General features: G+C 39.2%; 2 protein-coding genes across 5 annotated transcripts; one reads left to right on the top strand and one right to left on the bottom strand.

Annotated features, from left to right (window-relative positions):
- Positions 1 to 23,292: 23,292 nt before the first annotated feature.
- On the top strand, positions 23,293 to 41,302 carry LOC139341582 (B-cadherin-like). Its single transcript, XM_070978143.1, has 18 exons — positions 23,293 to 23,564; positions 24,733 to 24,847; positions 29,345 to 29,433; positions 30,203 to 30,418; positions 30,542 to 30,664; positions 31,158 to 31,313; positions 31,896 to 32,040; positions 32,293 to 32,465; positions 33,143 to 33,271; positions 34,367 to 34,552; positions 34,728 to 34,972; positions 36,024 to 36,166; positions 36,957 to 37,048; positions 37,317 to 37,449; positions 37,672 to 37,887; positions 38,835 to 38,965; positions 39,421 to 39,564; positions 40,650 to 41,302. Exons 1-18 carry the CDS (start codon positions 23,514 to 23,516, stop codon positions 40,860 to 40,862), a joined length of 2,700 nt encoding a protein of 899 aa, XP_070834244.1. The 5' UTR covers positions 23,293 to 23,513; the 3' UTR covers positions 40,863 to 41,302.
- Positions 41,303 to 46,605: 5,303 nt separating this feature from the next.
- Positions 46,606 to 105,522, bottom strand: rasgrp3 (RAS guanyl releasing protein 3 (calcium and DAG-regulated)). Of its 4 annotated transcripts, none has more exons than XM_070978321.1 (17): positions 105,263 to 105,522; positions 76,996 to 77,122; positions 76,280 to 76,382; positions 69,321 to 69,383; positions 67,590 to 67,721; positions 67,156 to 67,303; positions 65,500 to 65,673; positions 62,786 to 62,902; positions 62,273 to 62,551; positions 54,516 to 54,596; positions 54,145 to 54,258; positions 53,701 to 53,816; positions 52,417 to 52,564; positions 51,914 to 51,950; positions 50,007 to 50,156; positions 49,485 to 49,861; positions 46,606 to 47,838 (listed from the first exon to the last, which is right to left on the bottom strand). In XM_070978321.1, exons 2-17 carry the CDS (start codon positions 77,063 to 77,065, stop codon positions 47,830 to 47,832), a joined length of 2,118 nt encoding a protein of 705 aa, XP_070834422.1. In that variant the 5' UTR covers positions 77,066 to 77,122; positions 105,263 to 105,522; the 3' UTR covers positions 46,606 to 47,829. The 4 variants fall into 4 exon arrangements, with proteins under 4 accessions (XP_070834422.1, XP_070834420.1, XP_070834423.1 ...); XM_070978319.1 differs by lacking the exon at positions 105,263 to 105,522 and adding an exon at positions 95,367 to 95,486; XM_070978322.1 differs by lacking the exon at positions 105,263 to 105,522 and adding an exon at positions 95,367 to 95,486 and having other exon boundaries at positions 50,013 to 50,156.
- Positions 105,523 to 112,894: the final 7,372 nt, after the last annotated feature.

The raw sequence follows: 112,894 nt of genomic DNA, 5'->3' as shown, positions 1-112,894 counted from the left end.
ATATGTGGTTGGAAGAAAAAGACATAATGGTTGAGTCTCACCAATCTCATTAACATTCGGAACATAAATCTGTGAGCAGTTTACAGCAAAGATCAGATGAGCGCACCCATGTCTGGAATGGAAGGGTTTAAGTAAACAAGTGGCTGGTGAAGAAAGGCGAGCATCTTAAAAACTTGAGAAACTGATATTTATCATGGAACTTGGACTAACCAGAGTAAAACCGTGCATGATTGTTGGATTTAAATAGGTTGCTCTTGTGCTTCATATATAATTCAAATGTCTGTTGAGGAGTTTTCTTGTAAACGAGCAAAGTGTCTGTTTAGGTTCAGTGTTTCTCACTGAAACATACTGTGTGTATCCCTGAGGTCTAATGTCTTAAATGCATTTCCCTCCTCATAAACATTCTGCCAAGCTGATTTTTGGATAGTTCTGAAACCTGCACTATCTACATTTTCCTAGCAGTCTTTGTTGGCACATGCTGTGGGTCTAGGCATGTTTCTACCACCTGTAGATCAGCGAAACAACATGTCAACAACAAACTGAACAGGGACCCACTCTTAAAAAAAAGTATCAGCTCTAAATTTGTAGCAACCGGCTTCTGCACATGCATATTCACAGCCTCTTATGTAAATCACATCCTGTTTAATTCAGCTTCGACTCCAACCCAGAGCCCTTTGCTGCAAGTCATCCCCTCTCTCTTCAGCTGCTCTATCAAATAAAGGCAAAAAATTATTATTATTTTTTTGTTTCTGGAAACATCAGTAGTCGTCAGTCAACCATTAGCATCAAACAAACATCATACATAAAAAAAATGAAAATGAAACATCTATTTTATAGATCTAATCTTTTTTTTTTTTTTCATCCTTTAAGAATTTTGGGAATTCATATCCTTCTGGTAGTTTTGTTTGTTTATTTGTTTCTCGGCACAAAGTGCAGCATTAACATCAAAATCCATTTTTATCGATTTGATTTTTAAATGTATGACTAGAATCAATTATTACACCAACGTATTTGAAAGCACATACCACTGTCAGCTTTCCTTTAGCTGTTGGACTATAAACACATTTAACCTATGGGGTGGTTTCCTTTAATGTCTCTGTTATGCCTGCAACCATTTCACACTTTACAAGATATGCTTAGCATAATAAGTGCTTGCAAACAATTCACAGTGTTCATCACAACAAACATAATATGTGACACATGTTTTTGTTTTCTTGACTCCAAATATTAACCAAATAACATTGGCATGGTTGTTGTACACCCAGGTTTTTTTTTCTGGTGTCTTGTGGCTCATGATGTTGCAGGTTGCGGCTGGCATACCTTTCATTGTTCAAATGCAGGTGGACAAACCATGTTCGTCCAGGGGATTCTGCAGTATTAATGCATTCAGTGGCCAGAAACAGTATATCAGGAGAATCTGCTCAGCATTTGCTGCTGGCCTGACATATTTTGGCATTAAGCGACATGAAGAATTGCTGTATGCTGACATTGCTCTCTGCCTCTCCGACAGTTGTCTCTACAATATGTACAGTTCCAGGGTGGATCTCTCCCCAGCATTTTACCTTGAATTTTGTCCCTCTTGCTTTGCGTATCCACAGCATTCACACAGTTTGCACTTGGGCCCTCAATAATCATGATGTGTTTTTCCATTCGTTGTGCAAGCTGACAGATTTCAGCTGCCTCTTTTCATTCCTTGTCTTGTTCATACAATCTGGTGCCCTGTTTCCTCTTTGCAACACCTGAACACGTATGTCTCATGAATCACATTTCTCTGTGAAGTCATTTTCCAAAGCATTGAAGATAACAGTCAGGTCCTTCTTTTGTTCCTTGGTCAGTATTAGGCTGTGCATGTAGCTATGGTGGCACTTAGCCATCAACCTGAAAACCCTGTAAGCACAACATGTTATTAAGTTGATGTGGCTAATGTGGTAACAGCAGACAGCCGCCTGATAATTGTCTGTAGGTGTGTTGTCACAACAAGTTACTCTTCTTCTTTGATCTACTTAACATAAAACATATTGATTAGAGCAGCTTTTTGCTCTGCTACAACATTGTTTTCTGCTCTGTGAATCACTTGCCCTGTTGTCCTGTGGGGGAAAAAAAAAAAATCAGAAACCTCAAGGGAAAGATTTATATTTGCATTTTTTTTGTTTCATGATTTCCCCCCTATTTTTACATAAATTCCACAGAATATCATTTCTGTATCTGTCTACATAGATGGAAACTTAATTTCAATGCAGCTAAATTGCTGCATAAAGGAGTAACATCAGCATTCATAGACAGAGCAGATGGTCCCACCTAGCCAGACAGAAACCTGCTAAATAACATAAAAGCCACAGACTCAAAACAACAGCCCACATTAACTCACCTGCTAAAGTCTCCACCTTATCTAACTTGCAAACACAAACACACATCTCCTCCTGCATGTTAGCTTGTTGAACCACTGACCAAACAAACATCCACAATTCGTAGCTAGTTAGCTGGTCAGCTGCAGAACATTGGCATGGAGATGTACCTGCAAATGTCACTCTGGTCTGTTAAATGTTGGTTGGTTCTTACTCTTCAGTATCACTAACAACATGCTGTCTGTCCATGACATTTATGCTCTGAGTTTGTTTACTGTTTCTCTCTTTCACTGCAGTGCAACACCAGCTCTCTAGCAGCTGGTCAAAGACTTTTCTTTCCTTATCATTCTAAAAATATATTAACAATACATTTTTAAAAACATGTTGACGTTATGCTTGTCAACAAAAAGACTATATGCAATTCCAGTCAGGCTTAAAATTCTAAGAGGAAATAAAAGAATGTCATCTGCTTGTTCTTTGCTTGTTCTGAATTTGTTCATGCCACCAAACAGCTGTGACCCTCTGTAATGTGAAAGAGGAACAGATCTGCTGTTACAGTTGCAGTAAAAAATATTCTTTATCACTTTGTGTCTAATGAGTAATGAATCACTAGTTCCTGTGAAGCAGGCCTCTGGGTGTGCCGATGCCTACTGCAGTCTGCCTGCCTGTCTGTTGCAGCCTGTGTGACGTTGTTTTATGGCACGATAAGACATCTTCCTGCTCCTCTCTGTGTGTGTATTACTCTTGTTGTGGGGACAGAAATCTGTTTACACAGTCACACTGTGGGAACTGCTTCCTTTTGGGGACAAAGCACATGTCCCATGTAGCATAAATCATTAAATGTTAGGGTGAAGACTTGGGTTAAGGTTAAGGTTATGGTAAGGCGAGGAGTTGTTATAGTAGGAAATGAATGTAAGTCAATGTGATATCCTCTGTAGTAAAGGAAGCACGATTGTGTGTGTATGTGTTTGCGTGTGTGTGTGTGTGTGTGTGCGCGCGCGCGCGCGTGACCTGGTCTTTATCACATTGTGGGGACTCACCTGCCTTATGGGGACAAAATGCAGGTCCCCTTAATGTAAATCATTAAACTTTAGGGTTCAGACTGAGGATAGGGTTACAGTTTAGGTAAGGTAGGTTAGGTTTGGGTTAAAACAGTTAGGAATAGGAATAGGCAAATAGTGCTTAGGGTTAGGGGAAGGCTCCAGGAATTTAATGTAAGTCTATGTAATGTCCCCACTAGTGATAAAAACATAACGTGTGTGTGTGTGTGTGTGTGTGTGTGTGTGTGTGTGTGTGTGTGTGTGTGTGTGTGTGTGTGTGTGTGTGTGTGTGTGTGTGTGTGTGTGTGTGTACTTAGTTTTATTTGCATTGAAATGAAGGACGCTCCACCCTGCTGAGCTGTGAGCTCGACTAACAGGCAGAGATGTGTTTGAGGAAAACAGAAAGTATTAGCCATACATGGTCAGACCTTGATAACGTCAAGACTGGGTTCTTTTTTTATTATCTTATTCAAAATCACTATGGGTTACAAGCTTAAAAGTCAATTGTAAAGCTTGTTTTTCCTGCCCTGCTCTCTGTTTTTAAGGTGGATTTGCCACTTGTGTTTACTTAATGTCCCTGTAATTCTGGAGAGGAACCACACCTACACTCATAGGGCCATGACAATAGCCTGGTAGTTAAAGACACACAAGAAGGATAAAGAGAGGTTAAGGTGTAGGGTGTGGTCAGGAGCTTTCTCAGAGATAAACAGCAGACAGGCCTTGTCCCCTGGCAGTCTCCATCCTTTTAGGGACTTGAGGGGGCACTAACAATGCAGAGGAATTCTTCTGCACAAGCCACTGACTTTCCATGTAGGGAGAGAACACCACTCAATTGCAGCTGGAAAATCTTTTTTTTTTTTTAATCCCAGGTCTGATTTTTGTCCTCCATGACCAAAGTTTGCGGCAAAATAAATGTGTGAAGTCAGATGAGAGTATGAGTGATATATTTTTATTTTTTGACACATTGACAGCTGAAGAAAACATGACTGGAAGCACACTAAGGTTCTAAAGGCATCAGAGTATTAGACAAGAGCCTCAACATTTGAACTCTGGTGACACACATATAGAATGAGAACATAAACTGAACCAATATACTAGGTCAGTAGATGCAGCTTCCAGCAGTACTATTAGAGATAATGTTAAATGCTTGTGGAGCCCTAACCCCATTTCACTGTGTGGGGCATAAAGCATAGTCCTCATGCTTGAGGTCTTTTCTCCTGTAAATCATCTCACCTTTGAGTGACTCTTACCAGGAGCAGTTCTAAGATCAGTGGGTATCTGGGGATTATCCCAGACATTGGGTCATGCTTCAATCGATAAAATATTGTTATTGTTATTATAAACGTGTCATATAAATAATTAGTTAGGGTTAAAGCCTTGAATGGGCAGAACCCCATTATGTTTGTGTCGGTTTATTATTATTACAATTATTTGCTGTCTGCTGCAGTGGCTCAAATTGCCATGAGCTGGAACGAGGTAGAATCATGAAACTCTTCCAACTAACTGGAAATGATGCGCAAGTGCTTCCCAAGAAACACAAGCCCAATCAGCCAGATGGTGGCGTTGTAATTAAGGCCCAAAAATACAATTTTGGAAAGGCCACACCTCTCACACCAAAAAGTTTGATTGAATTGTAATTGGACACACAAGTCCAGCTCAATGTGCATATGAAAAAGACTCCTGGACCATAAAAGTTGACAGTGATGGATTTTCCGCCATTTTGACATCTCCCAAACAGTAGATCTAACTTATCCCAAATTGATCACCATTGGTCCACCATGCAGACTCCAGATTGCATGTCAACAATAAAGACAATTAAAACAGACATAAAAGAGAAACCATTTAACTACATGAACTACTAACTCTAAGTCTACTCTAACTCTACTAAGTCAACAAAATCAGGCAGACAAAATGCTCCACTTCTAAAACAGAAATGGAAACTCGATTAGCATCACATGACACAACAGCGTGTTTTTGGCCTGTGAAAGATGTCTTTTTGAATGCACAAGATGACAGCATTGTAAATGTATGATGACTTATGTTTTCAAAGAAAACAGCTCTCAGCTGGAAGCCCACTGGTTCCACCTCAGGATGTAAATATTTGAGAACAGATATATAGTTTCATTTTTGAAAATGTTCATTAGTTTCCTAAAACAGCTGATCACTGTAGTTTTTAACAGCTACTAAAGAGGAAAGTGTGCTTTTTTTAGGCCTATTTTCAGTGGCAGATTATTACGCAATTGGAGTATTTGGGGCAGAAGGACAACAGCTTGGCTCAATGATGTGTTTTTAACAGTGTTAGGTATATGTGTAAGTCTGTGTCTGTATGTTTTCTGTATGTATGTATGTATGTATGTATGTATGTATGTATGTATGTATGTATGTATGTATGTATGTATACATATATGTATATGTGTCTACAAACACATTGGTAATTTCCTTTTGTAAGACACAGAACAAACCTTTGTCTCTTTGTATTATGTTAAGTTGTGTGCTGGGCAACTGCCTTCCCTGTAGCAGCTATCAGGTATTATTAACTCATAAGCATAATTAATCTTGCTGGTATCACTCAGAAGATAACAGTGGTAAAGAAAAAAAAAGGAATCAGATGTTCCCCTCACATAGCACATGACAGGAAATAACCCCGCATCTCATGGGTTTATGGCCTGTGTGGGAACAGGCTCAAAATGAAGCTTATATTTGGCCACTCCTTAATGTCTCTACCACAGAGAAGTCTGTCTTCATCAACATTTCCAGTATGTCAACTTCTGAGTCATGTGACTTCTGGCGTCCTACCAATGTTCGCCAAGCCAACTGTAACTAGAAACAAACAAAATCCAAGCTAGTATAAGACTGAATGGTCATTTTGTTTCTCACTCATTATTCCATGGACATGAAAGATTGTATATCAGGACACCTCAAACATGGTTCAGAACAATTTATCAGTGAACATATATTGATCCTCTGGTAAGTGCTGCAGCAATGCTTATAGTTTATTTATGTACATTGTTTACTGTATGTCCCTAAAGGTACCCATGCAGACCTTTGAGGGTGATACTCCTTAAAGGAAGGTAAGTGGGGTTTCACCTGTATAACAATGAAAAACACATTATGTTTGTTTATGAAATGAGAGAAGTCCCCACATGAGGAGGTGAGGGCACTCTTTCATCAGAGTTTCAGTCTGACTTCCTCCTATCACAGCATGACCGACAGACTAATCACAGCATGACTCACAAGGCATCAGGGGAATGACACACACACACACACACACACACACACACACACACACACACACACACACACACACAATCAGAGTATGTCACAAATGTGTATCCCCCTTTCACTCATCATGACAGTGTGATTATAAATGTTTTACTGCTCTTATACTCTCGATCATTTGTACAGCTTGACATTCTTTGAAACAGGTTTCTATTATCATGATCATCTTGAAACTTATCACCAAATAGTAAAACATGGAGAGACATGCTACCTGCTGCCTTTTAGATGAGGGTCAGTCCACTTATACTGTAACATAAAAATGTTCATGTTGGGTGGTCAATTATGTTTTTGCAAAAGCCTTCAAACTCATATAATATATATTTTATGTCTCACCAATACCTGAAACAACACACCTCCACACTTATTTACAGCAGGGCTGTTTTTAGTCTACAGCAATGATAGGCCGTGCTTTAATCTTAATGCTAATGGCATCATGTTAACATGCTCCCAATGACAATGCTACCATTCCGATGTTTAGCAGTTTTAATGTTTACAATGTTTACCATCTTAATTTAGCATATCAATATGCTAGCATTTGGTAATTAGCCCTCAAGACAGAGTACAGCTGAGGCTGATGTCATTGGATTAGCAGGTATTTGGTCATAAACCAACCAAATGTATCTTCTGAGCAACATGGACAATTATAGCAAATTTAACAGGAATTTATCATTGGGATTTTTCACAAACATCCTTGAGCTGCATAGGTGAAATGTGACAATATGCGAAACATGACATATTTATGAAATAACTGAAAACATTACTAGTAGAAGTCATGGGCAACGACAGTGACCGGGATATTGGAATACCATAAAAGCATGTGAGTTAAGTAAAAAACACACAATACATGGAATGTGTCTCTCCACCTCAGCAAATCATTTCATAAACTGTTTTCAAATAAGAATATGTGTTTTATAGAGACAGATTTATCATATATGAGCTCTATAAATGAATCATTGGTCATCATTCTGATGTTTAACAACGCTGACTGAGATACTTCTGTGAAAGCTGTGTGTAATGACAGCTGCTCTGGTGCCGTTGGAAAACCTCGCCAATGCCACACAATCGGTGAAATTGCGTTTGTTCTTTACTGTCCTATATGAGTGACTGTGGAGATGAGCATCAGTTTGAGTCATGAAACAGAAATACATAGCATTCTTTCCATCAGATTATAAAGCTGTGTGCTCACCCGATTCTCTTTTAATGAATGTCAATCACTGTCAAGTTGGATGCACGCACGGGCACAAGCACGACATTCTTCTTTTAGAAAACCATTTTTATGCGGGAAATGGTATATGCATAGTTTTTAAACATACACACATTTTGGATCTGGCTCCTGGACTTTATTCCATCCTAACACTGCTGTATCCCAGAACCAAATTCAAGTATCCAGCAATTCAATAATTGATACAAAAGAAAGAAAGAAAATACATCCCTTGTAGTCACACTACATGCACATGCACACACACGCCATGCTTGGTGAAATTCTTCTTCCACTTTTAACCCATCCTGGTAAGTCCTTCCTCCACGGCAGACCAGGAGCGGTGGGCTGCCAGCCGACGACGGTTGGTTTCTTCTTAGTCACCATTGGTCAGGTGGTGATTTTCATTTTCATTTTTTCATTTTAATTGTTAAAAAATGAATAAATTACTATTATTTTATCATAGTTTCCCTTGTATTACAATGCTTTACTTTGTTCCGCTGTGCCTATATTTCTGTACCTTCCAAATATGCTTCTCATAATAATAATGAAAATAAACTAACTTCTAAACACTTTCCCTCTTAAATATAAAAACATTCTCTCTTTATTCTCAGACATGTTTTGTTCCTTTAGATTATTTTCATTATATTTTATGAGGGCATTCTAATTCTACACAATAATATAAGAAGCAAAGGGAAAATAAAGATTATGTTTAACTGGTACATTTCTAATTCCAAGTAGCTGCTGGTAACCTTGAGAGTCTTTCATCCTGGAAAAGCAAATATATATGTGTTAAAAGGTGAGCATACAATTCAACCAATGTGAAAAATAAAGTTTCCAATGATAATTGAGTATCTACACAGATATAAAATTAACTTTTCTGTCAATGACATTGAAATTCTCCCTAAATTCAACCAAAGTATATTGTTTTGGTTTTTTGTTTGTTTTGTTTTGTTTTTTGTAAAATTTTAGATAACAGAAATTAAGTGTTAGTGCCTCTTTAGCCCATTCAATGCTAGATTTAAAGATCCATCCATCCATCTATTTTCTATACCGCGTATCCCTTTCGGGGTTGCGGGGGGTGCTGGAGCCTATCCCAGCCGTCAATGGGCGAGAGGTGGGGTACACCCTGGACCGGTCGCCAGTTGATAGATTTAAAGATTTCACACAAAAAATTTGTGCATTATGTGTGTATTGTGAAAGAATGTGAAAGTATTTCAAAACATTTCCCATCATGGCTTTATATGGACTCTGCTGACAGTGTTGTAAACCTGAAGTTTACACATATTAGTTTTGTTACAGTTCTATACAATATATTAGTAGATTCAAAGAGGTTTGTGTGTGTAGTTGGGGTGGATGATCAGTTACCAGGCAACCTCCCGGATGGAGTGCTTCGTTGTCTTGAGGACATTTGTGCATTTCACTCATGAAGCAGAAACTCATCTATTGTCAATCTCTCTTTCGTCCGCGAATGCAGACAAGTAATTTTATCTGCCTTAGTTTAGCGGTCAGGCAATAAACAAGAATGTGCTGAAACAATTACTCAAGAAGAGGAGAAAGAGGATCTCTCACCATTCCACTCCTCTGTCATTCCCTCCACTGCATAATGAGGCTCTTAAGGTGAAACCACAGCACATCACACATTCCAGGAAAAACACTCATGACTCGGCCTGTCCTCCACCAACACACACAAACGCATGCGCGCACACACACACACACACACACACACACACACACACACACACACACACACACAACCATATCCTGATATAATTGAAATTCTTGTCTACAGTGATAGCTGAAGTTGTTTGTGTCTGCAAGTGTATGCATTGTGATCATGTGACTGCGTGTGCATGTGAAGCTCTGATCAGAAAGTGAAAGGCTTCCCTGCCATAAAGAGCTGATGGGAACTAAAAGCTTATGAATGGCCTGATGATGGGCTTTTAACAGGAAGTCCAGCATTTCTGCATGATGGAAGTGCTTTTATGCTGTAGTCAGCTCCAGCATATAGATAAACAACACTGGACTCCTCTACAGCCCCACTAACAGAGTCAGAGGGACATAGAGAGCTTGTACACTTTGTACTCCCTGTGGAGCATTTCCTGTACTCTCCATGAGTTCATAATCACTGAGTGGGAACTGAGAGCCGACCATGTCTGCGAACACATACTGCCTCACACTACACTGTCACTGTTCAGAAATGTGGATAAATAATAATAATAAGCTTTACGAATTACTTAAAGAGATTGTACTTGTATATAGTATGCCTTTTTAGTAATGTCTTATTTTACAGTCCCAATAGCTTGTAAGAAGTCATTTGTACTTATTATACGGAAAATGGAGATTGATCAATTCCATTAATTGCCAGTGTGAGTCTTTTAGTCGGATGCACAGCAGGTCAGGTGCACATGCATAGATATCAAATTTGTCTCCAGGCAGGCATATTTAGTTCCATGTATATGAAGAATGAATTTTTCAATAGGAAATTAATAATGAATTAATATTTACTTTGACATAAATTGAGTTTTTCTTTCATGGAAATGTGAACTTATTTTCATTTGTTCACTTTCTTTTTCCTTCATTTATTTACATTTTCTACCATTATCATTTCAGTTATTTAATACCTCATACTACATCATTTATTTTGATATGTTTTGAGTATTAATGGATTGGATGTAACTGTTACTTAGAGAGATAAAGATAAAAGAGAAACCACTGTGTAAACTTTGTGGAAATCAAAAAAGAAATATTGATATGTGTCCAACATGAAAATAGAATACTAAAAGGTAGTGGTAAGCAAGATATCTCAAAAGCCAATTGTTTACAGTAAACTGTACAAAAAGGGTCATGGGTAGAACTGATGATGGTGTGGTACATGTAGCTCCATCAGGAAATTTCTAAAGCAGTTTATAACATAACTTTATGCTTTGGCTCATAACTCCTTAAAATGAAGTGGATACAACAATCACTATTTTTCTGGATTTCTTGATGTAGCAGTTTAATCCGTATAAGCAGTGCATAACACCAGTTACCAGTTCATTAGAAACACCTAGAAAAATTTTATGCAGTCTAATGCTGGAATTAAAGTCTCTCCAAAAACAAATTAAATGTTCCTGCAGGTCTATGCAAAGAGGGGTGTTATAGGTAAATGGTCAGTCGCAGAGGAGCTGACATACACACCTCTCATGTGCTGCCAAGCTGAGCATCAGGCAAGCTAACTGGCTTGTCCCTTCTGTCAGGAGGAAAACATGGACATGCTATACTCAAACTTCCTCCCAGATATAAAAGAAAGCCTTGTTCATGTTCACTGAACATGAGCTGGAGAAACACGTTCCAGCTGTATCACGACAACCCTGCAATAAATCCTGTTTTCATGAGCGTTCACGTTTTACTGACACTATTTCTGCAGGTGTTGATTCATTTTGGAGGCTGTTGTTTTATACTGCTGCTGAGTTGTATTGTGTTGTTCTGTTCCACACTATGCACATCAGGAAAGGTAGGCTAATTACTAGAAATACCTCTCAGTATAATGCAAACAAATTAACAGCACAGCAAACTGCATCCTCCAAAAATAAGATTGAATTGAAACAACTCAGTCTCTCGTAAAAACAGATGCATTAGAACCTTGATGAAGAGAAGATTAGTTGCAGGAATGTTGAGTCAAATTGATTCAGTTTTAGTTAGATGGAACTAATGAGGTGGAGGTGTTTCATCAGAAGTGGTTGTGAATTTATTGTAGACACAGCACATTGTACATTATACATTAGATACTCATGCACCCACATGTTGATGACATGACTTAATGAGTGGTCATGAGTCTGGCTGACTGGACACACTCTTGCAAGGTACAATATGTGCTTTCTTGTTGTAATCTAAATCTCATGTAAAGAGAAGAAAACCAAGACTAAAATGTCCACAGTATGTAAAGTGAGAAACTGCACACTGTATTACATAAACTACTGTGCACTTCTGACTCACCTGATTGTTTTGAAAGGTAAACTAGTACTAAAATGTATGAGCACTGTTTTTTAAATGGACCGCTTTCTGTGCTCCCCTACTGCTGTCAGCAGATACTAGATTCTTTAAACATTGACCTGACAGTTAATAATTGACATGGTCTCCCTTTAACAACCATCACTTATGGCCCTGACAGACAGAGACAATCTGCTGGGCAGTAAAACACAAAGGAGCACAGTGTTTATTGTAGACAAATGATCAGAGTTGAATAAGTTAATGTTTCATGTTGAATCATAAGTTTTGTATTAATGAATAAAGGCAGGAGACAGTAATAACCAGTCACAGCACACACAGCAGTGTACCAAGGTTCACCTTTTGTGGGGTCTGTTTTATTGAGTTTGAAAGCTCATTCTTTAGAATAGCACTTTGACAAAAAGACTACTGGCAAAATGATCCAATTAACAACTGAGCCATTCTCTATGGCAACTGAGAAAAGAAGATGAAATAAGATTGAAAGGTTTTCCTAATCTGATCTCAGTGCAGTTACTCATTGATTATGACCAGTTATTTTACAACAAGAGTCACAATCAAATTTTGACCTGAGCTGTAGCATGGTAGTTGTGTGTGCAAGCTGTGTTTTAAAACAGCTTTAAACATAAATAACATTTGCTTGCTTGCTGCATCTCTGGCACCACCCCTATCACACTCAACCATTTGCCTTCTCTACTAATTAACCAGATTCAAGTTCATCTGTAGTTATACATTCCAGTATGATAGTTGAAGGACACAGTGTGCGTGCGTGCGTGCGTGCGTGCGTGCGTGCGTGCGTGTGAGAGACAGCGAGAGAGAGAGAGAGAGTGAGAGAGAGAGCGAGAGAGAGAGAGAGAGAGAGAGAGAGAGAGCGAGAGAGAGAGAGAGAGTGAGAGAGAGAGCGAGAGAGGGAGAGAGAGTGAGAGAGAGAGCAAGAGAGAGAATACTTCACTGCTAGAAATTCCACAGTGGATAAGATATCTGCTTAGTATCAGCTTTGTCTCTTATTTGGCACACACAAAGACAGTCAAGGTCTGACAGGTGGTTGGTAGACTGCTACAGCTCTGTTTCTTGGGTTTTACTCACTGAAGTGTTAAACCTGCAATACAATTCCACAAGACACTTACAGCTGCATATAAAATACAAATTGATGATTGGATACCAGAGGAAGCACAAAGGCCAAGACCATGACTTTGTTTGTTTGGCTTTAATTAGTTGGGAAGTAGGTACAAATTGACAGGGGTGGCTGGATGGCCTCATAAGTGGAGATATTGTGAATTTATATCACAGGATAACTGTAAAATGTCAAATTCCAGAACCACTCAATGGAGTAAAGTCATGTATCATAGCCTTTTGCATGATAATGGTGAGAATGGATCACTTATCCCTTCAGTCTCATGCTCCCAACAATTCTCATGCCAAAACCCTGCATCAGCAACAGAGATGAAGAGGTGAACATATTCTGGTAAAATAATGGTTAAAACAACCATAAGCCCATAGTGGAATCAACGGAATATCACCAAGCGTGATAAAGTTCATTAATATGTCAACAAACAAAATGATAAGTAGGCTTAGTGAATATTTATGATTTATTTTACTGCAGCATATTGAAACAAAGATGATGTATTTATATTCACTGCATTACAATAAATGAACTAGTTTGTTGTGTTCAAGAACATCACTACATTAAAATGAACATGCAGTCATTTATGGACTGTTACAGTGAGGTGTTGTGCCCGTGTTTCAGTCCCACTCTTCAATAGCTGCTTTAATTTCAGTATGCCATCAGTTGTCACTGTTCTTGCTGAGAACAAGGACCCAAAGCTTAAAATCTTTTTTGGCACCAATAGAAAGAAAGCCCCAAAGCTTACGGCTTCATCCATCCATCAGTAGCACTGCGTTTACACCTGGTATTAAAATGAGCTCTGTATCCTGATACATCCATCCATTTTCTATACCGCCTATCCCTTCCGGGGTTGCGGGGGGGCTGGAGCCTATCCCAGCTGTCAAGTCGGGGCGGGGTACACCCTGGACCGGTCGCCAGACGATTGCAGGGCAACACACAAGACAAGCAACCATTCACACTCACACCTAGGGGCAATTTTAGAGTCACCAATTAACCTAATGAGCATGTTTTTGGTCTGTGAGAGGAAGCCAGAGTACCCAGAGAGAACCCACGGATGCACGGGAAGAACATGCAAACTTCACACAGAAAGGCCCCGCCCGGGGATCGAACCGGCAACCTTCTTGCTGTGAGGCACATGCACTACCTGATACATATTTAGGATAATAATAATAATAATATTAAGAAGAAGAAGAAGAAACAATCCCAACTTCGGTTGCTTTTACACCTGTTAGTTTTAATGTGTTCCTGTTATGTGCTTTCAAATCTCTGTCCTCTAGAGCAAAACCTGTGTGAGAGTAAATTGACTTGCCAAATTAGCCAGAGTCCTTTAAAAAAATCCCAGTTTTGTGAGTTGTTGAGTTCCAGGAATCTTTTGTGAAACGTCTATGACAAATTCGTAATTGTTCCCACTTGTAAATTTGGCAATACATTAAGTTGTTCACAACTGCACAATTATTTCTTATTGCATATCATTCATTTCCCACCCATACTGCTTTCATCACATTCACTGGGTGGCACGGTGGCACGGTGGAAACACTGTCGCCCTACAGCTAGAGGGTCCTGGTTCGATTCTCACTGTGGGCTCCGGGGGCGTGTCCTCCACCATGCCTTCGGTGCCTGCTGAGGAAAGGGGCCTTAATGTGTGGAGTTTGCATGTTCTCCCCGTGTTCACCCGGGGTATCCTCCTTAAAAAAAAACCCACTAAAAACATGCAAGAAAATCAGCACCTGACCAATGGTGACAAAGGAAACTGGTCCCCGTGCGCCAGTCAGATGGCAGCCCACCGCTCCTGGGATGCCACGGAGGAAGGACAACCAGGATGGGTTAAATGTGGAGGACAAATTTCACCAACTGCATGGCGTGCGCGTGTATGTGTGTTTGTGTGACTAATAAAGGAAGTCACACTCTGATTCCTCTTCTTCTTCATCACGCACTTCTGTTGAATAATGCATCTTATGGCACTTTCATCGCACAGATTAATGTGTAATCAGTAATTAGAGGTGTGACTCTTTCAGCCTTGCCATTTGCTCGCTCATAGGGTGATTAGATGAGAATGGGTGAAATTGGGTTCAGTGAGTTGGAGGTGGGCATGGTCATGTGATCAGAATGGGTGTGCATCCAGTGCATTACATTCAGTGCCAACAAACAGTAAAACATGTGAAAGTCAAAACTTGAAGCTAAAATGTATTATTTTTTGTTCAGGAAGTCAACTGTCTGTCATTAGGAAAAAAAACAAAACATAACAACGTTGTGTGCAGCATTGTGTAAATAATTATTACACAGGTTACACAGAATTTCTTTTAGTTTATTCATTTCATTAGTGCAGCACCTATCATATCTGTCTGCATGATGCATGTGTCAAATCACTCCCTGTTTGTGGCTGCTAGCCTCTCCTGCAGCACGACCGTACACAGCGAAAAAAACTACAATAGCCATAATTCATGTAGGCTACAGAGCCACACCCATTTATGGGCAACGCCAAAAGAATGTTTCACATGGCCAGTAATTAATGCTTTCTTAGACCATAACTAATTAAAACTTAAGCTTAGTCTTTTTCTAATATTATTTCTCAGGACAAATAGGACAGAATTCTGGATTTGGGACAACTGCTCGCAATTTTAGGCCTCTCCCGAATTTTTCTGGATGTCTGGTCCCCTGCTCACCATCTGAAATTGAATAACAACCTCTATTTAATAGTAGCTAAAAGCAAAGGTCTGATCAGTGAGAAAAAGTAAGGGGAATTGTAAACAAAAGGACATATTATCAAAAGAGTAAAAGCCCAATACTTTGCACACTTAATAATAATAATTTAATAATTTGTTTCCAGGTTACAATTTTTACTTTTGAGATGTTTTTTTTCATGATTACATCCATGATCACTGCTGAATCACTCACTCTTCAGAGTCAGCAAACCAACAATGTAATCTGACACTGCTCACTGCCTTCCTCCCTCTCTGCTTCCTTCCTTCACTGCCCCCTCATTCCATTCCTCCTCATCTTTTTTCTCCCTCTCTGTCCCACACTGACCCTTTTCACAGGCTAAGTGGTGGCCACGGGAAACTGACCAGTCTTTCTTCTGCCCCCTCATCGGATGGATGAGTGGATGGATGACTGATGGAGGGGGAGGAGCAAGAGATAACATCAATAGTTTTTTTTTTTTTTTGAAAAGCCCCTCTTCTTTCGCACTTACTCACTCTGAAGCTGTTAAGAGGGTCAGATCATAGATTATAGGAGAATGCCTAAGATGGAAGGGAGGCAGTTCTTCATCTTTCTTCCTTTTTTACTTTCAGTCATTCCTTGTGTTCGGTCTGATGTCTACTGTTCTCCCTTCACTGAGACAGAAAGAGCTGCGCACAGCAGGAAGGTCCTCACGGGAATATTTGAAAGTACAGTTCACATTAGGCAGGTTAATGAATCTAATAAAAAAAGTAAGATTTATATAAATAACTATGGCTGTTCTCATGGCATAAGACAAAATTATTGAGTTATGAAAAATGTTTGCCACTAGTAGGAAACAACAGACTTCCCCTGTGGGTTGCATAAGGGGAAAGGCAGTGTTGCTTCCTAAATCAACAGCATGCTATCATTTTTCCTGTTACCATGCTAGCATTATGTTAGCAAGCTGCTGTTAGCGTCAGCCTCGACAAATGAGTGAGGAGTGTTAAACTAAAAGCCATCCCATGAGCCACACTATAAACATGGGTTAAATATAACGGACCTCTCAGTAATTTCAGTAAAGTCAAAGAAAGGAGTGTTAAATTTGAAATTAAAATTGTTATATTAAAAATACAGAATATTAAAAATACTGGACAGAGAACGCTCACCTTTTTTGAGCACAGTAAATGTTGAAATTGTTATGACCATACATCAGGTAAGCTTAAACTTAAATTCTTTTTAAACCATGCTTTATGTCTTTTATTTATTTCTTATCTTATAATTTTGCACTGTGATAAGAAATATGAACAACTGATTGTGTGTTTTTTTTTGTACATTCAGTGACTTAACTAATAAAGAAAACTTCAGGGATGGTTCACTCCCCCAGCAGCTAACATCACCTGCTCCTGAGGTTTCCTGTTACTCATAGTAAGTAAACTGAGATTTTATGCTCCATTTACTTTTATCCTTCATGGATACTCTTCCAACATTTGAAGCTGGGCTGTACAATTGTTGCAAAATGAGAGTCATTAACAAACATTGGCAAGTACTTGCTAGCCCCTTAACAAGAACTTCGTGCTACGATAGTTAAGCTAGCTAATGTTATATGAAGGTCATACATTTATCAGCAGTCATGATTTCAATATACTGAGTACACAGATAGGCTATTTCAGTACCCAACACAATGAACTTCTGTTGAGCAAAGATAGTTTTTTGTAAAATAATTAATAGTGACCAGGGGCGGCTAGCCCATAGTGGGCAATAGTGCACCGCCCTCCTTAAGCCACACGAAAAAAAGAGAGAGAAAAGAGTTTATTTTGCCGGTCTAAGTCTTAATATTATTGTCCAATCAGCAGCCTGAACATCACTTTCCAACCAGAAGCCCCGCCCCCTTGGGGCGATTCCAGTCAGATTGGAAATCACCACAGGCACTCTCACAGATTTAGATGTTGAGAATTTTTTTATTTGATTTTTTTTTTTCAAATTCTGGACCCTGCAATTCTTTTGTATGGGCTCCGGGAGGGCTTGCCCCAACATGATTTTGTCATACGCACTGATGCGTGCTCGGACGATACGTACAGAGAGAGAAAAAAAGATACAGTGCGCGCATGTGTCGGGACTCGAGAGACTGCAAGATTGACATGGCTACCAAATGCAACACTGGCCATGCTTTCCATGGAGAGAGAACTGCCTGATTTCAATGAGAGGGTAATTGATCACTTTGCCTGCTTGAAAGAGAGGCGAGCAAAATTTCAGTATGAGTGATGAGTGAGTGTGTTATTAAATGGTGAGTTGTGTTATGTTGTACTGTCCAAATGTTGAATTGTAAATAGTTGTATTGATTTCATATTGCCAGCCAAATACTGTATATACTGAATATGTTGTGGAAAGATTTAATTAATTACAGTTTTGATGAAGTGTAATTTGATTCGATTTGATTATTGCTATGGCATCCATGGTGCCTATAAATCGCAGACCCTGCTAACAGTGATTTCATGGGCAAACTAGTAGATGACAGTGTATCTCTTGATGCCAAGGTGTTTTATTGTGGAACCTAATTTATTGTATTTGAGACATTTAACTTGATATAGCCATACAAAAATACTGTACAGTATGTACAATTCATGTCTGGTTTTGTTATCTAGTGGTTTAACAGGAAAACCAAATTAAACAATGCAATGTAACACTGTAAAGTTAGCTATCTGACTTTGATTTATCATTACTTTACTCACTGAACGAGTCATCTTAGCCATCATCGCAACAGTTGCCCCCCCTGAGAAATTTGTCAGGAGCCACCACTGATAGTAACATTATCTGTTTCTTAGCTCGCAGTGCTGAGAGGGAAACAGTGCCCAACTAGCGAAATTCCACATACATTCATGCTACAAAGTGTTGAGGCACATGGCAGCCTTTATATTATCCTTGACTGTCTACTAGGGCAGGTAATTAACAAGGGAAAGTACCTTGGACATTTATGCCAACTGTTCAGCATGTAGCTGTTTTGGTACCTTTTAATTTCTTTAGAATTTATTTTTAGCAGTGTTTTTGACAGTTTTGTTTTATATTCTTTTACAGGCCACTGTTGTTTGATGTTTTATCGGTTTAGTTATTTCATTTGTTTTCTATCTCTTTATGATTGACATTTACTGAATGTTTTGTTCTTATTGATACAGTGTGATTTCACTTTGTATTTTTGCTGTTTCTTGTTGTTGTATTAACGAGAATACCAGGAAGACTCAGGGCCACTTTGTGGAAGCTAATGGGGATCCATTAAAGAAAACAGAATGAGTTTGAGTGGAACATGACAACTCACGCTGTTGTCATGTAGACCTCAGTTGCTCATGTTTTTTGAGGGTTATTTGCATTTTGTTGGCAATCTTAGGGAAACCCTAAACTTTGAAATGTTCGCAAGTACCACTTGAATATACAATTAGTTTTGATCTCTGTGAGGTTGTGTGTATTGAGGAAGAATAACGTGTTTAACCTGGCTTTCAGGTCCATTGTAGGAGTGATGTTTGTGGGCTGCGTCTTCCAGGGGATCAAGCCTGAGTTGGAGCTATTCCAGTCACAAGACAGAAATCAGCTGGTGTGAAATTCTAACTGGAAAACTATTTAAAAACTAATTTCAATTTCAGGAGAAGTTATACTACTGACTTACTGTATTAAAAAGCAGTATATGTATTTCAAGATTTCTTTGGTGAATCATTTTGTCAAAATTAATTGTGCACGTAGAGCAGACCACATAACATGCTGAATACATGTTAAAAATGTATGGGTGGGGGAGTTGTCTGACTGCAAACAGATCACACTGCAGGCGATTCACCTCCTAATCTTTCAGTCCGCTGATGTCCAGACAGTCAGGATGGATGAACTGCTCTTTTCTTTGGGCTTAATGATGGTTTATCACCATGGGGAATAACTTCTATGAGCACATTAAGAAAATGGTCTATATCTCTGTGTACTACAACACATCCTGAAATTAGCATCAGCCACTATACCAACACTGTATTGGCTGCATTTGAGTATTCTGACAACTATTTTGTCTGACAGCCGAGTCACCCTTCTTGGGAGTATCCTGGCTAACACTGAGCCTAATCTGTGTACAGGGTAAATATAGCATCAAAACCGAATCCATCAAATCTTCCCTAAAATCTGTGTTGCATAAAAATTCTGAAATCTGTCCGGTCTCACTGTTACAATCCAAGAGTGAATCCAAAGGATGAGGGGAATAATAATAAAAATTAATCAGGGAAAAAGAATCAGGGGAACTAAAGTATGTGCATAAACAAGTAATTTATTAACAAATGAAACTCAAAAGTAAAGACTTACAACAAAAGACAAATGGACATTAACTTAAAATACTACCACAGATAATATCCATCCAAAAGGCAGCAAGGTTCCCTCTACCACTGGAGTCCAGCCAGATGCACATAAGCACCATCCTTCCAAAAAGGAAGAAAGACTGCCAAACCTGGCACATGCAGACTGACCCACTGACAATGTCTGTTGCTCTCTCTGGGGGTCACATTTAAAACCATTGCACACAACAAAACACTTCCTTGGCAAAAGTTGTGATGTATAAAAACAAACTTGACAGCTGAATGCGTTCATTCATCCATCCATCCATTTTCTATACCGCTTATCCCTTTCGGGGTTGCGGGGGGGGGGGCGGAGCCTATCCCAGCTTCAGTGGGCGAGAGGCGGGGTACACCCTGGACCGGTCATCAGTCGATCGCAGGGCAACACACAAGACAAACAACCATTCACACTCACACCTAAGGGCAATTTTAGAGTCACCAATTAACCTAATTAGCATGTTTTTGGTCTGTGGGAGGAAGCTGGAGTACCCGGAGAGAACCCACGCATGCACAGGAAGAACATGCAAACTTCACACAGAAAGGCCCCGCCCGGGGGGCGAACCGGCAGCGAACCGGCGACCTTCTTGCTGTGAAGCACACACTACCTGCTGCTCCACCGTGCCGCCCAATTATGAATACATATTATCATAAGAATTCAAACTATGAGTGTTATTTTTATCTTAAATCAAAGTCCACTCAGTATTTCATCAGTGCTTTCTCACCATCATACTCCTAACCCCCAGAGCACAGATGAGAGGGCTGGACTGTAACTGATGAAATGATCATCATCTGCTGTAGAAATCCAGGATTACTTCAAAAAGCATTAAAGAATTACAAAACATTATACTGTGCTCATTACCAAGCACGACTGTTTTCATACAGTTCATTTGTGTAAAACTGCTGAACATTGCTGTGCTACTTTGACATCGTGGTGGCCACCACACACTGTGTTGTCCAGTTGCCTCACCCAGCACATATTCACCGCCTGCATGGATGGATTTTGTAAATGAGTCTGGAAATAAAGACAGTGACAGCTCTCTCACCATCGTTACTATCCACATATATCCTCATTATCAGTCCAAAGCTTCCTGAGTATTGAAGCTATTTGGCTTTCCAGTGCTGGTGGGCCCTTGCCCCCACCAGTAGCAGATGCACCCTGAAGGTTGGATTCAATTTTTTTTTTTTTTGCCTCCACCTTCAGATCTGACCACTTTTTTAGCTTTCTGGTGCTGTCCTGTCTGTGACACTCATTGAATTAACCACAGTAGCAATGTGTTGCCGCTCCCTGTATTTTCTTTGTTTGTTGCCCTACTGCTGTGGCCACCAAACAATATGTGCTTTCTGAGCTCCACCTCACCCACAAGCACCTCCATTTCTGTGTTGTTGCCATGATTCAGCACAATGTAGCAATGATAACCACACTTATTTATATGCACTGACATTCATGTGGAACTTTGTATTGACCACTTACGGTTGACCATGGGCGTGTAGAGGGCATGATATGAGACTGATCCACGTTCATAAATTACCACATGGACTGTAATTTATGAAGTGAACATTGCCCACAGGTGTGTGTACACATGGTTTCATAAGTCAGATTTTTTTGGCTCATGCCATTTTTTGACTTTTTGGCTCATGCAGTTTTAATATGGATCCTATGCATTGTTTTATAAATGAGACGTCGGGGCTTTGAGCTCCATGCCGTCATGATAGGGTTGAAAATAGCTGCATTCAATCATTCGCTGCAGCCGCAACACAGGAGGTAAGTACCTTGAGAGACTCACACACAGGAGAGAACAGAAAGCGATACAACACAACAAACACATGCACTTACACATACACATACACACACACACAGCACTATGGCATTTGACACTAACCATTTTGAATTAGGGAACGACCTTATTTAGTTGTATGGAAATGGGGAACCTGCAACCTCCTCTGGCTGTCAGAGAGCGACTCTGTGGTTTTCAGACTGGTTTCACACTAATGGCTTGACAAACATTCTTCAGGTTGGTTTTACTTTACAAAAGAAAAATTGTTTCCTTCAGTACATCTCAACTGATTACATATTTTTGTTTGTCTTTATTGATGAACAACCGTGTCTGGAATCTGAATTCCCACTGGATAGTTTCAAATCAAATGTCGTCAGTATTAGAATATAGAGTGTCGGGAACGTACCGGGATTGAAAAATGGGCCCACACCATAGGTAGACCTACCCTACCTATGTTGTGTAATGCAGAAATAGTAGGTGGCAGGGGTGAAAATTAGTCATCCTCAACATTTGTTGTGTTATGGTTTCAGAGTGATGAAGACAGCTGGAGAACATTTTGGAAAAAAAAATGGTGTAAGCTTTACAGGATTTTTTTTTTCCTGGGCAACTATGGTTTTTGAAATGTTTTGAAAAATAGTGCATATAGCTGCTGTAAAATGGGGGGCGCCCTCTCATGCCCCCAGGCCCCCCTAGCTTGGGCTAAGCCCTGAATGTTTTCAGTATCTGGCTCCACCCCTGCTATCAGCTGAACTGGTGTTCACTGGGCTGCTCTCTCCTCTGTGCTGCAGTATGCTCAGATGATTGACTGGTCGACTGCCAAATAAATAATTTGTTATTTTAAAACATTTATTTGCATCACCCAGCTTCAAGAGACTTCAACCACTTCTCTCTCCACTTTTCAGCACCACCTTTATGTCTTCTCTCTTTTTGTTTGTTGAGTTTGCTCCGCTCCAGTATTTATCCACATGTTTGGAATTTAACTACCTAACAGAGACCACTGGTTATCTGGACCACCCAGTCCTCCACATAACAAGTCTGGTTATGTCTTAAAACAATTTAAGTTAAAATGGTAATTTGTTGTGAAACTCACCAGATGTCCTAATGTATGTGTGTGTATTTGTACAGCTATCCTTATGAGTACCAATTTGAGTTTTAGACTTTGGGAGTCAGGATATTTTTGGAAAGTGAGCACCTTAGGACTAGATTAAGGGTTGGGGTTAGGCATTTAGCTGGGATGGGTAAGGTTAGGGTAAGGCGCTGTGCAGCGCATTATGTGAATGCTGGTGAGTGTCCTCACCAGGATAGAAGTACAACTGTGTGTGTGTCGGAGGGGAGCGGGCGGTGTGTTGGGCAGTGATTGTAAGAGGAAATGAGACAGAAAGCTGTAGAATGCTGCTCTCTCAGTCTACTCATTAGTGGCAAATAAGAGCGCTGTCAGCATATCTCTTATTATCTGGCGTTAGTTCTACTTCTCGATAAACAGGAAGTAAGAGAAGCTACCGTGCTCTGTTCCTCCAGGCGGATTCAGTCTAAATGACCATATGAGGAAGACGGAACCCGCGCACCTGTAAGCTGACGTCATGCGCCGAAAGTACCTGCAGTCACTCCTCCAGCTGAACTCTCAGTACTGAAACTCCCTCCAGGAGACAAGACAAAGAAGCCACGCCGAAGAGTCGCGAAGGGATATATTTCTAATTGATTGAACTTTTTGTTTCATTGTAAGGACTATTGAGAGAGGGTTTACAGACAGATGGGGACCGCTCGGATCGCGGGTTTGGCCGTGTTAATCGTCGTTTTTCAGGTGAGATTTCCGGCTATCGTTCTATCTTACCGCTGTAATCGGCTTCCTGCCATGTCTGTACTTCACTAGTGTTTATCTGTTAAAAAATTCAAAACAAAACATTAATTAACGTCACTGCCGTATCTAATAGAAAACTACTCGGGTGTTGTTTTTTGGGGTGTTAATAACTGAAGATAACTTTGCATCAAGCAGCTTGTTCTTCGAGTCAATTCTTCATCTTACTTCTATCAGTCAGCAGCTCCACACTGTATTTAACTGACCTGAGGTCGGTGGTTGGGGCGCATGTTAATGGCGAATAGTATTTTAATAAGTGCTGCTTCGTGCATGTAACAAGGCGGAAATGAAGAGGTCTGAGCTCACGAGTAATTTTTAAGGTAATATTTAGCTGTACGTGTCAGAGCTTTAACACGCAAGGCAGTCTTCAATCGCCATTTTCCATAGTTGGGCTCCTTCTCCCCTCGAGGACTCGGTGGCTCCGCGGGGCCTCGCCCTTGTGCCGTTGATGACGTTGTCAGCAGGTTAAATTCCAATCTAACACGTTTCGGTTTCATCACTTACAAGCACATTTGTCGTTTGCTTTAAGTTTTAATTGTTTGTGAAACATATAATAATTTTATTATCTACATAATCTGTATTTTAAAAATGATTTTGTATAACGATGATGTCAGCGGTCATGGAGCAGCCTTTTAGGCCCAGTTTCCTGAGTTTCAGTGATTGGTAGACAGAGCTGAGAGAGAGAAAAAAAAAAAAACAAGTTGAACAATTAATTAATTCTACAAAAGTGCAACTGTGCTAGTTACAGCTTTTTAAATGTGAATTTGCTGCCTTTTCTACTTCTGTTAGATTGACTGACTTTTGGATTGTTGGTCGAGCAAAACAAAGACGACCTCACCTTGGTATCACTTGTGGTGTACAGAAAAACATTGAGAGATTAATCAATAAATAAAATATTTCTTAGTTTCAGCCCTACGTGGACCCAGTGACTCATCATGCTTTCAGTTGGGGATTACATTTGAGTTGAATATCATCTTTTAATCACACCAACTGAACACCATTTAATGTTTCTTTGAGAAAATCAGACTGAAAAGTCCTTCTTGTAGCTTACTAATTGCACAGCTCTCAAATATCTGCATTATGATTCATTAAAAGGCTGTTTTTCCACTCCTAGGCCTCAGCTTTAGTGACGACGGAGGAGCCAACATGTACACCAGGATTCCAAACGGATGTGTTGATTTTGAAAGTGGCCAGGAAGCATCTGAACAGAGGCATGAAACTGGGCAAAGGTAAGAACAGTCCAGGAAGCTGTTCTCACTCATTGCCTAATGCACACACCTGAATGAAACTATGAGGTGTTTGCTTCCAGTATTCACTGTCATTGTTAAAGGATTACTTCTAGACTGTAAAATCTAGAAAAAAAATTAGCCTTGGAAGCATCTAGACCTGAGTTACAGTCATAAACGAAACTTTTTTTGTGTGAAGTGCTCCTCTGGCTCAGGCAGCCTTCTGCAGATAAGCTGTTGACATTGTTCTCACATGTAGTCCAAACAACCTCAGGTCTCAGCTTGCACTCACTCTGCACCTCATGCAGTACTGCAGGGCAAAACAAAGTCCCTGAGCCTGTTTTGCAGGCCTTGCTTTGAAAATGGTGCCAAATTAATTTATTAGAGTGGATTATATAAGTTTTGTGTTTTGACGTGATGAGTAGATGTTTTAAAAGTTTTCCGCTTTTCTCTTTTCTTTTCATCTGCCTCATTAGAATATCTTAACGACCCTCCGTGATGTGGTCTAGGTGTCTGTCTGATTGTCATATCTTTGTTGCCCTTGAAGCAGACTTCTGGTTTGCTCTACGTAGCTGAAATACTTGTTCAGCATCAGCTAAGTTCTTCTGAAAAGGTATAAATATAGAGGAAATGTGTTCTGGGACCACTGTACCTCACACTGAGTGTAACTTGCCTGTTATCTTGGAGTAAGAGTGAACGCTGGCACTGAGACATTGAAAAATAGCTGAACACAATACTGATTATCCTGTTCAGGGTCGCCATGTACTACTTCAGCATGCATTGGGCTAGAGGCGGGGGTGAGCTTCACCTTCATACAGGAGCACTAACACCCAAATGTCAACTCTTTGGAGCCCAGAGAGTCCATAATGATCCTGCTGACATATACACAGTGTAAACTCTTCTGGGACAACTAAATCAGCTGTCCAGCTGTCAAGTGTGTGCTTGGTCTTGATCAACTGTTTGGTGGTGTGTTACGGCTGTTTTGCAGTCAACAAAGCCTGTCTGTTTGGTGGCGGATGCGTAATAATGTCCTCCTGGAAATGTATGGTGTCAGGTGTTCAGTGTTTTTCTTAGCAAGAGGGATACAATATTAGACTTCGTTTTTTACTGTTAGTTGATTGTAAGACAAATCAATTAAACCGAGTAATGAGTTAGTCAAAGAAATACACATGAAAGTCACGTGACAAATTTAGTTTGTACTGGACGTAGTTACATAAAACAAAAACGCTGAAGTGACTGAGTTCAGAATAGTTCACTTGTAGTTTAAATCACACTAATGATCTTTTTTCATTTTTACCTGTGTAAAATACATTATGAAAGTATCAATAATTCTGATGTTTGTTTGCATCTAGATTTCTTTCTAGTTATCATCATTCTGGGTCACACAACAAGTTTATGTGCAGTTTGACCATTGTACAGTTGGTCTGTTGCCAGTGGTCAGTACTGAGATGAGTGCTGACCAGTGAAGGGAACCCAACTCCTTATTAACTCGAAGAGTTTAATGACTCAGTTGTGAGCCCTGCTGAGTAAGTCAGTTTAGTTAGATCTACACTCATCAGTGCATTTAAAGGGGACGGCAACATTATGATGAAGAAAGCCCAATAAACAAGGTCTCTCCTGTAGCAACTGAGTAAACCTGATGCCTTGCCATCCATTTCGGGTTGTTTTTGACTCCCGTAACCATAGTCTGACATTGCTGCCTTGTGGAGATTAGTTTATAGCTAACTTCTACTTCTAACTAACGATACAACTCAGCTTAGAAGCATGCCATTAATGGAGGAAAATAGTAAAGAAATAAATTAATTCTTGCATGAACCTGCTTACAACAATGACTATGGGCTATTTTGAGTAACTAGGTCATGATTTCTAGGAAGAGACTTTTTTCATATGTGTGTTTTTTGTTCCATGACCACAAGTTCCATGATATTAAAGAGAAAGCAGACATTTCTGCAGCTCATATCTGCACAACTCTGCAACTCACACCAAAATAATGAAGTTAAACAGGGCTCCCCCTGTTAATACTGAATTGTTGTTCTAGCTGTTGCTTGTGGAATGGTGTCTGTCAAGTATTTTGTTTGATTTCTTTACATATACTGGTAAAGTTGAGTGACAAATTACACAAAACCATGGAGCATACAGTTGTCAGAATGATGGAAGGACACCTGCTTCATATTGGTGGTTATAAATCACAGATACATTAAAGTAACAGTGTTGAGCATTGATTAGTTTTACAGAAGGGTTTTGGGTACAGGTTCACAGCATTCTCAACACAGAGAAGGTGTTGTTGTGTTGTTGTCTCTAATGTTAACTTAAAATTTTGTATAGCCGTTTTTTTTGGGTTTTTTTTGACCACAATATTTTTCATTTTCAGTGCAACAAAAATAAACTAGGTCATGTGAAACATTTCCGTTCATCGTAAGTCATGTGTCCTATATATGGTCAAAGTTGATCCATTTTTGGCAGAACTATTTTAATATCTCAAATATTTAAGGTTAAAATTAAAATCTGCTATTTTATCAGGTTACTTGGTGTCCCTCTGGACTGTAGTCTACACACCTCTAAGCAGTTGGGCACTTAAGCTTTCAGATGTTTATTAGCATCTCTATTTGTCTTCTACTCAGGTGGAAAACCTGTCGAGCCCCATCTGTCGCTCAGTGGCTTCAGGTTGTCATGTTTTTTTTTCTAAAACTGGAAAAGATCAGGTATAAACTGATTGGTAACTCTGAGAAATCTTTTGGGAAATGGCAACCCTTCGTAACAAAACTTCAACACAGTGACGGCCTGACCACCAGACCAAACCCCCCCACGTGTTTTAGTTTTTTCGTCTTATCGTTTTTGCTTGCTGCCATGTTTCATTTTTTCTCCTTCAACAGGTAGAGTTTAAGATTTGCATGGGGTATCACAAACAGAGAGATGTGAATCAACCATAGAAAGGTCTGTTAAACCTGCACTCATTAATAAAGACATGAACACAAAAATAAATGAAATTAATTCCAGGGATTAATAAGTTTTGCCATGTTTATTCAGTAAATTGATTTAAATTTGATAGGTACACTGTTAACGGAATAATGTTAATTGCATGAAAAAGAATTGATCCAAACCAGGGACCTTTGGTATACAACACATGAGTCTGACTCACTGAGCTACTGGGTTAATCATATGTTATTTGAACTCTGATCAGAATTCAAAACCACACAACTACACTGTCATATGACTGGGGATAGAGAGTCCCCTGCTGGATATCTGTGGTTATAATTCCCTATAAGGTTGCTGTCACAGTTTTGCTCATTCATTTTACATGCTTCATTTCACAAAACGATTTTCATGCCAGGTTAACAGCATTCTCAACAGCTGACAGGTTAAGTTGTGCTTCCAAAGTTAAGGTTGAAGTTTGGAACAATTGTCTGTTGAACACACTCAGCTTTTTTTGTTTAAAGATTAAAAACAAAACAGCTGAATACATAAAATTCCAAACTTCAATACTGTTTTTTTCAAAGGTGGCATTCTGTGACACATTCAGAGTCACTGAAGTCTTTGTGACCTGTTCTAAATTCATAATGTTTGTCTGTGGAGTTTTCAGGGCTGTGTGTTGGATTTATAATATATATATAATGTCACTGTTAATGATGGGTGTGGCTGAAACACCTGAACTCAATAATTAACTTTTTTGCCATTAAGAGTATATTGGAAGGTCTTCCTGCTGTGTATATCAAATTGACGACTGGTAATTTTCATTGAATGTTTGCATTGAAAGGTATGGCCACAGTTAGCAAGAAGCTGTATTCATCCAGGGGCAGATTCAATGTGCTTCCATTAAGCATTCTGTGACATTTCTGACTACAAATGGGCTTTCAATGCACAGTAGAGCTTGTTTCTAAGCTGAAATTTTCAAGTTTTCAATCCGCCTCTCCAGGAACTTGATTGAACATGATTGTGAAGGTGAAGTTTTTTCTTCCCGTGGCTTGTGCACCATGCCCTCCTGTATGTTCAGTTGAAACACCACCAGCTTTGTCAGACTATTCACACTATTCCAGCGTTTTAGAATCCCGAAAACAGAGACTTTTAGACAAGCTGTTAACCCTGTTTCAGTTTGAAAAATCCAGGATTGCGTTCCAGTCTGGATGGATGGAAACAGAGACTTTTTTTTGTATCTGCTAGTTTTGAACATGACATTTTTCATTTCCTACGTGCGATCTGGCAACAATCTTGCTAAGTGCGGCGATAAGAGTGTGGCTGAAGGATGACAGGTGACATGACAAAAGCTAGTTTGTGGTGTAATTTTCTTCCAAATCTGCATTAAATTATATTTTGGTCCATATCCTGACCGGAGTCTACCTGTTGAGTATGTATGTAGGAGATGCAGATTTAATCTGTGTCAGTTTTTAACACGTTTGCAAAAGGGTGTGCATTAATTCATGTGCTGCCAATTGTTTCTTTGTTTTCTCTGTATTGTATAGACTGCATTTGTAACGGATAACTATTTCTTCTGTCCAATTCCAGTGGACTTCACTCACTGCACAGATCGCACAAGATTTTTGTTCATCAGTGATGACCCCCGTTTCATGGTACAGACAGATGGCACGATGATCGTGAGTAGAGTTTAATGCCTTATTGTAAAACTAATGTTTGCATGAATGTTGCTTTAAACACAGGAATGCTGCTATCTTGTCCACGGCGTCCATGAAAAAGAGATTATCTGATCTTAGTGGGATTTACCTGGTTAAATAGAGGTTTGATAATAATGATGTTAATAAAACTGACACATGCTGATAAGCCTATAAGTTCAAATGAATTGAGCAATTTGGGTAACTATGCTTGGGTAATCCAAAGAAATAGGAGTGGGAAATTGTTTTATAGTCTATGGTTTGCTTATTAGGAAACCAACTGGACTGAAATATAAATTCTCAGCAAAATTTAGCTGGTTTCACTGAGATGTGCAGTAGCAAAACACAACTTAGGCTCAACTTAGATGAAGTATGGGTGTGATATCCATTATACTGAATAGGACCCATTTGAATTCCAAGATAGCAGTAATTCTATTGAGAGAGACGCCTGCATGAGTCAATTTTATTATGTTTTTCTTTACATTAGTGTATGTGTATGAAAACGTTTCAGTGACAACTTCTTTTTTTTGTCCTGTTAATTTGTATTTGACCTGGACACACCTGAAATGTTGCAGAGATTTAGTTGAACAGCAATAACACTGTTTTTTAATCTACCCTACACATTTTGGCAAAGAATATCCTAAAACTGTCTCAGCACTTCATTTGGCCCAAGCTTGATTTTGTCACGTAGGTAAATTCAAAACCGTTACCATCATGTTGGCCTTTTATGATGAGTGTTTTTTTCCCCTGCTAGGTAAAAAGACCAGTTTTTCTTCATGATGGACACAGGGATTTCTCCATCCATTCCTTGGATTCGCAACGTAGCAAAATTACTCTTCCTGTCAGGGTACTGTACCATGAGCATCGCCATGAGAATCACCACCAAATTGCTGAGCATCACCATGAAGACCACAAACACCATAACCAGCAGCACCACCTTGCTGAAGTAGACTCCGCAAATGACATGGAGGTGAGATTAGAGAGACAGTAGAAGATGCATATGAAATTAGTGCAGTTGATTTATTTTAGGTGTGTTGTATTATTCAACCCCATATTACTATTTGTGTTTTTCCAGAGTGCAACCGAGTCACAGGTGCCCGTTATACAATTCCCTGTGTCTGGTAAAGGACTGAGGAGGAGGAAGAGAGACTGGGTTATTCCTGACATCAATGTTGCTGAGAATGATAGAGGACCCTACCCCCTGAAAGTGACTCAAGTAAGAGGAATTAAAACGCCTTGTGAATTTGATACTGAACGTTGAATATTTGTTTCTCTGTGTTGGGTTCCACGGCAGTCATTGAGGTCTAATTTTCATCTATGCTCTAGTTTTGTTAAATTATTTTTATCTTTTCCAGTATGAGCTTTCAGGTGTCTTGTGTCTCACCACTCCTCCCTAAGCAAGGTGTAATTCTAGTTATTTATTAACCCTGTTGACTTGACATAAAATTACCTCCCTTGTTTTCATAGGACAACAAAGTTGATTTCTTATGGCAATAGTTTTAATTGTCCTGTTGGGAGAAATCAAAACATTGTTTCCTTGTATTAATGTGAGAGAGCTAAGTTGTTCTCGCCTTGGACATTTAAATGCAGCACAAATCAAATCATCTACACAACATCCTTACTGTAATTGAAATTGTTTCACAATGTTATAAATGATTGTTGTAGTCAGTGATAGTGGTGTAACTCTGGCCTGCTGTTTTTTGTTCCAGATCCGTTCTAGTGAAGATAAAATAAAGAAGATCTATTACAGCATCACTGGTCCAGGAGCTGATGAGGAACCTTTTGGTCTCTTCACTATGGACAGAGACACTGGTAATCTGTACCTCACACAACCACTGGACAGAGAGGCACAAGCCAAGTACACGGTAAGCATCCTCTCTGCTGTCAGTATTATACATACATGCATTTGGCCACTTTTCAGAGTCAGATAGGTAAGATCAAAGCCTCTCACTGTAAGATAAAACGTTTTTGTCCAAAACGTTTTTAGGACAGATAAACTGCCCACTGAATTAAAAACTGACAGGACATTTCACAGGCCTGTGAGATCACAATGCCTAGTACAGTCTGTAATCTCCATAGTTTTCTTCTTTAAAAAGAACAGACAAATAGATAGAAATTATTGTAAATAACCAAAGATGCATGATGGAGTTTTCTCATATATGCAAAAGCTATGGTTACATTCGATGTTCCTCAACAGCCATTGTGTGTATGCATTCAGATGTGTTATGTCTCCATTTCCTTTGTCCAAAAAATCCTTCATTGTTTAAATGTACTGTATATTTACAGTACTTGCTAACAGTATTCTTTTCACTTCCTATCTTGGTGTGCCACCACCAGTGACAGGAATGTCCTCTGCCTCCTCTATGCTCTAGTAATATGGAATGAAAGCATCTGTAAGAATTGTTCTGGCATGTACAGTGTTATAATACAAATGCATTTGTGTGCAGTTTCAAGCGCATGCTGTGGCAGATGGTGCAAAAAATGCAGAAGAGCCAATGGATATTGTCGTGAATGTCATTGACCAGAACGACAACAAACCTGTTTTCACTCAAGCCACCTTTCTGGGGGATGTTCCTGAGGCCTCACCAAAAGGTACTGTTAGTGAATCTCATTTAAGCCTGAGAAAGATATCCAGTCTTGTAAAAGTGAAGCATACTGTTGAACAAGAGCAGGACAGAGCTGCCACTGTTTGGTCTAAACTTTGATATAATAAATTATAAATAAATAAATTTGGACGCTGCTCAGGACATTATTTATTTTCTAAATCACCTCTTTAATGAAGTGCTCTGAATACTTTTGGAAGCCTTTGTACTTAATTTCCCCTTCTATCTTTCCTTTTTCCAGGCTATGAGGTGATTAAGGTTACGGCCACAGATGCGGACGAGCCAAATAATGACAACTCGGATATTCGCTATCGTATTTTAAGCCAGGACCCTGAGTTGCCCAGTGACGATCTGTTTGACATCAACCCAGTCACTGGGTTCATCAGAGTCAATGTCGGTAGACTAGACAGAGAGGTGAGGCTTATAAAACCCATTTCACTTGTCTTGGCATGTTTCTACAACTAACTGTTGATATTCCTGTTTTCCCATCTTTCCTGGTTCAGTTAAGCTAGTGTAAATGCTTTCATGCAAGCTCTGGTGCAGACCAAACAACTGCACCAAAATGGACTTACAAGGTGGTTTTTGTTCTGCTTTCAAACTGGTTCATGAAACTACTGATTAAACTCACACAATCAATCTACAGATTATGGAAACTGTTGTGGAAGAATTTGTATCTCTTTTGGGAACCTTTCCATAATGTTGTCAGAGACAACTTTTCGTTGACATATATGGAAGGTGTGAAAATATTAAACCAGTTTCAAAAATTGTTGTTCCATTTGGTCACCTGGTCACAAAGACATGGGGCCATAAATACGGATTTTGTGTTAGTCATAAGAAACAAATGAAATAAGGAATGTAGGACCACCTTTTCATCAGCATATATTTAGGGTTTATGCTCAGGTTGAAGGCTATGTCTTGCCATGGATTTCAAGTAACTGAAAGCACATCTAAACCCTATGAAAAGGCACACTTTTTTTTAGATGTCTTTTTGAACTTTAAGAAGAGAAATTTCTAACTGATTCTGCTCCGAGTCTTTAACATGATGGCTCAAAAGCCTTCGAACTAATGTGTTAAACTGTGTTTTTTAACAGAAATACCCAAAGTACACTCTGGTGGTGCAAGCAGCAGATATGGTGGGAGAAGGGTCAAGTGGAGAAGCCAAAGTGATCCTTACTGTCACAGATAGTAACGACAATGCTCCGGCCTTCACTCAACCCACTGTAAGTACAACATACTTGACACTGGATATGTACTGTTTTCTGAATCCCTACCCCAAAGAGCAATTGTCCAATCATAGCTTAGCAATCATAAAGAGGCACAGCAGATCTGTCAAGCTCCAGAGGTCTGACTATGCTGAAGCAGTGCTTATGGGGCTGATTTATGCCACCTTTCCAAAAACACAACATTACAAAAACTGTACTGAATTGATTTAACAATACCTTAATCTGCTTATGTATTGGAGCAGATCAGAGTATGTGTTGATGGAGGACTGAAGTGCTAAAATGAAAAAAAAATTAATCCATAAATAATTAATATGCCATTAAACGTACCAAAATTACTGTTCAAAATAGATATAGACATTAATTCATAAAATGTGATAATTTAGTTAAGTATTTGAAGTACATCTAATTTTCCATTATATGTAGTAATTTATTTATTTTAAAATGTATTTATTTACATTCTTATTTATATCATTTATTTCCCCTGTGCATTTCCCCCAATTTATTTCCCCAAACTTACTTATTTCTGTGTGTGTGTGTGTGTGTGTGTGTGTGTGTATATATGTGTGTGTGTGTGTGTGTGTGTGTGTGTGTGTGTGTGTGTGTGTGTGTGTGTGTGTGTGTGTGTGTGTGTGTGTGTATATATTTACATTTCTTCATGCATTTCTGTTTCATTTTGCAAATTAGGTGGCTGTCACAAACTAAGTATTAATAATCTTGCCATATTAGTAAAATATGTATTTATTTATTCTTTTTTTGGGGGGGGGGCAGTTCGATCCCCGATATATGGCTAGCTTGCTAATGTTACTTCTAAGGGCAAGGGATCACATATCATTAGCATTAAGTGACTGTAGTATTTTTGGTGTTACAAGTTGCATTAAAAAAGTCCCTGTTCTGATTAAAATCTACCAGCAGCAGCACAAATATATGTGTGTGTGTGTGTGTGTGTGTGTGTGTGTGTGTGTGTGTGTGTGTGTGTGTGTGTGTGTGTGTGTGTTTTTGTTAGTCAACAAGAAACAACATTTTTCAGTCCTTGTTTTCCATGTTTGTTTCACACTCTCACACACTTTTAACACATCCCTTGCATTCTCCCAGTACGAGGCAACAGTTGCAGAAAATAAAGTGGACATTCAAGTCATTACGATGTCAGTGACAGATGGTGATGAGCCACATTCTCCAGCCTGGAATGCCAAGTTCACCATTGTTGGTGGTGATCCTGGAGGACTTTTCACCGTTAAAACAGGAAGTAACAAACATGAAGGAATCATTTCTACAGCCAAGGTAGGACATAAACCAAGAATTCTCAAATAAACCACAAGGTTAATGTTGTTAGATAGGTCAATAAATATTTAATTTCAGTTTTGAAGGAAGTTATGTTTTGGTTGTAAAGCAGAATGACTCGCAAGACATTTGTCTAATACATTGTGCTGCCGTGCTTTTCCTCCCTTCCAACCAGGGTCTGGACTTTGAGAGGAGCAGCAAGCACACTCTGTTGGTTGCCGTGGAAAATGAGATTCCTTTCGCCACTCCGCTGCCCACTGCCACTGCCACTGTAGTGGTGACTGTGGAGGACGTCAATGAAGCTCCAATCTTTGATCCAGTAGAGAAGCTCGTGTCAAAAAAGGAGGACCTTGCCACTGGCAGTGAAGTGGTGCGGTACATTGCTTCTGACCCAGACACTGCACGGAAACAGAAAGTCATGTAAGATCAAACCCTGATTTTCACTTTGAACATGTATTTAAAACACAAGATTATCCACTGCTAGAGAAAACTGGAAAAAGAAGATCATTAAACAAGCTTCAGGTGTCCTCTTTTAGTTCTCTAACTTCGGATGTGCAGTTCACCAAATCTACTGAGCCTGCTCATGATGGCTGCATTACTTGGGATAAAATGTAACAGATTTTACTGAATGAGATAAAGCTTATGTACAGGGTGCAAATCCTCCATCCTGTAATTTTCAGCACATTCTTTGTCAATACTTGGATACTACAGTTCTGATGTTTCATTACCAAACAAGAAACCATAGTTATGGTGGAGGAGAAGGGTGCTCAAAATCTTATTAAGCCTTATTAAATATGAATAATTACGAAGTATGGAAAAAAAATCTTGTCATTGTCAATTTACTGCTTGGACTTTTTTGCGCTGGTTCAACTATTCTTAAATAAATAATAGAAACTAAAAAAGTGCAGACAAGGTTTACATTTAAAGTTGTGTGTTGCAAAAGTTAGTTAAAGGGTTTTTGTGTAATTTTCTTTACGCTGATATTAATATTAAGTTATGAAACCTATCTGTGGTTCTATAGAATATTTTCTGTGTTTTCTGTCTGAGAAGAGACAGGCTGCACCTCTAAGAAACGACAAATGTGCATCCCATGTTCACCTCAGCTGTTTGTCCTCTGGCCCACACTCACAGTCAGCCTCAGCAAACACTCAGATTTCTGTCAAGCAGCTCCTACACATAATCTGTGTTCAGATCTTTCCATTCAGTAGCTGTTGATATCCACTGCATCACTTTGCTTGATATTGAGGATTCACATTCTTTTTGTTTTAAATGTGCCTTCCAAATAGATTCCGAAGCATTTCGGCAAAGAAAAATGAAAATATGAAATGTGTCTAACTTATATTTACTCCTATGTCCATGCAAAACAAAAAGAACACATTTGGTATATATTGAATATCAACTGAGGTCTGTGAATATCCAATTGTGAAGCTTTACGTGTAATCGTTTTGCTGTGATTCTTGTATATATCCAGGTATAGAATGATTAGAGATCCTGCAGGGTGGCTGAATGTGGCAAAAGAGACAGGCCTGATTACGGTGAGACACACCATGGATAGAGAGTCTGCCTTCGTCAAGGATGACACATACACAGTATTGATTGGTGCATATGACAATGGTAAGTGGGAGGCAAGACTTACACACACAAACTATTGTTTTCAGAAGTCCTTTAGGGTTGAGATGAGAATCAAGAAACGGAACCATTGAGAACCTGTTCCAAATTGTCCAGTTCATGAGAATCATAAGCTTCCAAGCTTATCAATTCCTTTTATCGATGCAGGCATGTTTTCTGCCAGTTGCATATTGCAAAACAATGACATCAACATCTACACTGCTGAAAATTTGCAATAAGAAGGGAGCAAACGGTCTTCATATGAAATTAGGAACTTCATTTCATCAGGAAAGATGACCACAGTGCCAGTTGTAATGTCTAAATTCATAATTTTAAGTAAGGGTGGAAACAACAGCAATAAACTGAAACATCTTTCTACACAACATGGGCATAAATTCCAGGAATGCCATGTATTGCCCCTGTTTCCCAACTGAGCAGCACATCTTTTACCTTTAGTAATTATCCTGTTATCCTGTTTGTTTTTTTCTAAATTCTCTCATTTCACCGATTTTCAATGACAGATAGACTGTTGCTACAACTAGCTCTTGGCTACAGCCAGCTTGACTAAAATTGTTAAGGAATCAATAAGGGGATTGATAAGAAATTGGACCGATAAGCAGATTTGTTAATGGCATTGTTATCAATAAAACCTTTATCAATTCCCATTTCTGCTTTAGGACCAACAAATGATCTAAAGATGGACTTTATCTTACTCTGATATCACTGCTTCCCTAGAACTGAGTGAATGTAGCTCTCCTGATGTGTGTTTGCCTGTGTATGTCTGCTCCCTCACCAGACGACGTCCCAGCCACAGGAACTGGTACTCTAGTGATCAAGCTTGAAGATGTCAATGACAATCCACCCACCATTGAGGAACGTCAAATCAAGGTGTGTCTCCTTTCACAAAAGTGTAACAGTTGTCTTGTTTTTGAGAAATCTTAATGTAGATGAAATTTCAGAATGACATGTTTTGGCTGCTTTTGGCAGCTAATTTTTTGTGGTGGTTGTCATTGAAATTACACTGATATTGAAGATGTGACTAAATGACTGTAGTCGAGTCAGCAATTAAATGATTAGCTGCAGAGGTAGAAGTACTGGCCTGCACTAATATGATCAGTATAAACAAAGGCTTGAATCTGACATTGTGTTTTCTCAGGTGTGTAACAAGGAAACGGCTCCTCAGCTGCTGTCAGTAACAGATAAAGATGGACCAGGCTTTGCTGCTCCATACAGCGTCTCCTTACAGGGCTTGTCAAAGACCAACTGGACTGCTAGGATGAACGACTCTAGTATGTAAAATATTAATATACATGACTGAAAATTAAACCTTTTTGGTGTCTTGGTGAAGTTGTTTTTAAACATAGCAGGGCACAATCTAATACCATCCAATCAAATAGTCAGTTCTATGAGAAACTTAAAATTTGTCTTCCACATTGAGCGTTTCTGCCAAAAAACTCAGACAGTAGAGGGGTTGTAAATTAAATGTTCCTCTGTTTTCTTCTTTGTTACAGGAACAGGCATCATTTTGAATTTAGCCACTGAGCTGGCCAGTGGAGAGTACACTGTGGTCCTGAGGGTTTCAGACAACCAGGGTCTAGAGCAGGACAGTACTGTCCAGGCCACAGTGTGCGACTGCAAAGGGGAACAGGTGCACTGCATGCGTGTGGCTGGTGAGACCGGACTGCCTGTAATCCTGGGAATACTGGGAGGCATCCTATTACTGCTCAGTAAGTCTAACATCTGATTTTAGTTAAATAAGGAAAGATGCTTATCACACTTCTGGGAAATGTAGATTTTATTAATAGCTTGGAAACCAAAGAGAAGTTATGATGGTTTTTCTTCAATATTGGTTGGAACCTTGATTGATATTTCACTCATAGTTCAACAGGACTAAATGGAAAACCTAACCTGCAACTGGGCAATAATAATGCAATCAACTTGGTCTGTAGGGCACTGGGTTTGGACCAACTGTGGGCAGTGAGAGAAGCTGTGAATGTTCCAATGATCTGAAAACTGCTTTGCATTTCTAACCGGAAAACACAAGGTCTACATTACAATATAAAGACTATGAAATCTTTATTTGATTTTCATAGAACTATGTTGTTCTGATGAGTTAATGTAGCCACACAATGAGTACCACCACTGATGGGTGACAGGTCTGAAGGCGAAGGCTGGTGAAATAGTGCAGTTGTTGAGGGCTGTATTTACTGGCAAATTAATCCACATTTCCCCAACTCAGAGTTTTTGAGACAGCAGGACAGTGTATGTGGAATTTAGTCAAAATAAACTGCAGTGTGTCTGTTCTTGTTAATAAGAGAACACATTCAACAGTGTGGCTCATTAATGTGCTCATTTAATAGTTTTGAGTAACAGTGGAGCTCTGTGGCATATGGCTCATAGGAATAAGATATGTCAGGCTTTGATACACTGACGCTGCTTGTTAGAAGATAAATTCAGTGTTGGTTTGGGTGCTTGTTAACAGCAAATAAATATAGACCGTCTAGTGTGAATAATGACCAGTCCAGCAGTACTATTACAAACTCTTCTGCTGCTGGGCTCAGCTGTAACGACTTGACCTTACCTCCCCTTTCTGCACTCTGTAGGAAATGGTTGGAATTGTGGTGACTGAATCATGTAGGTGTGTTGTATTAAGCTTTGTGTTCTGTATGTTCAGTGCTGGTGTTGCTGCTGCTGCTGTTGGCGAGACGGAGAAGAGGAGAGAAGAAGGAGCCTCTACTCCAGGACGACGATATCAGAGACAACATCTACTATTATGATGAAGAGGGAGGCGGAGAAGATGATCAGGTACCTTAAGACAGAGGTTGAGACTAATTTCCTTGAGATGAGGGAAAAAAAAAAAAAATCCACATTTCGAGAGAGAGAGAGAGAGAGAGAGAGAGAGAGAGAGAGAGAGAGAGAGAGAGAGAGAGAGAGAGAGAGAGAGAGAGAGAGAGAGAGAGAGAGGTATTCTAATATCAGTAGATCTGTTGGTAAACATCACAGCCATCAAATTCAGTATGAGTGTTTATTTACAGAGAACATTAAAGTTGATCAGTTTGAACATTAAATATCTTTATTTGCACTGTTCAATTGCATATAGGTCAAAAAGGATTTGGAAGTTATCGCATTCTGTTTGTTTTTCTGTTTTACACAGCATCCCAACTTTTTTGGAATTTTTTGTAGAAATGCAATTAACGCCTTTTTGTTCAAATTAAAGATACACCATCTTTTGTGTAACTCCAACATGTGTTCTCCATCAGGACTATGATCTGAGTGTTCTCCACCGTGGTCTGGACAACAGGCCGGAGGTGTTCAGGAATGATGTAATGCCGAACTTCATGCCAGCTCCTCAGTACCGACCTCGCCCCGCCAACCCAGAGGAAATTGGCAACTTCATCGATGATGTAAGTCAAGAGCCTATATAAACTAAACTATAATCGAGCATGGTTACAGTAGGTTCAGTGGTGTAGTCTACGTGATACGCAGGTATACGCTGTATACCCACTGGAAAAGGTCAGTGATTGGTTTAGTCTGCATGATACGCCGGTATACGCCCATACTCGCTAGAATTATTATTTTTTTCCATATATCCACTTGACGCGCATCATTTTGTAAAAACTTTCACACGCTGATTAATTCATTATATTAACCCAGTCTGTGTTCACATGACTTTTGGACCTCTAAGACTTCCGTCGCCCGTGACGGCAACAGCAACACAAGTCTTTAGCGGGCATTCTCCGCAGTATTGCATAAAGGAAAAAAACAGCAAGTGAATTACAAAGAGATGAAACGAAAACAACGCCAGACAACACTTTTTCCAGTGTTTTCCGAAGCGCGCCACTGAACAGAACATAATGTTCATATCTCCTTGATGAGACAGGTGGGAGTTCCTGGCTGGCCTTGTGGAGTGAAAGTCAGGCTAGGGAATTTAAGAGCAGGCATCCCTGGTTTTATTCATATACTTAAAAACATCTGAATCTGAATCACATTCACTATGCAATGATAATAATAATGCATAGCCTACAGTATACATCTTGAGAGCATTCTGAAAGGCTGGTTATGTTATCAACATGTTATGAAGCAGCATCAGACACAAAGTCATGATGGTGCTTATGAGGTGTTGCTCCAAGATGGTTGTTGTTCTAAGACGCGTTATTCTGGAATGGGTGAGTATAGACAGTATACCCACTACAAAAAACACTACACCACTGAGTAGGTTATGTATCACTGCTTTTATAAATTAGTGAGGTTTTTTGAGGAAAAAGTAAAGATTTGAAATGAGCAATCCCATGTTGCCACATTCTTTATTTATTCTATTATTATCAGAAATTATGCTCTTGAAGATTCCAGTGATATACAATATTTTACTTTATTTAAATCACAAAGCTCTCACCACCACCTTTGTCACAGCCTATTTACATTCGTTTGTGTGTGTGTGTGTGTGTGTAAGTAAGTAAAACGTGGACACAATCCTATGCTCCTCTTTCAGAACCTCAAGGCAGCTGACAACGACCCAACAGCGCCCCCCTATGACTCCCTGCTGGTGTTTGACTATGAAGGAGGCGGCTCTGACGCAGGAAGCCTCTCCTCTCTGAACTCGTCGAGCAGCGGAGACCAGGATTATGACTGCCTCAGTGAATGGGGACCCCGCTTTAAGAAATTGGCTGACATGTATGGGGGAGGAGAAGATGACATGCTTTAAATGTACCAAAGAATGAACAGTATGGATAGGATAGGTGGATGCACGAATGGCTGTGTGAATGTTCGATTGATGTAAGCATGAACTGATAAGTAAATGCCTCCTAAGGGAACTGTCAGCCAGATATCAATAGACCCACAGATATTTTTCTGTGATGGGATTGTGGTTTACCTTTCAGTTCATTCCTCAAAGCAGTTAACAGCCATTGCTCAGGAGCCAAGAATGAGTTTCTTTTGTACAGGAGTTCCCCATTTTGAATGCTTAAGCTCTGCCTGTCGAACTTTTAGATCCCTGTTTGACTGCTAGGGTAAAGACTAATGATGCTTTTTTGTTTATTTCTTGTTCATTGGGTTCTAGAGCCACATCATCAGTCTCAGTGTTGATTTATGGATTTTGTGCAGATATTTTAACCTGCGTTGTAGCTTACTGGGTGACACTGGACACACGCAGATGCAGTTGCACTGGCAATGTTTGTCATTTTGACAATGTATGGTACTTTACATTTTTTCTGCTTTTTTTGTGAGTTCGTACTACTGTTTCAGTTAGATTGCTTTGTTTTGTATTTGTTTGAGGAAATGACAAATAATCAAGATGCAATTCAGGTAGCCAGCCAATGTCACACTGAGGGTGTGGTCAGTGAATTATCAATAAATGCTTTTTAAAAGGTTTAATAAGTGCCTTTTCAGTTGACATCTTTTCACATATTAATGTCAAAACACCTTTTGCAGTTACCTTAAAAGGTGCTTTATTACAAATGCTTTGTTAATTTTGAAGTTTTTTATAAAGTTGTCTTAATACAGTGATGGATTTGTGAATGTTCTTTTATTTCACGAACAGAAATTAATCTTTCATTAGAAGTGCATTGGACATCCACAATTTCAACAGTGCATCGAAGCAGCAGTCATGACAGAGAGGGTAAATTCTTCAGTAATCTCATGAAATTACACTAGTGCAGGAAGTGTGTTTTAATGACCCACACAGGAGTTTCCATTTATTCTGGTTCCTTGACACTGTAAATTGGGCACGCAAACATTTGAATACAGTTTCTCTGTCCCATCAATGCTACATAACTGGCAGCACACCACAGTCGCCAATGGAAGACAGCCATGTAGAGCGATGTCACGTTTGTGTGGAAGTCACAACAGTTACTACTCTGTGGGTGGCAAACATGCATCTGGCATCACAACTTCACATGGGGGAAAAACATTGAAAACATGGCTATGATGATAGAAAGCTGTTATGTGACCAAGAGATTACATAGCTGAAGAGGAGGGGGGGCAAAGGGAATCAGTACTTTCTAAAGGGCTAGCCAACGTCAAGTTGGCAAATACAGTTTTCTGGAGGTAATGTAATCCATCCATCCATTTTCTATGCCGCTTATCCCTTTCGGGGCCACGGGGGGGCCGGAGCCTATCTCGGCTGTCAACGGGCGAGAGGCGGGGTACATCCTGGACCGGTCGCCAGCCGATCGCAGGTAATGTAATAAAAATTGAAAAAAATCAGTTTCCAGAAAACCACACTATTACATCAAGTCCATGTTTGATGTAATGTTAGATTTTAGCTGGCAATAAGAAATGAGAAAGCTTTGGACTAAATACATGCTTACTGTGGGTCTAAGCAGGCTGCAGAAAATGCCCAAAAGGCCAAAAGAATCTCCCCATCCATACCACAGTATGTGTGCCCAGATGGTCTTTGATTGACTGCAGATTCACCAACCAATAGCAATGGCCCACAGAGCACGAGGAACAACACAGCACAAACTGTATCAGTACATACTCATATTTATGCATCCACCTACAGTATAGGGGGACATAGCATACTATATTTACAGATGGGGACAAATTAGAGAAAAACCCAACAGAAAATGTGTTAGTAACATGTTTTCCCACCACAAGCATCCAGCTTCAGTGCACGTTGTCACAAATTCTTCAACTGTGTGGAACCTTACTGGAGGGATGACCAGCATCTTTGGTTGTTTTGATGACGGTGGTGAGAGTGCTGAGTTGGGTTGAGATCAGGTGGCTGAGAAGGCCACACCATGTGTTTCATCTGTTGCTGGTCTGTATGCCGTACGGTCTGAATGTTTTGCATTACTTCACAGTGCTCGATGTGAGGTCCTTCCTGAGGCTGGTGCTGGAGGAAAGGCCATGTGACTACTGATCCAAAGAAAGCATGAATGTGAATTTTGTTACAGTTTCTCCTGAAGGTGGCACTACAGTACAGATGAGAGTGTCAACATTCTTTAGCATCAGGATTGTCTTTGAGGAAATGTCATGGAAAATAGAGCTATTTTCTATTTTGATAATGAAATAATGTTTTTTTGTTGGTTTGTTTTTTACAAACAAATATTTGTGGTTTCCAGTTTCTTACATGTGAGAATTTGATGCTTGTCTTCGTCATACATGATAATAAATTAAGTATTTTTGCATTTCAGACTGCTATTTAGACAAAACAACACATTTGAACACAGCATCTTTCATTTTCAGACGTTTTTGACAAAACAATTCATCAAGAAAATAATTGGCAGGTTAACTGATGTCTGACTTAAACTGATGAAATCACTGTTAGTTGCAGTTTGAATGGAAATCCAGTACAGTTTTCAAGATGCCTCATAGACCTGGGCCTTACTCTTGGTTAGCTTGATGTGATTGTTGATAATTTGCCAAAAGTGTGTATTTCTGTGTGTGTCTTTGAAAGTGTCTTGACATTTATCTGCAGCTGTTCTCTGAGCAGCAGACTTATAGCACACAGACTCAATGGACAGCAAAAATATATTCAGCTCATCTGTCTCTCAGTAAAGAGTTTAATGCTGATATATGAAAAATGCACAATAATATAAGAACTAACCCTAAAAAAGAAAGACATTAAACCAATTAAAATGTGTTTGGTGGGACGGTGATAACACTGTCGCCTCACAGCTAGAAGGTCCCAGGTTCGATTCCCGTCTGGGCGCTGAGGGCGTGTCCTCCACCATTCCTTTGGTGCCTTTCTGTGTACAGTTTGCATGCTCTCCGTGTTCACCCAGGGTATCCTCCATAATTCATACCCCCACTAAAAACATGCAAGAAGATCACCACCTGACCAATGGTGACGAACAGGAACTGGGTCCCCGGGTGCCGCTGTCAGCTGTCAGCCCACCCTAGTCTGCCGCGGGTGAAGGACTTACCAGGATGGGTCAAATGCGGAGAAATAATTTCACAAGAAGCATGGCGTGTGTGCATATTTGGGCATGTAGTGTGTGTGATAAATCAAAGTACGTTTCTTCTTCTTCTTTATATGTATTTTAAAAGACTGAAGAATTTGAATTAGGAATACGTTTAGAATTACTTTATTAGACCATTAGGTGAGAATCCTCCTTTACAAAGAGCACAGGGCACAGTGTAAACATCACAGAATCCACCGACCCTCTCTCAGTTGAGGATGAACTTTTTTTTAGTGTCATTTGATGTAAATGCTATGTATACATCCATACAACACAGTGGAGCCATCGAGGCCTTGGAACACTTGCTTTTAAAACACAATTGGATCAGAAGTCCCTCAAGAACTGTCTTTTGAAATTAGCTAAGCTGATTTTAAAACACAACTACTGGATGTTCCAAGATACTTTTTCTATTCAGAAATGTGGAGTACTGATGGTTACTTCCCTGTCACCTTCATTTTCTAACCTGTATATGGGTTTATTTGAAGATACTTATTTACTCTAATCATGGCTTTGAGGAGAATATATTCTTGTGGAAGAGGTACTTGGAAAGAGGTACTTTGTTTTGTTTGTTTAAGAGTCAAAATGTTTTGAGGGTGTAGAACATATTGAGGGAACAATTGAATAATAAATGTTTTCTGTTTTTTCTGTTATGTGCCTCTTTTTCTGTTCTGTTTTTTTTTTTTTTTTTTTTTAAGTTGGCAAGAGGCATTTCTAATATATCAGCACTCAACTGGCTACAGTCACATATTGTCTGTGGTTGGCCTGGACAAGAATCCATGCAGTTCAGTGGCTGTAAGATTCATCCTAACTGGGATTATTATCAGATCAGATAGGTAATCTCAAATTATTCTGTTTCAGATATTAAATTGTTTATTTATGTACAAACTGTAGAGAGTATTTACTTTAAAATGACTCCATATCTCCTCCTTCCCCACTGATTGCATAAAATGCTTTATTGGGGACACAAGTCAGCTCTTTGTTTCTGCTGAGATCTCCCACCTGCTGTCACCTCTCCATGTCTGACTCATCTGCTGTTGACTGTCTCTTCATGTCAGATTCATCTGACATCGTAGGTTTATGCTTTTAAAGAGGTTTTAATTCTATCACCACTATTTAGTTGCTATACCAACTCCCTAGCAGCACATGATCAGCGCACTTTGTCAGCCAGTGTCTCAGGAGTATTAATCAGAACACACTGAAAGTAACGGAAACTAGTGGCTGCCTGGAAGGTAGACGCATACATTTATACATCTAAAAGACTATGATATGCTTTGTAAAATTGTAGTATAAAAAGTATAAAAATAATAACTAAAAACCATTAAAACATATGTTGTCAGTCTGCTTCATATTATTTGGTGTTCCTGTTCTAGTAAATGTTGTTTCATATGAAAGTATTAAATAAGTCATTAATGTTAAGGGTTTATGGAGGAGTTAATAGATATTTCTTTTCTTTTCTTTTCTTTTCTTTTCTTTTCTTTTCTTTTCTTTTCTTTTCTTTTCTTTTCTTTTTTTTTTCAAAATGGCATTTTTTTTAAATGTCTTTATTTTATAATGGAATTTTCCCAAAGACAATTTGACTTCATGTCATGTTATATTCCATAATGTCATATTGTAATCTACTACTATGAAAAGTTAACAGTCACTTCATACAGAGGCCCCAGGCCTGTGCCCTGTTCAGTCATCCTGCCATTGGTACTGTGAGAAGTGAAGGTGTGGGGGTCTGGGAGATGGATATGACGGATGGACGTGTAGCATGTTGGCCTTAAATGGTCACCTTTTGTCACAGACCAACAATTAATGCTGTCTTTTTATTAAACATGATTTTGATTCTTAACCTTCCTTTACAAAGTGTTGTAGTATCTAAAACTTAACTCTTACCCATCCTGATGTTCTCATATTCTGTACACTTCACTTGTTGTCAGGGTAAAAAATACATTAACCTGACATCAGTTTGGTATGAACAAACAACCTCCTACTTAACACATCAGAAAATGAGTGTTATCCTATAATAAACATATTATTTATGTTTTACTACAAACACAATTTTGTTTTTCCTGTACTTGATATGCAATGTTATTATTATCATTATTGGGGAAACTATTCATTTTCTTGAACTCCTTATTTGTTGTTTTGGAAAGCATCACTGTGGCATGACAGTATGCATGTCTGCATGCCTGAGCTTCTCAGACTTCTTTCAGCATCAGAACTGGCATCTCTTATTTTCGCCCTGTCTGCAGCCCCAGGTTTAACAGGAGTTGCTTCAGTTCCCTGATGATCTTCCGTATGTTCTGCTGAAGGTTCTTTATTCTGCTTTATAGTTGTCAAAAGTTATTATTATTATTATTATTATTATTATTATTATTACTGAACTTATCTGTAGTCTTTTAATGTCAAAAGAGACCCAAAGGCAATCTTTGTACCCTGATTATGAAAGATTTAAAAAGCTGAAATAGAAACAAATCAAACAAAGAAATACTACAAACAGTATTTCTCTGTCTGCATGCATGCATGGACTGTGGTGCAAGAAGATGTATAAACACACATAAAGACGCAGATGATTTGATTTTAATGTGGCATAGAAACTTCATGTCACAAAACAAAAAGTTCAACAAATTGTTATTTAGCATATGTTTTTCGTTGAATTATAACAGTACATTTTTACATAAAATAGAAATACTCACCACAATGGGTAATGTATTCAACAAAATTTCTCCGATTTGTTTTTAATTGAGGATTTGAAATCTTCCATACCTGATATGTACAGGTTTTGTAAACAAAAAAAAAAGAAAGAGAGAGAGCGAGAGAGAGAGAGAGAGAGAGAAAGAGAGAGAGAGAGAGAGATGAATGATTCACTTCTCTGCTGGGATCAGACCAGGAAATGCCATCAAATTGCTTGCTGAAAAAACTGCTATTTTGGGGCAGTTGTCTTGAATGAGTGATTGAGTCATTTTTGACCCTTAAGAAAATGGTAGGCTTAACCTCACTGTAGTTGCCAGGTGCATACATTGTAAGAATAAATAATGAAAAAAAAAAAAAGGCAATGAACACTTGAAAACATAATTTAACATAATCCAGGGTTTTGCAGAATCATCCATTGTCAATGTTCTGTATGACGGTTGGATGCCCTTAACATTCACTTTCATTTTAACTTTCCCTTTTTTGCAACTCCACAAATAAATATCTACACACACTCCCACATCCGTCATGCTTTTCCTGATGACTCCAAGTTGGGAAGTGACCACTGAGTTCATTCTTGTCACTTTTGTCAACAGGAGAAATGTTCTGCTCCTGGCTTATACTTTGTCATAATGTGCTCAAGCTGGACTTTAAAGCTGGCATAAGTAACTGGCCGGCAATGATCCACTCAACTGAATGCAGTCCACACTTCCGTGAAGTGTAAGAAATGTCCCACTATTTCCAGTGATGATATTATGTACACCCTGGTTTAAAACCCAAACCTACGTCATGTCTCAGTAATCTACATCAATCCCCAGCTGATCACACTGCACTGGAGATGAGGAAGAAGGTAGGTGTTAGTCCGTTATCCACTGAGCTCCTGTCCATCACACAGTACATCCTTCCATTCAGCTTCACAGCATAAACATGTAGCTCTGTCTAAGCTTACGTCTGGAGAGGACATGATAACTCCAGGTCACTGAAGGGGGACTTCAGACAGCCCAGCACATCCCCCAGACAGAGGAGCTTCCTGGTTCCTGCTGCTAGGGCCTTTCTGGGTCCCCGGGACTGGCCATCACCACCGTGACCAAGTCAGCTCTCCTGGAGAGGAACAGCAGACATATCTAATCATTTGGAATATTGTACTACTGTTGCATAGTGACTTTTTTGCATATAGTACATTTGATGTTATTGATCGGTATTGTCATCTTTTCTTTATTTTTTGCATGATAATAACATATGTCTGCATCCGTGTAGGGACTACATCCATAAACAGCTTGTTGACTTTCTCTGGAAAACCTACAGCAATGTTTATCAGTGTGCACTGTCCAAAGTTAACAAAATCATGAAATAAAGTAAGTAAGTTAAGTTCAGCTACAAGCAACAATATCGTGACTTTGTTAGTCCCTTGTTGAAATAGGTAAGAATCATGAGCTCAACTACAGTTGTGTAGTTACAACTGCTTTAAATGTGATTAAGTCCCTTCAAGGCTTCCTGTTTTTACAAGAAATATGATATATTTATATTTTATATTTATACAGGTATATATGATATATATATATATTGGAATTTCCCCTTGCGGGACAAATAAAGGTATATTGAATTGAATATACACAATCAAATTGCACGCTGCTACCTGCCAGTGAACATCGCCAAACCACAGATGAAGCCAGTTTGATGACAGAGAATACAATATCAAGGTGGTTTTCTTGCTGTTTCTGGTTCCTGGCACCCTGGGACTTAGTCATGTAGTGCTAATAGAAGCGCAACCTGCATATCCAACTGCGCCAACTAGCCAACTAGCGGGAACAGTCAGCACTTAGCTGGCTAATTGTCTGGCTTGCCCTTTGCAATTTACTTTATCAGCTAATGCTACAAAGCAACTAACACCATAGCCTTGCTGCATAGCTAAGTTACAGCTAGCTAGTTAACCTTAGCTCATTTTTGCTTGCTAACGTTATCACTAGCAAAATACTAATGGTTATGTCAGTTGGCTAGCTTGCCATGTTACTTCCCCAGCTAATGTGATCCATGATACTAACTTATGTATTACGACAAACAGTATTTTAGCAAAGAATGATGTAACTGTTCAAAGCAATAGTATACAACTACGGATTGTTTTTTATTATTCAAGAGCAATGCATGGTGGGTTGGCCAACTATCTAACTGTAACCTAACCAAGGATGGGGTTGGCCAGCTGGCAGTGACTTGGCTGCACAGTGTGGGTCTGGCTTTGATTGCATTGTGGTATTGGCAGATGAAGTGTTTTGGAAACAGCAGGCTAGTTAGTATGATATAGCCAATGATCCAAATAAAATATAGGAACATTGCAGATAGCAACATTATTCTACATATTTTTGTTTTTATTTTCCATCATTCTGTTCATTTCAGCGTTCAGTCTTGTGTATGTCACGTCTCTGTTTTGGCTGATGCCCACTGGATGGTGCTTGCGCACACCTTTGCAGTGTGGGTGCGTCATTAATAACATGAGTTTTCTGAAAGTCTGATCAAATATGAGGTGGATCTGGTTAACCTGGAAATCATTTGTCATTTCCTGTTGCCAGTAGGTGATGCTATGACTATGACTGCATGCCCCTGAAGCCACCTAGCAAGCTCAGCATTTGGACCTTGATATTTCTAAAATGCTGCATACAGCCATTGTCTCAATATGAATATGGCAATATTTTATTGATGGTAATATTAGATGTCAACTTCAAATTAAACTCTACAGCCACTTATTCCATTACCTTGCTTATGCGTGCAATCCCGTTCTGTAGGAGCTCTTCTGAGACATCTGATCTCTGCTGAGAGTCCATGGAGCACAGAGAGGAATCTGCTTGGTGCTGTCCATCATTCTGGTTTTCCCAGCGAGCAAACCCTTTATTTTTAGATGTTTTCCTGTTAGTCCTGTATTTCATTTTGGGGAAGGTGTGGGAGCCACCATCTGTGGGCCCCCAGCTGTGTTCAGGCCACAGGGGCTCGGTCTGCGTGGCCTGGCTGGTGGTGGCCCTTTGCAGACGCACAGAGATTCTCTGGGCTGAGCCGGTCATAAGGGTGATGGACTGAGTGTCCACAACTGGACCTGCTGATGTGACAGCTGGGAACTCAAACACCTCATCCTCATCTGAAGGAGGGAACATAGAAGAGGAGCAGATCAATGAGTATAAAGCATAAATCCTGCTGTGCTACAATTTGCTTTAAATGTATACATTCAATTTCTATGATGTTTATGTTGCTTTGTTCACTGAATATCTGCAGATGAAAATTACCTTTACAGGCAGGCAGTGCAGGGCTGCTGGGCAGTGAGCTGTGGGTCAGTCTGGCTGGAGAAACACTTCCTAGAGAGCTTGAGCGGATCAACTTCCTACAGGCCAGGACCAACAGCTCCCGACATTGTTTATGACAGTTAACTCCACAGTCTGCAAAATGAATTTAAACAAATCAGCTTATATTCAAGACAAAAGTGTTCTTAGTTTCAATGCAGGTAAGTGGACATGCAGAGAAGGAGATAATGTTACTTTTGTGTCTGATTGCCAGATGGGAAGCATATTCTGGGGATCCTGTATGAAAATCCAAATTACAGCAGTTGCACTGAAAGATTTTTCAGTTTCATATTTCTTAAAATGTAATTTTAAAAACTGGGCAAATAAAACAAAATCTACACGTTGAGAGCGGGGGTGAAAGTGTTGATGGAATTAATTTCAAGTCCCTTTCTTGATCAGGTGATTTATATTATTTTATAACATTAGATTGTTCCATACACTGTTTGCTGCTCATCTTATCATTTCTGTATATATATTTTTTGCTATATTTTGCCCTGCGTCTAACAGTTGTCAAATCTGAAACTACTTCTAATGTTACAATTGAAGATGCCTTTGCTTCAACATTGTTTTATATCAAAGTTGTTTGTCATTCGCTGTTGTTTTTATAGCTCATTCATCTTTAAAACTAAGAAGTCCATAATATAACACATCACCACCACAACAGATTGTCTTTCTTTAGCAATTTCAGATTGTTTGTGCAAAGCCATTTTCTTGTTGAAGCTGAGCAACTGAGCAAACCCCATCTGCCCAGACAGAATGGAAAAAAACTAGATTGGACGGGACTAGATAGGTCCGTATATAACATTATTTTTGTTATTTGCTGTCCATGGGTAACAGCAGAGTGTAACTGGTAAGTGCAATCAAGAACTTAAAGATCCATTAAATAAAGACTCAATACAGCAAATGTTGTCTGCATGTTAACCTTTCTTCGTTTGTATCAGGGCACAAAACCATCATTAGAAGAGGAAATATGAACTATAGTCACACATTACACAGAGACCAAGCATGACACCACGCTGTGGCTCAGTCGTTCGGTCATCCACTTATCAGAAGGTTGGTGGTTCGATCCCAGTCATTATCCTTGGGCAAGATATTAGAACCCAAATTACTCCCGATGCTGAATGGAGAGTTGTTACCATTTACCATTTTTCCTGAGTTTGATTGGCTTTAAAAATTAAGTCTCATCAGAGGAGGTAAGATTCCAAAACATCTCTCCTAAAGACAGATATTAGCAAATGACACTACTGTATTCCCATTGTCTTCACTTGTTACAGATACTATGCCAAATAACAGTGTTTTGTCTGTTGTCCCTTTCCTTGCCCTTTGTGGCAGTCAGAGACTCTACACCTCTACTTGGGTGCAGTCCATTGATGTGGTTCACCTTGTGGATTTAGGTCTTTGTGTTGACTGACTTGTATTATGATTGACTTGTTGTTAAACACTACTCATGTTCTGAGGAAGGCTTATGATGGAGGACTGCACAGGTCCCACCAGATCCAATACAAATCTTGTGGGACTTGGCAGTTTAACCTTTGCTGTGGGTGGGAGTGCATAGTCAAAAATAAACTGTAACCCCCTTTGCTGCTGTAACACTGCAAATTTCCCCACTGTGGGATTCAGAATGGATTATGTTTTTTTTTCTTATCTTATGTTGACAGAACACACTACAGAATGTATTAATATTGCACATATTTCAAATACACTGGTTACAGATGACCAGATGAGCCTTATTTTACTTTCCTAGCTATGGCAGTTTTCTCTATTTAGCCCATTACTAGTTAAATGTTGAAATTACAGTAAATAGCCCTCTTTTTCTTGGATGGTCTTACCAGAAAAATGCTTTGAAATAGTACCTTTGCACTTGTATCCCTGTTTAATGATTCCCCAGAGCTGCAGGTCCAGTGTGACAAAGGGGGAAGGTAGGTACAGAGAATACAAAACATAACATTAGGAAATAAAATCATGGATGCACGTTCCTAAAGCTCTGAACAAAATACAAGTCATCACATTTCCTGTAACCCTGTGTATGCCTGTTGCATCAGTGACTGTGTGACTGTGTGGTTGTGCCCTGCTCAAGGACCACACGCAGCTCTCAGAATTACTAACAATGAACAAAAGAGCTCAACAGATGCAAAACAAAAACAAAAAAAAAAGAATTGTTCTATGCAAATGCAAGCAGAAGGATACAGTATGTGGCTGAATTTATTATGTGTCGTGATCAAAAGCATTTTTTAAATTAGACTGATTGGGCAAGGCAAGTTAGTCAATATAATTGCAATGTCTGCAAATTTTCATTGGAAGAAGCAAAATTATGGAGCCGTGAAACATGCATTGACATAATCTTAGAGATACACACAAATCCAGCACAATGTTCACAGAAGGTGGGCTTCAGGTATGTCATCTCCTGGAAATTGTGGATGAAACCGGGACCCATCTTACACTGGAGCAGTGGGTTAGCCCGAAGGAAATATGCTATCATCTCATCCTTACTGATCAATCCATCTCTGAGTGAAAGAGAGGTGGAAAGAGAGAAGACAGAAAGGACAACAGTAGGATAGAGAAGTCATTTACAGGTATTCCAGTCTTCAAGGTCACACAAAATGTATCACATTCATCCTTAGGATTCAATTAAAAAAATACAGCATTATAGCAGAGGAGTGTGTTCTCCCCTAAACTTTGCCTCAAATTACCTCTTTAGCACAGTTTCCCTCCAACCGTGGTCACACCTAAACACAAATACCAACTGCATCCTACGTGAGGCCAAAGGAAAACCTCAACCTCATTACTTGAAAAAATATATTGCTCTTTTTGGAATTATATCCTTTCAGTCTGGATATGTAGCCTGCTACATAGATTGAGAAAACAAAAAGTAATGATTGCAGTGCTTAGTGATGTTGCCCTGCTGCTTAATGGGAGAAATAGCTTGCAACTTGCAATGTTTTATTGTGAAAGTGGCTACGTTAGAAGGAAATGTGTTGCTACATGTGGTGTCACTACTCCCCAGCACTGTAATTAATTATTTGAATTTGATCTCCAGTGTTTCCCACACAAAGACTTTTGTATACTTTTGTAAAGAATTTTGTATATTTACGGCAGCCAAGGCATATATGGCAAACCTATTTTTAAAATTTTTTATTCTTTGTCTGTCCAAGAGATAATGCCATTTATGATTGTTGATAAGTGGTCAATCTTTATTCACTTCTGCTCCCGTCTATTGACAGGCACTTGTGCTCTGCAGAGGAACACAGAAAGAGACATATTCTCTGGTGTATGTGCCACCTGTAATTGCACTGATTGTAGTGCGACCTCTCATGTTTACTGAATGCCTATTTATGCCATTGTTTTGTAAAAGCTTACAAATGGTACTCATGTCAGCTGGTAGCATGTTGGTTTTAATCGTTTCGATTGACCATGTCAGTAATAACAAGTCTCCTTTACACACAGGTCACTTACTGTTGTTAAAACAGAATCATGGGTAAAATAATCCAAAACAAGAGCTGAGTTTTTTGGGTGATCAATGCAGTCAACAGAGCAGACACATTGGGAGAGAGAAATAGAAAGAGGCATGTGGGGCAAGCCCCCCCACCTCCAGTCATTTTGTGGAAAACACTGGGCTATTCATAACTTGTCTCACACTCACTGATCTTTGTCCAAAACGCAGAAGGAGTCCAGGAAGGGAAAGTTAGCAGCAATGCTCTCGAAGTCCTCTTGAGAAATATAGCCATCATGGTCATGGTCATAGTTCCTGAACACAGACTTCCCAATGGCAAGACACAAATTACTCCAATAATATTTCTCTCTCTCTCTCTCTCTCTCTCTCTCTCTCTCTCTCTCTCTCTCTCTCTGTGTGTGTCTCTCTCTCTGTCTCTCTCTCTCTCTCTCTCTCTCTCTCTCTCTCTCTTTCTCTCTCTCTCTCTCTCTCTCTCTCTCACACACACACACACACACACACACACACACACACACACACACACACACACACACACACACACACACACACACACACACACATCTCTACATCTGTCTAACCAGTAGCTGGTGTAACTGTGTAGAAATCATTTCAAAAAGGATGTTGTCTACTCACATCCACCACCTTCCTGATGTGTTTATTGACCACAGAAGGGTCTGGTTTAGTGGTGACACCAGAGGCCCAGTCCAGTGGGGCCAGGGGCTTGTTGGGAGTTGTTGGAGAGGTAGGCTGAGAGGAAGGATACAGCACACATGCACAGGAGATCAGAAAACACTCAGACCCAGAGCACAGATTTTCAGTGTTTCAAAGAGTTCCACAGGGACAACAAGGTAATATTTATCTTGCCCTGAAGGCTAAACGACAGCACAGGTTAAAATATTTGGAAGTTGTCAAAAAGGTGGTCCAGTGCAAAAGGGTGTTTCACCTGTCAGTATCAATTCTTTTGAAACACTACAAACCTGCTGCCCCCTCCACCTCAAACTTACCAATGATTTGGGGTTACGTGGTTCCCTTAGCAGCGACAGCTCATAAATCTCATCTTCTGTGTAATAAAGGTCTAAAGAAAGCTGAAAATACAGAGTTTGGATTTAATTAGTTGAAAATTCTTCAAACAATTAAAAGCAGCATCATATTCTAGCTTTCATATACTGAATCAGACTACTGAAGAATTGTGATAAATCACATTAATGTGTGGATAGTAGAAAGCATCCCAGTGCTAATTTTTCTCTCTTGCATTATGCAGTTTGATGAGATCGAAAGCAATAAAACTCCAATTCTTAGCAAGATGTTGGAAGAAACAAGGCTATACTAATAATGAAACATGTAATCCTGTGCTTTAGCTTTGAACTGTGCTTTGGTAACACTTTGTGGTAAAAGTGTTTTATCACCAAGACAGCATAAGTGAGGGGAGTCTGGTAGGGGCTGTTCTAGCTGTTCTCCAAGGTTCACTAGCATTTCCTTCCAAAAGGGAAGAACCACAGAGCATTCCAATGTAGCATGTAAGAGTATGACACAAGCCTCCACATTTCTAACAATTTAGATCTTATATCAATCCATTCTGAATAACATCAGAAGAGTAATAGTATCTATGTGTAATTTTGTAATGTGAAAATTTATTTCTAATACAGTATATCTTATGGCCCAGCAAAATCTGGATATAATATCCAGTCATGTCTCCTCCCAAACGTCATGTCCTGAGCACCTTTGTGAAATTCACCTTTGATACTCACACTTCTCACTTTGAATATTTCTGATGTTTTTGTAAAACAGTCAGACATGGTGCAGTATGCATGGTGAATCTAAAGGCTTCTGTGTCATATTAGTAAAACACTGAGGCATTGTGCATTATGTTCAGTCATTCTAAGAACTTCTGTATCATATTAGTAAACACTGAGACACTGTATTTTGTTCAGTGAATCTAAGAGCTTCAGTATCAGATTAGTGAACACTAAGACACTGTGCATTATGTTCGGTAAATCAAAGAGCTTCTGTGTCATATTAGATTCCTCTAAACTCCTCCAATTTAAGGATTTAATTTCCTTGTAGATGATACTCAAGACCCTCAAGACCTCTGTCTTGAGAGATATTAGTGTAGAGGCTTTCCACATCTAACTTAGCCAGAATTATTACCACTAGGTATCTCTTTTAATTTTGTTCATCAAACCAGAAGAGCTCTTAAGATAGGATGGATGCTTCTGAGCATATGGCTAAAGAAAATGATGTATAAATGGATAATGCAGAGAATCAGTGCTGGCTACAATAAGTTGGCCTTTGGGTTTAATCAGGCTTTAATGCATTTTAGGCAGCATTCAGAATATGAGAGTTACAGGATGATAACAATTAAGAGAATTTGTGTTCATTCTTAGAGATTCAGTTCAGTTCAAGAGTTCAGCCTGTGACACTTGAGATCTTTTTATCTTAAAGACATTGGTCTTAAGGTTTAGTTTTCATTTTTCTGTAAAAATGTATACTTAATTGCCAGTGGGCCTTATCTTTGTAGTCTGATATGTTCTGAATGACTATAGCACCAAGACAAGAGTCTTTTCAATCAAGGGTTTCGGCCATTGGTAAACTATTCTGCAAAAAGTTTGGATAGATATGGTGTAAGATCGCTGTCAAAAAGACGTGTCCATAATTTAAGTTTCGTATTTGTAAAGTTAACAATTTGTGTGTCATAAAAGTTGTTTTACACAAAATTCTGCTGTCATATACATGAGTCTGTGAAACTGAGTTCGGGTTGCGACTGTTTTTATATCAGTATGAGTCTAAAAGCTGTGAGTGCAAAGTCTTGAGAATATGACTCATTTTTCTACGACTACGAAGTCTTCTCTGTGGATACAAATTCAAGTTTATGGGTACAACTCAAAAAAGTGCTGAAATGACATCACTGAGGTCACAGTCAAGTGCAGGGCAACGAAAAATGCTCTTTTAAACTCTGTCAAGATGATCTGGACTCTCACCAATTTGCATATCGGTCAGGTAGGGGGACTGATGATGCACTATGCACTTTATTGAACTTGGTACTTGCACACTTAGAGGGGACTAAAACTTTTGCACGTCTTATTTGTATTGATTTTTCTTCTGCTTTTAATTGTATTCAGCCACACATTTTGGCAGAGAGGTTAAAAAATGTACACAACATTGACTTAGGAACTTTATGCTGGCTAATGGATTTTTTAACTGACAGATTTCAGCATGTTAGAGTCAATGATGTTTTATCTGATGCTCTTATCTTATCCACTGGTTCACCACAGGGCTTTGTCCTTTCACCTCTTTTATTTGTTTTATATACCAGTATGTGCCAAAGTCAACACCAAGCATGATTTATTGTTAAATTGGCTGATGATTCTGTCATTGTGTCTCTTTTAAATTCAGATGACCAAGACCATGGCCCTGTGGTGTCAGATTTTATCAGCTGGTGTAATTTATCCTTTTTAGACATCAATGTGAACAAGACCAAGAAGATGATAATTGATTTTAGGAAAAAAAAACAAAAACACGATGCCATCTCCCCTGCAGTTATTAATGGTCTGGCTGTGGAAATTGTAGAGAATTGTAAATACCTTGGGACTTTTATTGACAATAGACTAACCTTTGAGCATTAGATTGACCAGGTTTGCAAGAAAGCTCACCAACGCATGTATTTTCATTGCAAACTCAGGCATTTTAATGTGGACAACACTTTTATGAAGATGTTTTACTGTTGTTTCAATGAATCTATTGTTACTTTTTCTTTTATCTGCTGGCATGGGTTTTTAGCTTTAAAAAAAAACAAAAAAAAACGTCTGCACCGTATTGAGAGTAGCAAGATTGCTGGGGCTACCTTAAATGACCTGCCATCCATAAGAACAGATGATCCCAGTCACCCCCTGCACCCAGAGTTCAAACTGCTTCCGTCTGGCCATGGATTCGTGTCCAAGAGATGTAAGACCAACAGATACAAGAACTCTTTCATACCCACTGTCACTAGTTTTTTAAACACTATCACATGATTGTTTTCAACTAGTTCTATTTATTGTTTATGTTGTTTTTATTGTATCATGTTTTTTATGTTGTATTATTATGTCCACTGTCTGTTGAATTTTCATGTCATATTTAAGTCTATGTATGTATGAATGTGTTCTCTCTGCTGGCTGTACAACAAATTGCCCCATTGGGAATAATAAAGACACCTTGTTACCTTGATACCTTTTCTGATGCTGAATCAAAGCGGATTTTACTCCCTGCTGCTAATACATATGGGAACCATCCTTTCTCAACTGAAGAGATGAAAACAAAGTGATGCAGCTCCAAAAGAAAGAGACAAGTCTCAAACTGCATTGCTGCATTTTGAGTGAATATTGACAGAACAGGATTCTGCACTCCAAAAGCCCCTACCATTGGCAAACAAAATGAGGAATTTAACAAGAAGTGGTGCAAAACACTTACAAAATCATCCATGGCTTTCATGCAGTTGATTATTGAAAAGGCCTCACAACAAAAGGAGGATGCAATGAAAAAGACAGTATAACTCATGAACACAATGAGAGAGGAGCTGGTAATGATTTTAGTGATGATATTGATTCAATTAAGCACTCGGGTCATAAAAAGATGGTCTGATGGCAACAAAAATCAAGAAATACAAACAGGATAGACTGGACTAAATTCAGGGCAAAGTCTATAAGCAGGTCCAAGAAGAAGATGTCAAGAAGTCAACATACATTCACCACAAGCCATCAGACAAAGGAGTCAGTAACCACCATGGTCAACAGTGATTTCCCTAATGACTCTAATTCTAACAGGAGCTATTACCAACAGCTAGGTGGCAGAAATCATCATTCAAAAAACTGACACTGGCATGGAAGAAAATAAGTAGGGGCAAGAAGAAACCCAGGCCACAGAATCAAGTCCCTCACCCAATAGTAAGGTAGGATCCTGAGATTAAGCTCTCCAATAAAGTATGCGCCCCACATCAATGATGAATAGAAGGTTGGATGTCGGCATATAGTTGATGAGTGTATTACCATCTCGGTTGGTTTTCTAAATAAGGGCTGTACAACAGCTGGGAAGATGCCTGTTTGCAGAGCTGCATTTATAATCTTCAGGATATGACTGTTGAACACCCACTCAAAAAACGCTCTAGGTACAGGGTCAACAGATGAGGTGAAGGAGTTAGACTCGGTGACAGTCTTGCAGAGCTCAGTTAATGTAATACAGGGGAATTTTCCAGTGATTACATCTTTTTTACAGGGTTTGCTGAGGTCATCTGTGTTTACATTTGCAGCAAGGCTGACTCTAGTTGAGGTTATTCTGTTATTGAAGAACAATGGAAGTTCTTTACGGTTTGATGCAGAGAACTACAGAGTGCTGAGTAGCGGGTCAATAGTGGAGAATAATATACTACAGTTCTCAGCATTCTCTGTGATAATCTTGGAAAAGTAATCCTTTCTTGCTTGACATATAGCTTTGTTATGGGCAGTCATGGTTTTTTGTAGTTATTACAGTGAACTCTGAGCCCAGTTTTCCTCAATTTTCTTTCAGCTGCTTGGCAGATTCTCTTACTCTCATTAACAGTGCTGTTGTTTAAGCATGGGGAGATTCTGTCAGTCGGCCTTTTTTTAACCTTAAGTGAAGCAACATTATTTATATTAGTTGACATGGTAGTGTTGAAATCATCAATAAAGTCATTTAAAGAGCAGTCATATGATTCAAATTATCTCAAAATATTACAGAACTTTGCTTCAGCCTTGCCATCTAGGAATCTCTTTTGAGCCAAAAATTTCCTTTTTGATACATGGCATTCTTGTTTGAGAATGACATGAGGAAAAGGATGACATGGGCTGTTGGCACCAAGTAGTCTGAATCCAGTGATGTTTGAATATGCAACGGAAACCCATCAGGTTTAAAATGTTTTTTAAACCTTTTTGTTTTTTTATCCCATTGGGTGACGCAGGCCAATTTCAGCTATGTATCCAGAGCAAGGAGTCTGCTCAAAGATGATTTGTTTCCATGTTGTGACTGACAGTTGATCAGTTTCTATAGTAGCAGGCAAAAGTCTTTATTCAGGATCTCAGAAACAGTTTTTTCTTTGCACAATGTCAAAAGACCCAGTATGGATAATGAGCTTCATATTACTTGGATGTGTAGACAGGATAACTGGCAACAGACCTGTTAGCTCCCTGACAGATGCGTCAGCCATACAGGGCTGAGTACTGAACTTTGATACTTTCAAGACACCAGTCAAATTGCTCCAATATTATGATGACTCAAAAAATGCCTTATCATTCAGTACTAAATTTTGACACCTAAGGGGTGCATCTCTTCAGCATCTGTGAGCCAATGCAGCATGCTTTACCAAAATCTAATAATGCTGGTGAATGGCTGTCTGATGTTACATGTCATAGAGGCATGCAGGAAAAAACATGACATGATACCCAGAGCAGGGATTATTACTTTATTTATTCATATATTTATTTATTTTTACCACCAATTGCGTATCTGCACAGATAACTAGATAAATTTTGTGGCGCTTGTCACTTAGCTAACCTGTATCTACTTGTCAGTGAGTCTGTTCATTGCGGCACATCCTCTCCTGGCTACCATGGGGATTGACAACCTTTAGGGGGAGGAGAGCATTTGTGATGACAAATGTGGGGTTGCTTACAGGACAGAAATGTCTTGAAGTTGACATTGTGGATGATTGTCACACCCGGGCCAGCTGCTCTTTAGTGCACAGAAAGTAAGTGGTCTCACCTTGTCATTAATTCCCAAGACCACAAATGTCATGTTGGATTAGGCAGACTGGATGCTACAATTGCATATTGCTGCCATGAATTGTTTGTAATCAACACTGCTTTTGACAGCTATTTGATTTTTTTATAGTCAATTACTATAGTACAGATATTCCATCAGTTTCTTCATTTTAGACCAATTATCCAAGCTTAGCAAAGCATGCAGTGTGATGGTTGTGGTTTTGTCACTATGTGTGTTTTCTGATTCTGCTCTTTGTGTTCACGCCCACGGCAGGTTGGAGTGGGAGAGAGGGGCAGGCCGATGGTTTAGGGGAGCTGGCTCCGGAGGCGCACCTGTTCCTCATCTGCTAATCAACTCGGCTTCTTAAGCTGCCTCGTGCCTCACTCTGGTGCCGGACTATTGTTTCAGCTTCTCTAGTGTGCTGTTCTCCTGATTGATCGGCTCGTCTCTCGCTCTCGCTTCTCCTGAGTGCTTTGTGTTTCCTTTTGATATTTCACTGTGAGATTTTTCATAGTCGCCCTTAGTTTTGCATTTTGTGGATTTTTCTCCCAGCCTTCTGGATGGGATGGAGTTTTGTGTTTGGTGTTATTTTGTTACTTTGTCTTTGCTACCGTTTTCTCCCCGTTGTGGTGATTTTTCATTTTTTTCAGCTTGTGAGTTTTTTTTCCTGTTCTCAGGAGATTTCTGTTGCTACTTTGTTTAATAAATTGATTGGTTTTCATCTCTGCATTTTTGGGCCCTGGCCTTCCTTGTCTCCGACCGTAACATGCAGAGAAAAAAAGCATCCATTCTCCAGCTGTTTCCTGGTCCTTGAACAGCTTCCTTCTTTGAAGTGAGTAATTGTGCCATAATGTGTTACATAACTTCCTTTTTGTTAAAAATTGGTATAGAAAAAAAGACTAATTCAGAAAAAGCCCTCAATCAAACATTGACTGGCTTGTAAGGTATGGAGGTAGCAAATTTGGGGGGTTTTGTTAGCCTTAATGTTGGTGATGTGATTATTGTCTATTAGCTCAATGTAGTTTGTATTATCACACATTTCATTCCACTGATTTTTAAGTATTCATGATCCACTTTTCATAACTTTTGGAAGAACAAAGCACATTCGTTTGTAAGCAAAACCTAGAACAGGCAGCAAAACATCCTTAGAACTTCACTGTAGAAAGCAGGAAGTCTAATAATAACATAAAATCAATGGAACACTATTGTGGGGGTGGGAATGGTCAGAATGTGTGCAGGTGGGAGTGGAACCCCCACAATTGAGGCAACAGACATTAATGTTCAGAAATGGAGTGGGACATAAGGAAACATTCCTGCACAGGGCTCTAGAATAGCCTAATTGCAGTATCCAGAAGTCCTAGTTCTGCAGTTTGTCTTTCTTTTATTCCCTTTCCACTGTTTCCTTTTCACCCTGTTTAATGTTTTATTTTATTCTATATTGTCTTTTTTTCATCCCACATAGCAGAGGGAGATGTTTTTGTGAGCCTTTATTTTCCCCAGGTGAGATTGCACACGGCTGCACGGTGGCGCAGCAGGTAGTGCGTGTGCCTCACAGCAAGAAGGTCGCAGGTTCGATTCCCGGGTCGGGCCTTTCTGTGTGAAGTTTGCATGTTCTTCCCGTGCATGTGTGGGTTCTCTTTGCTACTTTAGTGACTGAAAATGTAGCTGACCTGTTGCACAATGTGTCTGTTGTTACTATGTGGTGTAAAATTTAGCAGGTGTCCATCTGTTACTGAATATTAAATAACATGGGCACTCATGCAATTAATTGCAATTAAGAAGTTTCATCAATTGACAATCCTAATCCCATCATGTTCAATGAAAAAAAAAGAGAGAACAACTTTTCTAGCCATGTATAAGGAATGTGATGAAAACAGCATTCTATCTATAAAAATATTGAAAATTTCAGACCTTTTTAGTGACCCCTCAGATACAAAGATGTTGATGTGCATGTGTCACAAATATTCTTAACGAGTGCAGTGCCTTCACCTGTGGAGTGGTAATTCCTCACCGTTAACAGGTAGATGAGGTCCATGTTGGGCTCCACCTGGGCCACGGCACTCTGCAATGACACCAACTCACTGAAGGTCATGTAGAGTTGATGCATCTTCACCAGGTTCACCTTATTACTTTCATCAACCCAGTCAGGAAAGACTACATGCACTGCAATCAAGTCCTTGAGGTGCACACCCAGGATGGGGATTTTAAAACCTTGACATTCATTGAAGGCCTTTCGGTAGCAAGAGTAGTTGTTGTTGGAAGAGACCAGCTCTGTCATCTCACTCCAGATCTGAAGCAGAAAGTGGAACATTTGGATAAGTATAAAGCAATTCATGTATCATATCTTACTTCCATTGAATTGAAAAAAAAAGAAGAAAAAAAAAGACATTTGCTGCTTGAGACCATTATAATTGTGTCTTGAATATTTTTCTTGACCTCAGCTGTTTGTATGTTCATTTGCTGCACAAATGCAAGAGTGTGTGGATATACATAAAAGTGCATTCAAAGGCTGGAATTGACTAACCTTCACAACTTCTGGAGCCAGATAAGAGTGAGTCTCCTTTAGTCGGGAAATGGAACTGTGGCTCAGTCCCCCCACCACTGCCATGAGAGTGTTAAAGTTCTGCAGCTGCAGAAGTTTCTGATGACAGAGAATGACAAGTAATGTGAATGACCCATTCAGATGAAGCTATCATCACTATCATGATGTAATCAAGATTTTATTTTCAGTTTCCCCACCCAGTTTATTGTGGGTGCAGCCCACACCTACTGAATTAATCAAACATCTGTTTTAAAAAATAAATGCATCTTGTTAAAATAAATCAAATGAAAAAGGATAAAATAGGTTAAATAATGAGTGAATAAATAAAAACATCTATCAGACACTTGGGTGGGATGGGTCAGATACAATTTTAGCTGCTCTTTTCATTATTTGCTTTGTTGTGCTGTGATTCAGTTGATGGGATTTTGATATTCTGTTAACGATGCACTGCAGTATTTGTCTAGGCTACTGTACAAAACTGTTCTAGATGGAGGGAAGATTCTTGAAATGATGGCAGTGCAAACTGTAGGAGGATTCTGTGTTTCATTTTGGGTTCTTACATTGTCTGAAGAAAAACAGTCTCTTTCTGCTTCCTTGCTAAGTAAATATCCTATTGGAGTGTTGCCAAGATATGTGTGCCAAGAATGTGTGATGTCTTTCCCGGTTCTGGGTTCATCTGAGATATGCATGGGAGAATTGTTGGTGTGTCACGCAGTGACTGCTAGGGCTACCTGTTTGTTGATGTTTGATATGAAGCCTATAATGGTTGTATCACCAGCATACTTACGGATGATTACTCAACTGTAAAGTAAAGACTGAATATTGGGAGGAACAAACCAGACTTAAATACTTTCATTTCTTTTGTCATTCTAAATCATCAAATAGTCTAGACATATGACAGAATAATCAACATCATTCTGAAGCACAGTCCTAGCCAGTGGCAGAAGGTTAAATGATTACATCCTTGAACTCGCCTGCAGACAGTCGCGAGTATGATAGGAGACAGGATCACTAAGAGTGTCATTAGAGCACAGATCCATTCCTTTTAATACTTAAAGGGGAATAATTGAGAAGCTCTTTGGCTCGTTCCATAACATGAGATGCCCAACACAGTTGCAAACATCTCCAAACCCACCATGAATATCAATGAGACAGATTTTCTGATGGAAGAATACCTCAAATGCACCTACTGATATTTATGATTGGACCTAACATCAACAGCTTTGGCTTCATGAAAGTAAAAAAAAAAGAAAAAAGGAATGTTACTGATTTTAAACACTATCATCAATGAGAAGGTAATGTGAGTAGAGTCACTTAAAACAAATGAGTGGCTCATTGTTTGATGATAAAGGCTTGTGTTATTGATTGCAGTTATGACTATAAATGCATGAGAGTGGTTTTTAATGGCATGCTTCCTTGAATGGCCATTTCGAATCAGTTTAAATCATGTTTGTCTTGCTTCAGAATATCTTTTTATGAATATTGAAATTTGATATTTGGATATAAAATTGGGCTGCACGGTGGCGCAGCAGGTAGTTGCCGGTTTGATTCTCAGGTCAGGCCTTTCTGTGTGATTTTCTTTTGGACATATTGTATTAGCATTGTTGGAGGGACCTGAGGACAAAAATTTCATTGCCAATGACTGCTTCAGTGTAACTGTTGTGCATACGACAAAGAACTTAACATCAATGGCAGATGATGTCACATTTCATTTCAATGTTTGTTTCAGGCTTCAGGTTTATGTTTAGCAACTAAATCAAATGAACCCCCCCCCACCCCACCCACCCACACACACACACACACACACACACACACACACACACACACACACACACACACACACACACACACACACACACACACACACAAACACACACAAATTCATTTGTTATGTTTTCATTAAACTGTTACAGAAGAAATATTTAATTATTTTTCTTGATGTCTCTTCATTATGACTTCTCTATCTCATATTAATGACTCGCTGTCTCACTACCTCATAATTGAGATAACAGGTGTTAGATTGTATTCTGTGACCTGACTAGAATTTCAGCTGTATTGTCTGTGCAATATAGATTTTTACACATTATTACGTGTTTTACTCTATAGCCAAATGATTTATTTATGTATTTAGATAGGGTTACAAATTTTAATTGCTTGCATGGTTTTTGGGTTGTATGACTTTACATCCATGAATCATCCTGTGGTGGTTTAGCTGCTTTGTGCCAGAAAAATCCCCAGGACTTTAGATACCTGTGCAATGTTGACACACTAGTTGTTATGCTTATCAGTGATAATTGAAATCTTTTCTTATAATCTTTTTTTTTTGGGGGGGGGGGGGGATGATAGCTATGCATTTCCATAGTAAGTAGGTAAGTAGTCTGCACTTTGCCAACTACAGTAGTTAAAATGGTTTTGTCCAGTGGAGTCATGTGCAGCATTCATTTTAGGTACAGTAGAAGGATTCTGTTTTCAGCTGATGAGGGAGTTCAGGATAGGAAGTGGAAGCCTGGTAGATGTGAAACTTATGTTCTGGTGTCATCCAGTTAGCTTCCCCCTTCAGTTCCAATTGCATTTTTAAACAGTGCTGAATGAAGAGAATGCTAACCATGTAATGTCCTTGATTTGTGGACAAATGAACCCCCCTGAAAACACTGAAGATGGAAATACTCTGCAGTACTGCCTCCTTCCTGTCTTACCTGAGCCACATGGATGTATTTGGTAATAACCTCAGCACGGGTCTGAGGGGTTAGCTTGCTCAGCACCATAAGTTGGACCCACTGTGAGACTCCGTTGAACAGAGCAATGGAGCGCTCCAGGGTAGGGTTGTCCAGCAGGCAGCCATGGATCACATAGCTCTGATAATCAGTGAACTGGGGGCAAAAATTAATTACAAATGAGATATCCTTAAAAAAGAAAGAGCCCCTAAAGTCTGTCTCATGCACCCAACAATAGAAAGACAGAACAAATTTCTTACTGACTGAATTTAGCTTTTTTTTGTAGTTCAAAAAACGTGTCTGAAGGTGATGAGTATTTTGTAAATCTCACATCTTCAGAAGTCAATCTGATGCCATGTGTGAGAAATTGTGAGCACTTAAAGGTCAAGTGTGTAGGATATAGTGGCATCTAGCACTGAGGTTGGAAATTGCAACCAACTGAACAATCATCGTCTCGGCATCCCCCATGGGGACTGCAAAAAAAAACAAAAACAAAAAAAAACACAAAAATACGTGAAAAACACCACAGGGTGCAGAGCCAGTGTCTGAATTGCACACAACTATTCTTATTTTCAGGTGATTATACTAATATCATATATCATATCATATACTAATGAAAGAACTGTGAGTATTATATTACATGCCACACATGGCATTATGGCCAATAGATCCCCCTAAATCCCACACACTGGACCTTCAATGTGAAGCAGCAGCTTTCAATGTCACTAACACATTGCACAGGCAAACACTTATGTGTACACAAAAAAGTATTCCTGGCTTTATCACAACTCCAATAATACTCTGAACATACTGTATACTTTGATGATCTTGCTGGCGATGTTAGCAATTAACCACCTGGCTAGTGGAAACGAGGCAGTTCACCCCAAGGTGACCTGGCTTCACATCAAAGCTATGCAGCAGGTGTTCAGCTTCCCAAAGCTTTTCAGCAACATTTTTATCAATGCGCATAGTTTACCCAATTCAGGGAGTGTATTTTACTGGGGTTCAAGATGTTGATTGTAAAACTTCATGAAAAGACATCATCTCTAAACTGACTTTGATCAAGTTAGAGGACTGATTTGATAATGTCAGTTACACAGAAGCATTTGTCTAACATTAGCTAACATTAGCCATTAACCATCACAAGATACTTCTCAAACCAGACCAAGGTGGTGGCAGAAAAAACCCTCAGTGTCCTGAATTTAACAAGGGTGAATTGTATTGCTTATAAATTCATCTTTAAAGAGTAAGAATTTGCCATTTCTTAGATGCTAAATGTTTAAATAGTCTTACTAAATTTGCATGCTGCTTTAATATATTAGACTTTGTGAAAAGTAACAAGATACTTGTTCATATAATTCAAATGATCATAAATATGTGCCGGCAAAATCTTCACTAGGTTTTCTCAAACATGTATCAGTCTCATGGTTGTTGTATAACCATTGTAGCATTAGTACCTTACAGGTTGTTCCTCACACTGAACCAAAAAAACAGCCTACCAAAATAACAATCAACATCTTTGAAGATTTGGGAGCCTCTGTCATATTTCGATCAAGCCTAGATGTGAATAAATAACATAAATAAATGAATAAAATCATTTGTGCAACTGGACTGAAGCAGAGCTACTTGTAGACATACTGATATCCTCCGGATGGACTTAAACTCTAGGAAGGTGAGATGCTCAGCCAGCTCCATGGGCTCTAGGTGATCAAACAGCAGTGAGGCTTTTCCTTTCTTTGCCTGCTTCTTCCGCTGGGTCAACTTGCGCATCCAATCATATGATGGACTACAAGGGGAACAAATATAAAAAATAAATACAATCAATCAATCCAGAAACTTGTGGCATGCTTTTGAAAATGTGACACAGCAATATGAATTATGAAGAATTTGTAGCTAAGGGACTACAAGCTGCATGTATATTTAGCTTTTCAGTCCTGTTGGTGCTGTGATATGTTGCAGCTGCAAAACAACTACACTTATGTATCCACTCATTCGATGTTACCCATATACTTATTAATACTGATCTGGTCAATAGTTTCATAAAGTGTATGTGTATGATCTTGTTGTCTTACATGGTTGAGATGTCGAGGAGTTTGAAATGCGTCTCACAGCCGAGCTGAGCAGCCACATCTCTGAACTCTTCCGTTATTCTGATCAAGCCTAAGTCCAGATTGAACTCTGCAGGGAATGTTACTATCCAGTACCTGAACAAACACATATGGATTTAAGCGGCAAACACTGTGACACTGAAAAAATGGTGACATGATTCTAGAATGGAAAACATTCCATTTTAGCTCCCAAGAATTTTCCATGAACCAAAAAGAACCTTTGTGACCTTGTGAGATGTGACTCATGTCTAGGGATGGGAATTGAGAACTAGTTCTTTTTGAGAACCGGCTCCCAGTAGCTTAATTCCTTGGAATTGTTTGCCTGCCTGGTTAACGATTCTGCTTATCGAGCTGATATGGCGTTGAGGCAGAAACGCTCCAAAGTATGGCTATATTTCACGCGAAAAGATGACACCAGGGCCACTTGCAACACGTGCAAAGTTTCCATTTCTTCAAAGGGGGGATTTCTTCCAACATGCTAAAACATTTGTCCACACAGCATGCAATTCATTTGCAGGAATGTCACGTGTTTGATACGCTACTTAGAGACGCTTGTGAATCTAGCGGCAGAGCAAACACCAGGGCGTCATCTGTTATTAGTGCCGAAGGTAATGTTGAACTCATACAAGTCGTGTCTGCTGTGTTAAGGTTAGCGCCATTTCACTGTGTAAACTGCTTTTGCCATGAATCATCTCCATGTCCTTCCATCAAATTTAGATGACGATGACTGCCAGAGTCAGGCTGGCTCAGAGGCTGCAGCGGGTACCAGCAGGTCTCGTGCACCTCTATCCACTCCTTTCACTGAGGCAGGGAAGAGTAAAATGACCAAGACGAGGATAAAGGAATGTCACAGAGCGCTCACTAGATTTGTGGTGAAAGGTTTGCACCCTTTTGACAGATGCCCCTGAACTTCGGTAGGTTAATTCGTTGCATTTTATCTGGCATATCTGTTCAAATGAAAATCAGAAATTTGAGTTCCGTCAGAGTTGCATGTTGTTATTTTAACCAGTGTAGTTCTGCTTCATTCATTCCTACTCTGAGAAGTAGCTCACCTACTTTTTAGGTTTGTTCTGAGGTTATGTCACGCATCATTTTTGCATACTGTATATGTTATATTTTCTGTGCAGAGATGAAAATATAAAAGACAGTTAACGCAAACAAACCCATTTGTACTCTTTTATTTCCTCACCCAATGAGAATCGAAAAGAGAATGGATAAGGAATCGGATCGATAAGCAAAATCGATAATGGAATCGGAATCGTTAAATTCTTATCAATTCCCATCCCTACTCATGTCCCTGTATAGTGGTGGCTTGGAGCAGGTATTTCCGTACACCTTGTTTCACATTTACTACTTGAAATACTGGAATGTCCCCACTCTGCGTGACCCTGTACTATAGCTGTCTCTAAAAGTCACTTAGTCACTGGTTTGAATAATGGTTAAAACAAAATCAATTCAGTGCTCATTTTCAAACTGAACAACACACAGGCAACGATCATAAACAACTGTGGCCTGATTTCAAGTGTGAAACCATGGAACTGTATAAACTGGAATTGTATGTGAAACTGTAGGATCTTGGTTAATAACCATACAAAATAAAGAATGACATGAGGTGAAATGAGGTTAAGGTTAGCCTTGTGTTGGGTTTATAGTAAGGATGAATGTGTGGGCATGCATGTATATGTTGAACCTTACCTCATTAAATAACAAATCTTCAGCCTGGTTCTCTGGCATGTGTCACCTTTGCAGTCACGGTACGTGGGGATAAGTTAAGGACTTTTTCCAAGATTTTACAAACTATTACACTGTAATTTATGATAAATCATCGCAGCAAGCAAACAATTAATCACACTTTAAGGTTTCATTTGCTGCTGACTGTGGCTAACAGAAGCTAGCATCTACATCATTCATCATAATTTCACTACTGAATGGACTATAAGTTTCTGAGCAGCCTGAGCATCTTCCTTTTAGAATTTCTTAAGCAGTGGCTATTTCTAATCTGATTTAACATCGATGGCAGTTCTAGCAGTAACATTTAGTCTTAGCCTTGGTCCTATGTCAAATGCCCTTGTTGGTTTTTATAATATTATATTTAGTCAACTGTCTTGAGTATCAACTACTCAAGATGGGGCCACAAGAGTGGCAGCTAGTTACAGCAGCTCTGATCATTTTTCTTGTTTCACTGTTTTTTTGTGCTTTTTTTGTGTTTCTTCTATTACTAGTCTTAGTCAAACATGTATACTGTATATGGATTCTGTTTTATTTTGGTAGCCTTAGTTCCTGTTTTATTTTGGTAGCCTTCCCTCTTGTGTCTTAATTTACTTTACTTCCTGTATGTTTCCCACACTGGTGATTGTGTTATTGTGTCCACCTGAGTCTGTTTAGTTAAGTCTGTGTGTTTCCTTTGTCTTTGTGGCATCATCCCCTTGTGTATGGTTTTCCTTGTTTCCACGTGGCTATAGTTCAATTCAATTCAATTCAATTTTATTTGTATAGCGCCAAATCACAACAGAAGTTGTCTCAGGACACTTTCCATATAGAGCTGGTACAGACCAAGCTCTTTTATAGTGAGTATTCCAGTCTAGTCCTTGGTTTCCCGGTTGGTTATTACTGTAGGTTGTTGTTTTTTCTGGTATTGCTTTTGTTTCTGCATTTTGGATTTGGTGGATTTTTGGTTGCTTCTATTTTGTGTTAAATAAATTACTTGGACGGTTTTTGCTCAGCCTCTTTTTGTCAAGTCTGCACCTTTTTTTTTTTTTTGTTACACGGCCATTTAAATCATAACATTGCCACCGCCGATGCTGCACCGGCATGCGAGCTCCTACACTACTGAGTAGATGGTCAGAAGAGTTCAGTTTGGCACTGAGGGACTGCTGTGAAACCGATTGGGAAGTGTTGTGCAATCCACTCAAGGAGGACACTTACAGTTTAACAACCTGCATCATACTACATACACATAAATTTCTTTGTGAAAAACACTGTGCCAACCAGAAAGGTATGGTGTTTCCCAAATCATAAAGCCTGGTTGTCCACAGAACAGAACACAACACTCCTGCATCCACTGTGCAAGTAGGAATGGTACTGCAGGTGCCTTATTCTAGCAGCTGTCATTATTTAACTCCAGCATTATTTAACATAGCATGTTGATGTTGTTTCCCATTACAACATCACAAACTTACTATTTTGCACTACTGTTATCTATGTTAACATATGCCCATATCCATTACATCTTGTGCAATATGACACAAAGTTTTACTGTGTTGTGTATTTTTTCTGCTGTGCAATTATACAAGCACTGTATTTCATTAATAAAGACTACGCCAATAACATACAGATTTATAACGCTTTAATGTGCATTTTGGATGGAGGAGAGCATAGTTGATGAATGATAATACATTAGAATGAGGGTCAAAGGATGAAGGGAAGGCAGGGTGCAGGGATGAAGGGATGAGGGGAGAGAAAAATGAACGGTGAGGGATGAAAGGATGAGGAGCAAGGGATGAAAGAGAGAGGGATGGAGGGATGACGGAGTAGGAGAAGAAGGGAGAGGGACAAGAGGATGAAAGGAGAAATCCAGGCCGTGGATGGATGGATGGAGTATGATGATGCACCAGTGTGAGCTGCTGGCATAGAAAAGTGATGGAACCAAGGGAGTTGAGGCTCAGGGTGGGGAAGCTGCCTCTTCAGATATTCTTGGATTTCAGTAAAAGCCCCAAAGGTACTTCCAGCTGCTCATGGGCATTTCTGATGTCTGTCAGATTATTGCAGATATATGTGAGAAACAGAGATGGAGACCAGCAGCTGAGAATTTGATGACGTGGTCAGGGATTACCTGCCACTAAGTGGTAGAGGCAGCTCCAGAGCAGAATAGATGTCCAGAGTGTCTTCCCGATCTGGATAAGATTTTTGCTTGGACTGTTTCTGAGACCATCAGAGGATCTTAGGTGGAAGCTTGACTGGCTAGATGTAGTTTATGTAGCCACGGATAGGTTTGAGTGGATTTAGGAATTAATCTAGTCAAAGGCATAGACAGGTTAAGGTAAACCTGGCTGGTTAGTCTAACTTTATAAGAGGCACTACCTAAGAGTCAAAGGAATAGATGGAGATTATGAGACTCAGCTGCATGTTGGCATGGTATTATATATTATATTAGAGGGTAGTGGCTGTGAACTTTGTGCAGTGTAGAAGGCCTGAGAACGCCAGTAGGAACATCAGGTCTGAGATTTTGTCTATGGATGGAGAAGGTTAACCTGAGCAGGGTGTAAGAATTGCACAAGCAAAGAGGTCTGCAGTACAGATTTTTATGGCCTGGGATGTGGAAGGCATGGATGATGCACTGTTGTAGTTGGAGTAATAGCGATGTTCTTCTTGAACCATTGTGCCCCCAAAGAATGACTGCTATGATGACTGGGTACATCTGGCAGATGGTGAAGAAGGGGCTAAGAATTGTGAATTTGGGTGGTCGTTGAGAATCATCTGCCATTGTGGTAGCCACCAAAGCAGACTTGAGGGTGATGCTGAGAATTCTAAGGATGTACTGGGATTTTCGTTTCTCTGAAGAGAGGGGAACTCGGTGGCATGACAATGAGAAGTCATTTAGGAGATAGATGATGTATGGCAGTTTATAGTTGTCGAGATCAAGCAGAGCTGGCGGATTAGCTGCGGGGGCAGGCTACAGAAGATAGTGGAGATTTGTTTATTTAGGGCTGAGAGGCATGAGAGGCATGGGAAAAGGAGGAAATTGGTTTTGACTCTATACTCTATAGTACAGAGTAGTATAGAGTATAAATGTGAACGTAGCATTTGTGTTTATAGGCGAGAAGAAAATGAAAGACAAGAAATGTTTGGATGGCAAGTCGTCAGAATGTTGCAAGGTTTGGTTGAGGGCCCTACTGTGTACCGCTATTGAGGGAGCAGTCTGAGCAGCTGTACTGACCAGTATACAGTAGGAGGAGGTGAGGTGGCCAAGGAAGATGGGACATGAAAGGTAGAGGGATGAGAAGAGGGAAAGGTGGTGGGATGGAGGGATGCATGTGCTCAGGTTGTTTGTGAAGTTTGAGGGAAAAGGGGGAGAGAATAAGACAGCTTTGAAATGGGGAGAGCTTGAATAAGGTTTGATATGACCTGGCCTTCAGAGACAGCTGATGTGGAAGGCTGAGCTTCTTCAGCCGTGGGATGCGCTGTGACATCATCAGCGTTGACATGGAACGCTGCACCAGGAACCTGGAGGTGCTCCAGATGCTTGCTTTTTGCTCTTTCAGCAGTTTGAAAAGTTTGATTTTCTTTTTGGCACAGTGAAAGGGATAAGGGTTGAGGGGTGGGATCTTTCTATGCCTCTATTTTTGCACTTTGCTGGCTGTAACAATTTAATTTCACCAGTATGGGATTAATAAAGTTTTATTTCGTCTCCCTCCATAGGTAAATTTTTGCCATTTTTCCTGCTGTGATTATCTGTCTCTATTATGCACATATCTGAGACTGTCCACCCAGGAACAACAGCTTAAGTTGTTTCGACAAGTGCCTAAAAAAAGACATTTTCAAGGAACAAAGCCCTCCAGCAGCTGCAGTTAATTATGATATTAGGAAGTCGGGTAATGTTATTGTAGAGCATCAAACTCACAATATCTGACTATGACGTGGGAGACGTGTTTCCAACCACGTTTCTTTTTTTAAAACATGACCACAATCATCCCATACCCTTAACTTAATAGACCTGAATTCCTATAACCATGTTGACGGAGCTTTCCTGAACTTAATGAAGTAGTCATTTTAATCCAAACCACAATGTTTCCCTAAAGCTAACCAGGTCATTTTTGTATCTGAACCTATCCTTGACCATAGATTTGACTCATCATGAAACAGATACATTTTTTCCAACAGTGATTTGTAACAGTTTTGGAAGGCACAGACAGATGTGGATGTTAGAACAGAACATGCTTCTATTTGTCGTTCCAGGGGGCATAGACAAACAATGTATTTTGTTGTTTAAATTGGAGGACTTATATACTTAAGGAAGGAAGATCTTATTTCTCATGCTTTTATTCCTTTAAGGGTGAACTTTTGCCTATTAGAATCTAAATTCTTCCTTAGTTGTTAACCTAAATAGATGTTTTTATACACCTCCAATTGGTCTCTAAATATTGAACTGACATTGTATTTGTGGAAGTCTTTAAGTTATACTTTCCGATACACACATACATACATACTGTATTTTATATGCACATAGACATACAATACTCACAAAAAGTTAGGGATTTTCAACTTTTGGGCGAAATTTCAGGATGAACCTAAAATGCACTATAACCTTTGCAGGTGAACCTGATTTGACCTTCTCTAAACCTTTGAATGCTCATGTCCAACTGTTCAATGTTTCTGTACTTTTTGCACAACTTGCTGAACGGCAAAATTTACAAAAGGTATTTGATCCATGAATTTACCAATAAATTTCCTGGTTCAATTAGAATTGGTATTCACTGCTTCATTGTGAACATTGCCCTGCAGAACTGGATTATGAACGCCACGCAACTGGCGAGAGGTGAGAGGTACCCAAGTGTCATGTCAGACCATTCGAAACCATTTATATCAGTGTGGTCTGCATGCTAGATGACCTGCAAGGGTACCTGACCACACCACCAGGCAAAGGCGTCATCGTCGTGCATGGGCCAGGGAGCATTTACGCTGGACGAGGGACCAGTGGGCCTCAGTGCTCTTCTGCCAACGATGTTGGTGACATCAAGGAGAGCGCTATGCATCAGCCACTGTTGTCACCAGATGAGCCTTTGGTGGTGGTGGTGTTACAGTGTGGGCAGGTGTGTCTAGTCAATACAGAACTGCCCTACACTTTGTGAATCATCTCATCAAGGTCGCATCATTAGGGAACGGCTGCTGGAGACTGGGGTACCTCAAATGGAGTGGTCTGCATTTTCTCCAGACCTGAATCCCATCAGAAACCTATGGGATCAACTGAGTTGCTGTAGTGTAGTGGCTCATAACCTTGTACTCCAGAACCTCAATGAGGACTGCCCTTCAAGAAAAGTGGGATGCAATGCCTCAGCAGACAACAATTTGACTTATGAACAGCATGAGACATCATTGTCAAGCTGTCATTGATGCTCAAGGGCACATGACAAGTTATTGAGACATTGCCATTTTTTGTTGTAGTATAACCACCACTGTTGTTGGCTTTTGTTTCAATAAATTGTTTGAGATGAGGAAATCACCATTGCATGCTATAATATCCCTGTAGCATGAACTTATTACATTTTCCAGAAATTTCACCCGAAAGCCAAATATCCCTAACTTTTTGTGAGTAGTGTATATGACACCTGAAGAAGAATACTGTAATAACTATGGAGATTTCATTGAGATTAAGTCAAAGCAAGCTGCCCTGTTAACTGTCTGAAAGCACAACAGACCACTTACTGAGCAGCTCTGAAGACAATGATCCAGGATATGATCAATACTGCTCAATCTACATTAACATACAGTACCAAGACAGAAACAGAAATGAAATGAAACATCAGCTGCTTCACTTAAAGAGATTGGTTAGAATTCCATTGGTAAAACAAAAGATTTAGGTTGGACTTCCTGTGAGGTGAAGAATAATTTATCAGGCATCACTTTACTGTGTGTTGAATTCAAAGTATAGTACCAGTCAAAAGTTTGAACACACCTTCTCATTCAACAGTTTTTTTTTTCTATACTGGAGATTGATACTGAAGTAATCAGTACTGTGAAAGAGCACATGGAATTATGTAATAAAGAAACAAAAATATGTTTTTTAATTTTAGAGTCCTTAAAATAGCCACAGTTCGCCTTGACAGCTTTGCACGCTGTTGTCTTAACCAGCAACATGAGGTAGTGGTATGATTTTCAGTTAAAAGGTCTGTCTTGTCGAAAGTTAATTAGTGAAACTTCTTGCCTTTTTAATGCATTTGAGACCATCACTTTTGTTGTGTCGCGATAGTGTTGTCATACAGCATATAACCCTATTTGACTACTGCAGTAATCCATATTATGGCAAGAAACAACGACTGTTACCGGGCAGAAATGGACAATTAATGGCACCTGTGAGCTCACATAAATTACACACACATCTCAGCATCAACTCTTCGGAGGAGATTTCCACCTTATCACTAACTACATAATTCCATTTAAGATGATATAAAATATAACTTACCACACTAGGAAAATTAAGATGTTACAGACAGCAATAATAGCAAGAATAAAAATCAGAAATCAGGAAATCAGGAAAAAAAAAAAGACAATAAAAAGGTTTACAAAATAAATAGCAACTATTTGATAATAATAATAATAATATTAATAATAATAATCAGAACAAAAATCACAATCATAATAGCCATAATAACAATAATTACTATTATTCTTGTTATTATGGCTAGTGTGATTATTGTTATAATAATAATAATAATAATAATAATAATAATAATAATAATAAAGTAGCATGTAATAATAATAATCATAAATAAGTAACATGTGTTCTTTCATAGTTTTGATGTCTGAGTGGTGTGTTTTGACTGGTACATAACCACAGCCAAATTAAATACAATAGCCAGCAGTAACTCATACTTCATCAAAGCAGTGTTAATGTGTATTAGCTGTTGTTCCTGCAGGCTTTCTGCCACATAGGATATATCATCAGTAGTTTTCCCGCTAGTTCTGAGGATGTAACGTACCAGCGATGCATTAGCAGCAGGCTGCGGGGAAGCTGGTTGGCCTGCAGCTCTCCATTGTCATCTATGAAGAAAAGTAAGTCATAAGATGTCATCAACCTTTATGTTAATGTAAAGGATAGTTCTGGTTAAATTCTATATTTTTCTTGTCAACAAATCCCATGAAAACATCCAATCAACACTGAATGTATCCTACATGTATCCTTTGACTCAATCTCACATCCACTGTCCTGCTACCCCAAATACTCACTAGAACCAAATGTGGATTAATCTATATCTGAAAATAGTCCTTGACAAATGCAGTATTTCCTCCTGTTTGCCTGAGTCTAAAAACTGCAGTGTCCAGCTGTTTTAGAATATTACTGAGCCTTTAAAGAAAAAAAAAAAAAAAAGAGATTATATATTTGTGAACCATGTTTTAAAGCTGATGTCATCAGTAGCAACTATTGGGCTTCGGAGGTGCAGATAGGACAGAAAGGTCAGACAGTGTTGAGAGACGAAACACATCATGTTTTACTATTTTTATCAGATTTGTTTAAAAAATACACACACATACACACACACACACACACACACACACACACACACACACACACACACACATATGCATATATATATATGCACACACTTTCTTAGGTAGATAGTCTATCTTTGCAGTTCAGTCTAGTGTCACTCACCAAATGCATGAATGCATTCATTTAAGAGAGCATCAAGAGATGCTGCCTTTCCCAAGGTGGATGATCCCATTGTGAGTGTCACTGAGGTCAACAGTTCCTACTCACTGCTCTGGAAATCAGGGTTTTCCTGGGAGTAGGAGAGAAACAGTCATCAGTAAGATAATCTTTATGTAATACAAATATAAAACCTTACCGAACTGTTATTATGAGAATAAAAGAATTATGCTAAATTACAGGTAATGTGAAGTAAAATTTGTACAAGTATTGTCTGTGATTAATCAAATTGCTTAAAGAGGACACTTGTTGATAGGTATGTGTCCATTATGGAAGCTGACACTATAAACTTGCAGACAGAATTGTGTATTTTGTACTAGCCAGGGTGAGTAACACTATTTATTAAAGCCCATATGCTTGGATGTATGCATTTCAAACAATCCAAACAAAATTACTTGAAAGTAATCTCTTTGAACAGATATCTGCATATGAATGCAGAATCTGTTAAAAGTAGTGGTGTGCACTGGGGTAAAGGGGGCTTTGGCCAGGTGGAGAGGCTTTGGGCTGGGCTGGTTTTTAAATACTTAACAAAAGAGCAGTGTATTAAAAGCATATTCATAAATTGCATTCCTTAGTCATGCAAACTCACCCAGTCATTCAGCACAACTTTGACATGACATAAATTTTATTCATTCTGCAGAGATAAGCTATCATCACCACCCACCCACGGCTCACCCCATGAACACACATGAGCTATAGTGTCTGTATTTTTGTTGGAACAGAAACCTCTATGATGGCAATATTATTCATCAATCGTAATTTGTTTGTCTTTGGCGGGGGGATGCTGGATGGATGTTATTTGCTTACTGATGATATTTTTTATCATGAATGTATCAATAATCCACAATGACATTTATGTCTGCCAAGGATTTTTATAACCACAACAATGATAGTTTTATTTAGGGCTGAGCCGGATACTTGTTTCAGACGACTATCCGGTACAGATAAAGCATTTTTGACGAGTACGAGCATGATACGAGTAAAACTCGTCAATATCCGTGCTCGTGCTGAAGGAAAATCCTCACTGGGTAACTGACTGTTACCAGTCACACACAGCGCCTGCCCCTCCCTATGGAGTTAGATCAGTCTCATAATTAATAAATGCACGCAGAAGGATTCACAAATGTATATTGGGATTTATATATAAATGTCTCTCAACACACAAATATTTTTCAACGCACACACAAATATTTCTCATTCTATATAATGTAAAAATAATCCAGATATAAATTAATAAAGTTCACAAATGTATTTTTGATGCACACACAAATATAACTTGTTTTAAATATATATCACGGAAATCCACAAATATCTTTATCTAAAAACATTTGCAATTTTCATCTAAATCATATATGTATATTGTGACATTTATTCACGAACTGTCGAATCTGCATTTGCGAACCGCTCTCCATTTGTGAACTTCGCTGCATTTGTGTGTGAATGTTTTTGAGACTCCCCTGCCTCTCTCTGCCAAAGTCAAAATCTGCTCTGGTGTCACATCATCTTGGCTCTCTGGATTAACAACTGACAAATTTGTCAAGATTTGGTCTCTCATTGGGAACTTTTCCTTTACTTTTTGGAAGCTCCTGACATAGAAGGATCTGGCATCTTTGAAGAATTGCTTTGTCTTGTCAGAAGGGATTTCTTCCTCACTTACTAAGTGTCTCCTTGTCAAGAACCCAACAAAAAGGTTTTCATCTGCACAGTGGACCTCAGGGTTGCTCACATCTATCTCCTGCACATTCTGCTCTCTCAACACCTTTGGCACAATGAATCTGCTTCCAATGTCATGCAGGAGCTCCTCAACGCTGTCATTTAATTTGAAGAGAATGGGTGCCTTGTTTTGAAAAATCAAATTAAATTTATCAAAAGACTGTGTCGCATTGTGGAGAAAGCAAGTGTAGATTTTCATCATGGGGTCTGTCAGCCTCTTTTCAATATCACGGGACTTCTGATTTTCACTATGTGATTGAAAATAAGAACTGAAGGCAGGCCATTGGTTTAGCAGATGGTCCAAGCTTTTCCCCAAAGAAAGCCATCGTGTAGGGCAGTGCTTCTGTACTCTCTGCTGGGCTACATTACAGAACTCCTGAAACTCTTTCAGCTCCTCTCTTCTTTTTGAACTTTTCTCAAAGTAGTAGTATGTGTCAATTATCAATTCTTCAGGTGACATTGAGAGCTCTTTAGCAGCAGTTTTGTCACAAATGTTAACCAAGTGACTAGGACAGCCAACACTGTATATGTAAGGGGCCTGTGCTTTCACTCTTGACAAGACAGAGTTGTTTTTGCCAATCATGACATTGCAGTTGTCACTGCTGAATCCTATGCAGTTGGACCATTCAATGCCCTTCTCATCCATGGATGATGCAATGCAGTTGAATATATTTTCAGCTTTGGCATCATTGCATACTGGCATATCAATAAATCCAATGGCCACCTTATCCTGTGCTTCACTGTAGTACCTGGCTAAAATAGCACATTCTTTCTCACACATGATGTCATTGCTTTCGTCAACCAAAATACTGTATGGCCTTTTTTCTGTGCGGATTAGTTTGTACATATCCTCTGAACATTCAGGTTCCAGTGCCAGGTTCATTATGGCTGTGGCTTTGGTGGAGGAGCAGGCATAATGTTTAGCTATGTCTGAATCTGGAAACATCTTCCTGAACAACTTGCCAGTGTGCCTACAGACATTGAATGGCACATTGTGTTCCACAACAAATGATGTGAAATACACCTCAGCTGCAGTGACCTTCTCAGTGAGACTTTGCTTTTCTCCAGAAAAGAACTGAGCTATATTGGAGCAGCCTTCCCTGCGCTTAGCCTCCCTGATATGGTTTCATAATTAGGCCTATCATTTCTACATATTTTCTACCATTAATTTACCATTAATTAATTTAGCCTACATTTATCAACATATTAAATTGGACATTTTTTTTTAAAGCTTAGTTGGGCTAGATATAGATACCTGGCTAGTTAGATATCCCTATATTTATAGTAACTACCTATTCATCAATACTTTACAGAAGTCTTTACAGCCTACTTTTATGACAGCATTTAGGCCTACTGAACCTACTTAAATAAAAATACAGGTGATAGAGTGATGAACTTAGCATACCTCGACATGTCTTTTACAGTCATTAAGTCCGCCATGGGAAATGCTGAAGTCACTGTTGCACACAGTGCACCTCGCCACGGTGTCATCATTTTTCACTCTAACAAGACATGGATATACTTTCGTATATTCCGCTGTAAAATGAGTTTTGTATTTTCTTTTTTTTACCGGAGGATTCACCCTCTGCCATTTCGTGAGCTGAATGAGTGATAGAAATTTTAGGGGCTGTGGTGATAACTACGGTCGGTGAAAATAAACCGAACCCCGCCCACACCGAAAGCTTATTGGTTTATTTTGCTGACCAAACCAATCGGCGCGCTCTCTTGCAACCAGCCGCTCAGGCTGAACACTGTCGGAACAGAGCTCTCGCAAAATCAGGGAGACTCCCGGAACTTCCAGGAGACTTGGGATGTCTGCAATATACATAAATGATTTAGATGTGCTGATGTGCTGACGTGCTGAGGTAAGCGTATCGTCTCACTTCCTGTTTCTGGTTGCTGCCTTACGAGTAGTGTGCATTTGTCGCTCTTGTTCCTCTGAGTGTAATTTGCTCTGTGTTTTGTTACAGTGGCCTTTTATCCGCGCTATAGAGTAACATTAGTTCTGCTCAAGCACCCATAAGTCTGTTTATTTAGCGACCATCAATTTTATTTGTCTACGCTCTTGTCTGCTCTGCTAGCTATACCAGCTTAGCCTAGCAGCTAGCGATGGCTTCTCTCTGTCCCTCTCCAGCTCTCTCCTGCTTGGTGTGTCACATGTTTAGCTACTCCTCTGCCTCCTTTAGTGATACTGGTACGTGTAATAAATGTAGTTTATTTGGTGAGTTGGAGGCGAGGCTTAGTGAATTGGAAGCTCGGCTCCGCACCATGGAAACAAAACCATTAGCTATAGTTAGCCAGGCCCCCGTAGCCGGTGCGGACCGACCAAGTGCAGCTCCGGCTAGCCGTCCCTCGACAGCTCCCGAGCAGCCGGGAAACCAGGGAGGTTGGGTGACTGTTCGAAAGAAGCATAGTCCTAAGCTGAAGCCCACAGGTCACCACCAACCGCTTCATGTTTCTAACAGGTTCTCCCCACTCGGCGACACACCCGCTGAGAAACCAACTCTGATTATTGGCAGCTCCATTCTGAGAAATGTGAAGTTAGCGATACCAGCGACCATAGTCAAATGCCTGCCGGGGGCCAGAGCGGGCGACGTCGAATCAAATTTGAAACTGCTGGCTAAGGATAAGCGTAAATACCGTAAGATTGTTATTCACGTCGGCGGTAATGACACCCGGTTACGCCAATCGGAGGTCACTAAAATTAATGTGGAATCGGTGTGTACATATGCTAAAACGATGTCAGACTCCGTAGTTTTCTCTGGACCCCTGCCAAATCTGACCAGTGATGACATGTTTAGCCGCATGTCATCGTTCAATCGCTGGCTGTCGAGGTGGTGTCTAGCAAACGGTGTGGGCTTCATTGATAATTGGCAGACTTTCTGGGGAAGACCTGGTCTGATTAGGAGAGATGGCATCCATCCCACTTTGGAGGGAGCAGCTCTCATCTCTAGAAATCTGACCGATTTTATTTATGAACCTAACCCCTGACAACTCAGAGTTGAGACCAGGAGGCAGAGCTGCAGTCCTACACGCTTCTCTGCGCCTCCATTAGAGCAGTTACCCACCCAACACTCCATAGAGACTGTGTCTGCCCCCCGACCAAATAAACTAAGTAAACCAAAAGTACAGAGAAGAGGAGTTAAACATAAGAATCTAATTAAAATTAGAACAACCTCTGCAATAGTACAACAAGATAGGAGAATTAAATGTGGACTTCTTAACATCAGATGTCTGTCCTCTAAAGCTGTTCTAGTAAATGAGTTAATATCAGACCATAATATTGATTTATTTTGTCTGACTGAAACCTGGCTGTGTCCTGAAGAGTATGTGAGCCTAAATGAAGCTACTCCTCCGAGCCATATTAATACTCACATTCCTTGAGGCAGCGGCAGAGGAGGTGGAGTTGCAGCCATTTTTGACTCAAGCCTTTTGATCAACCCTAAACCTAAACTCGACTATAACTCATTTGAAAGCCTTGTTCTCACTCTTTCTCATGAGAAATGGAAAACAGTGCAGCAACTTTTATTTGTTGTAGTATACCACTCTCCTGGTCCTTACTCCGAATTTATAGCTGAGTTCTCGGAGTTTCTATCAAGTTTAGTCCTTGAAGCAGATAAAGTAATTATTGTAGGTGACTTTAATGTACATGTCGACATTGATAATGACAGCCTTAGCACTGTGTTTATCTCAGTATTAGACTCAGTTGGCTTCCGCCAGAATGTACATGAACCGACTCACTGTTTTAACCACACCCTCGACCTTGTTCTGACATATGGCATTGAAATCGAAGACTTAATAGTCTCCTCACAGAATCCTCTTTTATCAGACCATCATTTAATAACTTTCGAATTCATATTACCCGACTACCAGCCAGTAGGCAAAAATTCTTATACCAGACTCCTGTCTGATAGTGCTGTAGCTAAATTTAAGGATATGATCCCATCAGCATTTAACTCAATGCCATGTCTCAATACAACAGAGGAGTCTTATGCTAACCTTAGTCCCTCCCAGATTGACTACCTGGTTGATAGTGCTACGGGATCGTTGCGTATGACATTGACTCTGTTGCTCCCCTAAAAAAGAAGAAAATTAAACAGAGGAGGTTAGCTCCGTGGTATACTCCTCAAACCCGCAAATTAAAGCAAACTTCACGGAAAATAGAAAGGAAATGGCGTTCTACCAATTTTGGAAGAATTTCGGTCCGCCTGGCAAGACAGTCTTAAAATATACAGGAAAGCCCTCCGCAGTGCCAGGGCAGCCTATTACTCTGCACTAATAGAGGAAAATAAGAACAATCCCAGGTTTCTCTTCAGCACTGTAGCCAGGCTGACAGAGAGCCATAATTCTATTGAACCATGTATTCCTTTAGCTCTGAACAGTAATGACTTCATGAGCTTCTTTAATGATAAAATTCTAACTATTAGAGACAGAATTCATTGACTCCTGCCGTTAACAGGTACTGTTTTGTCTTCAAACACAGAAACCGTAGAAACTGTTACTCAGTCTGTCGCAGTTTTAGACTGTTTTACTCCTGTTGACCTTCACCAACTAATTTCAATAATTTCATCATCAAAATCATCTACCTGTATTTTAGATCCTATCCCGACTAAGCTGTTTAAAGAAGTTTACCTCTAATTGACTCTTCAGTATTAGACATGATCAGTCTCTCTTTATCAACAGGCTATGTACCACAGTCCTTTAAAGTAGCTGTGATAAAACCGCTACTGAAAAAGCCTACTCTTGATCCAGGGGTTTTAGCCAACTATAGACCGATATCCAACCTTCCCTTTCTCTCAAAAACTCTTGAGAAAGCAGTTGCCAATCAGCTGTGCGACTTTCTAAACAATAATAGTTTATTCGAGGATTTCCAGTCAGGATTTAGAGTGCATCATAGCACAGAGACAGCACTGGTTAAAGTTACAAATGACCTTCTAATTGCATCTGATAAAGGATTTGTCTCTGTACTAGTCTTATTGGATCTTAGTGCTGCATTTGACACCATTGACCATGGCATCCTATTGCAGACACTAGAACATTTCATTGGCATTAAGGGAACTGCGCTAAGCTGGTTTAAATCCTACTTGTCAGTTCGCTCTCAGTTTGTACACGTTAATGATGACTCCTCTGTGCTCACTAAAGTCAGCTATGGAGTTCCGCAGGGTTCTGTGCTTGGATCAATTCTATTCACCTTATATATGCTTCCTTTAGGTAAGATTATCAGGAAGCACTCAATAAATTTTCATTGCTATGCAGATGATACCCAGCTATATTTATCAATGAAGCCGGAAGAAATCAGTCAGTTAACTAGACTACAAGCATGTCTTCATAACATAAAGACCTGGATGACCTGCAATTTTCTGATGCTAAACTCGGACAAAACTGAAGTTATAGTAGTAGGCCCTAAACATCTTAGAAAGTCACTTTCTGATGACATAGCAGCTATGGATGGCATTGCGCTGGCCTCCAGCACCACTGTAAAGAATCTGGGAGTCATCTTTGACCAAGACATGTCCTTTCACTCCCATGTAAAACAAATTTCAAGGACTGCCTTTTTTCACCTACGTAATATCGCAAAAATCAGGCATATTTTGTCTCAAAATGATGCAGAAAAACTAGTCCATGCATTCGTAACTTCCAGGCTGGATTATTGCAATTCCTTACTATCAGGCTGCCCAAATTCGTTGCTGAATATTCTCCAGTTGCTCCAGAACGCTGCAGCACGTGTTCTGACAAAAACCAGGAAGCGAGATCATATTTCTCCAATACTCGCCACTTTGCACTGGCTCCCTGTAAAGTTTAGAATAGAGTTTAAAATTCTCCTCCTTACTTACAAAGCCATAAATGGCCAGGCACCTTCTTATCTTAAAGAGCTCATAGTACCTTATTGCCCTACTCGAACACTGTGTTCCCAGAATGCAGGTCTACTTATGGTTCCTAAAGTCTCAAAAAGCAGAACAGGAGTCAGAGCATTTAGCTATCAAGCTCCTCTCCTGTGGAACCATCTTCCAGTCTTTGTCCGGGAGGCAGACACTGTCTCTACATTTAAGAGTAGGCTTAAAACTTTCCTTTTTGATAAAGCTTATAGTTAGGGCTGGCTCAGGCTTGTCCTGGACCAGCCCCTAGTTATGCTGCTATAGGATTAGACTGTCGGGGGACCTCCAAAGATACACCGAGCTCCTCCGTCCTTCTGTCCCTCTCCATCCGCACGCTCTCATGTCCTACCACGGCGTGTTACTAACTTAGCTCCTTCCCCGGAGTCTCTGTGCTTTGTCGTCTTGCAGGTTCCCATGGACAGTGGCTGAATCTGGATTGTGGATTTCAGCTGCGTCTCCTGCCTTGGCCCTGCCTGACATCCACTGCAACTGCTACTGTTATTACATCCACTGTCACTCTTACTGTGATTGCATGTCTGTCTCTCTGTCTCTCTCTCTCTCTCTCTGACTGCATTTCTGTCTGTCTGTCTGTCTGTCTGTCTGTCTGTCTGTCTGTCTGTCTGTCTGTCTGTCTCACTCTCCCTCTCTTGCTCTTCCTCTCTCACCCAACCGGTCGAGGCAGATGGCCGCCCACCCAGAGTCTGGTTCTGCTCGAGGTTTCTGCCTGTTAAAAGGAAGTTTTTCCTCGCCACTGTCGCCAAGTGCTTGCTCATGGGGGAATTGTTGGTTTCTCTGTAGATAAAAGAGCTTGGTCTGTACCAGCTCTATATGGAAAGTGTCCTGAGACAACTTCTGTTGTGATTTGGCGCTATACAAATAAATAAAAAAAACTGAATTGAATTGAATAGATGAAAATTGCAAATGTGTTTAGATAAAGATATTTGTGGATTTCCGTGATATATATTTAAAACAAGTTATATTTGTGTGTGCATCAAAAATATATTTGTGAACTTTATTAATTTATATGTGGATTATTTTTACATTTATGGGTCATTCTTCAACTATGGTAGAATTTGTGTCCTTTGCAGGAATAATAGATACAAAACACATTTCTTGATTTTTTTTTTTTTTTTTTGGCGCAGTTACTTGACACCAAGAGGAACATACAAAAATTAATTTAAAGGTCAAGTGTTATTTTTACTACATAAACCATGGTTTTATATGTATGGATTGTGCTATTGTGCGATTGTCCCTCGGTCAGATTTTTGACCTTCAATCATTTTGATTTAAAAACTAACTTTACAGACAAATGGTACATAAATACCTATTTTAATGAAACATACCATGTGTTGTAAGATACAGTTGTATTAAATGTCTTTTTTTATAAAAAGAACACCTGTCCCTTGGGGTCACTGTCATTTCCATCACACACCACAAAATGTAACTTTAGGGAGGGTTTTTTTAAGGTTTGAACACCTGCAACGATGGTAACAGTCAGTCACAGGAGAGCACATGGCAGGAGAGCAGAGCTAGCTCCCTGGAAGAATATGAAAGCTGACAAAAATCAAGGTAAATATTTCCCAAACAAAGAATATGTTTATTGGTCGTCATTTCCAAACAGCTTATATTTTCTTTGAATTTATAAATAATGATTAAAATAACATTTCATATCGTGTATTTTGTATATATTTAATGCTAGCTTTAAAACAGAGATTAGCATGCTAATACAACATGAGATTTTTGAAAAAATGTGACACATTGTCATTTCCACAACAGTCATTTCCATCACGTTTTTCATTGTGATGGAATATATAAATATAAATATATATTATCTATATAATTACATCACAACAGCTACCAGAATGTATTTCTACACATAATGGATAAGCAAAACATATCAAAATATTACCTAAAATATGTGTTTGATTTTCAAAAATTTTTGAGACCAAATTTGACCATAGTTGAAGAATGACCCTTATATAGAATGAGAAATATTTGTGTGTGCATTGAAAAATATTTGTGTGTTGAGAGACATTTATATATAAATCCCAATATACATTTGTGAATCCTTCTGCGTGCATTTATTAATTATGAGACTGATCTAACTCCATACCTCCCTACACAGACACGTCTCTGCAGCTAAAACTGATAGTGACACACAGATAGTGACTAATTTCTCTGTGCTTGGCTTGAGTCTATCCCACGTTGCTCTCTTCAGTACTCCTTAGGTTTTCTTCAGCTCGCCTCTGTTTCGGTTTGTATGATATTTAAAGTTACTTGGTGAACCTGTTTTGTAACGTACGTGGTGCATTTGACAAGACAGAGCTGAAAACTGCTCGTGTCGCGTCGGTCACTGCCTCCACTCCGGTCGTGTTTTTTCTTTTTAACCGTTTGCTTGCTCTTAGTTTGGCTGGTGATATAAAGTAAGTTGGAAAACTTTGCTCGTACTGAACGCGGTGCTTTTGAGAAGAACACAGTGAACAAGGCTGACATATTATTTCCCTGTTTGCCATCACTGGATGTTTGCATGAATCCCCAAGTTCACACAGATCATTAAAAAAGAAACAGTCTTACAGACCACTTACACAAATGTTTTGTGATCAAAAACATTGATTTGAATCTCAGTTTTGAGGCTGTTCTGTAAATAGTATTCAAATAAACAATAAATATAGCAACTTCTGACCAATCCATATCAATTTCAGACTTAAAATAATGTACCGATTTAAGCCCCACCCATTTTAGGTCCCGCCGACTCCGAGTACAGATACAGATAATTTAGATTGTTGAACAGATACAGATACAGATACAGATAATTTAGATTGTTGAACAGATACAGATAATTTAGATTGTTGAACAGATACAGATAATTTAGATTGTTGAACAGATACAGATATAGATAGTGGTGTACTCGCTCATCCCTACTTTTATTAACAACAAAGAACTTTCTGTATGCACAAGCTGATATTTTTATTCCTGAAGATTACCAATAACAATAAAATTCTCAACACAGACAGGTTTTTTTTTGTCTGAGTAACATGAGCCCATTTCCAAATCGTGTAACTATAATTATTGCTCCAAATCATGCTGCCATTTGAATTTTAAGCGGTATTAATTCTTATTTTTGGCCACAGGGGAGCAGAAGAAAAAACAATATATTATGACATAAAGTTGACAGTCCATTTGCACACCCAGTAGACACATTAGCATCTATGTCAGGCAGGGGTGCCCGAACCTTTTCCCTTGGAGGACCAAAACTGAAACTTAATGGTGGACCACAAGTCAAAAGCAGTCACCTATTGTATTAGAGCATTCACAACTGTTGCATTTTAGTAGTAATCAATTACTCCCAAAATGTAGTTGATTAATTGCAGGAGATATAGTTTATTTTTCATCCAGTATCAATGAGCAGTTCTCATCAGAAAGGTCTCAAGTACATCCAAGCTCATCTGCTATAAATGTATTGCCACTGCTTTAATAATGCACTGTGCTAAAACCACAGATGAAAAATCAGTCAACAATGCAAAGTGTCGACTAGTGGTTTTGAATTCAACTAGTCAACTGTTCTGCGAAACCCTTATACTTTGTTGTATTGTATTGTTAAAATGCAAAATGGTGCTAGGATTACAAGTTTCCCTAACTGACTGATTTTCTGTGCAAAGTGTCACTGCCTGCTGTGCTCAGGTTAAGAAGATAATTAATAATTATGGATCCTACATATCTAAAGAGCATTTTTGCCCCATAAAAATAAAACAGCATAAACAGTTCCTAATATTATATATTTTTTTCAATTTATTCTTATTTTATTTTAATTTTTGCTATATTCATAGGATGGGCCCAAACTGATTGGCCAATTTGGACAACCCTGATTTAAGTCATGTTTCTTAACAGCTGACAGAAATAACTAGAAAACAAAAAGATGCTAAAAAGCTGACGGAAACAACATTGTCCAGTGATAAATCTCAATGGGTTTGACATTATGAGAGGCCCCCTACCCTAAACACGACACATAGTCATTTGTCCTGGTGTTTATATAAGATGTTGATTTAGTTTGACTTTATGCCTGCAGAATCCCAACTCACTGCAAGACACGATATGCCACTGAGACCAAGAGGAGCCCTGTTATTATGTATCAATTAGTTCCAGTCATTTGAAAATACTACATTACAGTAAAATTAAAAAGGAAAGCACAGTATCATGGTGATATCTGTACCTCCTTAGCCACAAAGTGCTAGATAATTATTATTATTATTAGAGATTATTTCATAGCAGAGAAATTGACTTGATTGGTTATAGGATGAAAAGTGTAGTAAATAACATTAATTATACAAGGTTGTATTCCAGTAATGTGTGCCAGATCCAGGACCCTGATATGGTTTAATAGTACAATAACACAGTCATTAATACGTCCTCAGGTTGTCAGTTGGCAAGGTGAAATGCATAACAATGCTATGTTATGTTAAGTAATTTTCCTAATTAAAATAGAAGAAGAGAGGGCCACACATGTACTGATAGAACTGGAGTTACATCCACTCTAACTAAGGATAGGCTGAGAGCTGTAACCTCTTTAGAACCAATCATTCATTCTAAGATGTGGTTTTGGGAAGCTCCAGGCGTGGGGAAACTATTAAGGGGAATTAATGATATTAAAGCCATGCTGGACAATCTGAATGTGTGTGTGTTTTCCTGCCCCTGTGATTGATTTGTGTCACCTGTCCTTCATTTGTTTTGGGCTTGGGTTTGTTTATGTTTACACGTAGCAGGGTATTTTGGAAAACGGATATTTTAGCCCCTCCGTTTTCAAAAATAACATCATGCACACAACATCGTTTTCAAAAATGTTGTCGTTTACATGAACCTCGATTTGTATGTGTGTGTGTGTGTGTGTGTGTGTGTGTGTGTGTGTGTGTGTGTGTGTGTGTGTGTGTGTGTGCCTGCAGTCAAATGAAAGAAGGCATTGTTCCTTGAGTGTAAATGGATAAGATCTTAAAAGGGACTATGCTTAAATGTGGTGATTCCTAACATGTCTGGTGATTTCAGTACTAACATCACCACTCTGCACACTCTGAAATAGCCTTTGCCTTAGGAGTGACTCTAACATTTGTAAATGCATTAACCTGATATAACCTCTCTACCAGTCAGGGATGCAAGCTTGTGTGTATCACTCAGCATTTCCAGAGAAGCCAGCTGCATCAGTAACTATCCATAACTATTTGTGGGTCATGCTGCTGGTACAGGTTTGTTGTAGATCCATAGAATCAATGTCACAATTTTTCCTAAATGTCACTATTATGATCACTAATAATAACTGGATAATGCATGGTATCTGTATCACAACTTAACTGACAACAAATAATCCAAGTAATTACCTGCAATTGTAAGAAAAGCCAAATGTACTCCACTTTTGTAATTGCTTATGGCTACCCATCTGTACCCCGTGAGCTAAAAGAACTATTTACTCAAACAGAAAGAATCACAACCTTAACATCGTATAGGGATTTGTTTATCCCTGTGAGCCTCTGAGCTGTGTTGTCAGGGGCAAACTCTTAAAGCAAACTGGTCTGAGGGGAGTGCCAGATACTTTATCAATCAGCCAAAAATGACCTGCAGCACCTGGCCCAGAAAAGACAAATCAAGTCCCCCTCCTGGAGTAAGACCTGAGTGAGGAGCTAGCCCGGGAGTGCCTGGTGGCTGGGCACTGATCCATGGGCCTAGGCTGGGCACAGCCTCAAACAACAACACAGTCCGACCACCATGTAGGCAGGGGTAGGTATTGGGTTCAGTAGCCTTGCAAGCCAGGCAGTAGGCAAAGGCGGGGACCTCAGCATACTGACTCCTGGCATTGTGGCTTTGTTTCCAGGGTGCTGGAAAATAGGCTCCAACTGATTGTCAAACTGCAGATTCAGGAGGAGCAATGCAGATTACACTCTGGCTGTAGAACAGTGGACCAGCTGTTACTTTGCAGGCTTGTTTGGAGGTCATGAGACTTTGACCAGTCAGTCTACATGTGCATTGTAATAATATAATAAATATAATAATATAAATGCTAGTTTAGTCTGCCAGTAGAAATGGGCAGGACACAGTACACACTACAAATACACAAGGTTGTTTTTCATGTGCAGGCTACAGAAGGAAAACACTGCTGCTCTGATAAAAAAATAAAAAAGATGACAAAAACATACTTACAAATTAAAGCAACTTTTGTGAAAAATTGAAACCAAATGGCATTCCACCAAAATGGAAGAATTTTGGTTTAACTAATGTGTCTCATAAGCTTCACTAATGGTATTCATGTTTAACTAAGATATCAATTTATATATTATCTACTGTACTAGTTTATAAAAATGCTATTAACATTAGTGAATACAGTAATAAGACTTAACAGGGAGTTGATTCATAGAATAACAAGTTGTTGACAAATGTCTCTTGTTAACATTACATGTTAAGTAAGCTACTAATTAGTATTATTATATGTTGATAAAGATGTTAATTAACATGTCATGAAGTTCACAGATAAGCCATCTCACTCATACTGCATCATTCAATTCAATCTTTTTACGTGTCCATTTAAGGATAATGATTGTACACTTACTTTCCAACTGAAAATCAGTTCATCATGACAATGATCCATTATCAACACGATTCATTCCGAATCTAAAGAGATGAAGACTTGAGGTGGAAGCAGCAGCATCAGAAAAAACTAACAGTTTTGTATATTCTATGTCCGCTATTCACAGGGGAAAACCCACAGTAACAAACAAGTTTTTTATTTCTGACATAGTAAGTCGCTATACCAGCTACATATGAGACAGTCTTCATATCACATGTCACCACACTGGCTACCACTGGTGCTAATATTAGCTACAAAACATTTATGTAAGACACCAAACATTACAGCTGATGCTAGCTTCAAACCTAATGGTACCAAGCATTAAGCCCAGTCTGCTCTGCACTGAAGAATGTACTCGGAGGACCGAATGGCCACGTAGCAGTAAAGCTAACGTTGCTGTATGAGAGCACGTCACTCAACACTTAACCCCACCAACTTTCTCCCATGGTGGTGTTGTGTATATCTGTACCTCAAGCAAAACTGTTATTTTCCCATCCAATTCATTTCCATTCCCAGTAAAAATTATTTTTCACATAGTTGCCAATGTCTCTCACTGTCCATCAACTGTCTGTTTTGTTGATTAAGTTCCTGTCAGCCTCTGTGTGAAGTAAGTAATTATGTGTGAATTGTCACTGAAGTGTTACTGAAGGAAAACAAGCTTTCAACTTCACAACAGTCACAAAGACCATTAATAAATTATTAATTATGACAAATTAATTCTTATTCAGCACTCTAATGTACTTATGAAGTGTTATTGAGGAACAACATGTTTTCAACTTTACAGTAATGGTCAACAACAAAGAGCATTCATTAATGGCCACTAGTAATGACTAATGCTTACAATAACAATATCACATGCACAGTAACATATAGGATAGACACGTTAGGTTAGACAAGTCAAGGAATGTATACACGAAGATAAATGAAAAGCAAATCCCTACATGAAGATCATGGGGTGTGTCCACTGAGGATGGACATGCTATTGAAGATCTTTATCAACCATATACTAACATTAGTTAGTGCCTTAATGAACATGTAAACCTTTAAAATGTTAATGAGAGACATTTGTTAACAGTTACTTAATGCTTATTACTATTATTAACTAGTATTAATAGCATCTTTATAAACAATTGTAATGTATAAATTAATACCTGAGTTAACATGAACACCATCAGTAAATGATTACTAGACTTACTAGTTAACTGTTAGTTAACGTTTATTACTGCATTAACATTAATGTTAGTTAATGTAACCTTACTGTAAAGTGTTACCAATGTAATGGTACAACATCAGAGAGGCATAAAATCATAAAATTATAAAATTGTCAAAGTAAAATGCAAACAACGAACAGCAACAGAGCAAATGTACTTTCCACCACTGCTCACAAACATGTGTTGCGACTAAAAATATGTGTGTGTGTGTGTGTGTGTGTGTGTGTGTGTGTGTGTGTGTGTGTGTGTGTGTGTGTGTGTGTGTGTGTGTCTAAAAGTGAGACTCCACTGCAGTATGCAGTATTATGTTCCTTTACTGTTTTCTTCCTTGGATTAGTTATTTGGAAAAGTGTGCTTTTGACTCTGTCTTTTCTATGTTAAATGATGCACAATGGTGTTTGCTATATTGCAGTTGCAAAGCTTGGACACAAAAAAGAACCAGGAAAACTGTCAGGCTTGCTCCCCAAGACTTAAAAGGAAAGCTTAAGTAAACTTTTTAAGGGATATGGATGTTATGGAACCTACTTATGTTGCTTTGAGTTGACTACCCATTATTTTTAATTAGCTGTTCACTAAAGGAATCACATCATAATTAAAGTTAGCAAACAGAGGAAAAAACTAATTTGTGTTCTCCAATTTATAATTCATGTGCATTGTTTAGTCATTTGTGCTCTTAGCATAATTGCCTTGTGCCTTGTGCAATTATTCTTGTCTTTCGTGTACCATTAAGCAGTCTTATGGATTGCTTTGCATAAATATGGTTTTATTTTGATCTTGGACTTAAATATGCTTCTGGCTGTTAAACACAATGTTGTGTTATCCTTGGGATCCGTTAAACATATGTCACAGGATAATAGACTGTTTATTAAACCACAAATTATTTGGTTTACTTCCTCAAGGACGCCTCCTACGCTCTGTAAGCATAATCATTAATGTTAGTAAATTTGGACTTTGTCTGAAAAGCTAAACTCAGACAGTGAACAGTATTTTAGCTAAAACAATTTTTTTATAGTATAGTTTCTGAATGTTCACACTTCAACACCTGTTACCTGTAAGAAAGATTTTTTACAGAATAACCCTTAAAGAAGCTTGAAAAACAGTACAACTGAAGAAAAGATTTACAATATGTGACAAAAATCTGACATTTTTGACAGTGATTCACTGACTACCACCACAGTAGTGAACTGTACATTTTTATGCAGCCTAAAGTTAAATTAAATGTGGTGCAAAGATTAATACTGACTCAAGGTAGACATAATCATTTGTTCAATTATAATTAAATTAACAACCCATGTCAATAAAAGCTTTGAAACAGATATCTAAAGTGCAGTACAATATTTTTTTCAATTTTTTTTTCCATATCAGAAGGACATTGTAAGTTTGACCTGTTTGCGTTTATTCTACTGTTTATTCAGCAATTTCTCTTTATGAGTTGCTTTAGAATGATGCTATCAGCCATGAGCAGTGTTCACACAGCATTTGTTTGTAGAGAATTCTACATTACTACAAATTTCAATTCTATTTCTCCATTATGTAAAAGGGTTATCATTTTTTTCGTTCTTGCATCATCCCGAAGTCTACCCCAGAATGCTTTGGGAGAGGCAGAGGTTGCACAGTTGCTAGAGTGTCAGTGTAACACAGACAAACATATTCTCACCTACAGGTAATTTAAAGCTGTCAAACCCTGCACGTCTTACATGTGTGGGAGGAAACCAGAGCCCCAAGACAAAACTCATGCACACATTTAAGCGCCTCACAGAAACCCCTCAGCTAGACAGTATTTTATAATTTCACATGAGACTACAACAGCAGAGATTGCCTATTTCTATCACACATCTCAATCTCAAGAAACTGAGAATGACAGAGCTGGGAAAGGACTCATTTGTTGGGCTTGATCTTGACTTAGTCATCTAAATTGTGCTCAATGTTGGACATCCCACAAGGGGCCTCTGAAATAAGTGCTACTTAAGTCAAAGCAGAAATAAAATATTGTTAATCCATTTGTTTACTATGTGATGTATGCTTTGACCTACAGTAAGCAGTAGCCTACACTTAAATCTCACTCACTTCTAAGTAAAATAACAGGGTAAGTACGGATAATATGCACAATTAAAACAAGAACACTTAATGTTGCTTGCTACTGACAGTGTGACGCAGTGGCGTCCCATGAACAACAAACAGGCCATTCTGAAACTTTCAAAGTGTTCTCTTTCACGTTGTCTGTGTGGACATCACGCTGTTTTCACGGAAGGTAAAACATTAATGCGTTATATGTCAATTGCTACGGGACACACACACTGACACATTTTTATGTTTTCTTCCTTTTGATTTCACGGCTCAGCTGTGCATGTTACAGTCAGCTGTGCCCTTTAGCATGACTTGTGCTTTTCTGCCTCCACAATGGGTCACTGTGTGCCTGCGTCTGCTTTATGGATGCGTCATTCTGTGCTTATTAGTCCAGTGACATGCACTGCTCATAGGTGCACACAAACACACATTCAAGCAGAAGGTATCATATAAAAGCAAAGACACACACCTGCTCACACACATTCACGCACACTGTTCTGTGTGCTTAAAAGTCCACCACACATTATGATCTACTTCAACCAGTTTTGATAACTGAGAGAGACAACTACAATATAATGCCATCTTTCACTTGTACTTCTTACCACACATAGACACAAACACTCATACATTAACACACGCATTGTTTCAGCCCAACACTGACAGCCTTAATAACACAGAAGGAATCCATTGCTGAAAAACGAGCTACTAAAACAGTCATTCGGTTCATTCCTTTTACAAGGCAACAAGCAGGCTTTAAATCTCGTTGTTGCTGTCACAGAAACAAGCAATTAGAAATATCACACAAACTACAAAATCTATATTTCACAAGCAGTCAAATCTTACCCCCTAAACAGCAGTATAACAGCAACCATCCAGGCTAAAGATCAGTCCTTTCACTGAGATAACTGTAACTGCTGCTGGATGCTGCAGGCTGCTACTGGCTGTCAAGCACAGAGACTCCCATGGTGGAGCGTACACTACATTATGACCTCCTCCTCCTCCTCCTCCTCCTCCTTGTTGGTAAACACAGCAGCCTGAAGCAGCAGCAGTCCTGCCATATGACCTTACACACACACCCATGCACACATACACACACACACAAACACACACATCAGGTTTATTACATTTGTGAGAGCCATGCACTGATTACACTTAACCTCTGCCTTAATCTTAGCTACCACTACGTGCTTAAATCCTAACTTGCACACTTTAAGAAAACACACACACAGACACACAGACACACACACACACACACACACACACACACACACACACACACACACACACACACACACACACACACACACACATAGCATTTGACATTTTTTAACATCTACAGTTGTGATCATAATCGAAACAGAAAATATTAATAACTTAGATTGGCGTTAAATCCTGCATAAAAGTCCATACATTTAAGTGGTAGGTGGTTCAGATCCTTTTCTTGGGTCCAAACTAGACAGTATAACAAAAACAAACTGAGCCATCAAGGCAGCGGTAGACCCGCAAATGCACTGTGAGGTAAAATGACTGTTTTTGTCAAATTAGTCTAGTTGCTTTGAAGGCAACATAGAGTGATAAAATGGCTTCAGTTCCAAATCTGAAAGCATCACAAACCAACAGCATTACATCACTTAGCTTCTGTGCTTCTGTACTAGGCTGTGCTTCTCAAAAAGGGGGGTGTCTAGACCTCAAGGTAATACACTGGCTATGAATAACTACCTTGTACATACCCCACTTAAAAAATCCAAACTAACCTTAAGCAACCACCTGCAAACAACTCAAAATGCGTCACAGAGATGTGAGTTTCTTAATGGTGATTATATCAATGTCTCAATTATACCAAATGACCCTGTGCTAATTAAGTTTCTAACTTTAAATCAGATTGTAATCAAGCTGCTTGAACAAGACAGATATGCAACTCATGTACTGTAGAGCATTAAGAATGAAGATGATGTTCAGAGCAGACTAGACAGGTTGGAGTCATGTATAGTCCACTGCTGCAGACAGATGTTACATTGACCTTGGGTTCAGACAGCTGGTCGGATGGCTTAAGCAGATGGTTCTGAGTTTATGACTATGTGTGTGTGTGTGTGTGTGTGTGTGTGTGTGTGTGTGTGTGTGTGTGTGTGTGTGTGTGTGTGTGCAGTTCATGCTCTTACATACATTTTCCATTTAACCCCCATAACCTCCATCTTTTAATGTGGCTTTTGGTGAATTTTCACATTTGATCTTCCTCAAAAAAACCCTTCAATACCTGGTGAAATTCGGCAAACAAATCATTAGAGACTGGTGTTATTTATGTCTGGAAAGATGAAACAACTGCCAGAGCCCCAGGGTCTCTTAATTCTCCTTGCCACCAGATTAATATCTTAGCAATTATTGGATGATTGCCATGAAAAGTGGTTTCCACATTCATGTTCCCCTCAGGATGATTAATCACTTTGATGATCCTGTAACCTTTCAGCTCATGCCATCATCAGGTCAAATTTTCATTTGTACTTTGCGCACTGACGCCCTCATCAGCTTCAGCAGTGTGTTGCATTTAGTGCTACATAGGAAATGTAACATGCCAACATAAGGTGGTGAACCTGGTAAACTATGTGATTAGCAACAGAATGTTAGCACTGTTATTGTCACACATTAATCTGCAGCATTGCCTGAGTGCAGCCTTACCAAGCAGTTTGTCTGGCTGCTGACTCCTGTACCCAGCAGTAGTGTGCCTAGAGGTGATGGGACTTTTGAGGGAGTTGGCAGTCGGCCTTTCAGTGTGATGTAACAGCTCTCAGATTTATTTATTTGCCACCATAAAATTCTTTGGTTGCTGCAGTAATTTCATAATAACTGAATGCCAAAGGTTTGAGGTAATTATTTTCTTCACACAAATTTCTACACACAAATTTTAAAGGGTATTTTCGAGAGCCTTAGTAGGATCATGTACAGAGTGTGGAAAAGTTATTATATGCTAAAACTGTCAAATGAAGTACTCTCATGCACTCCAATCTACTAATATGTTTGTGTTTTCTACTGTATACATACAGTCACATTGATCCTCATTTTCCTGTAAGAAATCACTGACAGGGTGGCACAATAGCGCAGCAGGTAGTACGCATGCCTCACAGCAAGAAGGTTGCCGGTTCGATCCCGGGTCAGGCAGGGCCTTTCTGTGTGAAGTTTGCATGTTCTTCCCGTGCTTGCGTGGGTTCTCTCTGTGTACTCCAGCTTCCTCCCACAGACCAAAAACATGCTCATTAGGTTAATTGGTGACTCTTGGTGAAAATTGCCCTTAGGTGTGAATGTGAATGGTTGTCTGTCTGTATATGTTACCCTGCAATCGACTGGCGACCGGTCCAGGGTGTACCTCTCTTTAACCCATCCTGGTAAGTCCTTCCTCCGCGGCAGACCAGGAGCGGTGGGCTGCCAGCCGACAGCGGTGACCCAGTTCCTTCTTGTCACCATTCAGTCAGATGGTGATCTTCTTGCATGTTTTAGTGGGGTTATTTCTGGAGGACACCCCACAGGGTGAACATGCAAACTCCACACAAAAAGGCAGCAGGCACCGAAGGCATGGTGAAGGACATGCCCCCAGCGCCCACAGTGCCTCACCTTCTAGCTGTGAGGCGACAGTGTTACCACTGTACCACCGTGCCACCGTTTTCCCCTCACAAGTTTCACGTCATCTGAACCAAACAGCATGTAAATGTCCATTCCACTGAAGAACACATCATCCTCATCATCATCATCATCATCATCATCATCATCATCATCGTCATCATCATAAGCCTGTTGATGATGACTGTGCATTTGAAGCTAATGTTAGTGTGTCCTTTTTTAACCACAACTAGTGTTAATTTCATTAAACACCACAGATGATTAATTTTATGACAACTGGCTCTACCCATCCATTCAAACATTCTGTACATTACACATAAACTGTCCTAAGTTAATGCCTTCGGTGCCTGCTACGACTGTCAGTTGTAGCATACCAGTCTCCCTATCTGTATGTCTGCTGGGAGATCTTTCCTCAGTGGAACTGGCACTAATATGAACAACCATTACTGATCACCTCAAGAATCGCTAAAAAGACAATCTTACTAAACTAGAAAGACTGAAATAACTTGTCAACATCCCAATGCCACCATCTGCTATCTATCAGGTGTATTTCAACAGAAAGCAGCATTAAAAAACAACCAAATAGATTCAGTTCACAGATGTTGGCCCCATTCACCAGCACCAGCTGCCTACCGTGGAACACAAACCACTATACATACGTATGCTTTGTCACCCAGGTAACTGGATTGAAATTTTTTTTTTTCTGCCCCACGCACAGTCATAGACAGGTTTTTAACAGATTTTTCATGAGGATTTTCTGCTTTTCTCTTTTATAAAGCTGTAAGCTTATTCTCTCGATGTTTTTGACTGTTAGTTGCACACAACCAATCTGAAGTTGTCACCTTGGAAACTGTGATAGACATTCTTCTCAATGATAAATAGATTAATAAAAAACACAAAAATTTATCCATAACTATGGCCATCATTAGCTGTTAGTTGCAGCCCAGCTACATGATGAGATACCATAGTTGTCACTATGGTACAATGGTGTGTGCATGCACTACGTTCTCTAACTAGACATGTAGTCAAGCTAATAAAGTCCTTTACTGACTGTGAAGATGTATGTGTGTGACACCCTAGCAGTCAAGATTGTGTGTTTGCAGAAATGGCATCAGTGCAGTCAAACCAGAGATGCTGAGGCACATCTGATGTGTCATCAGCAGGTCACAGTGATGCAGAAAAAGCAGTGTCTATGCTATCCTTGGACACACACTCAAAGGTGTGCACGCACATGTATGCAGAGCCAAACACAAAAGCCAGAATATGGCTTTATTTCAGCTTGTGTGGACATCATGTTAGAACAAACTCAGTCAATCTGAGAAAGGAGTTGTCATTCAGTAGAACAGTAACAAAGGGTTGAAACATGTAACTTGTACAAAGTGAGTATATCATCACCCAGTGAGTATATCATCACCCAGTCTTTCTGTCAGATTTTAATGATTCTTACATATTCACATGTTCATGTGCACATTAATGACAGAACAGTGTGTACTGTGCCCCTCTAATACCCTTTACAGAGCCACTTGACATTCTGCAGGATGAACACAGCTTCACTTATTTATTGAATGTGAGCACCAAAAGTTTCAGTTTCAGCTGAGTCTCACAGTGATAAAGATGCACACAAGACAGCTATTTGCTCCCAGTAAAGAAAGAATAGCCTGTGTGAGAAAGTTTCCTTTTGGACTCCATTGTCTAAGGATTTGAATCTATTCCATTTATCCTATCAATTCTAATCTATTCCCTGCTCACTCCCTCTCAAAGAGCATTGAGCCACTGGCTGATGTACAATTACTACCTCTTCATCTGAGGGACACCCGTTTTTAAAGAACACTCATCAAAAAAAAAGAAAAAAAACTTTTTTATTTGCTGCTTCAATAAAATTGCAGACAGAAACAGCTCCTGTGTGAGCCTAATTAACTTAGAAACCCAATCAGGGATCAAGAAACAAAGCAGGAATAAAGGTAGGTGTGAATAAAGAAGACAACAGTCTGCCTATAAGGTCAATGTGGGAGCCCTTAGCTTAATATTTTGGAGGAGCTGCCATATTTTATTTGGCAGCTCCTCCATTTAGCCCATTTACAATAAAATAATGAACACTTTACATGGCTACTCATTGTTTCTTGCCCTTGGTTCCTATGATTTCAGGACCATATGCTAACAACTTGTAGAGACATAGGACTTGTTTGAGTTAGGTCATCCATCACAGTGAACAACTGCGTGTTAATGCAGTGCAGATCTTTCAAACCAGCAACAATAACCCAAGTCCTCAGAACTATCCATCCATCCATCCATTTTCTATGCCATTTATCCCTTTCGGGGTCGCGGGGGGGCCGGAGCCTATCTCGGCTGTCAACGGGCGAGAGGCGGGGTACACCCTGGACCAGTCGCCAGCCAATCGCAGGGCACATACACACAACCATTCACACTCACGGTTGTTTTTGGTCTGTGGGAGGAAGCCAGAGTACCCGGAGAGAACCCACGCACGCACGGGAAGAACATGCAAACTTCACACAGAAAAGCCCGACTCGGAAATCGAACCTGCGACCTTCTTGCTGTGAGGCACGCGCACTACCTGCTGCGCCACCTCAGAACAAAACAATCAAATACATAATTTGTTACTGCTTTCCAAAATGACCTAGAATTGTTTTCTGATCTGACCTTTTGGTTTCTGGTTCAGAGTATTATTTGCTCGTGCCTTTCAGAAAAGTGGCATGACTGTTTTTTGATACATCATCTTAATGGTTAAAGCTTGGTGACGTCAGGCAGATATTGTACAGATTAGGCATGACATTAACTTTGAATTGGTTGCCCTAAATACTTAAATCTACCATGATGGTATAAATCTACCATCCCATCTTCCCTGCACTCATTTTCTGACATCCTTCATAAAGACAAAAGACACAGTGAGGTGTAGAATCATTACATATGGACAAAATACCAACAGACAATGGGTTGAGTTGAATGAAACCACCCCCACCATAAACCTCCATAGGATTTTGTGGCATTATACTGTAGCAGTATCCGTTAAACTTCTGATACAATTACCAGCAATCAATATTGACATGACCACAGGTCAACAGGTCACTCAGTAAAATTAATCTGATGATAATGTCTTCATCAGTCACCATTCCACTTTCCATTTTTAATATGATATGAAGGCCTGCTTTGTAGAGAAAGAGAAAGTGTGGGAAATGATCTTCCTGAAACAGCCAGTGGGGGTTATTCATTAAACCCAGAGGTAACCGAACTCTGAGCAAACTGCGGCCAGTTAATTGGAATAATGAATAAATTGAATTGTTTTATAAATTAATAGTGGAAGGGTCAGGTTACCATCATTCTATTCTGTGCAGTTTCTCAGGTGACAGCTAATGAAATAATTATGCTAATTAAGTATTGCATGTTTTGGCTATGGTACTACTTCTTTTGAATGTATGCAACTCCAGTGTGCCTGTGTTGAAAACAACAGGCCAAGGGAAAGCAGTGAGGCACTGAGGTTTTGATAGGTTGCCAAGAAAAGCTGTTCATGTTAACCTGTGAGACCCAGTCTGTATGAAGTGTTTGCATTAAAACATTCTGAAGGAATGATGTAGGCCAACAAACTGTTTAGGAATGAAGAGATGCAACAGTGTCATATAAATAAACTTTGTGACAAAGCAAAGGGTTCAACCTTTTATTAAGGTGTCCATCATCTTACTATCTTTTTCTGTTAGTGCAAACCGCTTTAATCTAATATTTAATTCTGTAGTTTTGCCCTTTTGGTAGATAATTTCAATCAGTGCCATTTAAAGTAACTGTAAATATCCAAGCGTGAGAGAAGCCAGACTACATAATATGTTACGACTACAAAGATACTGTAGTGCTTGATTCAGTTGCAATTCAAACATAGAGTACAGTAGGCTTTCTGATACATCTCTCTGATTATGAGCAAGATTTCAGTTATGCCTGAGAAGTGATAAGGTCCAACATGGCAAAGGCTGCTTGAAGAGGCAACAGTGCTGATAACATCCTACAGCGTGTTGAACACAATGAGTATCATTCTGCTCTTAGAGTCTTACCAGTAGTTGGCAGTGTTGTGCCTGAACGTGTTCATTGAACAATAGTTCATGAACTCATTCATATTTTGGGCGAATGTGAACTGAATGTACTGTATTACTGCCTGATGAACTTTACTGTGAACTCGTTCATTCTGGTGTCTGTGAACGGCTAGTTAAACGCTCTCTCAGTTTAATTTCGTTCAATAGGGTGCCAGATTTCTATAGAGCCTTACAGACGAAAACCCGGCTAAAACACAGTGTAAAGAGGCCTTAAAATTTAGCAGAAAAAAATCTGGCAACATCAGCCACCAGTGTCGCATCGCTGCATGCATCATTAAAACAAAAGCAGCATGGTGGCATCATATGATCATTTAAACGAGTTTTATGACAAGGTCTGTGAGGATGGGAAAAAATTGTACTTTTCTGTGCAAACTTTGCCCGCCGGCTTTCAAAAAGAAAATTTACACTTCAGTCACATGGGGTGAAAGCTGCAGCTGCCACTAGTGTGGACTGAATGGAGAGCAACAAAGTGTTAAAGCAACAATGGGGAAATGCTGTCCCCTCAATGCTAATGTAAACCCTGGTTGGATAAGGATTCAAAATTGGATATGAAGATGAAATCTGACGCATAGTTACAGTGTTAAAACTGATAAAATAATTGCTGTCTGTGGTTCTATATGGGCTGTGGCAATAATTTTGAAAAATAATAGCTTGCAGCAACATATGTTAAAAAAAAAAAAGAACTATGAACTATTTCATTTTTGGAATGGTGAACTTCAAAATTTTGAATTATGAACTATGAACTGAACTAGTTCATTGTAAAAATTTGTGAACTGAACTTTCAACTAGTTCATGTAGAAAGTGAACTTTCCCAACACTGGTAGTAGGGCTACAAATGTAAAGTTAGTCCTGAGGGTAGTCTTGATTAATAGTATTAAAAATAATCATCAGGGGAGCATGAATGTACAGTACAGCAATGAGATCTCTTGTGTACAAAGCTAGCACTGTCAAAAAGATGAGTGTAGTAGAAAGAGATAATGTGTGCCAAGTGGAGAGGGTTCCATCTTTAAGGAGAATTGAAGTGCTTCATAGGCAATGTCAACAGTCTTAAGGCCAGACACCCATTATGAGATTTCCTTTTTTTTTTTTTTTTTTTTTTAAGAAATCCCACTTGCGTAGTTAACATCTAGATGTTGGAACCGTACACACACTGCAGGAGCAAGTTGAATGCATACATTTGTGGCACATCACAAGATGTGATCGATTCGCAGGTCCACATCTCCTCAGAGTTATTTTGTGGTTCAGGAGATCCAAAATGATAACTGTCTAATGAACTAATGCTACAATGAACTAATAGCAAGTAATGTGTGACAATGAATGTAGTACATACATACTACATACTTTTGAATAATAGCTTGAATAGTAATTGTAATGTCAATAGTAATTGTAATTCATTACCCATGTAATGAATAGTAATTATAATGTAATGTCAACATCTATAATGCATGTACAATGCAAGCGGTTGTTTCAATGTACAAATGACAAAGATTGACACTCACTGTATGAAACATGGATGTAATCTCCTTGATGCCACCTATAGGTTTCTGAAGAGCCATTGTGAAGCTCAGTGACAGTAGCTCCAGCCAACGCCAGCTTGGCAATGCCTGACTCCACCAAACTCTCAGCTAATCCAAATGTGAAAAAAGAGGTGGAACGTGGGTGGAACAGAGGTAAGCCGAATGAAGCCTGGTTGCTGAAACCTAGTGACTAGCTGTCCATGTCAATAACTATGCATAATTTAAGCGTATGATTTAAATGAATGAGTAATTCACCCCGTACAGAACCAGCCTCAGGTGGCCACTTGAGGAACTCTGCGTTGGCTTTGTTTTTTCAGATCCAGAAGTTACAGCTTGATTCAAAGCTGAAAAAAAAAAAAAAAAACGCTCCGGCGCCAAAGTGCTACAAAGTGCTCGCAGCTAGGTGTTTTCAGAAGAACATTCTCCCATTATTCAGCTGGGAAAAACTGTTTGGTGGACACTCCAGTAATACATGGGACTGAGGCTGGACAATCAGTTCTAAAAAACAACTTTTTCTTCAGCTAGTTAAAGGAACCAGTGGGCCTCACAGCTGTAGAGGGTTGCACCAGTACTCATAGACTTACAATATACAACTAACTCTCTGTTTCGTATATGCTCTGCCCTCTAAGGATATTGCTACCCACAAGCACAAACACACCCACTTCACCAGAAATCAATAACCAGTCCATACCTCACCAACGGTCACAGCACCACAGTGTATCACATGCAAAGAGACAGTACAATACCTGATATTCATTATGAGGGAATGAAACTGGAAAACTGTGACACACCGTAATAGTCCAGCATTGAGCAGAGCAGGTGAGAAAACAACTCACTATGCACCAAGAGGCATGAGGGAGTGCACAGTTAAAGCCCAGCAAATAACAACCACTCAATGACTAAACACTCAAAACTGAGTGAGTGATAGAAAAACCAGAGACACTACTGCTGACCACACACCGTCCAACTGTATGAGCCATCCAGCTGGGGGAAAATTATCCTGGTGTACTGTATGTTGCAGGTTATCTAGTCAGGTGATGTTAAGTATCATTTCAACACAAATAAATAGGAGTATGTTCACTTCTTAACCTTTGCCTGAGGAAGACCATCGGTGGTTCAAATAATTCTAGTCATGTCCAGGAAGGAAAATTATAGCAGTGTCATAGTGTTTTTTCTCTTTTTAATCTTTAAGTTATTTGCTACTCAACTCATTTTTACAACAAATAATTTTTGTACTATAACTCAGTTAGTACAGTTTTTGACTACTCTGCCCACCTCTGGTCCTAATAAACTATTCCACTAAATATCTGACAGATGGGAGTCGTTATGTGATCTATGTCTGTCCAAAGCAGCACAAAATTGATACAATATGCAGTTAAAGCAAATTGAAATTCATATTGCAGCCATTATCAAAAAGATATTTTAGGTCCTAATTTTAAGGAGCAAATCAGATAGTCAGATATATCAGACAGTATTGTTCTTCCATTCAAACATTTAGGCAACCAAATATGAACCTTACCTCATCTGACACTTTCAATAAGATCTATCAGCAGAGCACATGGATCCACCTTTGAAACATGTTCATGTATAGATCCACCTTTTGTCCATTCAAATCCGCATCATAACCCAAATCAGGCGGAATTTACAAGGCTGCTACTGAATCCAGCATACAATAGCCCTCCAGTCGTCACTTTTGCATCAAAGTATCTCCTAACGCTTTCTTCAGATGGCCCTCTGTCATTCTGAAGCCCTTTGTCTGTCTCTGCCATATACAGTTCTGCTGCATATTCAGCCAGCACTGATCCCAGTGTCTGAGTTGTTTGTCTAAATGGCCACTAGACTTCCTTCAATTCTTTCCCAACTTAGTTTTCCTGCCTGTGTTGGTTGGTTTCCCTGGACTGAGCTAAATATAGGGACCACACAAGGTAAAGTGGAAAAGAGCAGAGCAGGAAATGTATCACAATATGCTTGTGCGCACATTCATGTTTGTTTCTGCATGTCTTCCTGTCTCCTGTCCCACCAATATGCACGATAACTTTGGTAAATGTCCAATAAAATATGTGGTTGTGAATTGGCACAGTGCAGGTGATTTCCTTTTTTTTTTTAGCATTTATGGGAGTGATTTTCTACCTAGCAACTTCAGAAGGAGGGCGGAGTAAGTGTGTGTATTAGTGTGTGTGTGAGAGAGAGACTTTGGCTCCTTTTCAAGGTCACATTTCAGACTCAAGATCTTTGGGTCAGTTGTTTCCTATCCATCCATCCAGTCGGTTGTGGTTAGGTTAAAGTTATGGTTAGGTTAAGGTTAGGGTTAGGGTCAGGGAAGTAGTGCTTATGGTTAGGATTAGGATAAGTCTCCAGGAAATGTGTGTGTGTGTGTGTGTGTGTGTGTGTGTGTGTGTGTGTGTGTGTGTGTGTGTGTGTGTGTGTGTGTGTGTGTGTGTGTGTGCATTGTTGCTTTGTACTTGTGTGAGAGGGTCAACCCATCCCATCTTCCACTGTATGACGTAGTACACATTGTTTTGTCTCTCTGGGTTCTAAAAATGTCCACCTAAACAAAAACAGTGACTTTACATCCTGCTGCCTGGCTGGACAAAAAGAACTGAACTTCAACTTTTATTGTCTCTCACACATTTTCAGTCAGGGGCTGTATGACAGCTGCTGCGGGGACTCTGAAATTCAGTGTGTCCTTTAGTATGAGGTTAAATAGAATGATAATTGGTTGAAGCTAATTAATTCCCTGACAGATGAATTGGGTCATTTTGTAAATATATGCTTGTTCTGAATTTCATGCAGCAACTTGTTTCAATCAAGTTGGGTCAGGAGCAGCTAAAGGCTGGGAAAGTTGTGGAATGCTCCTAAAACACCGGTTTGGAACATTCCACAGGTAAACAGGTTCAATGGTAACAGGTAATAGTATCACAATTCGGTATGAAAGAGGCTTCCTGGAAAGGCTCAGACATTCGCAAGCAAATGGTTCAAAGTTCAACACTGTGGAAAAACAAGATTGTATGAAGGATATTACTACATGGGCTCAGAAACATTTCCTTAAATTTGTAAACACTGTTCATTTGCAAATGATTGCATTCTGTTTTCATTTATGTTTTAGACAATGTCCCAACTTTTTCGGAATCTGGGATTGTCAGATTGTGATGGCCGTGGGTCCACGTATGGAGCAGGTGGGGTGGATGTATGGGTCAAACAAACACAGAACTCTCATCCAGGACAACAATATCCATGGCCCATGTGAAACTGAAAATCAGCATTGACTTTTTTTTGACCATAAGAGTGATGTACTTATTTAACCCAAACCATGATCTTTTCCTAAACCTAACCAAGTAGTTTTGGTGCTTGAAACCAAGCAAACTGGGACTGTTTACCACTCTTAACCACGTGACAATGTAGGTTCAAAAATACACTAGTCTGGTACACCTGTTGTTGATGCTCTCCATCAGTCATATATGTCATTTTTGGGAGTTGGCAGGCGACCTATTCAATCATTTAGTTATGAAGACGTGTTGGCTGGACAAGTAGCATACACTCAGCCCCCTGTGTCCCCTCTATGCACTCAGTCCTTGTCACAGCTTATTTTGTTAGGCTTGGGAGTATAGTTGCTTTCATCAACGAAAATTCTGACTAAATATCGCCGTCATCACGTGACGAAAACGAGACGCAACGTAAATGCTGGTCATGTGAGGATAAATACCCTTACAAAAAAGTAGTATACTTCAAGTTCATTTTAGTAAGTATACTTAAGTAAAATTCAAGTATATTTCCCAAGTACACTTTATGTAACCAGTATACTAATATCAATGTACTAGTAGTATACTTGTAAGTGTACTACTTAAGTACTTCTTGGGACTAAATTGGCCCACTTTTAGTTTATAAAAAGTATACTTTAAGTATAAAAGAAGTACATTTTGAGTGCACAACTACTTTACATCTAAGTTTTATTTTATATTGCAACTGTACTTTGAACTATATTACAAGTGAACTTAGGTATACTGTTAGTTTACTAGTTATATACTTCTAGCCCAATAAATAGGTCATGAAAGTTCACTTTAAAGTATACTAAAAATCTAGTAGTTTTTATTCTTCAAGTATACTTATAAGTTTTCTTTAAGTGAACGTAACATCATACTTATAGTTTACTATCTATATATTATTTTCACACTTTAAAATATACTACTAGGTTACTTTAAGGTATTAGTTTCTATTTGAATTATAACTTCAGCTGTATTTTAAGTAGACTTGACGTGAACTCATTTTCTCTCCTCATGTACTCCACTTTGCTGGTTTATGTATTACATAGAGACTCCTTTTGCTATTTGACTTGATGTTTGTTGGTGAGATTTAAAAATGTGTCTTTTAATAGCAACCAGTATGAATCAAGTCACAATACCCTCAGACCTTGGAAGAATTGGCAAATTTATTTTCAAATAAAATGAGCCAAATGATTATCTGTCTGTCTTATACTTCTAAGTATAAGCTAAGTATACTTAAGTATATTATATTAAGTATACTTAAGTATATTACACCTTGTTTATATTGTTTACATTGTTTGGTTGATATTTAATGTCCTTTTACTGATGCCCTCTATGTTTGCTATCCACTTTTGCTGCTGTAATACCTAAAATTTTCCCACTGTGGGACTAATAAAGGTATATCTTATCTTATCTTATTTTTGTTAAGTATATCTCTGATAAGTACATAAAAAGTAAACTCTCTCATTTTTTGTTTAAAAAAAAGTATACTGATAGCACACTTGAATAAACTTCTTTTTTGTAAGGGTACAATTAAATATACATTGTTGACCAATAAAAACGAGACTAAATGTGGTTTACAAAATAAAAACTCTGCTAAAATGTTCTAACATTATTTCTTCTCGTTTAGTCGCGTTGTTATTATTATTTTGCAGTATTTCTGTTTCCCGTATCTCACTTCAGGGGCTGCATCAGGTCGCACTGCGCAGTCGCAGGTGACGTCACGGCATTAGTTCCCACTCGCTGCGTTATTTAGAAGACGCAGCTGCGATAGGTTAACGTTAACGACAGACAGCTGACACAGAGAACGGGACCGATGGCCGGCCAGCCGGCTTTGGTTGGTAAAATAAATATGTTGTAAATTCAAGTCAGAGCATCTGCGTGTCTGGAATGGATGTATTCTTGAGTCTATAAGGTATATATAACAATATAATAATAAGACAACCTTGTTTGAATTGTGAAATGGGTTTGACTAAAAGAAAATTTTGGTTTCGTCTTTACTACTAGATACTATGTTGACTGGGTTAAATAGAAATGCATTACTAAAGAGAGACTGCAATTTTCGTCGACTAAAACTAGACAACAATAGGCATGGATAATTCTGACTAAAATAAGACTAAAATGCTCAGACTTTTAGTTGACTGAAACTTGACTAGACTAAAAAGAGTATGAATGTGACTAAAACTAATAAAAACTAAAATGACAGCTTGACACAAAGACTAGACTAAGACTAAAATTAAAACAGGCTGCCGAAAACAACACTACTTGGGAGTGCCTGTGAAACCATGTCACCATCTACTCTCTCAGTGTTAATCGAAACAATGATTAAGTAATGGAACTTTCAATCTTTTTTTTTTTTTTGAACTAGCATGATTCAACGCAACAATTAACCTCTTCTAGTCAACATAACAATTCTGTTTAGCATGGCCATGATCTTTGCCTTTGTCCAATGAGATATGAGTTTTACCCTACTGTAGGATTATGCAACCCAGTACAAGTGCATGGTGTTAAGAGGCTTGACCCTGGCCACTATACATACCCGCAAATGTCATTGCTAGTATCAAACCTTGAACTATACTGATTATCTTATGTTTCAGTTCGACTTAATTGTACTTTAGTACACTAACAATTTAACATTCTTGAAATCAAAAGGCCACAACTACTGTAACAGAACACTCTTTCAAAGAGTGTTGTTGTGCATCAAGCAGTGTAAATAGCAGGCTGGAAATAGTATTTAAGTTATACTTTTTCACTACCATTCAGTGTGGGAGAAGAAAATAATCAAAATTACTAGTGGGATTAGATGTTCATACACATAATTGCTGTGATGGGGTCGGCAATGACCTGCTCGGTTGCATCTTTTTGCTTCAATGGTAAACCCACAATGATGTTGTGTTTTCATATTCTTGCCACTATCAAACAATCCCCGAGTTGGTTATACAGTACAGTGTGGCCACTGGTTGTTGAGACGTGCAGTGCAGAAACACACCACAAATGGACACAAAATTTCAAACAGTCCACAGTATCACCTGCTTTGTTGTAAAGACTACTGCAACAATATAGGAATGTGTGATATAATGAATCATAACTTGAGGATGAACTCCTACATATAATATTAATATAGAAATATAAGTTAATTAAATATAAATTAATTCATTGCTGAATATTTGAATATATATATATTTGAGTTTTTTGCAGTTTAAAGCCAGTATTAAAATTCTGTTCTCTGCAGACACACACCATTGTCAAAGGATGCACCTACCTGACTGCGATCCAGGCAAACATTACTGCCAACTGACCTCGGCTACACAAAGCAAAACTGTTCTATCAGTGTTTGTCATGTGGATAGCCAATGAAACAAAAACTTACTTTCAGTGCTGCAGGTTAATGCTGTCCCTCCAATAACTTCCACAAACACTCTCCCTCTCTTTTTCACTCACACAGTCTATAAATAGATTCTGAGTTTACTGGAAACAAAGGTTGGTGTGCAGGACAGCTCTACAAATATCACAGAGTGGCCTTGTTATAGATAGAGAGAGAGGGGAGGAACAGACTAAGCCACAGAGACAGACAGGAACTAATCCCAATGGGCACTATTTCCTATAATAATATACACAGTCTCAATATGCTAATACGTTATGTAGGCCTATTATAGTAATGAAAAGAGAAATAAAGGACAACAAAGATAAAATGAGATGGAGTTAAAGCAGTATAACAACGTAATGCTACTTTGACTGGATGATATATATCAGCATCCATTGAATGGTTTGCCATGATTTTTTAACACATTCAGAGTTCCAAAAAGATGAATCCTACTGACTTGGTGAAGCTCTGACTTTTCATCTAGCACCACCAATAGGTCAATTTTTTTGACTTAACAAATAAAATGTCTCAAAAATCTCTCTGAAATGTCTCAACAACTTGGATGGATTGCCATGACATCTGATACATTAATGCTCTCCACAGGACATGTGGAGGCCTTGACACAATAAAACTGAACAATTATAATTACAGTATAATGTATTTTGGGCAGCCTACCAAATTAAATTTAGCCCAATCCAAATACATTTTTAGTCATTTCTCATTTGTTGTAGCATTGGTAACCCCCTAACTTTAACCCCCTAATACCACCATCAGGTTAGAATGTCACTTTGTTTCATACATTGGTTTATGATCAAATATTTACAAAATTAATGACATTCCCATCAGCCTCAGCTGTAGTTTGTGTTTGGTGCTATTAGCAAATGTAGCATGCTAGCAGGCTAAACTAAGATGGTGAACATGGTAAACATTATACCTGCTCAAGATCAGCATGTTAATATTGTGACTGTGAGCATAGTAGCAATGTAGCACATTGTAGCACAAAGCACCATTGTGTCATGAAAAGTACAGTGTGACAGAGTTACTTGAATGGCTGATGTTTGGACATTTGAAGAAAATTCTGTCATTTTTTCTTGTGAGGACAGTCTCAGAACTGTTGTGCTGGTAGATTTCTGTGAGCAGCAGGGCCTCTTTTGCTTACCATCTGTTGTAGCAGTTTGTAAAGTCAAATTGAAAACAGAAGAAAGTGAAGTGACATGCGATTAGATGCTTTTGAACAAATGAGAATACTTCTCATTGTGCTCCATCAGCTTTTCCATTTGTCCAAAGGCTGTGTGAGAGATGAGGCTAACAGTCAGATATAGGCCCTTTCACACTGTCAAGTTCTTCCTCAAAACAGCTGAAGGGAATTTTGCAGATTTCAAAGTAAACATTCAGCATTGTGTTCTCACACTAACGTGTCAATGTTCATCCTCAAATATTGCATAATGGGTTAATTGCATTGTACAAATGATCACAGCTTTCTTTCATTTTGTAGTTGCTCAGCAGTTTGTCATTATTAAACTAGCATACTATTAATAGCCCTGTTCCGAGAGAGGAGTGATGATAAAGCTGACATGAGAATGGTACATCTGTCCCCAAAAACAAACACCAACCGGCACCCTCAACCAAAAACCTACCAGGAACTCCATAAAGGAGAGCTTAAGTGGTAAAGTTAAGTTCAATACTCTCTGAGTGAACATCTTTTCACATCCACTCCATTGACTTTGTATACTATACAGCCATTTTGCATGCAGTCTGAAATATCTTTGTGTTCTTTCTGAGCTGAAATAAAAGAAACTTGATTCTTTCACATGTTATTCTTTTGAAAAGATAAAGATAAAAAAAAAATCCATAAACCCAAAACTTTGCTTGGTTATAGCTATGAAGTGGTGTTACATGTTAGACATGTTTTGGTGTACATTTCGAACACAGTATACGAGTAGAGAGAAGAGCATGGACTACGATGCAAAAGTCATCTGAGAAGTTTCTACGGATGCTTTGATCCTTTCTATGTCATGCAAATGGTCTTCATTAGGCTCCATTGTGTCCTACCATGATTCCAAGCTTGACTTCAACTGTTAGATTGTTAATGTATGTCTAACATTACATCCACATCCATTACTCTTGATGATAAGTTGAGGATAAGCACTTTTCAAAAAATAAATATAAATCTTAAAATGTTTGTCTTCCTGCTCTCAAAGTTTCATGCATGGTTTGCTGCCATGTTTGTACTCAAAACATGGCAGCAATTCATTTTCTTCCAGCCATCGTGTCCTTAATATTACTGGTAAAGACACACTGAAACAAAATATGCTCCTCATTGAACATACCAGATATTGTATGTAGCTTCAAGGAAATAGGTTACTGGATCCAAATGCAGACACACACAGACTGCATTCATTCATTCATTCAACTACAATGGCAGTTATGGAACTTATTGATAACATATCCACAAATACTGAAAATAAAGAATATACATTTGGGCTATTCAATGATTTAAAGAAGGCTTTTGATACTATCGATCACAC

Source organism: Chaetodon trifascialis, chromosome 13 (genome assembly GCF_039877785.1).
Source record: "Chaetodon trifascialis isolate fChaTrf1 chromosome 13, fChaTrf1.hap1, whole genome shotgun sequence".
Classification (NCBI taxonomy): Eukaryota; Metazoa; Chordata; class Actinopteri; order Chaetodontiformes; family Chaetodontidae; genus Chaetodon; species Chaetodon trifascialis.
Note: the sequence above shows the minus strand (reverse complement) of the source record. Positions and strands in the feature narration are given on the sequence as shown.

Coding starts and splice junctions, on each gene's coding strand:
- LOC139341582 (XM_070978143.1), top strand. CDS start 23,514: ATGGGGACCGCTCGGATCGCGGGTTTGGCCGTGTTAATCGTCGTTTTT. Junction 30,419..30,541: donor ACTCCGCAAATGACATGGAG/GTGAGATTAGAG, acceptor ACCGAGTCACAG/GTGCCCGTTATACAATTCCC. Junction 34,553..34,727: donor GAATCATTTCTACAGCCAAG/GTAGGACATAAA, acceptor CCTTCCAACCAG/GGTCTGGACTTTGAGAGGAG.
- rasgrp3 (XM_070978321.1), bottom strand. CDS start 77,065: ATGGGATCATCCACCTTGGGAAAGGCAGCATCTCTTGATGCTCTCTTA. Junction 54,259..54,515: donor CACGTAACCCCAAATCATTG/GTAAGTTTGAGG, acceptor CCTTCCTCTCAG/CCTACCTCTCCAACAACTCC. Junction 52,565..53,700: donor TGCGTTTTGGACAAAGATCA/GTGAGTGTGAGA, acceptor TCTTTCACTCAG/AGATGGATTGATCAGTAAGG.